General features: G+C 34.2%; 14 protein-coding genes across 23 annotated transcripts; 7 read left to right on the forward strand and 7 right to left on the reverse strand.

Annotated features, from left to right (window-relative positions):
- The first annotated feature begins 205 nt into the window (after positions 1–205).
- On the forward strand, positions 206–4,579 carry LOC107433166 (lipoamide acyltransferase component of branched-chain alpha-keto acid dehydrogenase complex, mitochondrial). The gene is made up of 8 exons (XM_016044424.4): positions 206–598; positions 1,105–1,251; positions 1,744–1,869; positions 2,294–2,658; positions 3,035–3,282; positions 3,504–3,592; positions 3,877–4,104; positions 4,343–4,579. The coding sequence occupies exons 1-8, from the start codon at positions 395–397 to the stop codon at positions 4,454–4,456; spliced, it is 1,521 nt and encodes a 506-aa protein (XP_015899910.2). The 5' UTR covers positions 206–394; the 3' UTR covers positions 4,457–4,579.
- A 132-nt stretch (positions 4,580–4,711) lies between these two features.
- On the forward strand, positions 4,712–10,515 carry LOC132800053 (uncharacterized). The gene is made up of 2 exons (XM_060812951.1): positions 4,712–5,064; positions 10,020–10,515. Exons 1-2 carry the CDS (start codon positions 4,712–4,714, stop codon positions 10,513–10,515), a joined length of 849 nt encoding a protein of 282 aa, XP_060668934.1.
- Positions 10,516–11,159: 644 nt separating this feature from the next.
- On the forward strand, positions 11,160–13,211 carry LOC107433132 (large ribosomal subunit protein eL18y). The gene is made up of 5 exons (XM_016044385.4): positions 11,160–11,308; positions 11,482–11,571; positions 11,701–11,829; positions 11,933–12,115; positions 12,853–13,211. The coding sequence occupies exons 1-5, from the start codon at positions 11,306–11,308 to the stop codon at positions 13,009–13,011; spliced, it is 564 nt and encodes a 187-aa protein (XP_015899871.1). The 5' UTR covers positions 11,160–11,305; the 3' UTR covers positions 13,012–13,211.
- Positions 13,212–13,280: 69 nt separating this feature from the next.
- Positions 13,281–19,575, forward strand: LOC107433123 (protein GAMETE EXPRESSED 2). 5 transcript variants are annotated; one of them, XM_048464896.2, is made up of 16 exons: positions 13,281–14,053; positions 14,143–14,463; positions 14,607–14,945; positions 15,246–15,572; positions 15,753–15,959; positions 16,048–16,133; positions 16,235–16,376; positions 16,661–16,975; positions 17,134–17,258; positions 17,392–17,609; positions 17,700–17,924; positions 18,042–18,271; positions 18,378–18,616; positions 18,852–19,008; positions 19,167–19,333; positions 19,430–19,575. In XM_048464896.2, the coding sequence occupies exons 1-16, from the start codon at positions 13,813–13,815 to the stop codon at positions 19,448–19,450; spliced, it is 3,360 nt and encodes a 1,119-aa protein (XP_048320853.1). In that variant the 5' UTR covers positions 13,281–13,812; the 3' UTR covers positions 19,451–19,575. The 5 variants fall into 5 exon arrangements, with proteins under 5 accessions (XP_048320853.1, XP_024922274.2, XP_048320855.1 ...); XM_025066506.3 differs by having other exon boundaries at positions 16,667–16,975; XM_048464898.2 differs by having other exon boundaries at positions 16,829–16,975.
- Positions 19,576–19,732: 157 nt separating this feature from the next.
- LOC107433161 (probable acylpyruvase FAHD1, mitochondrial) lies at positions 19,733–22,204 on the forward strand. Of its 2 annotated transcripts, XM_048464901.2 has the most exons (7): positions 19,733–20,195; positions 20,319–20,371; positions 20,594–20,656; positions 21,101–21,151; positions 21,243–21,360; positions 21,448–21,516; positions 21,952–22,003. In XM_048464901.2, the coding sequence occupies exons 1-6, from the start codon at positions 19,817–19,819 to the stop codon at positions 21,513–21,515; spliced, it is 732 nt and encodes a 243-aa protein (XP_048320858.1). In that variant the 5' UTR covers positions 19,733–19,816; the 3' UTR covers position 21,516; positions 21,952–22,003. The 2 variants fall into 2 exon arrangements, with proteins under 2 accessions (XP_048320858.1, XP_015899903.2); XM_016044417.4 differs by lacking the exon at positions 21,448–21,516 and having other exon boundaries at positions 19,746–20,195; positions 21,952–22,204.
- Positions 22,205–22,534: 330 nt separating this feature from the next.
- On the reverse strand, positions 22,535–25,138 carry LOC107433160 (uncharacterized). Its single transcript, XM_016044416.4, has 3 exons — positions 24,521–25,138; positions 23,205–23,446; positions 22,535–22,933 (listed from the first exon to the last, which is right to left on the reverse strand). The coding sequence occupies exons 1-3, from the start codon at positions 24,989–24,991 to the stop codon at positions 22,687–22,689; spliced, it is 960 nt and encodes a 319-aa protein (XP_015899902.1). The 5' UTR covers positions 24,992–25,138; the 3' UTR covers positions 22,535–22,686.
- A 2,809-nt stretch (positions 25,139–27,947) lies between these two features.
- Positions 27,948–29,325, reverse strand: LOC107433124 (uncharacterized). The gene is made up of 2 exons (XM_048465614.2): positions 28,767–29,325; positions 27,948–28,644 (listed from the first exon to the last, which is right to left on the reverse strand). The coding sequence occupies exons 1-2, from the start codon at positions 28,851–28,853 to the stop codon at positions 28,192–28,194; spliced, it is 540 nt and encodes a 179-aa protein (XP_048321571.1). The 5' UTR covers positions 28,854–29,325; the 3' UTR covers positions 27,948–28,191.
- A 2,660-nt stretch (positions 29,326–31,985) lies between these two features.
- On the forward strand, positions 31,986–33,598 carry LOC107433151 (RING-H2 finger protein ATL2). Its single transcript, XM_016044405.4, has one exon. It carries the CDS (start codon positions 32,295–32,297, stop codon positions 33,231–33,233), a length of 939 nt encoding a protein of 312 aa, XP_015899891.2. The 5' UTR covers positions 31,986–32,294; the 3' UTR covers positions 33,234–33,598.
- Positions 33,486–39,716, reverse strand: LOC107433152 (condensin-2 complex subunit H2). 2 transcript variants are annotated; one of them, XM_016044408.4, is made up of 11 exons: positions 39,256–39,716; positions 39,035–39,131; positions 38,388–38,497; positions 38,174–38,316; positions 37,643–38,075; positions 37,367–37,542; positions 37,115–37,288; positions 36,933–37,031; positions 36,741–36,842; positions 36,435–36,593; positions 33,486–36,264 (listed from the first exon to the last, which is right to left on the reverse strand). In XM_016044408.4, exons 1-11 carry the CDS (start codon positions 39,530–39,532, stop codon positions 36,106–36,108), a joined length of 1,929 nt encoding a protein of 642 aa, XP_015899894.3. In that variant the 5' UTR covers positions 39,533–39,716; the 3' UTR covers positions 33,486–36,105. The 2 variants fall into 2 exon arrangements, with proteins under 2 accessions (XP_015899894.3, XP_015899892.3); XM_016044406.4 differs by having other exon boundaries at positions 37,367–37,545.
- An 872-nt stretch (positions 39,717–40,588) lies between these two features.
- Positions 40,589–41,500, reverse strand: LOC107433145 (major allergen Mal d 1). The gene is made up of 2 exons (XM_016044400.4): positions 41,272–41,500; positions 40,589–41,121 (listed from the first exon to the last, which is right to left on the reverse strand). Exons 1-2 carry the CDS (start codon positions 41,447–41,449, stop codon positions 40,832–40,834), a joined length of 468 nt encoding a protein of 155 aa, XP_015899886.2. The 5' UTR covers positions 41,450–41,500; the 3' UTR covers positions 40,589–40,831.
- Positions 41,501–45,557: 4,057 nt separating this feature from the next.
- LOC107433143 (probable pectinesterase/pectinesterase inhibitor 21) lies at positions 45,558–48,346 on the reverse strand. Its single transcript, XM_016044398.4, has 2 exons — positions 47,101–48,346; positions 45,558–46,619 (listed from the first exon to the last, which is right to left on the reverse strand). The coding sequence occupies exons 1-2, from the start codon at positions 48,128–48,130 to the stop codon at positions 45,922–45,924; spliced, it is 1,728 nt and encodes a 575-aa protein (XP_015899884.1). The 5' UTR covers positions 48,131–48,346; the 3' UTR covers positions 45,558–45,921.
- Positions 48,347–50,209: 1,863 nt separating this feature from the next.
- Positions 50,210–55,966, reverse strand: LOC107433159 (probable acyl-CoA dehydrogenase IBR3). The gene is made up of 17 exons (XM_016044415.4): positions 55,639–55,966; positions 55,359–55,493; positions 55,059–55,199; positions 54,817–54,948; positions 54,461–54,646; positions 53,975–54,052; positions 53,638–53,751; positions 53,404–53,502; positions 53,195–53,312; positions 52,815–53,080; positions 52,460–52,654; positions 52,042–52,184; positions 51,801–51,885; positions 51,506–51,715; positions 51,000–51,152; positions 50,642–50,746; positions 50,210–50,552 (listed from the first exon to the last, which is right to left on the reverse strand). The coding sequence occupies exons 1-17, from the start codon at positions 55,771–55,773 to the stop codon at positions 50,361–50,363; spliced, it is 2,487 nt and encodes an 828-aa protein (XP_015899901.1). The 5' UTR covers positions 55,774–55,966; the 3' UTR covers positions 50,210–50,360.
- A 1,365-nt stretch (positions 55,967–57,331) lies between these two features.
- LOC107433125 (sucrose synthase 2) lies at positions 57,332–62,531 on the reverse strand. The gene is made up of 15 exons (XM_048464852.2): positions 62,374–62,531; positions 62,099–62,231; positions 61,651–61,802; positions 61,311–61,503; positions 60,937–61,055; positions 60,629–60,845; positions 60,364–60,459; positions 60,066–60,239; positions 59,831–59,947; positions 59,403–59,569; positions 59,006–59,230; positions 58,242–58,563; positions 57,899–58,143; positions 57,670–57,808; positions 57,332–57,537 (listed from the first exon to the last, which is right to left on the reverse strand). Exons 1-15 carry the CDS (start codon positions 62,436–62,438, stop codon positions 57,499–57,501), a joined length of 2,403 nt encoding a protein of 800 aa, XP_048320809.1. The 5' UTR covers positions 62,439–62,531; the 3' UTR covers positions 57,332–57,498.
- Positions 62,532–64,679: 2,148 nt separating this feature from the next.
- LOC107433146 (uncharacterized) lies at positions 64,680–73,260 on the forward strand. Of its 4 annotated transcripts, XR_009634720.1 has the most exons (11): positions 64,680–65,031; positions 66,415–66,717; positions 66,892–67,032; positions 69,967–70,659; positions 70,784–70,896; positions 71,056–71,405; positions 71,476–72,111; positions 72,218–72,313; positions 72,385–72,513; positions 72,615–72,871; positions 72,972–73,260. XR_009634720.1 is itself a non-coding variant. In XM_016044401.4 (7 exons), exons 2-5 carry the CDS (start codon positions 71,385–71,387, stop codon positions 72,311–72,313), a joined length of 630 nt encoding a protein of 209 aa, XP_015899887.2. In that variant the 5' UTR covers positions 70,694–70,896; positions 71,056–71,384; the 3' UTR covers positions 72,385–72,513; positions 72,615–72,957. The 4 variants fall into 4 exon arrangements, 1 of the variants encoding a protein (XP_015899887.2); XR_009634718.1 differs by lacking the exon at positions 72,972–73,260 and having other exon boundaries at positions 64,681–65,031; positions 72,615–72,957; XR_009634719.1 differs by lacking the exon at positions 72,972–73,260 and having other exon boundaries at positions 64,682–65,031; positions 66,539–66,717; positions 72,615–72,957.
- Positions 73,261–141,803: the final 68,543 nt, after the last annotated feature.

The following is a 141,803-nucleotide window of genomic DNA, read 5'->3' on the forward strand; positions in this document are numbered from 1 at the left end:
TTTTTTATATGAAAAAAAAAAAAACCATAAAAGATATTAAAATAAATTTCAAAATTGAACATCTAATTTTTATTTAAAAAAAAAAGAACTTAGGGATTTTAATCCACATATATCCAATTAAATATAATATAATATCTTGCAACAAAGAGACGGATAACACGTCAGACCCATCTGCCATCTCACTCACTCCGGTAATGGCAAAAACTGGCAAGCTTATCTATCTGACGTCTGAGGACTGCCCTGTCGGAATTTGGTAGGACCCACACTTAACCTTGTCTTATGCTTAAAAATTTATTTATTTATTTTATTTATTTTCCTCAAAAATTCCCAAATCCCAAAACACAATCATTGAGGCTGTAACTCGACTGAAAAGCCTCCCGGCGAGCGGAGAGCGATGATCGGTCGGAGGATATTTCGAACAACCCGGGCTTGGGTCTCCGGTCATCGCTGCTGGTGGCTGAGTTCTCTCCTCTCTCGTGGTCCCCACCACCCGAACGTTCAAGCCGAGCTCAAGCCTTCATTTCTTCGGCTCTATTCTTCCCAGTTATATCCAACCGCTCCGGCGTCGTTTCGCTTTGCTCATTATGATGGTGTCAAAGTAAGTATTGGGGTTTTGATGCTTTGTTGTGGTTGAAATTTCCTGTTTTGTGCTGTTCCTTCTTCAGGGATTGTTTTATTTTTGTTTTTTGTTTCTCTGTATGTTTCTTTTTTTTTTTTTAATTACTTAGGGAGCAAAAGCAATCATTTTTTTTGTCTCTGAATTTTGTAATTCTGAGTGGGTAGAAGAAGAGGAATAAACTAGTTTGTTAGGGGCTTAATTTAAACAGCATAGGCTCTGTAAATCTTTGAACAAGCAAGCTTTGGAGCTAACTTTTCAACTCCTACTCCTGTTTATGCAAATGGAATTTTTTTTTTTTTTTTTGACAGACTTCATTGCCAAAAGGTTAAATATGAATGACCCGCAATTCTGTCAATCATGCTGTTGTAATTTGGTGGCTTAAAAGTAGGGTTTGGCTTAGTTAGTTGCATCCTAATGGACTCTCTTAATGTCTTAAAGGTTTCAATGTGATAATGCGTACCTATTGTTTGTTCTCAATTTTGCAGCTGAGCATGCCTTATTTTGTAAAGAAATGCTGCTATTCAAGTCAAGTTTTGGCTGATGTTTCGGCAGGAGGAATAGTTGATGTACCATTAGCACAGACCGGTGAAGGTATTGCTGAATGCGAGCTCATCAAGTGGTTTGTACAAGAGGTGTGTGAATTAAAGTAGGTTTAATTCAAAGTATCCATTATTAATTGTTCATCCGTGTATATTGAACCTTGTTGAAATTATGAATGGATACTGTCCCTTTTTACTAGCTTGCTTTCTTCCTTACTGATTATACCTCTTTTTTCTCCAATTTGAATTATGAGAAGTATGGCTTACTAGCTGAAATGTGACCAGTATGAGTATGTACGACTATGTAACTACATGTGTAGTAGGAAAAGTCTGTGACCTCATAAATTGGTCTGTACTTTACCATTAACTGGATAGAGGAAGGGACAGAACAAAAGCTTCTATCTCCTCAGTGAAGGACATTTGTCATGAATTCATGACAATCTGCATTGTTAGTGAAGTAGGGGTCTTTCTAATTGATTATCTATTGTGCTGCATATCTCTGCCTGCATTCTCTTTTTCAATTACATGGTTCTTCTTTAGAGAAGTTGACCAGAAAATAGATGTTGAGTGTCATGAATTTTGCAGGGAGATGAAGTTGAAGAATTTCAACCGCTTTGTGAAGTTCAGAGTGACAAGGCAACCATTGAAATAACTAGCCGATATAAAGGAAAGGTTGCCCAAATTCTTCACATTCCTGGTGATATTGTGAAGGTCAGTTAATGTTCACATGCCCCCAGCAATTAAAAATACATTCTTTTAACTATCCTTAATTGTTTGAGTTACCATGTATAGAAGAACTTCAAGTTGACTAGTTCTTCTAAATGCTGTTTCTGGTTTGGTTAGTAGTTATGCAAACCAAAATGACAAGTATCATGGAGTGTTAGTGTTGACTAAACTAATATCCCTACCTAGGTAGAAAAGTTAGGAATCTATAATAAAGTAAAAGAATAAGAACTTTGCTTATAGATTCTTTCTAAAACAATAGCATTGACTCATTATAGATGTGAATTTGTCACATTATTTTAACGTAGTAAAAGATATTAGAGCGTTTTTCTATTACTCTGGTTTGACTCTTTTCTGGTATACTGTAATATGTGACTTTGTTTTGAGCCTGTAAACTAAAATGAAACCGCAGGTTGGAGAAACACTTTTAAGACTGGCCACTGAGGAATCTCAGGTTGATGTTCCAATTCATACTGGTGAGGCTTTGGAAAGTATTAAGTCGCTAGATTCTGAGCTGAAAGGGCATGATATTAGTGGAGTCTTATCAACGCCTCCTGTTAGAAGCCTTGCAAAGCAATATGGCATAAATATAAATGATGTTCTTGGAACTGGTATAGATGGGAGAGTTTTAAAAGATGATGTTCTTAAATATGCTATGCAAAAGGGAATCATTGAAGACCCATCTGACTCGACTACTAGTTCCAAGCAAGTCTTAGGAGGAGAACATGTATCTGCTGGTGATGGATGGAAATATGAGGATAAGACAATATCACTAAGGTAATATTGGAATTATTCTTCTATGTATTTTATGTTACCATAAATTTCTCTGCTTTATGGGTAAAAAATTGTCATTCCTATAGCAGTATTGTTATCTACCTGACGCCTGTATTATCATTATGACTGAATGGTGACCTATAAGGATAATAAAGCTGTCTTCTTGCGGAGCAATAGTTTTACTAATTCACTGTGGTTTTCCCGCATGTTAATAGTTTGATGTCTGGCATATTCAAAGTCATTTTGCATCTCAGTACAAGCAAAATTTTTTTCTTCTTTTATTCTTCAACCTTTTTTTTTCTTTTTTGTTAGAGAATATTCTATTTCTAAAGGAAATGAAGTTATCTGCAAGTTATTTACTTATTCTTGGTTCTTTCAGGGGATTCCAACGTAAAATGGTTCAGTCTATGAGCATGGCTGCAAAAGTTCCACATTTCCATTATGTTGAAGAGATAAATTGCAATGCACTTGTGGAACTGAAAAATTCTTTCCAAAATAATAATTCTGATACAAACGTGAAGTACACTTTCCTTCCCTTAATGATAAAGTCACTTTCAATGGCTATGAGCAAATTTCCCTTAGTGAATAGTTGTTTTGTTGAGGACTCACTTGAGGTTATTCTTAAAGGTCTGTAGATCTATTTCTACTTGACTTACAGCATCTATTTCTTTTTTATGCCTTAACTTGCCTTTTCATTGCAGTGAGTGCGTTATATTTGCTTCCATTCTTTTTCATGCTTTATTTTTATCTTTTAAACATACCAGTTTTGACGCACTTTATATCCAAAGTAGACTCTTTTCAATTTCTGACTTTATATTTATCTACATTGTTATTATTGATTATTATAGGTTCCCACAATATTGGGATTGCCATGGCTACACCACATGGTCTAGTTGTGCCAAACATTAAGAATGTTCAGTCCCTTTCCATCTTTGAGGTTAGATTAATGTTTAATTGATACTCTTTTGTGCACAAAGCATCAACATACTGCTTGATTCATTTATTGGGAACCGGGATTTTGAATCTTGAAATCCAGGATTATGAAATATTAGATCTATGCAATTGAATGCAGACTCTATGCCCTGGAAGTGTAAATGAGAATGACAAAGTGCATATTATCTTCATTCAATAAGCCAAATCATTCTCTGTTTTGATTATTGACCTTCTATACTACTATCATTTGTGATTTTGTTAAACATATGTCTTCTTCCATGTCTTTAGGTAACAAAGGAACTTTCACGGTTGCAACAGCTGTCATCAGATAATAAGCTTAGTCCTGGAGATATATCTGGTGGAACAATAACTCTAAGCAATATTGGAGCTATTGGTGGAAAGTTTGGTTCTCCTCTTCTCAACTTGCCTGAGGTTGCCATCATTGCGATTGGCCGGATTCAAAAAGTTCCACAATTTGCAGACGATGGAAATGTGTATCCTGCATCAATCATGACGGTGAGCATTGATTTGCTTTCTTCATTTTCCTATGATTTCTATTATTTGAACTAGTTTTTATCTGAAATTCCTTTTTAAAATATTACAATTTATCAGATCTTTCTGTAGATAATATTGCAAGGACAAATTTACCAATTGGATTAGAATATAGATTGTAAATTAATCTTGAAAGAATATGGTTCTTGAAGGTGAAATGGGTCTGATTGGTGGGTCTTTACCTGATTTTCTTTTTTCACAGGTTAATATCGGAGCAGATCATAGAGTTCTGGATGGAGCAACTGTGGCAAGATTTTGTAGCGAGTGGAAGAAGTTTATTGAGAATCCAGAGCTGCTTATGTTGCAATTGAGATGATTGAAATCTGTAACTTTTTAGACTATAATTATTGGATAATCCTTCATCCATTATTCAAATAAACATTAAATCGAACAAAAAATAAGGTTTTCTGAAATTGAAATCATTTTCCTTGTCTAGAAACTGCATTTTTTTGGCTATATTTTGTTACAAATGCATAGCAACTTTTGACTTAAAGACTCGAGAGAGAATATTCATAAATGCGCAAATTTCAAGCCTTCTCCCAATCCAAATTTATCAAGCTTGCAGTTTGGCATGGTTGATTCGCTTATTTTACCTGATGGGCAATGGAATAAACCGGTGATTGAAAGGCTTTTTGATAAAGATTCTTCAGAGACAATCTTGCAGATCTATTGGGCAGACAACAATCAAGAAGACATGGTTGTGTGGACGGGATCCCATTCCAGAACGTTTCACGTTAAATCAACTTATAAGTTCATTAATCCTGTTTCTGGGGTTAGCTCGAACTGGTGGCAATTCTTGTGGAAGAGTAAAATTCATGATCGACTAAAGTATTTCATGTGGAAGTTGGCTTCAAAGGGACTTACGTTACGTGCAACCTTGCAAAGCTGCAACTGGGAGATCAACAATGCCGGATGTCCTCATGGGTGCGAGTGCTAAGACGATGAAGTGCATTTATTTTTCCACTGTGAAGCTGCCAAGGCCTCCCCTTGGAGTATAAGATGTGAAAGTGTTACGTAATTGGGAGAAAAACAAATAGCAACGAAAACAAAGAAAGCGAAGAACAGACACACAATTTACGTGGAAATCCTTGACGGGAAAAACCACGGGCAGGGAGAAGCAAATCCAATATCGAAAGATTGGTACAAAAGGTGAGCCTGACTGCGCGATACCTTGAACCCTAATTACAGCCGAAAACTAAATATATATAGTACAGAAGAAACCCTTATCTCCGCTTCCACCACAGAGCCCCAAATTTTTCTCCAAAATTAGTTTCCCCAAAATGAGTCGCACCGCGAGTTTTTCGGGTTGGGTCAACAAGAATTCGGGTCACTAATTCTAACAATCTCCACCTTGACACGAATTCCATATAAGGAATGAAAAACATACAAAACTCCAATCTTCGATAAAAGTTGCCATCCTCTTCCACAAAAGCCCCTAAAGGCAAAACTCAACAACAAACACCAACCAAGTCCAAGCAATGCTCAAACTTGGCTACTGGAAGTGCCTTGGTCATCATGTCAGCAGGATTATCATGAGTACTCACCTTGCTGACAACAATATCTCCACGAGCAATAACATCACGTACAAAATGATACCGAACATCTATATGTTTTGTCCTCTCGTGAAACATCTAATCCTTAGTGAGATAGATAGCACTCTGACTATCACAATTGATGACCGTACTCTCCTGCTCAGAGCTCAACTCACTTATCAACGCCCTTAACCAAATAGCTTCTTTCACCGCTTCAGCTATAGCCATATATTCAGCTTCTGTAGTTGATAGTGCAACTGTTGCTTGCAAAACAGACTTCCAACCGATAGAAGTATCTCCAAGAGTAAATACATAACCAGTAGTGGACCTCCTTCTATCAAGGTCCCCAGCAAAATCTGCATCAACATATCCACGTACACCCTCCTTACTTCCACCAAACTCTAAACAAGTGTTAGTAGTGCCTCTCAAGTACCTTAGAATCCACTTGACAGCTTGCCAGTGTTGTTTGCCTCACAACACTAACAGCATGTGCAATGTCAGGACGGGTACACACCATAGCATACATCAAACTACCAACAGCACTAGAATAAGGAACATGTGACATATACTCAATATCTCTATCCGACTGTGGTGACATATCAGCAGACAATCTAAAATGAGTAGCTAATGGAGTACTTACAGGTTTAGCGTTCTTCATTCCAAAACGCTCCAGAACTTTCTCAACAAAAGATCTTTGAGTCAAGAAAAGTTTACCTGCAGATCTATCTCTCTCAATCTCCATACCAAGAATCTTCTTTGCCGCTCCCAAATCTTTCATCTCAAATTCACCACTCAATTCTGCTTTCAATCTGTTGATATCGGATTTCTTCTTGGCCACTATCAGCATATCATCAACATAAAGTATCTATTTTCTAGAATAGCCATGGCTAAACATAAACCCATCAAACCGCTTGTACCACTGACGAGGGGATTGCTTCAAACCATACAAGGACCTTTTCAACAAACACACATGATCCTCTTTTCCTTCAACCTCGAAACCTTCGGGTTGCTGCATATAAATTGTCTCCTCAAGCTCACCATGCAAGAAAGCGGTCTTCACATCTAGTTGCTCCAACTCTAAATCATGCATAGCAACTAGCGCTAACAAAGCACGAATAGAAGCATGTTTAACGACAGGGGAAAATATATCATTAAAATCAACTCCCTGTACCTGTGAATACCCCTTCGCTACTAAACGTGCTTTGTACCTCGCATCTTCAACACCAGGGATGCCTTCTTTCTTTTTGTAGACCCACTTGCATCCCACAATCTTCTTACCCTCTGGAGGTAATGCTAACTCCCAAGTGTGGTTCTTATGAAGCGACTCCACCTCTTCCTGCATAGCAATTAACCACTTTGCAGAATCCTCACATGAAATGGCTTCATGATAGTTGCAAGGATCACTGGGACTCTCGATCTCCTGTGCTGCAACACAAGCAAAAGTGACATAGTCTGCTAAACTAGAGGGCTTCTTGATCTCCCTGCGAGGTCTATCCTTGGCAATCGAATGCTCCTGCACCTCCTCAATTCTCTGTTCTTCCACATGAGTGGGTGTCTCAAATGGGCCTGAAACTGAACCATTCTGTGAAGTACTTACTTCCTCCACCCTAAACTCCACCTGCTTTGGCACACTGTCTGAAACAACGAGCTCCTTTTTCGGATGCAGCATTGCCATCTCATCAAACACAACATCCCTGCTAATCACAACCTTAGATGACTTTGGATCAGGAAGCCAAACTCTATATCCTTTTACACCCTGCGGGTAACCAAGAAATATGCCCTTCTTCGATCTAGGCTCAAGCTTACCATCATTAACATGAACATAGGCAGGGCATCCAAATACCTTCAAATCTAGATAATTAGCAGGTTTTCCAGACCATACCTCTTCAGGAGTCTTGCAATCGATTGCTGCCGATGGAGAACGATTCACCAAGTAACAAGCTGTAGCAGCTGCTTCTGCCCAAAAGTCCTGTGCTAACCCAGAATTCGACAGCATGCATCGGACTTTCTCCATAAGAGTTCTGTTCATCCGCTCAGCCACACCATTTTGCTGCGGAGTTCCTCTAACTGTGAGATGTCTAACGATCCCTTCGTTTCTACAAAACTCATTGAAAACACCATCACAGAACTCCAATCCATTATCTGTACGAAGGCGCTTCACCCTTCTTTCCGTCTGCTTCTCTACCAAAGCTTTCCATTGCTTGAAGATAGCAAATACGTCATTCTTGTGCTTCAAAAAATATACCCAGACCTTCCTGGAGAAATCATCAATGAAGGTCAACATATATCTGCCACCACCCTTAGAAGCAGTACGTGCAGGTCCCCAAAGATCTGAATGAATATAGTCTAGAGTACCTTTGGTTTTGTGAATTCCAGTACTGAAGCTAACTCTCTTCTGCTTCCTAAACACACAATGTTCACAAAACTCCAACTTCGAGATACTCCGATCACCAAGCAAACTCCGTTTGCTCAACATCGCCAAACCTTTCTCACTCATATGGCCCAATCTCATATGCCACAAACGAGTAACATCCGAATCTGACATGGACACTGAAACAGCAGCCGACCCCATTACCACAGAACCCTGTAGCTTGTATAATGTACCAACCAGGCTAGCTTTCATCACCACCAAAGCACCCTTCAGAACCCTCAAAACTCCACCTCCACCAGCAAAAGAACAACCAGACTTGTCCAAAGCAGATAAAGAAATTAAATTTTTAGACATATCTGGAACGTGACGTACCTCAGATAGTGTTCTAATAATTCCATCATGCATCTTCACCCTTACAGTTCCAATGCCGATGACACAGCAAGGATGATCATCTCCCATCAGCACAACACCTTTATCCACCAGAACATAAGAAGAGAACCAATCCCTATGGAGACAGATGTGAAACGAACAGGCTGAATCCAAAATCCATCCCTGCTTGCCCGAACTATCCTCAGTCACTGAATAAACATCTCCATCTTCAATTTCCTCATGTGCGACACTGGCTTCGGCATGTTCCTTACTCTTTTCATTATTTTTATTCTGAAGCTTACGACATTCAGTTTTGATGTGCCCCTTTTTCTTACAGTAGTGACAAATAAGGTTTCTGAACCTTGACTTCGATCTTGGCCGACTACCACCATTGTTATTTTGATCTCTAGATGATGTTCTACCTCTAACAATCAAACCCTCTCCTCCGGAACTCCCAAAATTATTGTTATCCGAACTGCTGGTCAACTCCTTATCAAACAACTCCTTAGAATATAAAGAAGCTTTCACATCCTCCAATTTTAGGGTTTTATTACTGTAAATCAAAGTCTCCCTAAAATTTTTATACGATGGAGGTAAGGAACGCAGTAGCATTAGGGCCTGATCTTCATCATCATATTTAATGTCCATGTTTGCCAGATCCAACAAAATAGTAGAAAAATCATCTATGTGTGTTTTAATAGATGTACCTTCAACCATAGAAAGGGTGTATAGACGGTGCTTCGCAATCAGTTTCGTTGTGAGATTCTTTGTGATGTACAAAGATTCCAACTTGTCCCATAAGCCCTTTGTTGTCTTCTGATCAAGGACCTCCCTCAAAACTTCATTGGACAAGCATAGCTGAATGGTGGATAGGGCACGCTCATCAACCTCGGCTTTCTTTTCGGCATCCCACGAAGACGGCATCTGCTCCTTGCCAACCAACGCCTTGTGTAAACCGTTCTGTGTCAAAATCGCCTTCATCTTGACTTGCCACATGGAGAAACTCATGTTGCGCTCAAATTTCTCAATGTCGAACTTTGTTGCCATGATCGAAAAAAAAAAAAAAAAATTCCCAAATAGATCGACGCGGCTCTGATACCACTTGTTACGTAATTGGGAGAAAAACAAATAGCAACGAAAACAAAGAAAGCGAAGAATAGACACACAATTTACGTGGAAACCCTTGACGGGAAAAACCACGGGCAGGAAGAAGCAAATCCAATATCGAAAGATTGGTACAAAAGGTGAGCCTGACTGCGCGATACCTTGAACCCTAATTACAGCCGAAAACTAAATATATATAGTACAGAAGAAACCCTATCGGCCCGAGATCTCCGCTTCCACCACAGAGCCCCAAATTTTTCTCCAAAATTAGTTTCCCCAAAATGAGTCGCACCGCGAGTTTTTCGGGTCGGGTCAATAAGAATTCGGGTCACTAACTCTAACAGAAAGTTACCAGGTCAGTGGCCTAGATAACCACCTCACTCTCTTGACCAAACCATTTGATGTCCTTCCAGTTCACACTGAAGATAGCAGCTCGTTTTTCTTGTTTTCTGTCCTCATTTTTTATTGGCTATGGAAGTTGCGGAATCTCATTCTATTTGAAGACAAGAGACCAACTTTAGAAGAGGAAGTCAGGCACTGTTTAGTAGATTTGAAGAACACAAGAAGCTTTTGTCGATTAATAGTGTTCACCGGCTTAATTCCTCTTCTAGAAAGGTGGTGACGAATTCATGGAGCCGACCCCTGCATGGATTCATCAAAGTTAACTGCGATGCTTCTGTAAAGGATAATTCTGCTGGTATAGGAGTGGTAATGCGAAATCACGAGGGTGAAGTCATAATGCTCAAGTCGTTCACCATCAATCTTGGCTTCCCTGAAGCAGCAGAAGCAGATGGACTTCTAAAACCGGTCCAGTTGGCTATTGAAGGAGGCCATCCCAGCATCTGCTGCGAAAGTGATGCTATTATTCAAAGTCTCAACAATCCTTCCAGTATCTCTTGCCATTGGTCTACTGCCGGATATATGAAGAAAAATTTAGATTTACGTTCTCTTTTCGTGCTATCTCATTTACTTGGATACCAAGAAAAGCTAACGGGTTAGCTCATTTAGTTTCAAAGTGGAGTCTGTTGAACCATCATTTATGCGTCTTTCCACCTTTGTCTTTTTTTGATCAGTTTGACAAGGCTGTTAATCAAGAAAGAAGCTCGGCTGCTTCTCCCTGATTTGGTTATATTGCTGTATCTTCCCTGTTTTGGTTAATATAACAATCCCTTTTAAGGAAGAAAAAAAAAAAAAAAAAGAATATTCATAAAGTTTCTTCTGCTTTCTTGTTAAAGGATCGTTTGAAGAATGTTTTGATTTATTGTGGGAGCAAATTTATACAATTTGTTTTTGGATGTGGAGACAAAAATCCTATATAATAAAATTAAGGACAAATTTACAATGACATTAGTAAATAATAAGCTATATCCATTTAAAGATAATCAACTTAAATGATAATAAAATAAATATTTAATTTATTTTTATTTTTCTTAAGGATGGAAGGAATATGTTTGCAATTTTATTTTATTTTTTGCAAAAAAAAAATTGTTTTGTAAAATTAAAGGGATAAGTTCGTAAATTGAGAAGTAAAAAAAAAAGTTTGTAAATTTTCACTCTAAATTCTAATATCAATTACGATAAAAGAATTTAATAAAAAAATAAAATTTCCACGTGGAGATGTGTGATTAGATACTAAAATGAAACCGGCAGCACAAAATCACTCACACCAGGCCAGTGAAAAACCCTAGCCGTCTCTGCTAACAAATAAAACTACACAAACTCATCACACTTCTTCTTCAGCCGCGCCTCCCAAGAGCAAAACCTCTTCAGCAAAACCCTTCGAAAAGAAATGGTACTTTCATGTTCCTCATGGAAGAAACCCTAGTTCTTGTTTGGTTCTCGGGAAGAAAAATGATAGCCAAATAGAAAAATTCAAACCAACTGTAACGTTGTTTTCTTTTTATCATCTCCTTTACTACGCTGTTTTTCTAACTTTATGTTCTTCTTTGTTTTTGTTCTCCACAGGGGATTGATTTGGTCGCCGGTGGCAAAAGCAAGAGAACCAAGCGACTTGCTCCGAAATCCGATGATATCTATCTGAAACTCATTGTCAAGGTGTGTCACCTTTTTTGGTAGAAAAATAAAAATGCTTTCTTTTTAGCAGAAGAACTTGGATCTGGGATTGCTTGTTTATTATTACTATTATTAGTTTTTGATGTGTGGATTATTTTGTTTTGTTATCAGCTTTACAGGTTTCTCGTAAGGAGAACTGGAAGCAAATTCAATGCGGTGATATTGAAGCGTTTGTTCATGAGCAAGACCAACAAGGCTCCGTTATCGCTCTCTAGGCTGATCAGGTTCATGAAAGGAAAGGTTTGTGTTTCTTGCAATTCTGGATTAGTTTATTTGGATTGGATTAATTTTGGGTTTATTGAAATGAGGTTGTAATGGTGTTCTGCTTGTTTGGTTTACACAGGAAGGAAAGATTGCAGTGATTGTGGGCACTGTAACAGATGATATCAGGGTTCATGAGGTGCCAGCTCTGAAGGTGACCGCTTTGAGGTTCACAGAGACTGCAAGGGCCAGGATTGAGAAGGCTGGCGGAGAATGTTTGACATTTGATCAGCTGGCTCTTAGGGCTCCTCTGGGTCAGAACACGGTATGGACAATAACAATATATATTGTGTATTTATTTTTTAATCATCGATTAAATTGCATTGGCATTTTGGCAGTTGTTATATGTTTTGTCATTAGAACCGATAAAGTTTTCTAGTACTAAGCTGATATATGTTGTTTTAGTTGTTAGAAATGTCTGTGCTGATTGTAAATGCCATGTAAATATATAATTGTTGTGTAAAATTGACGATTTTCACTACTTGTACAGAGTTTTATCCCTTAGTGGCTGCAGAATGTGCTAATAGATTGACTTTTTCTTGTAAATTGAATATGCACTTTGCAAATTCAAGTTTGATTGTTAAGTACTGTTAGTTTGAGAGATTTTTAATCATTTGGTTAAGAGCTTTGTTATTTTAATATCAAACATAGTGCCTTATGCTTGATGTAACCAAACTATGGCAATTGTGTTTTTGGTCAATAAGGCTTTCTTCTAACTCTTTACAACCTGAATTGAGGCATAAGGGTTTGATATTACATTTGCTGGCCTTTTGGTTAGACATTCTGATTATTTTCCCATGTATTGGAAGACCTATTTGTTGTTTTGAAGATCTACTCGTGAAGTTGCTCGTTGGCCTTGATTACTCGGATTAATTGGCTTACTCTTATGGTTCGGATTTGTATGCATGATCTCATAATCCATGGTGGAGTAATTGATATGTTATTATGCATGTAAATTGCTGGCAATGCTAATTGGTCTTATGTTGTCCTACATGCGTATAGGTTCTTCTTAGAGGTCCAAAGAATGCTCGTGAGGCAGTGAAACATTTTGGTAGAGCTCCAGGTGTCCCACACAGCCACACTAAACCTTATGTGCGATCAAAGGGAAGAAAGTTTGAGAGAGCTAGGGGTAGAAGAAACAGCAGAGGATTCAAGGTTTAAAGTGGTTAATTCCATCTGTACCCCAGAGGAAAATTTACAAGCGTTGTTTCTCCCTCATTTGTTTTGTAGTTCAGCGTTTGAACTCTGAGTAGACTTGTTTTTGTTTTACCTTTTGTTATTCACTTCTATCTTTTCAATTGGTATGAGAAAATGATATAACTTATATAAGTACTTATTTTCGAAGATGATGTTTCTTTGGATTTTGGTGGTGTTACTTTCTTTAAATTGATTCCGCGTTTCTGTTTTAGTGTTTGAAGTGTATATTTTGGCACCGTTTCGATGTTCAATTTTCAATGGTCCGAGGCTTGTGATAGAGTAATCTGCCACGATAGTCAAATTGCTTTCTCAGTTACGCTGTTGAAATGTTCATTTCATCGCTCGGCGTTCTGCCTGGAGGGTTAGAAAACCAGGCAACTGTAATTGATTGAATTTTGCCAGATTTTTTTTTTTTTTGCTTTTTGTTTTTTGTTTTTGTATTTTTTGAACATTACAAATTATCCCAAATACCTATATTTCCATAAATAATTATGCTCTCATGGCATAGCCATAGGTAGGTAGAGGTGTTAAGCTATCATTTTCATCGAATTTTGCCAGATTTTTTAAGCTAATGAAAAGAAAACATCAGTCGTTTAAACCGCTCTTCGTACAAGTTTTCTGGGTTGGAACTACCAAGTATAATTCATTAAAATCTATTGAATAATATGCATTAAATTATTAATGAAACACCGATAAGATGAAAGATGCGAACAGGGAGTTATGGAACTTTGACGAGAGAGAAAAATAAGGAGAAAGAAACTGCACATGCAAACCGCTTCCAACTGTCACCAACCGACTCAAAGAAATCCAACGGCCACGATTACTCCCATACTACCACTTCTACCACCACCACCTTTCTGTAACCTAAAAAGATTGATGAACACCCTCTTGGCAAATACAATTTTAGTTTTCCCCATCACAATCCACGCTTCTTGGTTCTCTTTCATGGCAGTCCTGCACGTACTCATTTCAGTCATGGCTTTGTCTTTCGGTTTTACACTTTCAAGTTCGTTTTTTTATTATTTTTATTATTTTTTATTATTTGCCATAAAAAAGCTACGATCAACCATAGTCTTTGCTATAATTCGTTTACAGAAAATGCAACAAAGCCCGAGTTTGCATTCAGTTGGTTAGACGACAAAGACACATTCAAGGCAGGTGACATTGCGACTATAAGGATCAAAGTGCTGACCAACTTTGACAAGCTTGACAAGAGAACTTTTAAGCCCATTCTCTCAGTCAACGGAAAGCTTGGAAATAGCTCTTATGTATCTGGGGTTCTTACAGATTTTGGAGGGGATCCTGGAAACTGGAAGCTCTACTTTACCACGATTACTTCTGGTTTATTCAACGTGATTATCAACGAGGATCATTATGAAGTGTTAGATTCGTCCCTGCATTTCCAAGTTGAACCAGGTTTAGATTTTGTTTATATTCCATTTCGGGAATTGAACTTTTTATGTTTCCTCTGTATTAATAAACAATAAATGCTTGAAAATTTGTTTAAATGGTTTCTTTAGAAGTTATTTGGTTTTTACTTTTTCTGTTGTGTATTGAAGGTAAAATCTATCCATCTGTTTGTGTTGCTTCTTGGATGGGTTATGTTAATGAGTTTGAAGCAGGGAGTAAAGCTAGACTTCTGGTACTTCCAAAAGATGCATTTGGGAATAATATCACTAACACCAGCGAAGACCCAAGTTTACATAACTTTACTGTATCTGCTTTTTATACAAATGGTTCTATTGCAAGTGTTCCAAACATCAGTTATGTTGGTTGGAACGAATATGGTTATATCATTCTTGAGTTTGTTGTGGTCATAGCTGGAAATCAGTTCTTGAATGTGCACGGTGGGAATCAAACCTTGAATGGGTCTCCGCTACCATTTAAGGTGAATCCAGGTGATGTACAATGTCAGACATTCTAGTTCTAATTTTTACGTTTCTATGTTTTATATAGAAGATCGAACAATATGTTTCCTTTTTCCATGTTTCTGATGAAATCCAGAGGTGTTTTTACCAGCTTGAAATGCAATATTGGCTTGTTGTTGATTTTGTCGTCCTTTCTTTTTCTGTTGTAATATTTGTCTTAATTTTATATGCAAGAACGTTATGAAAATGGGTTTTGCGATGTGAGTCTGTCCTGTTTGTCTTCTTCTCTTTGAAAGAAATTATGACAAATTCTTGACTCGGCTGAATTAGGGCCCCTTGAAGTATCCAATTGTGTGGCCAAATGGAACTACGAACCAAATGCATGGCAATTACTATCCAAGATGGAAATCTTCATACACCAACAAGATCAGCATGGGAACCTTGTTCCAGGGCTATATCTATTCGATGCTGAAGTTGTTGAGAAGGAGACAAATTTGTCTATACCAGTGGCAGATTTGCACTTTAAAGAAGTGAAGGCTGGAATTCAGTTGTTTTCTTTCAGTAATACAGAACCAGGGAACTTTTTGCTCACAATATCTGATATGAAGCATAAGAAAAGAATCTCTAACATGCCATATGCTTATACCGTCTTTGTTGGTGTGTGTTTTCTCTTCACTAACTCTTTTTATCAAAAACCCTGCTGGTGTTAAGCTTGCCCAATTCTTTTTCTTGTTTCCTTCATTGCCATTCTTTTGCCTTTAGCATATTGTTTCATCATTCTTCCTTTTTCTTCGCCTCTTTTGATTGGTAAAGATTGTCATTTCCATGCTCGAACAGGTTATTGCAATGGATCTAACAGTATTGTCAATGGATCTGGTTTGAATAATTCAACTGCTGGTGAAATCGCATATTTCTCCGTTTATTTGAATGATATTTATCATTATCCTTCCCCAGTTGAAGTCGAAAGGCTTCAGGTAGAAATTGTAAGAGAAATCGACTCTTATGGTGTGCAACCAACCATATATCCTATACAAATAGTCAACGGTACAAGCAATCTAGCAAACATATTTTATTGTTTCCTTCTGATTAAATTGTTTGGTATTATTTTAAGAAATCTTTTATGTTTAAATAGAGAGTACAGCTGAAAGAGGACTAAGATATGGGATCAATGGTGAAATAGAAATTGCTCCTGCACCATCTTTTGATCCGGGTAATTATGTAAGAAGTGCATTCTTAAGCACGTTTCTATATGTGTTTATTTGAAGTTTTTAGGCTTGAGATTATGATGATATCTAAAACACCGTCTTCTGGAAGTTCAGTCTATTGGGAGCTCAACAATTGTTGCCACTGCCTTTAATGTGGTCTATACACCTCAGAGGAGTGGGATTTATCGAATTCTTGTATCCTGTGGAAATATTATTCTGAATGGGGGTCATTCATTTATAAAAGAAGTTAGAGCAGGTATTTTTCTTCATTGAATACACAATCAATTTGCCAATGAAAAGTTCCAAATTCAACAACTTGATACTCGTCATCAACCTTTACAATTAACAGAAGTTTGGAAAATGGATGTCAGACATAATCGAAAATGTAGTTTGCAGTTTCAGTCCTCTTAATCTCATAGTTTTGTATCAAATTATATCCCAACACAAACTTTGATAAGAATTTAGTTGCTTACTGTAATCAACACCGTCCTGTTATTGTTTTAAATGGTTTCAACATATGATGAATGATTTCTTACTAAGCTGCAGGTGAGGTTAATATATCACTTTCGGGAGTTGTAAAATTTTCTCCTAAGGTTCCAAAGATGATAATGAATGAAGTAGTAGCGCAGCTCATGGATTCATTTTCTAACCCTGTCTTGTCGCAACAATCAAGGCTGAAACTAGAGATTGCTTCTATCAACGCTTCAGGTTTTTCAAGTGGGATGTTTTTGGATAACAATGATGGTTCGTACACGGGTCATTATCTGGCTGAGGGTATTGGAACCTATCAAATGTGTGCTTCATTTGATAGCAGTCGCTTGCCCCCATGCCCATTTGGGGTCAATGTTTATAGTGGCAAGTTTATTAACCGACAACTTATAGCTCGTTATGTTTATGCTTTTAGTTTTCTGTTTTTCTTTTTTGTTTTAAAAGAATATACAATAACAAATGAGCACTAAGAGTAAACATTTCTCCTCCTGCTTAATCTGGTTGATTTTTCCATTCTCTTATAGGTGAATATTTTCCCAGAGCCTACAGTGATAATATATCTGTTTGGGAAGATGAGTCAATCGCTTTTGATGCTTTGGAAAATGACTACATTGCTGGTGACAATGCAAGCATTCTCAATTTCTCACAAGTATGATCCTTCGCTTCTCTCCCGAAAGAGATGTTTACTTAGTTTCTATGATGTTTGAGGTTAGGATGAACAACTGGATTAACTAACCTCACCATCGCCTTCTGACTTCCTTTTATATGTGGTATATTGTCAGCCAATTCATGGTTCACTCCTACAATATGGAAGGCTTTTTCGCTATACACCTTGTAAAGATTATTATGGGAATGATACTTTTGAGTACACAATTTCTGATATAAATGGAAATCTTGCCACTGCTGCTGTAAGTATATCTGTTCTCACAATCCCACCCCAGTTTGTTTCCTTTCCAAGTGAATTGCAAGCAACTGAAGACATGATTAGTCCCAGATTCGGGTAAGCTACTGTTTTCTCTAAAGTAATGCATGGATTTATGCTTTATTAGGACCTTCTTTTTGGTGTAAGTGTAATTCCGGTTCTTTGCAGTGGTTTTGCTGGGTTTGAGATAAGATATTCTGATATGATGGAGAACATCTCTGTTAAACTCAGTGCAAGATCTGGGACCGTACTGTTATCTCCTATGCTAATGCAGTTTTGGTCACCATGGAGTGGATTCTCTATATACAGGGGAGATGAGGAAGCAAATGGTTTGGTCATGGAGGGTACTGTGGAAGTTGTCAATTTTGCCCTCAAGTCAATCCAGTATTTTGGGTACTACCTACTGATCTATGTTCACTTTTTTTTCATATAATCTCAATTTCAAATTGAAGTTATACTTCATGCTTTAATTATTCTATATGAGTAATTTTTTCTGTAACTTTAAATCAGAAATGAGAACTTTTATGGCCGCGATACAGTTCGAGTCTCTATGAGGAACAGAAATGGAGTAAATAACTTGGATATTCCAGTTATTGTGGAACCTATTAATGATCCCCCATTTATTAACGTCCCTGAACTTATTATGTTGAAGAGTAATGAGGATGAGACATTGATATATGATGAAAAAAGGGACAAGTTTGACTTTTCCATTGGAGACCCTGATCTCCGTGGCTTCCCTGGTACGACTAATAACATATGTTTCAGATTTTACTAAAACTAAAAGCATCATACTTCTCAAGGAATATTACTTACATGTTGAATGAATGGAATGGGTTTGTTTTTCAGCTTCTGAGTCTCTTTTTATGGTAACCTTTTCTGTGGAGGTTAATGATGGATTTCTAGTAACTAATTTGCCATCCGAGCTCATCAATACAACTGAACTGAAGATGAAGAATAGTTATCAGTGGCAACCTCTTCAGACATATGTTGCTATCTCAAAACATTTTATGGTCAAAGCTAATGGAGTTAGATTTCGCGGAACAATTAGTGACTGCAATTCTGTAATGAAACAGCTGTCCTATGAAGTGAGTAATACCTTTTTTTTTTCTTTTGACTTGTTAGTGATAAGTCGTCACTGTTGCTCAATATTTTTGCAGTTCTTTTATATTTTGGTTATGCCAAATTAACTAATCGTTATTTTGCTTTTTATGAAACATTTTTCACTAGTTTGCTTCCATAACACCAGCAGTATATGTTTCTGAATTCAAATTGTAAACCAGATCCGGCATTTGATTGCAATTTTTTTTTTTTTTTAATCAGGGTGGAGAACATGGTGCTGTTTTAACAGTGACAGTAAATGACATGGGAAATTATGGATGTTATCCAGATTGTGCTGACAAGATATCAGTGCCTTTATACACTGAGGCTTCTATTAATCTAATAAGAAGAAAGCCAATAAATTCAGTTGTAGCTCATGGTAAGAGGTTTTTGCAAATTTTCTGAGGTCAAGGCACAGTCAAATTTTTTGAGTACCCATTGTATGTAGAATTTTGCATTATTTATAGAAAACCATTTAGGTCTGTCCTAAATATGAGACTAAGAGAACTAACAAACTTGGAACTGTCTGGTCTACAGCTTTAGGATCGGCCATCATCATTGAATTCATCATGGTGTTCTGTCTTGGACTGCTACTTCTATTCTTTACATGCAAATGTGCCATTCTTCTTGCAAAGGAAAGAAGAAACAAGTCTTCGATCAGGAATTCTCAGCAAACCAGCACGCACAATCCCCACAAAGAAACTGTAAATATATAGACATATATTATATATACACTTGCCATCAGTTCTTGTTGTACATAATTTATCATTAACTTTTGAATTATGATTTTGTATTCACAGGAACTAACTGTGCTGATGTGACATGTAAGATTTTGCAAAAGGAATTCCATGTAAAGAAAGGATTTTCACTTGGTGGGTAGTCAAAAGAAAGGATTTTTAGATATGATTTGTAATTATCACGTAAATATTAAATGCTTTTGTCTTTAATTTTTCTGCCAATTCTCTTAACTTTTTTTTTTTTTTTTCTGGGTCTGTCTATTGAAGTAAGTCTTTTTGTCAAAAAGGTAATAACAATATTTTTGAAGTGAAGTAACAACCAACCAGAATGCTAATCTGGCATTTAGTTCAATGACAATGCTAAAAAATAGTCCATATTGAAAGGTCAATAAGTAAAAAATAATAATTGAAAAAAAAAAAAAATTGGTTTCTGGTAGAACTAGTTGTAATATGCGGAGCATACCATATATACAAGCTGCGACTGCGCCTCTTTCTTCTCTGTTTCCGAGCGTAAAGAAGAGAGAGAGTGTGGTAGCAAAGTGTGGGACTTTGAAGATGGCATCGACGACGTATCAGAAGCTTCTTCAAGTTGGGACCAAGATCATCGCCGTCGGCAGAAACTACGCGGCTCATGCCAAAGAACTCGGAAACGCCGTTCCCAAGGAACCGGTTCTGTTTCTGAAACCGACGTCGTCTTACTTGGAAAACGGAGGGACCATCGAGATTCCGCATCCGTTAGAGTCTTTGGACCATGAGGTGGAGCTGGCCGTCGTGATCGGCCAGAAAGCTCGCGATATTCCTGAAGCCTCCGCCATGGATTATGTTGGAGGTAGATTTTTCATAATTTGTTTGAAGATTATGATTTTTATTTTTTTATTTTTTTTCTTATTTTGGAATTTTGAAGATTTTGAAATGTGGATTTTTACTGATTTTTTTTGGATCGTTAATTAAGGTTATGCTCTTGCTCTGGATATGACTGCCCGGGAAATTCAAGCTTCTGCAAAGGTAATAAATCCTAGTTGCATTTTTGTTACTAAAACTTGGCTAGCAAAATCAATTTCTGGGTCACATTGAAAAAACTCAGAAATCCTAGTGTTGATCTTGTTCTTTGGTAGTTAAAAAAATTTGGTTTTTTTTTTTTAAGAAATCAGTGACAATTGAGTTTGATTGGAAATGGTAGTGTTTTTTCTGCTTTCGTTTTAATTTAAAGTTATTTCCTTTTCCCAGTCTGCAGGTCTTCCATGGACAGTAGCTAAAGGGCAAGATACCTTCACGCCAATCAGTTCTGTTGTAAGACAAAATATTTAGGTCATATAATATCTGTGCTTCTCTAATATAGATTCCAATCAGTTCTCTTAGCTATATGCTTGGATTACTATGTGAGTAAATAATAAAGATAAAAGGATATTGATTCAGACAAATACTTTTAATCATGTGATGTGAAGATGGAGCGATTTAAGTGAAGTTGCGCAGTAAATTTTCATTCTGATTTATAGTAAATAATTTAAGAATTTGAAAGGACATTGAGCATTTTCAGAGTCAAATATATTGTCAAACCTGATCCTTTAGATGGTCAAATGTATGTAACCATCATTCATTTGAGAAGTTTTGAATTAAGAGCAGGAGAATTTCAGCTAGTTACCTGATTCACAGTTCTTGTCTCTGAGCTGCAATTTCTTTTAGCTGTGTTTTCAAGCATTTTCTCTCCTTTGACTCGTCCTAATAATCATGCAGCTGCCCAAGACTGCGATACCAGACCCTGACAATTTGGAACTATGGCTGAAGGTTCATAGCTTTACCACTTGTTCATGTGCTTTTTAAAAGTAGCCTTACTTTTTTGTACTTAAGATGGCGTTCCTATTGTTTGGTCACGCAGGTAGATGAAGAATTTAGGCAGAAAGGTTCGACCAAGGATATGATATTTAAGATTCCATTTCTCATTAGTCACATAAGTAGTATCATGACACTTTTTGAAGGAGATGTCATATTGACAGGTATTTTTCCGTTGATTTTATGCTTTAATCTTCTTGTTGATCAATAGGGACACATATTAGCAGGTATATTAGTTGTGTTTGTTGCAGATTATGAATTGCTGGTGTTTTGGTTTGTAATGGTTATAAAAATGGGCCCCTTTTCCTTATCATACTAAGGTATTTAAGTTTCTGTTCCTTATGCGATGCTTATCATTAGTTTCCTGTCGTTTCTAAGAGTTGGGAGCTATATATTCAGGGGAGGAAATTCTTTGTTCCCTGTCATCATCATCTTTCAGTTGATGACGAATTAATCTATAAAAGCTATGCACACAAAAACAATGTTTCCTTCTGTTTTGGTTGCAATTCACCCTTAATTGTTGTTGAGTCCAACTTTTCGTGCGGCTAGTCGTTGTTGCTGGGGAAACCGTTTTGATGCTGCTTATAAGATAATCTCTCTCCAAATTAGAAATTTTCTCTCTCTTAGTCACATAAACATGTTAAGGATAGGTAGCAATTATAGGAATCTCGTTACACACTGCTTAAGAATCAATCTAGATGGCCGAGGCTTTCAATGGGTCCTAGCTAATTGCATCGCTCAAACTGTTTATGCAGGAACTCCAAAAGGTGTTGGCCCTGTAAAACCAGGTCAAAAGGTAACTGCTGGTATAACAAACCTCCTGGACATTCACTTCAACGTTGAGAAAAGGCAGAAGCTAAGAAGCTAATTAGAGATTATGAAAAGCGTTCGAGTTTCTGAAGGTGGAGCAACATGAAAGTAATGATAAACATTAAGGACCGAACAGTAATAGATGTTTGTGGAGAATCACAATAAATGGAACCTTTATTTATTTTAAATTTATATGAACTTTACTGGCCTGCTTGCATATAAACAATGCAATTTTTTGAGGTACAAAATTTCCATTTGAACTTGAAACGTGAGTTTACCAAGTGCTACCTCATGTTTGGCCTTGAGAGGTTTCAGTTCGTGCGGTCGCTTTTAAGATTAAATCTGTAGTCTAAAAATTAGTGGAGTGCTTTGGTCTACTACCGAGTAATCGAACACATGGTACACTAATATTTTAAACAAGTTTGCTAAGAGAAATTATTAACTTATCATGTACTATGAAGATTACAAGATATGTTTTAAGCAGTGATTATTTTATATTCCCTTCCTATTATATGCATGATACCATAATAGCACCAATAAAACCATTTAAGGTTAATTGACATTGATGAAAACCTTTAAAACAAACACAGAAAGGGTACTTAAACAAGCACTTTGACTGACATAATCACGCAGAAAACCAGGCCAGAGTTTCACCAGACAGAGCAGAATATAAAATATACTTAAAATTTCTTGAAGAAATCGTAAATGTGCTTGTTTATCTCATCTGGCTTTTCTTGGTTGAGGAAGTGGGCTACACCTTCCAGTATCACTAACTCCTCCAGAAGTGGCACAGCTTTCTTGATCCCGCCTTTGTTTAAGTAATCCTTAACACCTGGAGCATTATAAGCTAGGTCAAGATCTCCCACAATAAACTTAACTGGAACTTTGATTTGAGCTCCGGTCCATGGTGCCATGAGTTCCCAATTTCTGCATGGCAGGAAAAAGAAAAATGGAAATGAGATTATATATAATTCAAAAATGAAAAATGCAATAGATTGTATTTAATTGGAATTTGAGATTTTAGAAATTTAATTGAATCCAATGACATATTAAATAAATATGTCAACCCACAACTAGATAATAGTCCATTCTTGTGGGATTTAAAAAATGAAATGAAAATATATATCAGACTGGTTATTTTCAATGTTGTTGTAAGCAAGAAGCAGATATATTCAATCAAAGCTTAAAAGAAGCAAACCTATCTATATTTCTGTAGTAGTTCACTGCCGCAGTGAAGCCTTTCTTCTCATATTTGGCGATGTAGTACTTAACCTCTTCCTCTGACAACCAAGAAGGCAATTCAATCGGAGCATCCAGAGGATTTCCAAATCCTTTCCCTTTAGGCAAGTGTAGTGGACCTGGATTACGATATGTTAGTATTTCTTTGATAACTCTTTCAGTACCAATCTGGGCAAACTCAGCTTCTATTTCTCCAGGCTCCTACAATACATGTAAGCAACACAATTATATTGGTTTAACAAATCCAGTAAGGCTACACTAAAAGAAAATAATGTTACTCAACAGCCATGAGATCAAGTTGTTAGGGATATCAGAATGTGCTATAGCAAAACTAAGCTAACTCTTTTTAAGACAAGTGAAAATTACAATGATGGCATAAAAATTAGACAAATAAAAACTTAGATATCTAATAACAGCTAAACATATTTCTTTAAAATGTTTTGACTAGTCATGGTTGTCGAAACTGTGGTTAACAAGGCATAATAAACAATTCAGCCAAAAACGGGAGATTGCTATGGGGTTTTCTAGATTCTCACAGATGGTTATTTTCAATTGGCAAAGGTGTGCTAAGCGTTGCGGGTAAAACGAATATTTTAAGTATCCGTCCTCATCCTCATTAAAATAATAAATTCAACAAGTAGATAAACTAATTAACAATGATCTCCAACTTTAAGGTTCGTGACTAGTTATTAAAATATTCAACCACGAGTCCACGACAAGTTATTAAATCACCTTTTTGGCATCAAAAGCTTCACAGTGACACAACCATTGCAATTCCATACGCATATTAATCTAATCATGAACTGATCGAGCACAAATTTCCAACTAGAAAGCCCAGATTACTCATATTTTAAGGATGATTAGGGGTCCACATACAATAAATTATAACATAAATCTAAAAATTGCAGGATGCCATCACCAAATACCTACAGATTGCAGAAGGGTTAATAAGAGGACAAAAGGGACTTGGAAAATTGTCGTGCCCACCTCACATATTAGAATTGGGACAAAGGTAATTGCTATATTTCCTTCTATCAACCACAGACAGATTAATTCTGAGGGCAAAAATTATCATCAATTTTCCAAAAACAAAAGAAAAGAAACCTTGATTGACTAAGTTTATAAATGGTCATCAATGCAACTACTCCCAGTAATTTGTGAAGCCCAAAACTTTAAATTTTCAAACTTTTTATTTCATCATTCAGAAGCTACAACCAAGTGAAAAAAAAAACTGCTGCAAATAAGATATTAAAAAAAAAAAAGGGAAATAATAACCTGAAATCTGCAGATATAATAGTCAGAACCATAGAGGGCATTCAAGCTCTGAATAGGTCTCCTCGCAGGGTTTCTGGGCGTGTAAACCGCGCTCATGTTCACCAAGGCCTTCACTCGGTCCGGGCGAAACAGGCACAGATACCAAGCCATGATAGCACCCCAGTCATGCCCAACCACAAACACCTTGTCCTGATCGGAAGCTATGGCGTCCAGGAGCGCTATCAGGTCCCCAACCACGTGGAAGGCAGTGTAATCGGACGGCGAAGCCGGCGCATCGGTGTCGCCGTAGCCACGCAGATCCGGTGCGACGGCTCGGTAGCCGAGTGAAGCCAGTGCGTGGATCTGGTGGCGCCAGCAGTACCATAGCTCAGGGAAACCGTGGATGAATAGGATCACTGGGCCTTGGCCTTTCTCTGCTACATGCATACTTATGCCATTGACTTGCAGTGTTCTATGCTCTATGCCGTCCATTGTTTCTCTGCGATTTTTCAGAAGTTTTTTGTTTTGGTGTTGAGCTTTCAAAGCTACTTTCACTTTTAGCGGCACAGAGTATTTGTTTCCTTAAATAAATTCTTAAAAAAATAAATAAATTTTGACTGATTTGAATCAAAACGTACAAAATTTGATGAGTTGATTGGATCACAATCTTTGTGAATTTATAGACAAACGATCGAGCTCCTTAACGTATCATATATTGCCACCTCCCTACTTGGATTTTTTTTTTCATTTTCTTTAAAAATAGTAATAAATCATTATTAATAATTTGCTGATCCACAAAAAAAAAAAATAATAATAATAATAATACTTTATAAAGTAAATTTATATTTTATTTATTCGATTAAAAACTTAGCATAAATCCTTCTCATAATAAAAAAGTGAGAAAAAATAATTAAAATGATCTTCTGATCTATTTTTATTCCAAATACGTCCAATTTACACACAAAATAAATAAATAAATAAAAGTAAAGACAACATTAACATTAAGGAATAAGTAAATACAAATATTTATGCAATAATTATATATATTTAATTAGCTAGTAGAAAGAGTTTGTTACTAAAATTATAAGCATCAACGTGATTCAGGAAAAGGGATTTTTTTCTGTTAAGATAAAAAAGAAAAAAGAAATAACGTGTTTCATGAAAAGATGAACATGTTCCTTTTAACATGTCCAAGTGAATAATGGCTCTCTAACAGAAGATAAAGGTTTGCCGAATATCTTTTTTTTTTTTTTTTCTTTTAACATGATATGTTAGAAAAATTATTGGTTGGGAGCCATTAAAGATGGTCTTAAAAGAATACCATTGACCAAGACCTTGAAATTTTGGTTTTACGAAAACAATAAATAATGCAACACAAGTACTGATGTATAACTAAAACTTTGCAGAATATATTATTAAATAATAATTCAGATCATAACAATATTATTCTATTTTAAGATCAACTATCAATTATCAGTGTTTGATTAAAAATAAAAAAATAAAACTGTGATAATCGATATAAAATAAAAAAAAAGGATCAACTATCAAATTTTTTTTATTATTATTATTTTTTGTTAATAAAAAGTATCAAAGTATTAAATAGGAAGTTTGGAAAAGTATCAAATATATATATATATATATATATTTTTTATAAGATACGGCTTTGAACATAAATTTATGGGATAACAATATAGCAATATGACAGATAAAACCAGATTTACTCTCTGACCATAAATGATGGATCCAAAACCGTTTATATTAAAGTATTCATGGTTATTGATTGAACGTTGCATAAAAAGAGAGATATTTTAAGAAACATGCAATTAAATGCTCCTGACATATTATTATTATTATTATTATTATTATTATTATTGCTGAAATGCTAGGGGTATATCATTGTAATAAAAATTTGGATGTTGGGTAACCGTCTCATTCCCACGGGTCCAATCTTTGTTAACAATTTCATTGCTTTCTCGTCTTTAATATTAAATTAACATTTTTAAAGACAACTAAAACTTCACAAAGAAAACTCCATCTGCATCCAACATGTTTACCAAAACCTTGGCATTTTATGTTGGGTTTCTTTTTTTTACAATCTTTAACTCCAATACAATGTATCTTTTATCTTTTTGGAAACACTTTTTTTCACATGCTAAACTCACAAACTAGTTTGAGTGTTTTACAAGCGAAACCGAAAATACCTCTGAGTAGCTGGAATTAGACTATTTATATTTTGTTTTTGTTTTAACATCTATTGGAGTATACCACTCACATCTTCATTTGTGTAGCTGAAAATTCAAATAAACTTAAAAACTATATTTAAAAAAAAAAAAAAAAAAAAAAGCACAAAAAACATAATCTTTGAGGATGCCTTTGGGCAGGCTTTTTCCTATTTGAAGTTTTATAGCAGTATAAGACCGTCTCATATTACCAAAAAATAAATGTTAATGTTGTTTGACAGAAAAACCATGTTACTACGAGGAGAAAACGACAAGTTGAGCCCTGTCCATTTCAGTAAAAGCAATGATGCACTGCGATGAATTTACAATTAAGGTTTGCAGAGAGAGAAGCGTTTCAATGTTTGCACATGAAGTCGCCGCTCCACATTTTGGAACTTTGTGCTTTTCTATATGAAACCGGCCTTTCATCCCCATTTTTATTTTGTCCATTTTCTTTCTTCTACTTGGGCCTTCCTTCTTCTTCCTCGATCTTTTGAGTTATTTTTGTTTTATTTTATTTTATTTTTTGATGAATAGATCTTTTTAGAGCCATATAAATTGCATATGTGCAAGTTTTTTTTATTAGTTACCGTGACACTCTCCATTTTGGTGCCACCAACTTATACCCACCATTTGTTGCTTGCTTTCAACTATTTATGCCTATTAGCTTTTACCCTTTTAGTGTTGTCTTCCTATTGAAACATTTTTTTCCATAGAAGTTTCAACACGAACTCGCGTGGTCATGGACCCCCTTTTGACTGACATCTAATACTTATATATTTCACCTACATTGATTTGATATGCAGATGAGGCTCCTAACAAGGCATCCATTGGACCCCTGAAATCTGAACCCAACGACCACCGAAAAGACAAAAGGATTGCTGAAGATCCATCAAATATTATAATGATCATATATGATCTTACCCAACAACCAACGGTCTCAGAAAGATAAATTGGAAAATATTACTGAATAGTGAATATTACGAAAGCCAATGATGGTTTTCGATATGCATCAATATGAAGATTAATCATTGTTTTTGCATTCTAAATATTAAGATTGAGTATAACGTTTTTTTGGTGAATAAGATTGAGTATAAGTTAAGGCATACAATAATAAGATGAATGAATAAAAAGGAAAAAATGTTGGGAACAGATTTTAGTCAAACCAAATAAGAGTTTCATTAGTTCGCCAAATAAACCAAAAAAAAAAAAATGTGAGCAACATAGATAAAAAAAGAGGATTCAGCTTTCCTCCAAAGGATATGCCTTTGCAGTTATGCAAAAAACACACACAAAAAAGGGACATTTACCCAAACATTAAGACTAAAAAAAGTGGAACCCCATAAAAGCAAACCAAACCGAACCCATTAACAGCCACTTTGAGAAAAAGAAAATAAAAAAGTAATAATATAAGCTTTACAAAATAAGGCTCTAGAAATGCTAATTAACTTAATTATCTGGGAAGAAGAGAAACTAGGTAACCAGATAAATGGGCATGGCAGAGGCAGAGATCCTATGCTGTTGTTCCATGTTAAGCTCTCTGAGACTGAGATAAGGTATATCCACCTCACCTTTACTCGTCGGAGTTAATGTACCGGCGAGAGGACCCGATGAAGGCAGGCTAGTTGTTCGGTACGGCGTGCTAGACCCACTTCTGCTTTCGGTAATGTAAACAGGTCCTGAAATGGATGCCCTGAAAGATCGAGCTCTGGCATGGTGAACATCTTCACGATCATCATGGCCATGGTGATTGTGGTGGGTCCATTTCCATTTGAAGAAAAGCAGAGCATTTCTCCACCACCTCTTCTTCTTGGCCTTGTGGGTTTTCTTTAGATCGTCTTTGCAAATGGGTTTCTGGAGCTTGAAGTGTATAGAGTCTATGGATCTTGTTGTGTCCCTCCTGTGCTTCCTTGCTTCCTCCAAAACCTGATTATTTTTAATAAACCAAAAAAAACAAGGGGTCAAAAAGAAAACTTTGAGCAGAGAGACAGAAAAAGCCCAAAAAAAAAAAAAAAAAAACAGAGAAAGAAGGGTATCGAAAATGGGACCTGAAAGTAGTCGATTTGAGGGTCAAAACCATAATCACTGAAATGCTGAGGTTGTGACATGGGAAAAATTGGTGACTTGGTTGACATTTTTTTAACCTGCTTTCTCTGAAATCTTTTTTCTGGTTATATATTTTCTTTTCCCCACCAAAACAGACAGAGTGGATGATGGAGAAGAAGGTCAAGTAGCAAGGAAGAAGAAGGGGAGGGAAAGTTAAAGAGACAGAGAAATAGGAAAAGAGAGAGAGAGGAAAACGGGTAAAAATGTGGGCTTTGGGGGCTCAAGGTGGGAGTGGCCGTTGGCATTGGTAAACCCTACTAAATGCTTCTTGCATCTTTTAGACTCCCAATGGTACATGCTCTAGTTAAATCTCATTTATTATCACTTGCTTAAACACTCAAACTTGAAGGTTTAAATGATTAAAACTACGAAGAAAATTGTTTTTTTATGATGAGCTTTTTGATCTATTTCAAGGGGCTCTTTTTCACCTTTTTTTTTTAATATATATATATATATATATATAATCCAGCTTCTGCTCAATTTGCGTGGCCTTCGGAAAACAGAGTTTTTAGAAGCAAGATTCTTGCCTTAAAATATACAAGCTTATGCAAAACAAAATTACTATGCAGAATTTATACACAGAAAAATTTTCTTTTCACAGGTCAAAACATAATCACGTGTTATTCATTTTTTGGTTTAAGATTCTGTCTTTGAGGGGAAAAAAAAAAAAAAAGAATTTGTTTTAGATATGAAGAAACAGAATCTTATTGAAAGATTTTGAAGGGTTAAATTGATGATAAAATTCAACACTTTTTACTTTCACAGCTTTTTGCTTTACTCGAGTGGATTTGAAAAATGATGTGATTTTGGTTTTGGTAATGATTCAAGCGTAAATAAGTTGACGAAAATGAACTGATATGAACCAATAGTAGTGGGCTTATGAAACCAATATTGATTTTATAAAGACTGCTTGAAAATCTCAACAATGCTTGTAGTGGAGTCCAAAACCAAACATCACCACCAAGTCCAACCATTTTTTTAGCTTAGCTTAAGAGTTACTTCTTTTAGAGTTGTAATTTTAGCTGGTTTTGCCTCTCCCAAGTCAAATTTATCTTTTTTTTTTTTTTTTTTTAGGGGGGTTCTTGGTTGGACAAAGCAAAATACTCAGAAAGAAATTCATGGAAAAAAAAAAAAAAAAACTCACAAGGAACCTCTTGATAGAAAGAAAGAAATATTTATTTGCAGTTATTATTACCAAAAAAATAATAAATATTTATTTGAATCAAAGCCTACAAAACTCGCACAAACAGAAGGCACGGGTCCCTAGGAGTCACTGTCCCATAAACGTTAGGCAGAATATCTAAGAAAGAGTAAGTTTTGGATAAAAAATTTGTCATGCACCGACAAACAAATAGGAATTATAAAATCCCAATTAAGCTACCTTACTACCAAACAAAGGTATGTGAAATGGCATAAGAATTTTTGAAATTTTAATAAAACCATTTTGATATCGTATTGGGGATGGTGATTGAAGCAAGAGGAGAAAACAGATCTGGATAATTATTGAAGAACTCTCTTCGATGGATGAGTAATTGACAAGAAACTCACATGAATTACATATGGTTTTCGATGTTTTTTAATTATATGAAAAGGAAATTATTAGGGTCTCAAAAAAAAAAAAAAAAAAAAAAGTGAAAGAAAGCAAACCCCACGAGTTTGATATTGTACAAAGAATGATATAAAAGAGCTCCCTCTCTCTCACATGTTTGGTGTGAGAATGGGAAACATATTATGAACCATTTGGTCAAATTTTGTTGCCTAGCTTAGCTTCTTTGCACTTACTGGTTCGGTGGATGATCCAACAAGGAATGTCACGACAATTTTTTTATTATTTATTATCATTAAATATTATTAGATCTTTAATTTCTATAAATATGAAAAATTAAAATCCTAAATCCTAAATTTTATATGATGAAATAATAGTTTTGTCACTTGATTGTTTTAAAAGTATAATCATATAATTAATTAGACATCATTTTTATTGTAAAAAGAAACTATATATAGGTGTTTCTAAGCTTCTAGCTTTGTTTTAACCCCTGAATGGTCTTCGTTATTAAAAAATAATAATAACCTAAAAGCTCTTATTTAAGAAGGTTAATGAGAGAAATATTTTTTTTAACCCCAACGCTATATCCAATCCAAATACAGCAAGACCATTTTCGATAAGCGTGAGATAAAAGCAAAACTTCTGAATGCCCATGATCTGTTTAAAAAGGAAATTAACTTTTTTTTCTCCTTTTTTTTTTTTTTTTTTTTTTTTGGGACAACTTAATTAAATGTGAACTTATATTATCCCTGGAGCTGTAAAGAGGAATGCTAAGACTTAATGGGCATGGTATAGCCCACAGCTGAAAACACAGGAAAAGTCCACTTTCTTTAGAATACAAAATTTGACCCAGTCCATGTCGCTGCACTTAGCCCAAACTCGAAACTGAATTAGTTGATTTTTTATTTTATTTTTTCTCTTTTTTCAGAAACCCGACCAAAAAAGCAAAGGTTGAAAAAAATAATAATAAAATAAACAAAAAAACATAGGAAAAAGTGAGAAATATGATATTCTAAATAAATATGCCAATAACGAATTTAATTTTTTTTTTAGTAAGGGATAATACTATTAGCAACAAAGTTATTAAACCAATTTTTAGTGATGAAGTAAGCGCTCATGTAAAAATATAAGTCCGACTAACTATAGATATAGGAAAATTGGTGCATGGTTGAGTGTCCAAACTTTGAAAAACCATATGAGTAATAATAGCATTATTGTTCATGAAACAAACATGGTTTGCATTACAAACTAAGAAAGGAAAAAATGATTGAGGGTCAAATAATTCACACATTACATTAACGAGAAATTGTTATCATTTTTTTCTTTTCTTTCGTTTGGTTGGAACTTTTTTTTTTTTTAATTTTTTTATTTCGTTCGGTAGGAACTTGGATTGAAAACTCATGGGAAAAGGAAAAAGAAGTTCAAACTCGTTCCTTAAGCGAGGACCAAAGAAATATCACAATTTCTTTTTTTTTTTTTTCTTTTTTTTTTTTTTTTTTAAAAAAAACAAAAAAGAGAGAGGGAGAGACATAAAGGGAAATTAGGTAGTAGAAGAAGGGCAAGTAAGTAAATCCAAAAGGAAAACCGCGTCAAGGATGGCGTCTGTGTAAGAAGAAGAAGAAGGGCAAATTTTTTGGCTACTGTCCGGCAACAACTACTCCATCATTCTTGAACCCCCATCCTCCTACCTCATGAACCTTCCCTCCTATTTCCAGTTCCTTCACTTTCCTATTTCTTTTTTAATATTAATTAATCAAATTTATTAAATTCCCATATTAAAAAAGCCTCCACTTTCTCTTCTCTCCCTTATTTCCACCCCACCCTAATAAAATCCCCTCTTTTCTTTCCACTTCTCCTCCCTCACACTCTGCAAAAACAACTACTACAACACCCACTTCTCTTCTCTCTCTCTCTCTCTCTCTCTATGTCTGCTGAGCAAAACCCAAACATGGACCGCGGTCTCTTTCCCGAATCAGAAGACTTCGGCCATGGCAGCAAAGGTTACGCCCTCAGCGGCAAGATTATGCTCAGCGCTATTGTGATTCTCTTCTTCGTTGTCATCCTTATGGTCTGCCTCCATCTCTACGCCCGTTGGTATCTTCTCCGAGCTCGCCGCCGCCAATTGCGTCGCAACCGCCAGCGCCGTACCCATCTCGTATTTCACGTCGACCCCGCCGCTGTTGCTTCAACCCGCGGCCTTGATGCTTCGGTGCTTAAATCGCTCCCTGTCTTCGTCTACACTACTTCCAAGACCGACCCTGAATCGAACCCTAAAGAATGCGCCGTTTGCTTATCGGAATTCGAAGAGAACGAGACGGGTCGTCTGCTTCCAAAATGCAATCATAGTTTCCACACCGATTGTATCGATATGTGGTTTAAATCTCACTCGACATGCCCGCTCTGTAGATCGCCCGTGGAACCGGATCAGGAGGTCGAAAACCGGGCCGAAGTTGTTGTCACTGTGGATGAACCGGGTGTGAACGAGCCGGGTGGTTCGAGTTCCGGGTTGTGTTCGGAGTGCGAAGAAGACCGCACCGCTCGTGCCCGATCGCCTTCGGCAGTGCCTTCGTCGTCGTTTGAAAACCGGAGGAAGCCGATGGAGTTTGTAGGTGTTTCCATAGAAGTTCCGAGAAGGAACGAGAGTTTCGGAATAGCAGACGACGAAACGAGAGCTTCTCCGTCGCCGGCGAGCCAGTCGTTAAGATCGCCGATCAGTCGGATGTTGTCGTTCAAGAGGATACTGAGCTGGGAGAGAAGAGGAGCCGTTTCACCGTCGGCAAATGCTGCGAGCTGCAGCAGCAGCACCGCCATGGCTGAGTCGGATATCGAGCGGGCGGGGACGAGAAGCGACTCAGTGAGTTGACTCAGTAGATATGTATAAGTGACGTGGCAGGTATTTCATAAAATTTTTACCGAGTGAAAAGAAAAATATCCGGTGCCTGTTCTCAGTCTGTGTGTGTCTCCAGGCAAAAATGAGTAGATGAAGTCCACGTGGCAGGCTGACGGGCGAAGAAAGGTGTTTGGTTTTATATACGTATTTTTTCTCCATGCCTTAAATGGAGAGAATACGAAATTTGACTTGTATATAATATTAATATCTCATTCCATTTATTAATTGTGTTTGTTTTTTTTTTTTTTTTGAAATTACTACTATTATTGTATAAAGGAAAAAAGAAATTCGATTTTGGCGTGCTGGGCAACTTGGAAATAGAATTATGTCTTTTTATATTGATTGTTCCGGTATCAACAACTTGTGCATGAATAGTGGTTATCCAATTGACGTGATAGCAAGTGTAATAAATAATAATTTAGAGAAAAAATAAAAATAATTAATTACCCCAAAAAAAAAAAATTTGAGAAGGATCTTCGAATAATAATTTATACCCTCTATTATTTATGGTCTTTCCTTGTTTGTTATTATTACATTTGTTTAACAAGATATATGTCGGTTGGGTTTATTTAGAAATTCATATTTTATAGCCAAAAAATTGTCAAATTTAATTTATCCATGCTTCAGTTTATTTTGAAATCTAAAACTGTGCATCAAATTGCTCCAACTGGTTCATTTTCAAATACTTGAGAGAAGAAAGTGTGACAGAAAATGAGAAATTGGGAAGTTTTGGTCAGGCACGCCAAGACATTACTTCTGTGGGCAGTAAGGAATAGTTGGTATGTTACTGTTTTGTGGGTTTGCAAAGTTGACATAGCATTGAATGTGAGCAGAGTTTGGGTAAAGTCAGGAGGATTCAAGAGCCTCCAATGCTGATTAATGCAGTCAGCAGGTACATTAGCTTTCAAAGTCTTCTCAAGTATTCTTTGTCAAGCCACCTCCAAAATTCCAAATTTCATTTAATCAAGTTACAATCAATATTTTGTCAAAAAAAAAAAAAAAAGTTACAAGCAAGACTATTCAGCTACTTTGTGTTAAATTTTAGGTTTTGGGTTCAATCATGTCTAAACTGAATAATTATAATTTTCAGCTACTCTCTTATATTAAAAACATGATTATTATGAATCTTGTATGGGTTTCTGGTTTAGATTCAATCCACCTTTAAAGTTCATGTAAACCTAAACAGTTATTGAAAGTGTGAGAAGACATATTTAACACAGTTTATTGCATTCCTGTTGATGGGAAATTTGTTTGTAGCTGTCTGGATATGAACCGGTTATGTTGTTACAAAAAATTACATTATTTATATAATGGTTGTACTTTTGGGATCAGGAGGAGGATGAGAAAAACAGAAGACTTTTCCATAGAAGGTGCAAATATGTTGCTCCTTTAATGGGGTTTTGATGGAAAAGAAAAAGTAATGATCCATAGCTGTCTACATATTTCCTAGATTTACTGATATTTACACGCTTTCTTCTACAGTTTTGGTATTTACCATTAGAATCTAGGAAAAGGATAAAGACAAAAGAAAACGAAAACACATAAAAGAAGAACGCGCTTTCAAATTCCAAGTTATTTTTATTATTATTTTTTTTTTTTCAACTTTTTTACTTGCCACAAGGTTACTTGTCTGTCAGTCAAATTGAAGGTCCCCTATCCTCCAGGGAAGGAACTATTCTTTCAAATTAAGTGGAATAGTTTGAAAATTAATGTAATTTTATATGGTTTAGAATGAATGTGAACCTTTGGATTCTTTTTTTTTTTTTTCCCCTCGGATATTGACTTATGTTGGGACCAGAAATTACAGATGAGGTGGCAGTGGCACAAAGAAAGATTTTATGACCAAATGGAGGCCAACCCAGGAGCTAAGGTTACTTGAGCAAGTATCCTATTGATTCATTAGTCTCTAAACAAATCACGGCGAAGAAAAAAGAAAAAAAAAAGAAAAAAAAAGAAAGACTTTGGTTTAGGCTGCGCTTGAGTTAGTGCTTAATTTGACCAATTTGTTCATTTTCAGACTAATCCACAATCTCATGGTGGAAGATGACAACTTTTCGTTGGTAAACTAAAAAGCCATGCATAAGTAGGAATACGAACAAAGGGAAGCAAAGCCATCAAAAAAGTCTTACTTGAGGGTCCCATCTCAAGAAGCAAACAGCATAGAGTACCTCTCTACCCCACACGGTTTGGCAGAAATCTTTTTTATTGTTGGGTGCTAAAAAACAGAATCTCTTTACTCTGCGAAAGCTTCACATTATTTCTTTCTTTAGTGCCTTTGCCTCGCAAGAAGAGAGATGGAGCAAGTAAAACCCAAAGGTTGACATTGACTTAAATTAAAATTGTATTTGTGACACGTTAGATTTAGAGACCATCCACTCCAATTTCATGTTTGAAAGTCCACGCTGTTCAACTAATTTTGATTGAAATTGGATGGAAATGACATCATTTAAATTGTAAGCATGTAAAATGGGAACCCAATGTTGGATGATTGGTGCATTTTTATTAACTCTTGCTACTTCTTAGCACCCACCTACTTCTTGCTTAGCATCTCCATTATTCCTAATTTTGCAATATTAGTATTTTGAGAATATTTAATCATTCGCGAGCATATGAAAAATCATTGGGAATATGATACTCATTTATCATTTTTGTCTTTTTGAACATGATTGAAAGGGTTTACAGCTGCGTAACAAACTTGCCATCCGCCCCGCTGCTATCCAACTCAATATGTAGACAACAGAGCATGAATAATATGGTATTTTCTATAGAATTTTTTCCCCCAAGATTCTAACATTTTCTTAGCATCTAAGATTATTTTCTATACATGAAACCAGACAGGTGGATTTCATCCAAGCACCTTTCTCTTTCTCGCCGTCTTTAATTCAGCTTTCTTCTGTCTGCTGTCATGGCTAAGAAGCCGAACGTGGAAAGGGTGTTCAGAAGTGTAACAAAAAGACTTGTCGTCCACCCCACTCCTATCCAACTTGACATTTCCATTGTTCACCTGAAAATTATGACATAATGACAGAATATTTTGGTTATCATATTATAGCAAGCAATATCAACTTGTAGAATCAATTAAGGCTAAACCTGTAAAAAAAATTCTAACTGCCTGCCTTTTTTGGATCACAAGCAGGGCAGGCAGTCAAGTAGTTGTGTGAACAAGAGATATACCAGTTGCAGAAGTGCAGAAAAGCTTCGAGCCACATCATACTTTTCTTGGCCTTTCACAACATCAGTAAAAGGCAAGATATTTGTATCCTCTGCTTCAAAGGATAGTTTTTCAAGAATTCTTTCACCATAATCATGAATATCAAATGCAGGGTGTGTTTCCTATCAGAAATATAGGCTTCCTTTAATTCAAAGCACCAGAGATAAGACTTAAGCAAGCATAAAGTAACACAAACATCGTCTGTGCAGATAAAGATTTAATTATATAAAGTTAATGAGGTATAGAATTGGGAAAGTAATAGAACTTGCTTGCTCTTCCAAGTTGTGCTCAATTTTCTGTTTCCATGTTGAAACCCGAGCAACCAATTCACTCTGCTTCTCAGTTTCAGCTATGCTAGCAAGGAGAGCATCCTACAAACAGGAGATAATTAACCATTAAAACATGAAGTCTCGGTTGAAATCATAGGAAGCATCAAACGGAGATAGAAAATCTATGCTTACTAGGTGAGAGCGACATAAATCTTCAAGGTTTGTATGAGGATTTGGACCTTCATGGCCGAAAGCTTCATCAGTACCAAAGTTAGCACCATCATCATCATGCTGCACGAAGACCAATGAATAAGCAATTTATTAAATTTCCTGCTGGTTTATTATAGACATCAATAGGAAATAGTCAGTCTAACCATTTTATTGTCAAAAGGTACATCTTTATCCATGTAGATGTTCTCTGGCATGTCATCATCATGTTGATCAAAATTAGGCATCCCAGTTTCATTTTCATAGTCCTCATTGCCATCCTCAGGATTTAGAAAGGGATTAAAAGTTTCATATCCATCATCAGTGAGTGATTGTCGCAGCTGCAATAAAGACATCTGGGATTAGCAACAAGTCGGACAAATTTGTGTAAACTAGCCTCAGGCGAGGAAAAAAAGTACCCTTTCATATAATGAAGGAGACTCGGATTTGCTTGGTCTTTCATGTTCATGACGTCGCATCTCCCAGATTTTTCTGAGCTCAGGACTAATAGGACCATGCAATCTCGCAGGAGGAAACAATGTAGCCACAGAGACCGGCTTAATAGTGTTAATCACATTCCTTTTAAGAGCTTGAACTGCTAAGAGAAAAGATAAATCAAGGAAACATAATGTTAGGTACCTAGAACGATTGTAAAAGTATATATAGCAAGCTAAAGAAACAAGAACTTTGATAACCTTTCCTAAATGGTTTGATTCTCAAGGTTCCGGGCTCGTGGGGATTCAAAGGCTTCCATGGATCATCTTCACTGTCCGAACCATCAATCTCCCCAGGTTCTGAATCTCTATCGTCCATATCAAATCCATGATCGCTATCAAAAAACTTACTGTAAGTAGAAAAATCATGCCCAATGTTGCCATTATTAACCTCAACCCAAGAAGATTGATTGGCACTAGCATCCTGGCTTTTTCCAAGAGGTGACTTAAATGCAGTTCCTCCAGAACGTCTAGTAGGTGACTGATTGCTTTTGCGATTTGAGACTTTTGAGCTGCTCCTGTAAGCACTATTCTGCCCCTTGCTAGGTTTATCCCCATCTAAGTCTTCAGGTACTGCTACTGCATCACGTGGATCTAACAGTATGAAGCCCCTGTAGAGATCACTGGTGGCTAACTGTAACAATACATTGTCTTGTTAGAAACATATATTCAGCAAATGAAACAATAAGTCGCAAAGCATATGAAACAATAAGTCGTAAAATGGAAGCATACCAGATACGACTCTAATTCCCCTGCATCACCGCTACTATCTAAGCAATCACCTTCACGTACATCTAAGTTTGCTGGGGGCTTCGCCAAGTATTTCAAACGAACATCTTTTTCTGATAGACTATCTAAGCGAATGTTTGCTTCAACTGCAAGGATAATAAACTTGAGCTGCTGATTGCATCTATTTTTACTACAAAGAATTAGGAGCAACAACTACCTGGGATGTCATCTAAGCCCCAAAACAAATCATTTTTGTCAGCAGAAGCTGATTGAGGACCACCATTTTCTTGAGCCTGGACAGATGCCCCTTCTAATTGTTCTTGCTGCCTGCTCAGAAAAACAAAATAAAAATAAAAATACAGAACCCAAAATTTAGTAAAAGTCACGCTGCAGAGAATGCCTCTTACCCAAAATGATACCCAAACTATTAGTTACAAGTTATAACTTAGATTAAAAAAAATAAAATGGTATGCTTGGCTACTTGACCCTTAAATGCAAGCATTCATTAGCCCTCAGCCATATTGTAAATCAGCCAATTTTACATTCTAAATTTCAGACTTAATTGAAACCAATATTTGCCAACGATGGTCCACTTACGACTCAATGCCACTACCGCAGTTAAGTTGATTAAATTGTACAATTAACCCGGTAAATTCAGGACGATCCGTAAGCATGGAATTCGCGATAGACATATTAAGGAAATAAAACAAACAACTCAAATGCTTAACATTTTGCGTATATGACACAAGAAACAGACCCTTATACAAATGTAAATTTAGTAACCCCAAGTCCACAGAAATGCAACACCACAAATAAAGTAACCAAAATGAAATACCAAAGCATAGTTGTTAAACAAAATCAAACCTTTGAGAAAGGAACTCCAAAGCACGCAAAACCAACGCATAGAGATATTCAACTTTCCGACCGTACACCTGAACCGAACCCTGAAGCAGCAAAGCGGCTACAACCCAGAAAATTTCAAGAAGAAAACAAAAAATTGAAAAAAATTTAAAAACCAAAATCGAAGTTAAAAAATGGTTGCTTTCTTGGGGGAAAAGAAAAAAGGCAACAACAGGATTCTGAACCTTCGGCGAAATTAACCGGAGATAGACCGTCAGCTTCGTTGGGTATTTCACCGGAGCAAATCTTTATCAAATATTCTTCAAGCTTCTGAGTAAGATCCACCTCCCAATTTGACGCGAGGTCACGCTCCGCCTGAACCCTATGGAACCCTCCTCCTCCAGAGCCCTCGCTGCCTCTCTTGCCCTTTGGTTCTGCTCTACTGCTACTCATCTTCTTTAGTGATAACTGAAATGTTGAGCATTCTGGTGGTGGGGGTGGCACTGGACTTATGAATTGCATAAATGTACGAAAAATTGGTTTCTTTTTTGTTTGTTTCCCGGGAAAATTACATGTAGTAATTGTAACAGAAAGCCAAAGAAAGCCCCTTCAAGCCTATTGTTGCAGAGCTTCCTTTAGACGATTGGTTGAAAGAAATCGAGAGAGAGAAAGAGAGAGAGAGAGAGAGAGAGAGAGAGGGGGGGTTCAAAATACTTTCGTTTTCCCGCTGATTTTCATTTTTATCTTTATATTCCTTTTAATTTTCTTAATAATTAAAATAAAGAAACAAATAGTGGGCCTATGCAAGGCCTTTTCTGATAAAGGCTTTTGCTCTCAAAAGGTCCAAAATAATATATTAGGCTCTTATTTTGTAAATCTGGCCCGCTATGAATAATAATAGTTCACCTTCCACGAAAGGAAAAAAAGGAAAAAAGAAAAGAAAAAGAAAAAGAAAAGGAATGATCAAAATTCAGGTAGTAAATGAAAAAGATTTTAATTTTTTGGCAGAGCACAAAATAGTGTAATAGTTACTTTTTGATTTTCTGGTGCACCGTAAAATGGCCAACCTGCTGTCATGACAGATCCAACATAAAAAGGCCCACATCCGGCCCCTTATAAAGTATAATGGGCTGAATGGGCTATAAGATGGGTCTTAAGGCCTCTATAGAGTATAACTCACTTTATGGACCCCAGATAGAACAATCCAGAGTAAAATGGGTTAGCAGGCCCAGAATAAACCGATTACAAAGTAAAATAGGAGGTGGGAGGCCCATAAAAAGTAACGCGGCATTTGTTTTTTTTTTTTTTTTTTTTTGAATATTACAAATTACAGTAAATTCTTTATTACCATGATTCCCATGCTCTTATGGCACATGCCCAAAATTATCTCACTATTTTTTTTCCCCAAAGTTATTTTTTGATCAAACAAGGGATTTTAGAATCCCTAAACCCCTTTTTTTTTTTTTTTCAACAAAATCCAGGTTAAATGTATTTAACCAGAAAATCAACTATGCTACTGTGGAAGTATCTAAAAGTGTAGAGTAGAAATAAAAATAGCATCCGAAATGCACCACAATATCACAAAACTTGGTTTTGGAAGATAATCATGAAAAGCCGCAATACATAATTTGAAATATTACAGAAAGTAAGACGAGTGTGGTAGCTCTGTTGGTTTGAGCACCACCACCCATACGAAAAAAAGAAAAATACAGAAAGTAGGACAATAGACGACGAAGCTCAAAACACTTTTATTTATATACCAAAAGGCAGGCCTCGAACAGAGCAGAGGCCTGTTCTTTGCCTTGTTTAACTTCCACTTCTTTAGTAGTCGTCGGGATTCTGTCGGAGATGGTGTCCAACAGAGTGGTAGTGCTCAAAGATTTCCTGTATGTGGGCCTTAGCAAGCACTTCAATGGTTTCCACACCGTCGTGGTGGTAGCGGGCAACTTTCTTAATGCGCACCCCGCCGGCGTGGGGACTGAACGTAGTTTCATAACTGGCTCTCTCAACTCGTCCAGTCAAAACATGGCTTTCGGACACAGTGTAGCAGTAGGTGAGTTTGACTTCGTCAATCGTAGTAATCGTGTGCGTCTCATGACATAATCTGCCACCTGCACATTCAGAACATTTAGCCTCTCAAAGAGATAGATAGCTATACTTTTTATTTATTTATTTATTTATTTGTTTTCAAAAGATTTTGCAAGTAAAAAAAAAAAGAAAATAATAATAATAATAATAATATAGTAAAACTATATACTCACCATTTTGCCAACGGATTTTCCTCACGGTTCCAACTCCACCACTTCCTTTAAGGTTTTCAACATGCCGAGAACCAACCCGTTTCGTGATTCCCCCATGATTCTTACAATAGGCCTTGAAAAACTTGTGAGGGCAGATATTGGGGATGTGGACATAATCTTCGTATTTATAAACTTCCATGATTGCCAATTAAAAAAAAAAAAAAAAAAGATTTTAGAACATATAGAAAGGAGGATTATAGGGAGAACACTGGAGGGGAGGGCTATTCTATTTATAGAGGCTGAGGTTTGAAGTTTTCCTAAAGTTTGCTTCATCACTAAGTTTTAATATTTTTGTATTAATATGATTTAAAATTTATCATCGGATCGAAGTAGAATCTATCCCTGAATGTCGTTCCAATTCATTAACAAAAATTTACTCAACCATTAAGTTCTAATATTTTTGAAAATTACTATTCGGATCGAATAAAAATTTATCCTTTAATACTGTCTCAATTCATTAATTAAAATTTACTTAATCATTAAATTTTAATATTTTTCTATTAATATGATTCAAAAATTACGATCCGGATCGAAATGGGATCTATCCTCTATTGCTGTCCCAATTCACTAACTAAAATTTGATCAATCATTAAATTTTAATTTTTTTTTATTAATATATTTTAAAAATTATCTTTCGAATCACAATGGGATCTATCTCTAATGCCGTCTCAATTCATTAACTAAAGTTTATACTCAAACATTAAATTTTAAAATTTTCTACTAATATGATTTGAAATTTACAATCCGGATAGAAATGAAATTTATCTCCTAATGTCATCCCAATTCACTAACTAAACTTTACTCAACCATTAAATTTTAATATTTTTCTATTAATATAATTTAAAAATTACGATCCAAATTAAAGTGGAATCTAACACCTAATACCGTCTCGATCCGGAACGAAATAGAATCTATCCTCTAATATCATTTTAATTCACTAACTAAAGTTTTCTCATATAGATAAGTTTTAATATTTTTCTATTAATATGATTATAAATTAAGCTTATTATGATTTAAAAATTAGGATCTGGATTGGGATCTTTTGTCCCGTGCCTGTCCCACCAAGTGTTGTCTTTTCTGAGTGAAAGCGCCGTTAGGGTGGAGATTGAATATCTGCCCAAATCTCAAGACTCAACTAACTCAACCAAATCTTTAAGAAATATGCGTGTAAAATAAAAAAATAAAACCCAGTTCCGATCAGATTGAAGAAGTGTTAGGAGATTCAACAAGAAAAAAAAAAAAAAAAATTATGTGTCTTAAACTATTGTAGGATCATATACTTTATTATTTTCTATTTTTACTCTTTCATTTTAAATAAAAAAATTAATTTATCCGCATATTTATTAAATATTTGGTATTGAAGAATTACTTGAGATTTGAACAAGCACTCAGCCTCTACCCTAACTGTGAGAGTCAGACCACCAAGAAAATTTGGAAAGGGTGTTTAGCAGTGTAACAAAAAGTCCTGTCATCCACCCCACTCCTAAGTCCTATCCAACTTGACATTTCCATTGTTCACCTGAAAATTATGGCATAATGACAGAAAATTTTAGTCATCATTATAGAAAGGTGAATTTTGATCATTCATAGTGGGCCAGATTTACAAAATAATAGCCTAATATGTTAGTTTGGACCTTCTTTTTTTTTTTTTTTTTTTTTTTTTTTTTTTTTTACAAATTTTTTAGAAAATTAAAAGGAATATAAAGGTTAAAAGGAAAATCATGAAAAAAAAAAGTTTTGTTTTTTTTTTTTTTAAAGTGAATTCCGTTTTTATTGAGATTTGTGGGCCCTGTGACTTTTTAAATATAGAATAGGAATTTGATTCCATATTGATTGTGCATATAAATTGTTTTTTTTTTTTTAATATAATCCTTTTGAAAATAATTAAATATGAAAGTCACTATTTATTTGAGTAAAGATTTAATTCATATTTTCTCCCCCCAACATCAGAAAAGTCTAGCGTATGTATTTTTTTGATGAATTATATGTTTTAGATCAGTATTTTGATCGAGATTTTCTTATTCTCAAGGTATTTTCTTTCATTTCTTTTTTTTTTCCCCCTCTCTTTGCTACCTTTACGAAATTATAAGAATAATAATATGTCCACTAAATATTATACTTTATTACATTTTAAATCACATTTTCTCACCTATCTTTCTTTTGATATATTTTGCTTAGACTTTTCGACACCTTATGATATTTACAAATATGTTACATGGAAATTAATACTATTGCATTTTGACTTTTATTGGGGCTAATACTTTACACTCTAAATATTTTTTTTTAAGCAGTTTGCACCTCGAATTCATAACATTCTTGCACCACTGATCCTTCTATCAAATACTTACAAAATTAGAGGTGCAAAGCACAATTTTTATGTTGTTTAGGGTGTAAATTGTATAAATTTTCAAATAAAAAGTTAATAAAAAAACTTTAAAAAATTGCAAATGTAATTTTTTTAAAAATTAAAATTAAAATATTTTACATATAATAAATATTCTAAAAAATAAAAAAAAATAAAAACTAATAAAAAATTTGAATATGTATAAAAAATTGCATAGATTGTTATAAAAACAAATTCAATTTTTAAAAAAATAAAAATAATATTTTGTGCATATTTCAGAGATTAGAAAATCATAAAGACCTACAAAAAAAAAAAAAAACTGATCAGGTATTTATAAATTATAAAAGAAAACATATAAGATTTATTTTTAAAAAATATGTTATTTTATATATTATATTTATATTTTAGAAATAATATAATATATGTATATATATATATAATAAATAAAAGAACATATTTTATAGAAATAATTTTTCAATTTTTTTTATATATTTTAAAAGTACTTGATCACTATTTTTTTATATAGGTATTTACGTTTTTTTTAATCCAAGAAAATATGATTTTACATATTAATTTTTCTCATTTTTTTAGAATGTTTATTATATGTAAAGATTTTTATTTTTATTTTTGAAAAAATTACATTTGCAATTTTAAATTTTTTTATAACTTATTAAAAATATAATATCCTCTTTTTAATTATTATTATTTTTTAATTCTTCATTACTTTTTTTAAAAAAAGTTTTTTTTTTTAATTTACACCTTAAACTATATAAAATTACATTTTACACTTAAAAAAAAGTTTTTTATTTTTTTGATTTACACCTTAAACTATATAAAACTACATTTTACACTTTCATTTTCATTAAGTATTTGATATAAGGACCTATGGTGCAAAAATATTGCGAGTTTAAAGAACAAATTGGCAGAAAAAATTATTGAAGTTGCCAAGATGAAGGTTAGGGCACACCTATGTTATATTCTCTTGGTTTTACGTTGAGAATTAAATTAGTAGCGCTGTTGAGCTTTGAACTAATTCTTGGGAGCAGATAGGCCATCATATTCGGGCTGTTTGGAACTTGTTAGCCCATTTACTTAATAATGGGCCTCAGAGCCTAAATTAAAGGGTATTTTATGCTTCCTTAATTATATGAATTACTTATAGCCTATTGTAATTTAATTACTAAAATCGTGAAAAAATAAATAATTTTGGAATGAATTCCGTTTTTATTGAGATTGGTGGGCCTTTTTAAATAAAACATAGGAATTGATTCCATATTAATTTTGACAAAACTACGTGCATATACATTTCTTTTTATTTAATCTTTTTGGAAATAATCTAACGATAAAAATCATTATTTATTTGAGTAATAACTTCATTCGAATTCCCTATGCATTTTTGATGAATTATATGTTTTAGATTAGTATTCTAAGGGAAATTTTCATATTCTCTAGGTATTTTCTTTGATTTCTTTCCTCCCCCGCTCTCTACTACCTTTACAAATTATAAGAAACAAATATTATACTTTATTAAATTTTAAATCACATTTCAACACCTATCTGTCACTATATATTCTATTAAACTTTTCAACACCTTTTGATGGTTACAAATATGTTATATTCTCTTGGTTTCATGTTAAGAATTAAACTAATGCTATTGAGGTTGAACTGTTCAATATTATTTATCATCTCCATTTTCAAAGTCACATATTCAGCAAAGAATTTGAACTGATCAGAATAACATAATTATCTCCGAAATTTTAATAAAGATACATATATGCATATATTATGAATATCAATGTGTCACTAATTTAATAAAATAAATAATATGATATTATTTGGTTGATTAAAGTTAGTGTAAACCCAAAAAAAAAAGAAAAAAAAAAAGCAAATAACAACTGTGAGATCTATGGTTGTCAAATTAATCATGAATTTGACAATTTTCTTTTCTTCATTGTGAATTGATCTCAAACTTAAAATTTCAATACAAATTTCTCACTTTGGTTATGCTCCTCAAATGAGAAAAACAAAAAAAATTACATGAAAACTAATAACAAAATAAATAAACCTTTTTTTTTTTAATATTTCATGTAACATAATAAGAAGAATATAAATAAAATCTTGAAATTATATATCCTTCACCAAATATAAATACTTAAAAAGCCTTTTTTTCTTAAAAAATTATGTCAATTTTTCTTTTTTCCAATCCAACTATTTTTTTTTTTGGGGCTTGGGAATGGATCTAATTTTTTTTTTTTTTTTCTCGCTCTCTACACGTTAATCATGCCAGAAACATATGGAATACCAGTCGCCTTAATCCAACGATCACCTCCAAGAAACCTCCCAGGAGTGAAATCTACAGCATGTTGAGGAGTTATGGTCTTAATTCCCTTCCACTTAACTCTTTTGCTCATGTCAGCACCAGCACCCCTATTGTTGAACTCCGTGTAAAAGCAAGAGTTAATTGCAAATGTACCAGCCCATGGCAACCAACCATCAGGCTGAATAATATCATCAATCTGTGATTGCATTATAATGGTCCTTGAGAACTCCTTCCATGGCCTTCCTAGGTATGCCTTGTTCACATCCTTCACTGGCATGTAAAGTGGGTCCCCTGATATGGTGCAGTTCTGCAGGATGATAGCTGATGGTGTCCTCCTGTCTGATCTTCCTTGTGCTGTGACTATGCAGTTCTGGTTGTCCAGTGGCTTCCTCACTATCATCTGGCAGTTCTGGAATACTGCACCGGCATCTCCGAAGATGAAGTCGATCGTTCCGGTGATGGTGCAATCTCGGTAGAACTGACGGTGAGCGTGTGTGTAGAGTGTGTCTTGGTAACCATCCATACGGCAGTTGTAGAAGAGTGAGAGATCGGATTGCACTCGAAGTGCCACGGCTTGGTGCTTTTCTGGTCCGGCGCTGTTCTCGAATCCCATGTCCTTGGCAGTGAAATTGCCTCCAATAATGGCTAATCCACAAAGAACAATAATAATAATGATTCAACCATCAGTTATTAACCAAACATTAACCTTTCTATTACCGCTAATAGGATATAACATGACATCGTATTACATACATTTATACACAGTTAGGATTAATTTAAAATGTGAATAATTTGACTATTTAAAACCTTGTTCAATAATAATAAATTTAATTTGAAATAGCTCAATCCAATTAAGTTGAATATAAAATAGTCTAATCCAATCTAGTTAGTTGAATATAAAATAGTCTAATCCAATCTAGTTCAATTCCATATCAATTAATTCATGTTTAAGTCTATTATAACTAATTTTCAATATACTAATCTTCAATATAAATGTAATGATGACTTAACGGTAATTAAATTAAAAATGCTATTTCAATATTAGTATTAGTGTTAAAAATTAATATTAAAAATGAGGTTGCAATAGTTTTAAACTTTTGAAAAGAATGATAATTTAATCACTTACTGACTGTGGCAGTCTTGAAGGTCAGAGTTCCATCGACGTAGTTCTTGCTTCCGGTGATGACGGACTTGGTAGGACCATCACCGATCATCATAACATGTGTCATGGTCTTGTCAATGATAACGGTCTCTTCATAAACTCCAGCCTTGATATAGATAACAAAAGTGTTATTCCCATACTTAGGAATATCCTTCAAAGCTTCATTCACCGTCTTGTACTTTCCTGATCCGTCTTTAGCGACGACGACGTCGGGTTTAAGATCAGCGGGAGATGCAGCGAGGAGTTTCCTTTTGCCATCATTAACCCACGAAGGTGTTTCTTCCTCGTTAAGTAATCTACGGTGAGGCGGGTTGGGTGTGCTGGGGGCGTTTGGTAGGTTAAGATTAGAGTTCAAGACGTTGTAGATTTCAGTAACCATGGCGAGGCCATTGCTGGTAAGCTCCTGAGCCGTTTTCAATATCGCTTTCATTCTGTCACCGGCATCGCCGGTGGTGTTTTCAAAACCATCGAGGCAAGTTTGCTCGTAAGTCACGGCACCACCGAGCCAGACTTTGAGATCTTCAACGTACTCTTCGAGCTTCGAGATGTCGAAAGCGCCGAGCCTGTTGAACGAGTCTTGAATATCATCAATGGCGTAATCCATGAGCTCTTCGCAGTTGGACAGAGCCTGGTTTGCTCTTGGATCTTTGGCAAGTTCTTTCAAAGTGGTTGAGTTTTCAATGGCGACCCTGAGATGTTGAACGGCGACTTGGAATCCGGCTTTGATGAGCTCTTTGGGATCGGTGGAGTTTACAGAAGATAGAGAGGTCTCGCAGGTCTCTCTGTAATCGGTAGGTGCGCAGATTTGTTTAACGGCTTTTGATGAGGTTGAAATGGATCCTGAACTTGAATGGTCGTCGTCGTCGGAGCCACCTTTGTGAACGCCAACGGCGACGGCGACCACCATAGCCACGAGGATCAAAGCGGAAGCTCCCATAATGGCCACCTTCTTCTTCTTACCATTTCCACCATCATTACCACCTCCAAACGCCATGTTGAATAAAAAACTGGGTCAAAATATTTTTTTTAAAAAATTGAGAATAAAAAAAGAATTACTAGTTTGTTTGTTTGTTTGTTTTTTTGTTTTTTTTTTTTGGGGACTTTTCTCTTCTTTTTTTTTTTTTTTTTGGTTAATTTTTTTTTCCTTTTCCAGCAGAGCTGCTGGGGCTCTTAAAAATAAACAGGTAAACTTATTGCCCCTAGGGCTCTGTCTCGGTAGATTGAGTTTGAAGGTGGAAAACATTATATAGAAGAGGAAGAGATGCCAAAAAAAATGTTAAAAACAGCATATTTGTTTTTGAGAAAAAGCAGTTAGTTTCTGTTTTGAAATGTGGGGTCGTAGAGTCACGACAAAATTAAAGTTGGTTAATGTTTTTTTCTAAATTTGGGTAGGTTTATAGTTGGCTCTCTCTGCTTTCTCTGTCCTCCAAGATCATTTAGGCTGTTTGCGGAAATTTATGGTTAGAAAAAAAGGTTGTCTTACTTGGTCATGGCATATTAATTGGTCATGGCATATTAATTGGTCATGGCATTAACCCTATAACTATGTGGAGTTTATATTTAGCACCGCCAAAATGGTTGTTTTGGGGGGGTTTTAATTAATTTTTTCATTTTGGTTTTGGATGAAATGACTATTATTTTTTTTTTTTTTTCAGAAAGAGTTAATTAGAAGACTTGAATTCAGGATCGTCCATTTCAAAAGTGGTGGATTTACCACATGATGTTTTCTAACAAGTGGATGAAGGCATTTGGGATGTCTGGATTTGGTTGGATTATATATATAGATATATATATGTTATGATATTAAAATAATAAAAATAATATTCAACATTTGGGTCCAGTGGCCCACTCCTTTTAAATAACACCTAATTTTTTCTTATTAAATGTTCAATTAGGCACATTTGTATGGTGTGGCTCTAGCCTCCGAGTAGTATTTTCCTTTTATGAAATGGTTGTTGTTCAAGGGAACTTACTTTGCAAACCATTTCCCATTGGAGGAACATCATGATGGAGCATCGTTGTATACTAAAACTCTATTTGAACATCTGAATTTGTCACGTTTTTATATATTTTCCCACAAGACAGACTAGACCTGGCAATTTGGGTCATGATACGACGATACGACTCGAAAATGATACGGAATAAATGAGTTTTGATTTATTATAAATGGGTTCGGATTATAATCGGGTCAACCCATTTAACACGATTATTAATCATGTCATTTTCGGGTTGACCTGTTTAATTCGAAATTGATTCGTTACGACCCATTTATTAAACGTGTCAGTTTCAACCCGACACGATTATATACCTATTACAACCCATTTAAATTTAATTTTAAATTAATATTTTATCACTAATATAATATTTAATAACTAAAAAATATTATAAATTAAAAATTTTATAAAAATAATTTTCTATTACTAATTTCTTAAAAACAAAAAATACATCTTTAATAAAACAAAAACATAAAAATAAAAAAAAAAATTTTTTTTTTCGGGTTAATAGGTTAATTTTCGGGTTAACGGATGAATAAGTTAGTTTTCGGATTAATAGATCAATTTCAGGTTAACGGGTACGATTCGTTAAAATAATCGTGTTAAACGGATCGTGTCGTGTTGACCTGTTTATAAACAGGTTGGGTTAGTATTTTGGATACCTGACACGATTAATAAATGAATCGTGTTCGGGTTAGGCATTTTTGACACGATTATTAAATGGGTTGACACGAACACGACCCACGAATACCAATTGCCAGGTATAAGACAGACCCATCTATGCCATTTCCACATGTAAAACATAACCCAGCAAAGCTAAACGCACACTTGGGACTATAGCCTCAATTCGTCCTCAAAAAGATGAGTTTTAACCAATGGCTCTTATGTAATTCTCACACTGGGAACTTGGTTGGAAAGAAGTTCTAGGTCCAAAGTGGAACCAAATCTATATGATGAATAGCAAAATCTTATAAAAGAGTGTGTACATGTATATATATATATATATATATACATTCAAGGCCTCCGTGTATTATGCCTATAGGCTGCTTTGCTTGTAACTGTATTTCTGGACACATGGCAACATAAATTATTACTATTTTACTAACTTTTCTCCTTGTCACAGCGTTAATTTCAATGTTCTTTACTATCTGAGCTTCATTGTTCTCTCTTTTGCAATTTACTACAGAAAGAGAATACACTTTTTATTGCACAATATTCAGTCTGAAGATTTCAAAGCTTAGCTCTCTGCAATTCTAACTTGGCAATGGTGCCTAAGTGAACTTCATCTGGACCATCTGCAATTCTCAATGTTCTTGCTGTGGCCCAAAGATGTGCAAGAACAGTGTCGGAAGATACTCCAGCAGCACCATGAGCTTGCATCGCCATGTCAAGCACCTTAAGTGCCATGTTCGGAGCTGCAACCTGTTTCACAGACCACCAAACCGTTATACTCTCATACCCTTGCATAAAAAAATCTGTCATTGCACCTCAAGTAAAACAACAATATTTACCTTGGCCATTGCTATAGTTCCACGAGCTTTTTTGTTTCCCAGTCTATCAAGCTGATCAGCTGCTTCCAAAACCAACAATCTGGCTTTCTCAAGCTCTATTCGACACTGAATCACCAAAACACAATTAGAAAAGAATGCTTTCACAATCAGAGAAGGAGATGAATTTAGATTGATTTAGGTGACGGAGAAAGAATAGTTCAACTCAAATAACTTCTATGTATCCGTTCTGATGTTTAAGAACAGAAGTTTCTCCATTATGCTTATACAAGGGATGATGCTAGCTGCACCGTCTCATCATGATCTAAATGTAATAAGAAAATGTGTTTTCCTTTCATGCCAGGCCACTGACTCAACATACCTTTGCGAAATCTGAAAGGAATGAACCTTGCTCAGCAATCAACTTCCCAAAAACTCTTCTACTAAGAGCTCTTTGAGCCATCATCTGCATGCCACGCTCTGCTGCACCTATCAGTCTCATGCAATGATGCAACCTTCCAGGACCTAATCTACCCTGCAAATATATAAAGTCAGCACCAAAAGTGATATATTCTATGTTTCTTTGATTGCAAACAGTTGGACAACCCAACATTAGGATTGGTCACAACTATAAAATCACCAGTCAGATGTTGGAGCCGAACAAAGTCTTCTATCATGTATCAACCAGTTGATTTTTATTGAGATTTGAAAGAACTAATTTTCCAAGTAAAGTTCTAGTTTTCTTGTTCTCAAGATGAAATTACTCTATAAAATAAATATGGTTCTCTCATCATGCCACGAAGTTTCAGAAAGGCATTAATTACCAAAAAGAAAAAAAAGAAAAAAAGAAAAAAAAAAAAAAGGTTTCAGAAAGACATTGAGTTATACCTGTGCAATCTCAAATCCACGTCCTTCTCCCAATAGAATATTCTGCGCTGGGACATGTACATTCTCAAATATTACTTCTGCATGTCCATGAGGTGCATCATCAAAGCCAAAGACCATGAGTGGTCTTTTTACGTGTACACCAGGAGTCCGGATATCTACTAGGATCATAGATTGCTGCCTATGCTTAGCTGCATTGAAGTCAGTTTTTCCCTGTATAGTATTCGGATCAGATTTATTGTTTGAAATCCTGCATTTTATAACAAACAGAAATTCATGCTATAAAAGAATAACTAACCATGACTATAAGAATTCTGCACCTTGGATCCATAGCTCCACTTGTCCACCACTTCCTCCCATTTATGATGTATGAATCTCCTTGTCTGGACATAGTACATGCAATGACATCTTAAAAATATAATATTTATTCACTATCATGGAAAAGGTCTCCTGATCTGAACATAACAATTTGATTAAGGGCAAATGGCCGAACATAAATCAGTGGAGACTCACTTTTCAAAGATTTTGCATAAAATTACCTTTTAATAGAACATTCAATGTTGGTTGCATCAGAAGAAGCAACTTTTGGTTCTGTCATTGCAAATCCTGATCGGATTTTCCCCTCAAGCAAGGGAACAAGCCATTCAAGTAGTTGTTCTTTATTCCCATAGCGCAACAATACCTAACAATGAAAGGTTAACTGTTATTAGACATAATAAATGCATGCATGATAACCACAAAGGTTTGTGTAAGGAAGTTTACTTATGTCACTGTGTTAAGAACATACAGTTTTGCCACAACATTGAACTGATTAAATTTTTTCTCCTTTCAAGCTTGAGGTTTATAGAGTCCCAGTGAAAAGGCATCATAAGAATAGACAAAAAATAAATAAATAAATAATGATCTAACACTGATTGATCATCCATGGGCATTAATTGTCTGAAACTTTCATCTTACCTCCATATTTCCTGTGTCAGGAGCACCACAATTGAACACTTGTGGTGCCCAAACAGAACGACCCATGATCTCACAAAGATAACCATATTCAAGGTTTGAAAGGCCTGCTCCTAGTAACTGACCATATGCATCATCAGAGAGAGGATAATTGCTTCCATCGTAGATAAGTTTTCTTGCCCTTGCAGCACTGTCAAACTTCAAAAAAGCACAAGGGAATAAGACAATAAGTTGAACGATCAAAACTTTTCTCAAAATACACATGCAATAACTATTTTCCAGTATTACAAAATTCAAAAGTGGGGTGTAAAAATAGAAATTTCAAATGATGACTAGGGAGAAAGATTGAGACACGTACAGGTATCCATAAGTTCCATAGACCTTCTTTCTTGGCCAGCTCCTTTAACCTCTCTTCCTCTGGATGAATTGTCCAACGCGAGGAAGACTGAGCAAGTTTGTAGAACTCATTTTCCATTGGGTATATGTGATCTTCCATGAACTTTATCAACTTGTTTCTCAATTCAGTAACCTTTTTGCCAGGAACAAACTTTCCTACTCCAGAAAATACTTGATCTTCGCTAGCAATTCCAGAGCGCTCTATGTAATCTACTTTAATAGAAGCACCTAAAGCAATAAATTTGGTATTTAACTCTTAGTCATCATCATTTGAAAATGAGAAACTAAGCGATATGCAGGAAATGTATATTGAAACCACCACGAGTGGTACAGTATAGTTACCTGATGGAGGATGATCAGGAAGCACAGATTCCTGTTTAATATATGCCAAAGCTGCGTCTATTAGAGCATTAGCTTTTTCCCCTGCATGTTTGGCACGATCACCTGCTGATGCAATACCCTACATAGAGATGGCAAACAATTAATAATCTGACAAGAGCTTTTTCCCATATTATCTACAATGTAGTACAATGAATCTCTTTAAACTATACCATAATCCATCTACTATATATTCCTGCAAAAATTGAAGCTCCACGGAACAAACAAAAGGCTATATAGAACTTCCACTCAGCAATGGGCCATGGTTTTCCCTGTAGGGCAACAACTCCAGTGTAAGTCCCATCCTTCAAAAGCTTAGATAAAATAAAAATAATCCAGAGGCCACATGTTTGGGAAAACAAGCATAAGAAACCATTGTCCATTGTTGTCATCATCATAAGACTTACAGAATAAGAGCAGTAATCTGCCAAATATTCTGCTTGGGACGGTATCCCTTCTGTTCCAGTAAGCTTTAAACCTTGACCAACTTGAGCGTCATCAGCAATGTCAACAACATAAAGCTGCCAAAGAAGGATAATAGTAATGAAGGTGTGACTCAGTTAATAAGAACCTAGAATACATGACTAGGTCCTTGAAGCCAGTAAAATAAACCCGCAAAGATAAGTATATCAAATTAGCGGTGCGGCCAAAGAGAAAATAATGGCGTGTCAACTACATGTTTAACAAATTTATACAGTATAGGCCTTTGAAGGCATGAACTCAAGTCTGAATGTTGAAAGGTACCAAAGAGCTGGATGCAACATCGCACATTTGGTTTCCAAGGGTAGACAATTCCCAATCAAGAATGCCAATTACTCGATCCTGCAGCAATAAAGTACCACATCATATATGCAACTCAGATCATTTAAGCTGTTCAGGAATAGTGTATATGTTGAGCCTCTGACCATGTTCAGAGCCAATTAAGGTATAACTTATACCCAAAAAAAAAAAAAAAAAAAGGGACAAGAAGAAGAAGACGAAGAAGAAAAAAAAGGAATAAGAAAAAGACATAATAAACTCTGTTTTTCATACCAAACACAATGATAAGAGTTTCTAATTCATAAATTTGAAGCACTAAAAGCCCGGTACCCAGTGACCCAGTTTGTTTAGATACTTGGTAAAAAAATCAAATTTACATACTATTAGAACTGACATGTACATACCAGAACACACGCAAAATATAAATTATATGCATGCATTTATCAATTAAAATATTTGGAAGGACCAAACCTCAATGGGATGGAAAACAAGGTTATCTAGACGAAAGTCTCCATGAACTAAGCCTGCTGTAGCTCCTGAAGAATCTTCAAGAGGAATATGTTGCCGTAACCAGTCAATTAGCTTGAACATCTTCGGATTTCTCTCAGGCGTACCCTCACCAGTTGAGGCAACATATTGTTTAGCCCACCGCTCTACCTAAAACAAGCAAAGGATCCATTAAAGCATATTCACTGGATGGACCTCTTTTTAATCCCATCACCCCAAAACTCAAGCAAGATGTACGAAAATCCCTTCGAGGTGCAATATCAAATTATAAAATCAGTAACCACCAGGATAATGCTTAAAACAGTGGAAAATTCATGCACCTGTCTTTTACAATAGTTGTCCAAACGCCCATATTTCCCTAGACCAATGGCATTAACATCTGCAGAATGGAAAGATGCTAAAGCTTTCGCAGTTTCTCGATATATGGCCCTTCTCCTCTGAGGCGCTATACCCTGACATAACAATCATAATATAATCCAAATCTCAATCTAGAAAAGTTTTACCTATTTGATATAATCATATAAACATTAACCAAAAATGTTAACCAGATTAGAAGACAAACCGGTAGTTTGGGGTCAATAAAAATGCGTCCTTCCAAGTACTCCATGATGTAGAAAGCAGTTCCGATTACACTTGGATCAGTACACAAACAGAAAACTTTTGGAACTGGAACTTGGGTATGAGAGCCCAATGCCTGAAGAACCTGTTACGATAATAAAATAAAATAAAGAAATTCGAATGATTAAAAAGCAAACTACTTTCCAATTTCCATTTCCATATCTTTCAGTCTGATGTTGTATAAAGACGCTAAACCAAAATAAAGAAACAAGTACCAAACACTGTAAGAAAATGAATGAATGACCTGGAATTCTCTCTCGACGGCATGCGCAGACTGAAGCAACTTCCCAGGCGGTTTCTTCCTTAGAACATAGCGTTTCACCGAAGCTCCCGAACCCACCACCAAAAGATACGTGGGATTCGATTGTCCATGCCCAAACTAAAAATTCGACATACAATAAACAATGAAACGAACCCATTAAATAAAAATCCTCACTTTCCCCCCCCCCCCCTCCCCCCCCCCCCCCCCCCCCCCAAGAAACAAGCACAGATAAAAAGAGAAGAAAAGGTATTTGACAATAGACCTGAGAAACGGTGAAATTAGAAGGAGAGGAAGGGAAGCCATCGACGTTGAGAGAGGCATATCGGAACAACGCGTCGAGATCGAGCTGATGAGCTGGCTGGACTTGGCCCACTAGATCAGATGTACGCCTCGCCATTTATGCTTTCCAAAGCTTCCCCAAAAAAAAGAAAAAGAAAAAGAAACTAAGAAAGGTCTATTAGAGAAATAGAGAGGCCCGAGTAAGGTGCACAGAGAAGCAAGCGAGGGAGGATGAGAGAGACAAAGAATGGAAGACGGCCAATATATCCGTTGAAAAGATCGAAACACAACTGACGCGCTCGACTTTGAAGTTCATACATACTCGCCTGTTTATTAATAATTACTGATAAGCAGACGGGAGCAGAAGGCCGCCAATTCTGAAACGGCGAGTTTTTCTGTCTGTTGTACGTGTCGGGTTTATGAGGCATGTTGCCTTCAGTTGCTTAATTGGCGAGTGGAAAAAGAGGTCGACAAAATAATCTGACGTGGAGAGACCGTAATTCTAATCAACTTTTTTGCTACAATCCATTAACTTTGAATCGGATGTCGATTTCGTTATAATCTGTTTTTAGGTTCAATCCCACGTCTGTCGATTTTTTTTTTTTTTTTTCCTTTTTTGGTTATTTTAACGCGTGTCTTAGCATAATTGAAATGTAAGGATGAGGTCATATGAATATCTAAGAAAAATACCAATTTTCATTAAATTTATATATTTGGTTTGATAAATAATATAACATAAAAATGATATTCTTCATACCCCAAAAAAAATAAAAATAAAAAATAAATTAATTTTAGTTATATAGTTACATAATTTTATGTTATTGACTAACAGTATTAATTAATTATAATTGATTACCATTTTATTATTACAATTGTATTTAAATACAAAATGTAAACATATATATTGTTTTGAAATAACAAATTGTAAGTATTATATTACTACATTAAGCTAAAAAAAGTATTATATTACTAAACAGTAATAGATAAATATTTTGATTATATTAAACAATTAATATTGAATAAAAGTAAGAGACAGAAAAGAACATTATGGGAACAAAATATTTTAAACAATATATAAAAAAAATCAAAAAGTCTAGCTGGGAGATAAAATGAGGAAGGGGGGCACACAAGACATTTTAGAAGAAGAATAGCAAAAGATAATAAAAGGATAAAGATTTTTCTTTTTAAAAAAAATTAAAAAAAAGGGAAAAAAAATTGTTGGGGAGGGTGCCTCCGGATCCTATGCGGATCCGTCTTTGAAATTGACTACTGCCCCTCTCCAACCCAGAAGTTGTGCAAAATTAATTTATATATCAATCTTTTGGGCCTTTTCTCTTCCATTGTTGATATTGTTGATGATGATTGATTTGCTATAAGGAAGTAACCATAGTTTTTCTTCATCATCTCCATCCGAACCAAGCTAGTGATAGCAATCACTTGTTTAATTTTGACCGCCCAAAAAATAATAACAATAAATCACTTGTTTGATTATCTGTACTTTATCTTAAATCTACCTGATTTATACTTTATCCTAAGCTATTTGATTTTACTATCAACTAAAACTCTTTAGACAATCCAGTTCGATAAATTAGTTCATGGGGTAATAACTAATCCGTTTTCTGGATTTTGATGAGATTCTCATCTAAATAAAAACTAACCACAAGAAAACAAGCTCATAAGCTCCAACCTTTAACATCCAACTCTGATCCTCAAATTCAAAGCAAACAAGCCAACATAGTTCCACTAAATGAAAATATAAACTTAAAAAAACATAGTTCTGGAAATAGTCTTCATTCCACATTAACAAAACAGAGTAGTGCTTTTCCTTGCCATGCTAATTCGTTCAATGCTGCTCGTCTACTGCCAAAGGAAGAGACTTCACCTGAAACAGAATCAAAAGCCCAATTCAAGAACTATAAGCTAATTTGATATAACTTCCTATCTGCCAAATGATTGAAACAGAATGGTGTCCATGGTTTTGAAGGAAAAAAAGATTGAGATTACTATCACTTACCAAATCTCTGAACTTGAGAATGTAAAACATTTCCAAATATCTCCTCGTTTCTTGCCTCTCAAGCTTAGACACGTACTTCCAGAACCCATAAACCCCAGCTAAGTTCAGCAGTCTCTCTGAGTATATTTTCCAGGTGTACCTGCATAATGTAACTTATAGATTAGCTAGTAGTTTACATGGATAGATGAAGATATATGACTTCATTTGGGCCTGCTATGAGTTATAGAACCTTTCATAGATTCGTTTTAGCCCTCCACCGGAGATCTTGTCCCAGTATCCTGGTTCCTTCTGGCACTTTTCGAAGAAGTCCACTAGTAGTGCAGCCATTTGGTCAGGATGATATGGATCAACATGGAACCCTGAAACATCATGCTCAATGATCTCAGCAGGACCACCATGACAAGTTGCAAATGTAGGGAGACCACAGGTCATTGCTTCCACAACCGTGAGGCCAAAAGCTTCATAGAAGGCAGGCTGCAATGTAAAACCAAATGAGTAAGATTAGGACACAGAGAGAAAGAGAGGGATTTAATGTATGGCATTAAGTGGTTTCAAATATCTACATCATTTACCTGCACGAAAGCACCTTTCATATCAGCTATGTAGCGGTATAGCTCACCATTACGAGCACGGTTCATTTGAGCTGCTATCCAACGAAACTGGCCCTTCAATTTATATTTCTCAATGATGCTGTGCATCTTCTCTATCTCCTGCATTTCTTCTCTATCCACGGAGTTCTTAATGTCTATGTGACCACCAACCACGACAAGGTTTACCAGCTCTCTTAGCTTGCTGCTCTTGCCATAGCACTCAACTAGACCAGTTAAGTTTTTCACTCTATCGAGTCTTGCCATGGAGAAGATGATAGGCTTTGATTGATCACTCAATAAACCACTACCTCAGGATCAACAAAGTATTAAGTGAACTTTCCTCAACGGAGGAAGAAAAAAAAAAAAAAAACTGAAAAGGGAGCCTTTTTGCGCAGATAGAAACTAATGAATTCATGATTAACAAGACAATTCTTTATCAAACCTCAAATGCATTTCTTTACTATAAGATTAGATTTGATTTCCTAAACATCACCCAATTTCTCTATAAGAAACTGTGAACTTCAAGCTTAATTTGGTCCCTGTGTGTGTATGTCATGGGGCTGCAGGAAATGGTAAACTACAACCAAAAAGATAACAAGATAAGTTCTTAACCTTTAATCTTGGCTTACAAATCCCAGGTTTCTAAATGCCATTTCTAAAAGGAATCAAATAAGAAACTGGAGAAGTTTGATGACTATAATCATGTAAAACGAATTCATTGAGATAAAGTAAAGGCAGATACTCACACATGCTCATCGTTCTGCTCGGTACTAAATAAGAGTTCTTCAATTGAGCCATGTAGAGCAGTTAGTCTCATTTCCTTCTCAGAGTATGGGAAATATATGCACATGTCTGCACCTGGAGAGACGATATTAAACTTGGGATCGAATACATCAATCCCGTGAACAACTCGATACAGGCCAGGAAGAGTGAAAGCTGTGTGGCTTTCATACTGTCCAACATTATTGTGGCTGAGACAGAAAAAAGATTGTTAAACTAGAGAAGGGAAGGGCTGAATTTGCACTCATACCTGTTTTCAATGCGGAAAAACATTATACTAGCCCTACAAACTCAGAGATTTATGTAAAGCAAAAATTGTGATCAAATTTCAATCAATTCCAAAACAACTAAGAAACACTTTACCTTCCTGCTATCTCTTGGTATGTACTGGTGATTATAAAATCTGCGTTGTTCATTGCAATAAGATCAGCTGTAAATTGACTTGAAAAGTGGTACTTGTCTTCATATTTTCTCCAATATATATCAGAATCTGGATACTTCGTTTTCTCCAATGCGTGAGCGATATTGCACTAGATGGAAAAATCAATATAGAATATTAAAAACTTAGAAAAAAAAAAACATTACCAGATAACACTTTAAGCCAATAACATAAACTGTAATGCACATTAATGCAGACTTCCTTTCTAATCTCCATAAGATATTATTGTCTTTCGCAAACTAGTTCTGATCTTTAAAAAATCTTTCTGTAGAATTCCTAGAACCACAACATGCCCTCAGTTCTTTTACTAACTGTTATTTGCCTCAGAAAATGTAGGTTTATCACTGTAAACCTGTGTGATTCCAAGTTTATAGGATAGCAAAGTTGCAACAAGATTTCCATCACTGTAGTTGCCAATGATGAGATCTGGAACACCTTGCAGCTCAGCAGAAATTTCATTTGATGCATCCTACGTGTAGCCACAAAAAAGGAAAAAAAGAAAAGAAAAGAAACGGTAAGCAGATATAACCTCAACAAACATTGAGATATATAATATAAGATCAAAAGCATCTCTAGCTCTTTATTACCTCTGCGAATGTCTCCAAGTATGGCCACACATCAAACCTTGAAATCCAATTGCGTAGAATTCCGTTCTCAGTCCTAAAAGGAACTCGCAAAATGCATGTGTGTTCTGTACCGCTGATTCTTTCCAATCTTTGGTTGCATGTTGTCCCTTTCGCATCAGGTATCAGCCGAGTAACCTTATAGTTAAACCATTCATGAAATAATTAGTTGTTAACTATTAAAGTGAACGGAAAAAAAGAGAGATTGAGTGCATTTTTATTCTGCTTTGAGCTATATGGGAGAGAGATCGCGCATAATTACAATAAGAATTCTAGGAATAACATCCAGTCCTTGTTTTTGTATCCTAAGAAGCATATCATTTTCCAATGCACGAACTTGATCGAGTATATAAACAATCTGCATTGGTAAGATATTACAGAGTTATGTTAATTGTACAAACACACAGATCAGAACTACTAATAAAATTCAAGAAATTGGCATGAAATATAAAAAATTTTTGGTGTAAGTTTGAATTTCCAAACTATTTGTAAGACATCAGAGAAAATATGACAATAATTTAGAGTACCTGTCCACCAGTGTCAGGCAAACCTAAGACATTTGCTTGGCCAAAATAGCCATGTGGAGACACAATGACAACATTGAACACCATTGGAATTCTCCCTAGAAATGTTTCCAAGGTAGATGGATCGGGAGCTTGAAGAGTCTCCAAGAGAAGATGCACCATTTCAGACACCCTTTGAGCCGTGTCACCCCACCCTCTCTCAAAACCCATTCCTTGAAACCTATGGCAATGGAATTAAAGTTAAAAATGCAAAGTACAAAGAAATGAAACTTAGATAATTGACATAACTTCAAAGTAGAGAGACTGCTTACTCAAACTCAAACTCAGAATATGGTGTTGTCTGTTGGAGCTTAGAAAGATATTCCTCTGCCCTCACCAAAGCAGACTGAAGTTTTGGTATGCTCTGAATCCGATCGTTTAGCATCATTGCCTGTATGAAAAAATGATAATTTGATTTAAAAGTCCCTTTTTGAAGGTTTCAAAACCTTTGTTATTATTTCATATGTAGTTTATGCATGGATGTAAACAGAAACTTTAGTTGCACTTATGATGAATATAAAAGGAAAGTTGGCTCAGTGATTCATAATTGATAAGACATCATATATAAGCTACTATATCATCATAATTGCTGCAAGAGAAATTGCTTGTCCTCTGGAAAAACCATGTCTTAAGCAAGGTGACTTACATGACCATCATGTTTATGTGCACGAAGAAAGTCTAGCAGGGGCGTCAAACTTTCTTTATTACGAAACATAATCGAAGATAGATGTCTGTTAAGGAACTGAACTCCATTACCAATGGATGATGACCGGGTTGGTCGAGGGAATGTTGCATTAAATGGCTCAAAATCAAGTTCAAGCACATAATTGCCATTGCTCCTGTCAAAATTTTGAAATACATACTTGATCGGTAAACGTAAAGAGAATCGACAAAAAAGATCAGAAAATTTGACATACTGAATGAGAAAATACACATTTAAACACAGATTTACAAATCAAAAATCAAAATGTTAGGAAATCCCTTACTGTCCATCCACTAGTTCTTCTTTGAACCGAAGATACTCTGCCACACTCAAATGGTCCACACTGAGTTCATAAACATTAATACGAACGTATTCCCAAACACCAGGTCTTGGACGAATTGCAATGGCCACAAATGGAGGCAAGATTATTGCTTCCTACAGTAGAAAGTAAATGACGGTCCAGATAATTAAGAAAAATATCATAGATCATAAAATAAGGCAAAATAAGAAGCAATTGCAGATATAGAGAGGGCAATATTGTAAAGTAGAGACAGGTTTGATTAATCTTTAAAAGCAATGCTACATAATTTGAAACTTGGAAAAACGGTTTATACATGCTGCATCAATGCCCTTAAAGATTGATCTAAGGACACCTTAAAGATTCCAGAATCAGAAGAATTAAAGAAATGAGAGAAACATTTTGATCTAAGCAGAAATATATGCATGCATACCTGTGCAGATTGCAGGACTTTGCCAAAGGGGCTATCTTTTAGCTCTTGCATTCCTTCATCTTCTTGAATGACATTGTTTAGCTCGTCTACCAGGTGATGGGCCTGAAGTATGGTTTTTCCCTGAGCAATATACCTACCAACATAACAACAAAATGCTTATTAATTTTCTCAAGAACCCACAAGACCTTTTCCATTTTTTGACAACAATTCCAGCTTCTGTCTTTATGATCTAGAAGAAGAAAAAGAGAAAGCTAAATAGAGAGATAGATTATAACCTGGAGAGCAGAGAAACAAGTTCATTCCTGTGGGAAGAAAGAGTGTCCTGGAGCCTTTCCTTCATTCTAATAATCGAAGCTCCTCCTCAGAGAAAACGGAGAAAAACAGATTAAAAGATGAAGAAGAAGAAAGGCAAAGAAATGAAAATAGTAGTGGTAAGGATGAACAGGTAATATTAATATATAGAAAAAGAAACAATGAGTAAAGCTGTAAAGCAACAAAAGAATAAGGCCAAAAACAAAACAGAGAAACGGCCATGCATGACGTCCATTTTTGGTCGTCTCTGAAACAGAACTACTACAGAGTGATAAATGAATATCGGCACCTGGCAGTGTTTCACGCTGAAAACACAAAAAGCTTTTGGCTTCCTTTTCTTTTTCATTTTTAGTTATTTTACAAATTGAAACGGTGGTTTTAAGTGAGTGTATTTATCCTCAGCTGGCATTGAAATTTGAAAACGAAGAAAAAATCTGCACAAGCTACAAGCTACTGAACCAATTGTCGATGCATTGCTGCATATTTTGTTGCACATTTGCATGCAGTGGTTGTGAATACTGACATCACTTTTGTTTTTGCCCACTCCATCACGGCGGAGATCACTAGGACATCATAATATCACGCCTAGCTAATTGACTTTCTGTTTCTCCTTTAATTTAAGCTACATTCCTACGTATAAGTACACACATATGAACGTACGTACGTAGTAGTAGTCGTTTCAATATTGGTACAAGCATATATGTAAAGCTTCAAAGCAAATACGTACCAACTACCAAAATTAATTACCTTCATGCTCTGCTCCAAACTTGGCTTAATTATCTCTTCCTATATCTGCTTTATGAGAGAAACAGAGTGAACGTAAAAGCGTGCATATTCATTGAATGGAAGAAAGATATTAATCTAATTTAGGTCTAACAACTACACATATACACACTAATACTTATCCTAGTAATACAAAGGATGTACAACCAGATATAATAACAAATAAGTAAAAAATAGATACAATTAGTAACAAAGTATAAGAAGCCGATCATAATTATATATGTATATGTGTATGTGTTCCTCAACGTATTAAATATATATCGGCTTCCTAGCTAGTTCTCGTACTTTTTCTCTCCTGGATTGATTTATTTTTCCATTGTTTCTTCAAGGCTTATGACTAATATCAAATACTTTGACACGTGCATTATTGCGATCATAACTAAGTAGTTTTCTTCGACTAGGGTATCATATAATTCATATATATATATATATATATATATTCTCATATATATATATATATATATATATACATACATACATACATACATATATACATATTTATAAGAAACATATTAGTTTATTTGATTTTAAAAATTCGTAAACTTACTTTTTTTTCTTTTTTTTCAATATCATAAATATATATTTATATATATGAATGAAAGAGCCTAAACAAAATGAGGTTACAATGTAAAACCAAATGGTTATGAATGGGGTTGTTTACTTAGGTTACATCGTTTCGTGGATTGATTTTCTTTCATTACGATTCAGATCCATCACCATTCCATTCATGGTGAGAATACAAGCAGTCCCACTCAAGCCTAAATAAAGTTTCAACACAAAATCAATTGATTATGGATGAAATAGCTCATAAAATAATTATTAACTAAGTTAACTTAGCATATAATAATTAAGTTAGCATAAAAAAATCATCCTTTCACACAAGATTTTCTCCAAATATATAAATGTACAACAAACGCACTATTGTTGGAAATCGGATTCTACTTTTGTTACAAAATCATCCTTTCACACAAGATTTTCTCCGAATATATATGTACATCAAAATCAATATTCTTGGGAATCGAGCATTCTACTTTTGTTACATTTTAGTACTAAACTCTACTTTTTAATATGAAAGAAAAATAGATAACTCCACTAACCCAAGAATTTGATTCACCAAAAAATTATTTATAATTTAAAAAATGACTTCAAACTAGTTAATGAACTGAAAATATAACAAATTGAATATATGCCACTCAATCTAACAACAAAATATTAGCTTATATTTACATGTCATCGAATGAGATAGGATTGGAACATTTGAAACTCATGACCAACTCCAGCGTTTTTGCATGTGCATAAAGTATATATAAAGTAGGAATATATCATACACAAGTGAATCATTTTGTTTATTACCATCCAAAATGGGAAAAAAAAAAAAAAAGGACAGAAAACGAATAAAGTTAATTGTGTCCAATGGAGAAGAGAATCACTATAACACGGGGTTTGAAAATTGAAACCAAATAAATCTTTAATTTTGAGAGTACTACTTATATATATATATATATATATATATAAGCATGCTGATGCATATATGCAAATGTAGGTAGCAGCAAAATTTAATATTTGATCAATTTGTATATATTGAGAGAATATGGGAAACCAACCTCCTCGCGGTAATCTTGTCCCTCGAGCTCCATGGGCGGTCCGGGTCCTCGGGGTCGTCGTTGTCCTCCTGGCTTTGGTCCTCTTGGTTTGATTCCAAGTCTTATTCCTGATGTTACAATTGTGATTAATCCTCCTCCACCACCCCCCGGCAAACCAGAAGACTCCTCCGACTCCGATTCAGATGGTGAGTCACATGGTGGAACTCGGAAGAAACTGACATCATAACTTGCTATGTACGTCCCTACCTATATAATATGTATTTATATATGATTTTTGGCCAGCATGGTCTATATATGATTGTGTAATTAATATATTAAGGATTATTATCCTTTATAATTATCGATGGCATAAACTAAAGCTAACTAGCAGTTGCAACAGAGATCGATGTTGGAAAAGGTAGGTGAAAACAATATTTTTGCTTATGTATATAAGTTTAATTAGCAAAGTTATCTTTGCATTGTAATGACGTTCGTTTGGTCTAGTTGGAACCTATATATATATATATATATATTATATGGCTCAATATGATCTTTTCCAAAAGCTCGACGTTACATGGGAAGGGATACTATGTATCCTAATTATTTTTAATAGTCCTATATTCTCTTTCGTTAAGCTAGCTAATCCATGTATAATTATATATCCATGCACATGTTTTGAGTTTCAGCGTTAACATATAGGTAAACATTTTAAAAATTAAAGAAAATGGAAAAAAATCTATAGAATAATATGTGGATTCTTTAAAGATTAATGCTAAAATTAACAAAATATTCATCAAATTTATTTATAAAAAATATGACAAATGATGAAATATATTTAATTAGGTTTTTTTTAATTTACTTATTTATCTAAGAGTTCATTTTTTTCAATATTTAGATAATATTAGTGTATTATTTAATAATATTTAATACACATTGGTAAATAAATTTAGTGACTATTTTGGTGCATGTGTCATTATTGCAACTTTAATTATCAGAAATTAATCAAGTACATATGATAAATTTGTTTGTTTACAAATTAAGTGGACAAAAATCATCCATGGAAAAAAAAATCATTCTTAATTAGGAACTAAATCCTAGACAAATTATAAATATATATAAATGAGGCAGAACATCTCCAAAGAAAATTACTAAACAAGTAGAAATTTGGAAACAAAATACTGGGTCACAAATTGCAAATGATATTACCATTGGATCTGACTACCGGCCCGCTCCAACCCAGATGTTATGCAAACCCAATTACCGTTATTTATATGCAGATTCTTTTGGGCTTTATAAACAAAAAAAATAAAAGAGGGGTTCGTTTGGGCTATTGACGCGGTTGTGATGGATATTTTAAATTTTAGATTTTCTGGTTTTGTAATTTTAACAAACCGTTTTTTCGAAAACTAGCACCCTACAAATTTATTTTTGAAGAATAGCAAATTTTTTTTTTTTAAAAAAATCTAGCTCACTTTTAATTCATTTGGACCAAAATACCCTTCATTAAGTTTTTTTTATTATTTTTTTATTTTTTGTTTTTGTTCTCCATCAAAACACGTTTTTTTTCTTTTGTTCTTTTCATTTTTCTTTTATTTTATTTTTTTTTTGTTTTTGCTCTCTTTGGTTTTCAAAACGCAGCTAGGATTTCCTTTCCAGTTTCCCTTTCAAAAATCACGATTGCGATTGCCACCCAGAGGCAAAGGAGAGCACACTATTGTTGTTGTCAATCGCTATATTCTGACCTCTCTAGTCATTGCCGCAGCCACAGGTAGCGCCGCAGCGACCGTCCGTCATTGTAAAGCAGCACCTGCACAGCTTTCGGGACTTTCGGGACTTTCGGGAAGAGGGATAGTCTTGTGTATAAGTATAGTATTTCTGATAGAACCTGCCCAACCCAACTAAGAAGAATTGAACAAAATTGCCCAACTGCCAGTCTTGCGTGTAAGTCTGTTTAGTTAACAAAATTGTGAAATTTGTTTCTTTCAAATTGTTCAATTTCGGCAGTATCGAGTTCTATGGGTTTCATGGGTTTTGTGAGTGTTATTTCTGCAATATCATGATGCTCGATTGATGTTTAAAAATTAAAAACTATAATTTTGTTTTCGTTTTCGAAAGGAAAATGCACAGAAAAGCTGGTTTGAACGAAATGCATAATCTGTTGAGTTGCTTATGGATGACGATGAGAGTGATGAGGAAAAAGTGAAGAACCATAAGCAAAAAAAAGTCATCTCTGCAAATTTGAAAAAGCTGCAGCAGGTTTGTAATGTAAAATATTCTTCATGATTACATTGAACTACCTGTCACTGTTTAATGCAAATGTTTGGGTGACTGTTTATTTATTCTTTTTATTGGGAAATATAGGAGCTAAAATCCCTGCTTTTACGTCCTCTACAACCACAAACTTTTTTATGTCAATACTAGTAGGGATTACTATCTCTTTGAGACTCTTTCACGTCCTCTATAACCATCAGGGGCTAGCCGTTGCCCCAATTGCAAGCACCAGTGCGCTATGTTTTTCTTTCCAACAACTTTAACATTTTTTTTCTTCTTCTTGTTTGCTTAAAATCTTCAAGTACACATTCAAGTACATTGTTGCTTAACATCTTCAACTTTAAATTAAGTCTCTGTTTTCTTTCCTTAATGGACATTAACTCTGGTTTCTTTCTTCTTTTTTTAGAATGAGAATCTTCTTTGTTTCCATATATATATATATATATTTTTTTTTTTCCCCTTAATTAAGAGCTAACAAAAGAATAAAAAACGAAACAAAGGAAAGAAAAAAGAATAAAGAAAAACAGAATTTAAGTGGTCAATACAAAGATATGTCCTTGTTTATTTTTTATCCTTATTTATAGATGTTTATGAGATGCTTTAAACTTTAATTAATTCTTCAAAGGGGTGAAAAAGAATATGATTGCTCTTTCATTCTTCAAGCTTTACTCGATCAATATATACAGAATGAGAGAACAAAACCAATATATATGGTCTACCCACCCTTTGAATTGATTAGAAGCCATCTATTATTTTTTATTCTTTAAGCTTTACTCAATCAATTTATTCACATTTTTTTTTTTGAAAATCTTTTTCTGTTATTGTATTTGATATATATCGTTTTCTTATATAAATGATGAATTTACAAAGAGTAGTGCTCAACCTCTATTTTTTTTTCTTTTATTTATTTAGTTTTTGTGTCTATAAAACAGTTGATTTTAAGATTGGGGTTTTAGCTGTTATGAGCTATCATTGTCACTAGTTTGCAAGGGCCAAGAGTAAAAGTAGGAAATAGCAAATCTGACCATTAGAGAATTAAAGATGTTGAATATATATATAGCTAACGGGCTTAAGTCCATGCACGGTTTTGCTTTTATAATTTCTTAATTTAGTCTCCAGTTAAAAGAAAAAAGAAAAAGAAAAAGAAAAAACTAAGTAATTGACAAGCCTGAGCTAACGGAGTATAGTGGATGGAAGATTGAAAAAAACATTGAGAAAACATTGCATAAACACAATTCAACTTTAACTGTTTAAGTTGGCTTATTAGCTGGTCACTTAGTTAAGTTCTGTTTGATTATAGAGTTACTGATTGCATTGTAAACACTGCTGGTATAAACACAATTCAACTTTAGCTGTTTAAGTTGGCTTATTAGTTGGTCACTTAGTTTTTCAGCATGTTTATTGTTCTTTGAAAGGACCTTGATGCTAAAGACACTTATAGTAGGAGTCATGTTCTTAAGTTTTATGATTAATTAGTATAGTGCTTTGAAACATATCTCTTCCTTTAAGCTTGAATACTTCTACTAATGTTATAATGTTATTATTGAATTAATTAAACTTCCTGGTTAAGCCTTAGTTATTTAGACCAGAAAGAAGACCATGAAAATGGTAAAGCATACTTGATTGGCATTTGAATAATGTTAAGTGATTGTCTTAACATAACTTATTTGTTCTTGCGGTTTATGACTTGAGAAATTGCTATATGTACAGTTCTGCATAAGATGCAGCTTTAGCATGTATTTCTGATTGTGCCAACATTTACTAAGCTTGTTATAGCATGATATACAGTCTAGATAGATTGTTATACGCATGTGACATTTACTCTGCTTTTTCTCTGCATTTTGCTCAAACGTACATACCTTTAAGTTGTTTACATTTTGGTATAAGCAATTTGTTCCATCCACATGTGTGCATGTGGTTTTTTCTTTCTTTGTTTTGTTATTATTTGTATTGGGGGATTTTAATAAATGGACATTACTGAAACTAAAACAATATACTCGTTGTTATTATTAATTTTGAAACACTGTCAATCTCTTTTTTGTTGCTAATATTGATTTTCTATATTTTTTAGCATTAGAGGAGTAAGTGATGGACCGAGCAGAAAATTGAAGCACAAAATTTGTGATTGTTAGATTTATAAGTGTTTGCTGAGAAAATTACACACACACTTACAGAGATAGAGAAAGAGATATATATATATATATAAATATAGATAGAGAAGCATTGGTGGCGGTTTGTCCCCCATTAATGTAAGTTGCTTCTTTGAACAAAACATAAAAAATGTTGCAAACTAATTTCGCTTTAAAATAAAGTGATCTAATCTGAGAACCTTTATTTGTGCTGTATTGAATAGTTTTTCAGAATTGTTGATAATTTCCATAATGTATTATTTTAGAAATGATAAGTCATCTCTTTATAAATTGCTCAATTTTGAACATTTGTCATTATAAGCCATGCTTATAATATTGTGTTATTTGGTGTGATGGACGTGTTTGTGTTGCATGGTTAGAATGTGAAATGTGAAATTAAAACTATTATGAAGTTGTGTTTTTGTTGAATTTTATGGGAGGTTTGAATGTGAAACCATAATAATTAATATGTGTTAGAACCATAGGTTATCCTTATAAAGCAATGTCACATGCCCATGGTTGGTTTGTTGCCTAATGTATAATGTATACTAATATATAGAAGATATTGTAGCTTTTAAATCCACATATGCGCTGGTTCGAAAAGATTCTTTAGCCATTTTCATTATATTTTTGCACAAATCCCGTTAGGTGTATGTCATTTAGGTTCTGGAAAATTTTCCGCTTGGCGGAAAACATTTTCCTCCAGGTGGAAAATTTTTCCTCCAAGCTTTCCTCGTGTCGGAAAAAATGTTTCCTCCATATATTATGCTTTGTTGTATTTGATTTGCAGATAAATGGATTTAGATTACCAATGAAGGTTTTGGGACTTGGAGCTATCGAGGGCAAAGGTTAATTGTAGATCGAACTTCTGGAAAGCTGTGTCGGATATTAAGTTCAAGTTGACTCCAGCCCAAATAAAGAAGTTCGAGGATAGCTGTTTTGGCCACTTTTTGAAGGCCAACGAGATACAATTTAGTAGCCACATCGTCAACAACATGCTGTATAGGCAGTGTGTTTGCGACGATAAAGATTCTATGGTATTCAATTTTGGAGGGCGTGGTGCTAGATTTACGCGGAGAGACTTCACCATAATTACAGGTCTACGGTTTGGTTACGAACCCAATAGGCGGGTTAACATCTCTACTCGTATTAGTGACATATATTTTGGTGGAAAGCGAAAGGTCACTAACTCGGAAATAACCGAAGATTTCATGACCGTACAGTGTCAAGACGATGATGAAGCTAAAGATGATAGATTGAAGTTGGCTTTATTATATTTCCTAGAGACAATTCTTCTAGGCAAAGAAAGCATGGCCACTTGGAGATAGTGGACGATTTAAAGTACTTCAATAACTATCCATGGGGTACTTTATCATATACCACCACCATTAGATCGTTGAAGAGTGCTTTTGAGCATAGAGAGTCCACGGCTTTAAACAAGTCAAAGAGTTATAGTCTTTGTGGGTTTCCTTTGGCTTTCATGGTAAGTTTGTTACACTATTATTTAAAGTTTGTTACACTTGTATTTATGGTGTGTATTTCTTTACTTATTCATTATTAATTAATTGTTTGACATATTTGAGTTTTTGAGACAATTCCTTCGTTAGGTTAAGCATTTGGAAAGAAGTTGCGGGACATGGCATTCCCTCGAATTCTTAATTGGCATATTTCACAAGTGCCAAGATTTGAAAAGGCCACTGAACTCTTCGATCATCGTGATGTAAGTATATGAATTCTTCCACTTATATGTATATATATATATATATATATAAATATACATTCCAACATAGTAATATTATTTATAGACTTTTGCAGTATTTGCAGTAATATTAGTATTACTTAATAATCACTTGATAATAATCCCTTTTGTCTTTTACAGTATCCCGTTCATGGCTTAATGAATGTAACAAATTTGAGCATGCATATATTGGGAAAATTGTATGGGATGTACATCATGACACTACTCCATACAATGTTGCACCTGCTATCTGAGACAAGCCACCACAGGGAAGTCATGATGAAAAAGATGAAGGTCTTCCACTTACAAGTAGTGGAAGAAGTAAGAAACGAAAAGAGGCATATGTGGAAATTAAGGGTAAAGGAGGGAGGCGGTGAATGGGAGATAAGCCGACAGACCAGCCTTCATTATCGACTGCAGGAGTTGTTGCTCATGTTCATGTTAAACCATTGACTCCATCCTAACCTCCAATGACTCCATCCCATGATGAGGTTTGAATAAATTGTATGAATGTTTATCTTTTTTATTATTGCAAGTACTAATCATTATTGTTTCTTTTAGGTACCTTTGAGAGAGAGATTAACTATACTTGAAGGCGAAGTGGCTAATGTACGGCAAGACGTTAAGGATTTAAGAATCGCCATGCTTAGAGAGTTTGCAAGTTTGGAGACCAAGCTTGATAAGTTAATGAAGCACCAACGAGTGGGAGTTGGTGCTGACGGGTTAGGAGATGGGATGGAAGCGGACGTTGAAGGGGATGAAAATAAAGAAGAGTTTGGTCCCAATGCGACCCCTGTTGATAGACAGTCATGTCCATCCATTGTAGATGATGCAGGACCAAGTGTTACGATTATCGAGAAAGTGTCTCCATCAAAGTTTCCTACCGGAAGACGTGTAAGAAAGGTAGCAGCTGCTAAGCAAAGTATAGATATTTGGAGGCGGGATAGGAAGGTGGCAGCAACTATTATAACTCCTTACAGTGTTGGAGGCTTGCGGAAAAAACTACAGCGCATTTTACCCGGTGCATCTTCTACTTTGAAGTTCGACCCATACAAACCAATACCCATGTGACTTGTAAAAATTTTTGACCAATTTATGAAGTTCGGTTGGGCAGCAAAGGTTGATATGGACATTTTATCTGCAGGTAAAGACTTTTTCCAGTTGCTTATAACCAGTGAGAAGTGGCTAAATCACAATGTAAGTATTTTTCGATCAAGATTTTTATTTTATAATTTGATTAATTCCATACATAGTTGTTCAACTGCATGGATGTAATTTAAAATTAACTCTTCTTTCAATGCAGCATATGGAAGTCCTGCCTTACTTATTTCATGTACGTGCCAATCGATTCCCTGATGTTTTTGATCCTAGTTTTGAGGTGATAGATGGAGGATTTTAGGTAAGTAAAGGTCAGGTGTCCTATATGTGACTATTGTGATTTTAGGTAACTAATAATTTATTTTGTTGTAGGTATACATTGAGCAGTGTTATGGAAAGTTCCTCACCAATCCATCCAAGTTCCACTTCTCATATGCAATGCAAGAATATGTATTGGGGATTCGAATGAAGGAGTCGAAGCCATGGAAATGCGTAAATCATGTACAATATACATGTCCAAAATGTGTAATGTTAACTATTTATTTATTCATGTGCCTTCCTTTATTTGTTGTGCTAACTGAAATCCTATAATGTATTGACAGTTGTTGATTCTACTAAACAAGCGCAACATACATTGGATGGTAGGGCACGTGGACTTGAAAGAGCGTCGTATGACTGTATATGACTCATATAAGGCTGGCAACCGAAACAGGGAAGAAATTTATTTCTAGAAATTATGCATTATGTTACCTTATTTACTATGGTCTGCATCTTTTTATGAGCAGTGGTCGGATCTTGTAGACTCCGTTGATGAGTTTACATGTGAATTGGCACAAAATTCCCTTTAGTAAAGTAACGGGTAAAGCCCCTTAATACGTACATGTTTGTTCAATAAATATTAACTATTGAATATGGTTCTAATAATACTAATATATGTTATAATAATTATTATTTTGTAGTGGTGACTGTGGCATGTTTACACTCAAGACCATTGAGTTTTTACATGCTAGGTTACCAGTGACATTCACACAAGATGACATGGAGTTCTTTAGGAAGAAGTATGCATATGAGGCTTACAACAAAGAACTAAGCATATGAGCTAGGTGGTGATGCATTTTTCTTTCCTTTTGTCATGTTTATAGATGCATATTCTTTATTATATTAGATTTTTAATTGTAAAGATAATGGTGGCTTATAATGTTCATTTAACAAAGATAACGATGTGTTATTGATATAAAGAATAACTAATTGACCTTATAGAAAATGTGCTATGTTTATTTATTAGAATTCCATTATGCACAAACGTCTTACGAGCTCAATTGCAAATTCTAAAAAATTTTCCGCTTGTCGGAAAATATTTCCTTTAGGCGGAAAACTTTTCCTCTAGTCGGAAATCCCATATGGAGATCAATTAAAGCCTATGGATAATTTTCCGCTAGGCGGAAAATTTTTCCTCTAAGCGGAAATCGTTTTCCTCCTGTTGGAAAAAATTTTCTACAAGCGGAAATCGTTGAATAATTTTTACTCCTATCAGAAACTAATTTCCTCCACTTGGAAAATCAATTTCTAATAAATTATTTAAGTTAATAGTGGGGTAAAAAAATTGAGAGTGGAGACAAATATTATATAAGATAAAGATGGAATTAACAAAAAATGTATTGACATTTAAAATTAATAACCATTTTAAAGAAAAGAAAAAATGATATATATTTGTTTTTATTTTCAAAATCATTTGGACATTTCATAAAATGATATGTAAACTAAAGATTTAAAATCAACTCCAGAAAGCCTCTTTTCATTTGGGATTAAATTCAAAAAAAAAAAAAGATTGCTAATAAATCTTCCACCGTAGAGTAGAAAATATAATATCCAAGATATGAAATAATTATCAAAACATATTAAACCATAACACTAAATTAAAACTTTCTAATGCGAAGCATAAGACCATGGATTCGTACATCTCTGCCTATAATGTCCAACACCACCGCATCGGCTACATCTACGTCCAATAACATCTTCACCTTCGGATGGTATGCGTTGCATCCTCGGCCTACCGGCTCGCCTACTTGTCCATCTTGGTGGAAGAACAATACGACTTGCCACGTCATCCGGGGTGTGCCACTATTTTTCATCTAACACAGGGTAAATGGACTCAGCATAAGCTGCACGATATGCATCCGCGGTGTAGTAATGAGAACACATGCCATAAGGAGCAATTTTACAATTTCTGTAAGCGACAATACAATGATCACAAGGATATTGATCAAGATCAAAGACTTTGCATGAGCATGTTTTTGATTGGAGATTAATTATACCCCTCAAACTCCCACCTTCCACAAGAAATTCATGCATATTAATGGCTTTCACACGTAGTCCGATGGACTCCAAATTTCGTAGTTTGAGTTGCTCTTCCATATGGTCAGTCACAGGTTTTATCAATTTTGCACATGTAGTACGTCGCTCATAAAACTACCTTTGCAATAAATCCCGTATGTGCTCAATTAATGCTACTATTGGCATTTCTCTAGCATCTAGCAAAATACTGTTCAAGCTTTCTGCAATATTGGTGGTCATGATAGTGTACCTTCTACATGGAGAAAGAGAATGTGCCCACCTTGTAGGGTCACATGATCGAATGTATTGGGTAGCTTACTGTGTTTTGCCTTAATTTGCCACATATAAAACTCAAAATCTTCAACCAAATATGCACTAGCTGCTAGCATGAAACATTGTGTTATTGTTTCATCTTTCGCATGTCCATTTGCTTTAATATTTCTGCTTATATGGTACGTGCACAACGCATGGTATGCATTGGGAAAAACTTTGCGTAATGCCCTTTCAATAGTGGGGTGTCTATCACTCACAAACATTAAATCCAAAAAATCTCTGATGGCATCCTTGAGGTTTCGGAAAAACCATGTATATGCTTGCTCGTTCTCTCCATTTTCAATGCCGAAAGCCAAAGGATATATTTGCTTATTGCCATCCATGCCCGATGCAATATACATGTACCCTTTGTATTTCCCTTTCAATGTAGTTGCATTAACAGCCAACACAGGTCTTATGTGGGATTTAAATCCCCTAATGCTTGCTCCAATCGCCATAAAGAAATATACAAAATTGTTATTATCGTCTGTTTTGATACGTGTAACAGTCCCAGGGTTCTTCGACACTAACTCATAACAGTAGGCAGGCAACTTAGCAAAATTCTCCTCTATAGATCCCCTAACACTGTTAAGTGTATACTCTTTACCTCTCCATGCTTTGTTGTAGCTTATATTCACCCTATATTCTGCAAAAAATCATGTTGAATTTCTTTGGGTTTGTAAAAACGTGCAATACCTTCATATTTAGATTTGATACATTGCCTTATAAACCGGCTACTGGCCTGCTTATGTTCTCGATGCACGATATCTAACGAGCAACTGTGTACATTATCAAAAATTCTCACAACAAATATCTCTCCACTTTTAAATGTGGTTGCACGTAGTCGCCATTTATAAGTATTTTCCAAGCATACAACCTCATACCGTTGTGTAGTTGACCGTGTCACCTTGAACTCCTTATTTTTTCGCATGCAATAGATACTCAGTTTATTCTGTAAGTCACGTTTGTTGCAAAATAATTGTCCAACTACTATGCTCTCGCAGCCAGTAAACTTTGACGAAAATATGGCCATAGAACCACTTCTGTTGCTCGATGATATGTGGTCACTTGTAGCATGATGGACCCTAACATCATTAACTCCTTCATTGTTCATTTCAGGATGCATATCATTGTCATTGTCTGGCAACTCATGATCAAAATCTACATCATTATGATCAACATCATCCCCTGCTGCATTGTAATTCTCATCATTATCAATATTATGCAACTGCTCATACTTCTCATCGTTAGGAAACCGTTCAGCATAGTCACCTCCAACATCAACTCCTTCGTGGATATTAAATGATGTCCAGGCCCCACGAACATCAACTTGATCTCTAAACTGAGTTTCTTGAACCATAATTTCCTGAGATGTAGCCTGAATAGGTTCAGTACCGGAAACTTGTGGTAGACGAATGCCAATTGGAGGACAAGAAAAAGAATGAAAATTACTCCCACTATCCGAAGCAAAGGCTGTTTGATGAACATTTCTATATACATGTTCAACTTTTGAAATCATCTCAACATACATTGGAGGCCGCATCATTATCATCCCTCCATTCCTCACTTCTTGAAGAAAGCATTTCACATCCCTATCACAGCGTATTTCTGTAGGATCTAACTTTTCTGCACATTGTCCATATATCCATTTTAGCTTTAGCAAATATTCATTTCGATCTATCTTAATAGAATTGAAAATCTCATTCTCTAACTCTGATTTTGTACATCTCTTGCCGACGGAAATCATTATATTTTTACCATTTTGATATTCCTAATTACCACCATCAATTTGTACCAATGTTCCATTGTATAAAACCGCAATTACATTATCATCATCTTCCATTTTACTACAAAATTAAATGAATAACGTTAAACTAAATTAATAAATATATAAAAATTTGAATGATACTAAACAAATATATTAACTGTATTAAAAAAGTTGATTCTGTTTTTTTTTTCTTTTCCGCCAAATATAGCTTTTTCCTACTGATGAAAAACTGGCGAAAAATTAGCGGAAAACTTGCGAAAACTGACAAACTGGAGGAAAATGTTGGAAGTTCATCTTTTTCACCAAATTTCCTCCGTTTTTACTGTTTTTCACAATTTTTCAATTTTACACAAATTTTCCCCCATTTTCAAACCATATGCCACTTAAGTATCTTTAAACTCACATAAAACAGCTCATAAATTAATTTCTTGCATACCCATATTAAATAAAAATCTTAAAAATTCCAAAACTAACAAAAAATACAAGAAAAAGGAGGAAGAGAAAAAAAAAACACATATTTCCTTAGTTTCATCTAATAAGAAAAAAGATAGAATTTTTACCTGAGTTTAATTTCAGATATGAGAAAATACAAAAAAATGAGATTGAGAGGAGATGAGATGCAAAGAGTGGCCTGTTAGAGAAACCCTTACATGAACGGCTGTGTAGAGGAAGAAAGGGTAAAAAAAACCTATTGCGTAATTTTCAATTTTATTAAGGGTATTTTTGTTCCAAGGTGGCTAGTTTTTTTTTTTTTTTTTTTTTTTTTTTTTAATTTTGCTATTCTTCAAAAATCATATTACGGGGTGGCTACCAAATTTTTTGCCCAAAAGTCGATCGCTATTATTATTTTTTAAAAATTTAAATAAATTTATAAAGGAAATTGTTTAAAACATAAAAAACTGAGGGAGGACTGTAAGTTTACAAATTATTTTTTATTATTGCATTTACACTACTATAAAATATAAAAGAAATTTCTGAAAATGAATATATATGTAATATAATAGGAAAAAATTATGGACCAGAGTGCTTCATGTGCACACCCGCCACATAGTTCAGATTTAGGCTGAGTGCCTCATAAATATATTTTTTTCTTGTACAAAAAATAAAATAAAATAAGATGGAATTAGGGAATTAGTAACCATGGCTAAACATGCTAGCTAGAGCTAGGGGTAGGCATGGACTGGATTGGTTTAGTTTTAGACCAAAATGCAATTTAATCCATACTGTTCGGTTTATGTAATATAGAATCCAATCCAAATTATTGAAAGCTTCAAACCAAACCAAACTAAATCATTTATGATCGGTTTAGTTTGGATTGGTTAATTGATTTGAAACTTATGAGTCTATTAATATATAATACAAATTTGGTGCGGACCGTGAGGTGGTGCTGAGTCTTAAAGAGCAAAGAATAAACTTGGTGGTGAACCTGGTGGTGGCGGCGGCAAGCATGTTTAGGGGTTCATATTTTCATTTGGGAATTGGCAATTCGGGATATGTTATAAAAATATTAAAAATTAAGGGATATGTTAAAAAAAATATTAAAAATTAATATATAAGAATAAAAAAATATAATTTTTTAATTATATAATATATGGTTTGGATTGGATTAGGTTTATATTTTCAACCTTAAATCAATCCAATCCAAACAATTTTTGATATTTTTGAACCAAATCCAATCTAATTTATGTAAAAATCCAATCCAAACAGCTAAAAATGGATTGGATTGGACGGGTTGGATTAGATTTTGCCCAATCCTAGCTAGAATTTGGAAAAAAAGAAAAAAAGAAAAAAAAAAGAACAACAACGAATCTTGAAAGATTGAATCACATTCCTATGTTTCTATGTGTCCTCACGGTCAATATTATATGTCCAAGATTTGGAAAAGAAAAAGACACCGTGTAGGGAAGTTAGAGTTTTTATTTATTGCTTTACATATAAATTTGAAAGCAGATTTTAGTAATAGATGTAATTTTTCCTTGGTATAACATACTTATGCATGTAATCTGCATATACAAAAAGTAATTGAAGCTAAAATGAATAGATTTGGATTTGATTTGCTTTTGATTTTTTTAATAAATTAATATAGTTAATATATACACAAAAACAATTCATTTTCGAAGGATTAACTTGTAAAAATCATATGGATTAGTCAATATTTATCTCATTTTTATTGTTCACGTTATTATATTTTCAAAAATAAATTGAAAGATAGTTTTCAGAAGATCAATTTTATATGTAATATATATAGGAATTCCCTGTGTTTTTATACATATGGCTAACTTTATATTATCTTATATATATGCTGGTCTCTCGAATCTGAATAGAAAAGGCAGAAATTCCCATAAGATTTGCCTAACTTCACACTTTGCCTCGATCGGATCTAGCCTTGGTCGGTTAATTTGCAGTGCAGTTTCTCCATCTTCTTCTTCTTCTTTAATATATACCCAAATCAAAGATTCGATCAGTAAAGTCAAAAGTAAAGTATCATGCACCCATTGCATGGGAACTTCTTTTCTAGTATAGAGACTCACAAAGGGGAAGAAACTTCTATGACTTGTATATATAACAAGGCTTGTCCCCTAACCCTTTTTGCATCAGGAAATTAAACAAAATCATATATATATATATATATAGTACTATACTTTGTTACTAGCTAATAGGTGCAATTCCAAATACAGGATTAATGGCAGCAGGGCATGAAGACTTTGTTAAGTTTGCTTTCAGAAGCTTTGCCATGCTTGACGACTGCTATGGTAGACCCAAGAGAGCCAGCAGTATTAGGCATTCTCAGCTTCCTCCTCCATATGGTCCTCCTTCGACGTCCACCGCGTATAATAAATATAAGAGCAAAATGAGCAGTAGTAATACTACTGTAATAGACAGCAATGAGGCCGCCAAACTCTACGGTGGGATAGTGATAACCGAACACATGACGACTAGTGGTTATAAGAAAGTTATGGACTGCAACGAGGCAGCTCAACTCTATGGTGGGACTGTCATAACCGATTATGGTACCAAGAACAAGAAACAGCTGCTTCTTCCTAAATATTGGGCTTAATTAATTATAATTAGCGCCTTTAATTTGCTTGTAAAAGTCCCTAAATTAAGAGTGGTTGGTTATCAGTAGCAGTCCTCTACTTCAGTGTATGTGTACTTTTTAGTCCGTACTTTGTTTAGCACAAGAGCCAAAAAAAAAAAAAAATATGTACTTTGGTTTTTCTCTTATATATAGTTAATAATTATAAAAGTTAGTTTTCTAATTAAGTTTTTTACTATATGCTCCTTCCACATGCTAGCTAATCAAAGTTTGTTCTAATTTTTATTTATTTATTTATTGAAAACGAAGAGTATGAAATATTCCTTAAATGAGATAAAAACTTTTGTCTCAAAATCATTTGTGGCTAAAACAGAATTCTCGACGTTATTGTGGTCAGTCAAGATTATATATATATCGATATTAACCTTTTAGTGATAACCAAAAATATTTTGCAAAAGACTTCTATTAATCGTATATTACAAATTAAATTATATCATTTAGTCACATAAAGATCACTAATTGACTACATAAAATTGGTAATTTATTTATTTTTGGAAAGATACATTGAATTTATTAGTGATAGAGAAAATATATAGTTTTAACACTTCATTGCATATAGACTTGGTCCGATAACAAAGAAAAAACAAAAAAAAATTACCCATAATTTGCTGTAGCAATGTTGAAAGGAAAATTATCTTGATTCGAAAGAAACATTTCCAAATTGGAAAGGGAGTCAGTTGGTGAAGATAATTAGAGGGTTGCTGTTTTTGTCGCCCAGACTAAAATTTGAGGAAGATACAAAATCAGATTCATCCAAGACTGAAGAATATATCTCACCCTTCTTATTGGCCTATACTTCATATTTAACAACTTATTTCAGATTTCACAAAGATATTTAGTTAGGTGCCATTGGCTTGGCTTGGCCTGGCCCCAATTGCTGAATGCTACTTTATTTGTCCACTAATTAATGAATCAATCTAAATCACATATTCTTTTATTATTATTTTTTCAAAAGTAACGGAAAAAATTAAAAAACACCCAAATGACCCGGTTAATATATGTAGCTCCTACCTACCGTTTGTGATATGGAGTACACAAGGAAATTAATAAGGATTTAGTACAAGTTACTTAATTATAATATATATATTCTGTTCAGAACTCTGTCTTTATTAATTATTTAATTCTTGGACAAGTGGTTAATATAATATTTTAGATCATTAATCTGGTGGTGGGTTTAAATAAGTACTAGATTACTAAGAAAATTAAGTTATAATTGAGACATACTCGACCATGGAACATTTTTTTTTTCCTAGCTCGAATCTGAAATAATAAGATAAACTCGCAGATTGGTTTATCCAATTGTTAAAAAATAGGAAAAGGAAGAGAATAAAGGGAGGAAATTCTTTCACCAATGAAATTGGTATTTGCTTTTAGTGTTTTTTATCCAACATGGAACTCTCTTTCACAAATTTTATACGTTTTGTGGTGCTATAGGTATATATGTATCTTAGCTTTTTATATATGTTCCGCACAAATTTATCTCCATAAGATATTATCCAATTTAAATTGCTTGAATTGGAGGGCAACCAGAAGGCAACCAAAACTTTCTTTTGCTACCTGATCTTACCCTTCAAGTCTAGCCCTGTCCTTATATTATTGTATCATTGAACCAGAAGAATAACTTTGCTTCTTGATATATATATATATATATATCTCAAGTTAAAGGGATACCTATATACATATATAAAAAGGGGATAAATCATAGTAGATATATGGTATATATGCAAAAGAAGGCATCATAGCTCGGATCCTTGCAGTTTAAGGGTTTATATGTGTACTATAACTAAATGTTTTAATATTTTTTTTTTCGCTTATTGTTTGGGTGCATGCGTAATATAATTGAAAATGAATTACATCAGATGAGATCATATATATAAGAAAAAGAATTAACGATGCTTGTATAACTTTGGATTATTGTTTATTTGATGGTTAAAGTTAAGAAAATTGAGTTAAGAAAGAAATACATATTGCTTGTATATAACAATAGAAGAAAATATATATATATATATATATATATCAATGCTAAATCCTAGTGCAAACAACATTAACGAGCGTTACTAATCAACTGCACGAAAATTCAAATTGGAGGACACTCATTTTTTTGGAACCAAAATAATGGAAATCAGAAAACATCAACGAGAGTACAATTAACTTTGAACCAAATTTAGTTAAATAGGAGCTTTTTTTATGAAATTAATTAGGAACTAATTAAATATTTAACTGCTTTGATTTTTGTTTTTGTTTTTTTTTTTTTGAAAGAAATTAATCCTTTCTACACCTGTACGGTGGACAGGAGAGATCATAGAAAAAGCCATATACTCCTTTTCTTCATTTTTTTTTTTTTTTTTGAGATCAAGAATGAATATATAAATCTTCAGATATATGTTAGGTAAAGCAGGCTGACATTTAATTTAAACGTAATTAATTAGTGACTTTCCAAAAAAAAAAGAAAGAAAAATTAGTGAATAAGGAAAATGCATAAAGCGAACGTGTATAACTAGAAGGATTTGTTTAAACATAGCCATAATATCATATCTGGATCTTGTTCTTGCTCCCATCCCAATTCCTGACCATCATTTATATGATTTCACTTCATTTTCATATATATATATATATATAAAACAAAATAATTGCAGACTTTTTAGCCAATAATTAGAATAGCTCTTGCTTCCACTTATATTTTTTTAGAAGAGCTTTCTAAGAACCTCCTAAGAAAACTGATCAAATATTTTTAGAAATACAGTTTCAAAAGCTAGAAGTAGTTTTTCAAAAGTGAAATTCTTTCTTGTCAGTGAGGAATTTGGATAGAAGAACACAATTCAGATTGATCCGGATTCAAAACAACCCCCCCAAAAAAAAAGGTAATTATTCTTCGATTATTCAGCACGAGCCAAAAAAAAAAAAAAAAAAAAAAACATAAAATATGTCCAAGACCTCGTTTCCAATAAGAAATGTCTCTATCCTTCGGCCTTTTACCTTTTTCTCCTCTCCTTTTTCTGTGTCTTATATTTGTAGAAAATTACTACCCAAAAACAGACACTATTTTAGTAAAATCAAATGGGGTTTGTAGATTCGGCAGTACATCTATATAAGGCAGGTTTTGCTCTTTCATTTTTTGCATACCAAGAAAACCAACCCAAGAAAAACAACACTCTACTTGAAATTAAAAGTATTTCTTTCTCCCTTCCAATTTCCTAGTTTTTCCATGGATCAACGTTATTTCTTCCGTACAAGAGATGAGCGTCGCAACGTGGAGTTTCCTGAGCTTTACCACCTGGACCTGCCGACTCATCGTCATCACGTTCAGGTTTGTCGACGACCTCCTGTTGCAGATCAGGTACAGAACCGCTATGCTGTGCCTCCTCAACGCCAAAACCACAAAGTTGTCTATTATCAAGCAAATCAACCTCCTCCTCCCGTTAATAAGCCAGCACCGGGGAATGTCATCGATTCCAACGAGGCCGCAAAACTTTATAAGCAAGTTGGTTGGCCGGCACCAGGGAATGTCATCGATTCCAACGAGGCTGCGAAACGTTACGGTGGGATACTTATTAAAGAATTTGGTAGGAATAAGCTACCAGCTGTTAGAGTTTAGTAATTTACTAGTTTTTGTTATGGTACACATATATTTTAGAATGAAAATACCCTAGCTATATGTATACATAATTAATATGCTCCTGGTTTATTTGTGTGAGGAGTGTAATCTTAGATATTTCCCTAGTGTGTTTAACTGAAGAAGCTTTCCCTTGTTCTGTGTGTAGATCTAAGGAGAAGAAGTGTGCTTTTGTATTAATTATGTATTTAATAGCTTTTAGCTTTCTGCTCTTTTATGTAAGCTTTTGGAGATGAGCTTGGAAATATCTCCTCTCGTTTGTACTACTTCTTTAAGTAATGTGAATTACTATAGCAAGCTCTTTCTTAATTATATATTTTTTTTCTCATATATGCATAAATTGCACATAGATTTCAGCATTTAAAGAGCTCAATTGATACTGTAACCATGGTGCATGAGAGAGTACTAAAACAAAGTTAGATTATATATATACACACGAAATTTTGAATATAAAGTTTCTATATCGTTGTTTGTTGATATTATATAAATGTTGCTTTTGTTATCTTTGTATAAAAATTCGGGTATAGAGCTACCAAGAATTGCATGCTGCAACAGCTTTTGCCATGAGCTTAATTAGTGTAAGCCAACATAAAATGTGTCAATATTATAGTTGGTATACCTAAAAAGTTGATAAGTATATTGGTTAATTAACATGTTGATGTCTAGAATGTTGTTTATTTCATGGTGAATCTCACGAATTAGGAGTTTTGGCAAAACTAATTAAAATTTTTAATTTTTGCTGTATTTCAAAATAAATTATTATATATCCTTTTTCCCTACCAAATAGATTCTCTGATTTGTAATATATGTTTTTAAACTATAATGAATTGTTTATTTCATTATCAAATATCATCATTTTTTAAAAAGAAAAAATAAATAAATATTTGAATAATTAATTAAGTTGGATTAAAATAGAACTATTGAAGATTTATTTTTGAATTAGCATTTATAAGTAAAGATTCATGTCATATAGACGAAAACCCTTTCAGCTGTTATGTTACATAGATAATAATCCACCGAGTTCTAATGATTTTTTCCAGACATTAATATAATTAATAAATAATAATATATCCTATGCCCAAAAAAAAAAAAAAATAGAAAAAAGAAAAAAGAAAAAGAAAAAGATACTGGCACCACATATATATCTAATAATATAAAGGAATTCATTTTCGCTAAAGGAATTCAAATCTTACACTTTGCCTCGGATATAGGCCATAAACTTTATAAATACATGGTTAATTTAATTTCCTCTGCAACTTTTATTCTTTCTTCTTAATAATCTAATCAAAGATTCGATCAGTCAGTCAAAAGTCTGTGTGTGGAAAGAATCGTGCATGCATTGTGTCACGGTCCTACATTTTATGCAGCGGAAATAGACCGTACGGCGCCAAGACTCTCTAGTCATGACTAGCCTTTTCACTATCCGAGTTCATATAGCGACCCATCTGATACCAATTATACGTTCCTGAGGTTCCCATAATCATCATGGCTCATGCCGCTCAGCAAGCTAGCCCGATGGCCTCACGCTCCCTCGGTAGCTTGTTACTCAATCTTGTGCCAAGATCTAGCCAGCAACCCATCTCTCCACTCGGGCCTTGGTCCATGCACATCTCGAATAGCATCCGATCCAGGAACATGCACGCCAGCATCGTGCCAACATGCCACCCAAGGTAGCAACACAATATCGGAAGCCCACATACGAATGTCGCCCGATGGCACGGTGTCGCCCCGTCCGTGCCTATTTAGCTTCCGACCCTCGTGAGCGGGGCAGAACCCGAGCCCCCGCTCACTGGCACATTTGCCACAACCTTGTCACAAAGGTCTATGTGTGTTCTTGGCATAGCCGATAGAAAACGGCATAGCGAATGCTACACTTAGCCTCTGGCACAGGAGTGACGCGCAATACCAGCTCGTAGTGCCTACCGGTACTGTCCTCGGGACTCCCTGTCCCTTGGAGACATAAGCCCACCTTCGTGGCACTTTATGTCCGCCCCATGGCTTGCCGTCGCCCATGGGAGGCTCGCTTAGCCCAAGCTCGAAGCCGGAGCCGGGGGCCATGGAGAGCCAGACACGGACCACCCCTCTAAAGAGCTTATTGAGCCATTTCCTTTCTGGCAGCTATAGATATCACTTTGTGCGAGGAATCATAATGGGGTTTTCTCTAGCAAACCTTCACATCTTGGCCTGCCATTCGATATGCACCATCCTAGTGACATTCTTAAGAACTTCCCATAGCCCGGGATTGAAAATCCCAACCTTCAAATATTTACAAAAATGCCACTAGGCCATTCCAAAGGTGCGGACTGTCACACATTGCATGTGGGAACTTCTTCTAGTCTAGGGACCGACAAAGTGGGAGAAACTTCTACGACTTGGACCATACTTTCTTTCTAGTTGGTGCAATTCCATTGTCAGGACCCGTCCAAAATTCCTCACTGGAACCCTAGACAAGCCCTGATCCTAGGGAAACCCTACCGGACCCTCCAATGGAAAATCCGGCAGAACCTCCCCTAAGGGTTGGACTTACCACAAATTTCCTGCACTGAAAATACACTTCCATATACATCCCTTTATTCCTTCCACATTACTACAGTTTAATTCCACAAATTTGCAGCACTCCAAATGAATAACAGGAAATCAGTGCACAATTAATAACTGAATGTCCAATACAGTATACAGAGCATTATACAAATAAATGTGGAATTAATACAATGACAGATGAAGCAATACAAGATGAAAAGGAAAAAAGGAAGAAATGCTTCTTGGACTTTCGGCAATGAACTGAGACGTCGGGCTCACCTCGGACGATCAACGTCTCCCAAACTTTGTACCTAGGGGAACGGAATTTAAAAATATGAGATGCTAATCATCTCAGTGAGTGACCCTATCTACTGTACAATAATAAAGCAACGATAATTATAGTACATTTGATTAATTGAGAATAAATAAGTAAATAAATAATAATTAATCGGAAATAATATTTTCTCTCAAAACCCTCACCATTCACTCAGTTGGAAAAGTTTCCCTTTTAAAACGTTTTACAAAACCCGCTATTTATATGCCCCGAAAACCAAAGAAAACAATTAGTCAATAATTTTCCAATAAAACACGAAAATTCAAGGATCCAAAATTTGTAATGAAACAAATAGAAATAAAAATAACTAGTAACAATTACTAAATAATTACTGCATGTCATAACAATTAATACCGAAATACTAATAAAACTCACATTAAAACAATTCATGAAATAATTGAATAATTAAAATAAATCAATTTATTGAATAATTAAGCAAAGGAAAAATTAAATCAAATTAAAACCTCCATTTGAAATAAATAATAAAAACAACATAAAATATCTTCTTAATTTAAATACAATTTCAAAATATTTATTTTGAAATCCAAGTTCTGAAAATCACTTGATGCACCCACTATATACCAGTGGCGCCAACGGTACCCAGCGTCCCGAGATACCGGCATACAGTCGTGTGGCGTCCCACCGCGCCGCTGCAAACAGGCGTCTCGGCCATGGAGGGGCGGCCTACCCTCATCCGATGGCAACCACAGGACAACCCCATAAATCACCTATGCGCTACTCACACCCACCTGCGTGCTAATCACATCCATATACATAGAATACTAATACGTGTATGGTGCATCTAAAATCATAAAATCAATATTTTTCAAAATCTCAAAATTCCATAAATATCATCGGATTTATTCCATCCAATTAAACCCATAAATTTTCCATAATTCCTTTATAAATCATCGTCATAAATCCATCACACAATTTCCATCAATTTAAATATCCAAATTTTCCAATGGCATAAATATTTTTAAAACATAATAATTTAAATCCATATTTTTCTCAATTTCTCAAAATCAAATTAAATCAATGATATGAAAACCATATAAATTCCATATATAATTAATTCATATAATTGTGCACAATAATTGAATAATAACCATAGCAATAATTAAAATAAATCAAAACCACAATTTCTTTAAATTCCCAAATATATTCTTTTGGCACCAAAACATATATTAAAAACATTATAAATTGGCAATACAATTCTAGATAGAAATTCTCATAATATCGAACACATAAACATATTTTTGAAATATTCCATTATGAAATATTCCAACAATGAAATTTGATAATAATTGCCAAAATTTCAAATTCCTTAAAACCAAAATATTTTATAATGCACAAATATTTAATTCCATTCAATTTTGGCATCAAAATTCCAAATATAAATTTACTAAATATTTGATACATAAAATATAAATTTCAAATATTCAATTCACACAAAATATTCACAAATTTAATTCTCGAAATTAATTTGAAGGTGGGTCACTCACCTCGAGCACGCAATTAATCCAAGATCCTCCATGGGATCAATTCCACGACGTACACGTGCTCCTAGAACAACAATATTACACATCTCAAATAAATTAATATTTTATTCGGGTAAATAATATCCGGTACCGGGGGGTTTAACATAAACGTTAACCTCCATTGACCCCAATTCCATCGGTGGTGGTCGGAATTTGCCCGGGAAGTACCGGCCTAATTTCACCTCCTCATAACTCACGAACCACTTCGAATTTAAACAATTGGAGACCATATTTGAACTCAGAGGACCCAAAATAGGGGGAAAGGGATGGAAGACTGGACTGGGTTGGCCGGAAACGGCGAGAATCGCCCGAAAAACTTAACCCGCCACCGCCGACTTCACCGGCCCGATCTGGGCGCGTCCGGCAGCGTCTGGCAGGGAAATTTGGAAGTCAGGGTCACCGGGAACTGGGCTTCACCGGTGGCTGGTGTGTGTGGCCATCCGGTGGCTGGAAAATGTGCAGTAGGGAGAGAGATATATCGGCAGGAAGGAGAAAATGAAGAAAGAAGAAGAAGGAAGAAGAAGAAGAAAGGCTTGGGTTGGCTGGCTGTTTTTCCCACGTGGGGGAAAGGAAAAAAAGAAAAAAAGAAAAGAAAAAGAAAGAAAAAGAAAATAAAGAAATAATTAAATAATAATAAAATAATATTATTATATAAAATAACAATAATAAAATAATATGGTATTAAGCATGGTTGACATGTGGCATCTCATCATGGTGACACACGATCACATTTATTAAGTCACACGTGGAACATTGTTACACGTTTAAAAATAATATTAAAATAATACGGTATTTTAAAACTTTGCAGGTCCATAACTTTTTAACGGGATGTCCAAATCAGGCGTGCCGCTAGTTTATGGACTCGTATCGACGAGCACTTCACAACCATGTATGAGTCAAAGCTCATTTTCCCATAAATAAAAAGTCAACTCCGGCACCCTTGGACAGTTTGGACCCCAATCTTGTTTTGCTCATATCTTTCAAACCGTAGCTCCGTTTTCAACGTGCTACTAGTCTACGAACTCGTGCCAACCTAGAATTCCATCCGAGTAAAAAAGTCAACTTTTGACCCCTTCGGTCAACGGTCAACGATCAAAGTCAACGGTCAACGATCAACCTTGGTCAAAGTTGGAAAATTTCCGTTGTACTTTGGGACGGGGTGTTACATCCATATTATCAGATAATGGAAGCAGGGCATAAAGACTTTGTTAAGTTTTCTTTCAGAAGCTTTTCAATGCTCGACTGCTATGGAAATCGACCTAAGAGGACCAGTACTAGGCCTTCTCTTCCTCTGACCACCCGCGTATAACTGTAAGAGCATAATGAGCAGTAGTAATGCTAGTGTAATGAACTGTAACGACGTAGCTAAACTCTAGGATGGGGCAGTTATTGTTATTAAAAATATACATAATATATGAATATATATGTGGAATGAAGATACAAATAAAAATACAGAAAAATGATCAAATAAAAAAAAATAAATAAAAAAGATTGGAACGTGTGTTTTTCTAGATTTGATCTGCTTGTTGAAATATTGGTCCGAGGTTTGTGTGGTACCACAGTATCCTTAAGACTATTTCCGTCCTACTGATGCTGGTGTTTTCCGACGGCAGTTTCCCAGGATACAACGAATTCGAAATCTCAGATAAAACACCATTTGGATTTCCCTCGAACTTTCAAAGTACCTGATCTTTACTACACTCACTAACCAAAATCTGCAGAAAACTAATTTTTCTTTTTTTTCTTCTTTTCAAATTGATTTTTCCTTTGGGAATTATTATTCCAAAAACTTGTTTTTTACAAAAACTTCATCCATCAAGTCAAAACCCACGTTTGGAAAGTTAAAATATAACACCCCGTCCCAAACCACATCGGAAGTGCATGATGCCCTGAGTTCGTAGACTAGTAGCACGTCGAAAACGGAGCTACGGTTTGAAAGTTATGGGCAAAACAAGTCGAGGTGCAAACTGTCTAGAAGGTGTCGGGAATTGACTTTTTATCATTGTATAATTTTACTTTGACTTTTGTATGGTTGTAAAGTACTCGTCGATACGAGTTCATAGACTAGCAGCACGCTTAAATCGGACATCTGGTTAAAAAGTTATGGACGTTTGAAGTTTGCCGAATACCGTAATATTTTATTATATTTGACTTAAGTGCACAATAACGCCACATGTCGTCACCTGATTGGTCCACGTGGATGAACAGTGTCACCACGGTGGCTTTTATTTGGCAAAAAATCTTGGAGAGGAGAGAGAAACAGAGAGAGGAGAGAGAGAGAGAGAGAGGGAGACGACCGGCCGTCGAATTCCGATAAATTTTTCGACCGATTCTCGTTACACGTGCCGGATAGATGGAAGCCTCTCCCCATTTCTGGCCAAACCCCAAAATCTCACGACCGCCGGCCGTCGGACGCGCCCAGATCGAGCCGGTGAAGCTCGGCGGCGATTTTCCCCTCCACCGCCGGCCACCGCCGTTTGACCCCTTTCCGGCCGTTTTCCGGCCACACGTGCTAGCCACCCCTCACCACCTCCTTATTTCCAGCCAGCCCACCAAATTTCACGGCCACCGGACCTCCGACGCGCCGGGATCGGAGTGTTTTTCGGCGAGGTGCCGAAAACCTTTAAACCCTGATTTCTCCGCTGTTCGGCCTCCGTTTGCCTCACCGCCGGTCCCTTTGGAACCCTATCCCCTTGATCTACAAAACCCCCCAAACTCTCAGCCAACGGCCACTGCATGCGCCGCCGGCGGCGACGGTTGCCGGTGACCGCGGCGGCTCGCCGGAAGTCACTGTTCCGGCGAGTACCCAGTTCCACCGCCGGTCCCTGTCCACTGATTTCGACCCCCTGAATCCAAATCCGGGGTCCTTTTCTGCCAATTCATGACCGATTGAGAGAATCGAAGAGTTGAATTTTGAAAGCTTTCCGGTGAGATTCCGGCCACCACTGGTCCGATCTCCGGGAAGTAAGACCGGATTTGTAATCCTCGTCGCTCAAGCTTCGATTCGGTATATTACTCGTCAACTTTGGTTGTCGTTTGTGTTCGGTCTCCGGGTACCCATTTGGGAGTTACCCGATTAAAATATTAATATTTTTGGTTTGGTGTATTGTGGATGTTTTAGGTGCACGTGCGAGTAGTGGAGTCGATCCTGCGGAGGATCTTGCTTAAGATACGTGCTTAAGGTGAGTGACCCACCTTCAAATTAATTTCGGAAATTAAATTTGTGAATATTATGTGTGATTTAATATTTGGAATTTATATTCTAGGTGCTAAATATTTAATTGATTTATTGTGGAAATTGTTGGTGAATTTATTTTGATTAAAGAAAATATGCATTATATAAATTTATGCCATGTGAAAATTATTTTATAGTGTTGAGAATTTTGGAATTCAATTATATATGAAATTCTTGTGGTTTTAACATTATTGTGGGCATGATTTGATTTTCAAATATTTTAAGGAAAATATTTGTTTATGTTGGTGACTTCAATTTTTGTAAGTATGCCCATGGAATATATTGTGATTTAAATTATTTTATTTCAAAAATAATTATGCTATTGGAAGAATTTGAATATTTAAATTGGTGGATTTGGGAGTTGGTGGATTTGAAAATCATGGAATTTATGACGTTGATTATAAAGAAATTGTAGAGAATTTACGGATTTAATTGGATGGAATAAACCCGGTATATTTATGGAAAATTTGAAATTTTGAGATGTATTGATTTATGATTTTTAGATGCACCATACACGTACCGGTGTTCTGTTTATATGTGATATGATTAGTGTGCACACGGATGTGATTAGCGCGCGGGTGGGTGTGAGTAGCGCGCAGGTGATTTTATGGGGTTGTCCTGTGGTTGCCATCGGATGAGGGTAGGCCGCCCCTCCATGGCCAGGACACCTATTAGCAGCGGCGCGGTGGGACGCCACGCGACCGTATGCCGGTTTCTCTCTCTATAACCTCCTGTCTGGCGGTACCTTGGGACGCTGGGTACTGTTGGCGCCACTGGCATATAGTGGGTGCATCAAGTGATTTTCAGAACTGCGATTTTAAATAACTATTCTGAAATTGCATTGGAATTAAAAATATAAGTAATACTGATTTTGGTATTTATTCGAATGGGGATTTTAAATTGGTTTAATTTTCCCTTTACTTAATTATTCAACAAATTAATTTCTTTTAATTATAAATTTTGGATGCTTGACTTATTATATTTTATTTGATATTCATTTGAATGAATTGATGTCTTGGTTTTCGGGGATTACGAACAAAGGGTTTTGTGAAAAGGTTTTAAAAGGGGAATTTTTCCAACCGAGAGAATTGTAAGGGTTTTGAGAGAAATTATTATTTTCAATTAATTATTATTTATCTACTTTATTACCGTGGTATTATAATTGTATAGTAGATAGGGTCACTCATTGAGATGATTAGCATCTCATATTTTTAAATTCCGTTCCTCTAGGTACCAGGTTTGTCGGTATTCATCCGGAGCGGACTTGATCTTCATCACTGTCTTAGTTCGTGAAGTACCCTGTTCTTCCTTTATTGCAGTTGTAATATTTCTTTCATCCATGTTGTATTCTATACTTAGTAGTACTTCCTGAAGCTCTGTATACTGTATTGGATACTTATGTATTAATTTTGCACTGGATTACTGTTGTTAATTTGAAGTACTGTAAATTTGTGGAATCAACTTGTAGTATTGTGGGAGGAATAAGGGGATGTTTATAGAAGTATGTTTTTAGTGCAGAAAAATTGTGGTAAGTCCATCCCTTAGGGGAGGTTCTGCCGGATTTTCCATTGGAGGGTCCGGTAGGGTTTCCCTGGGATCAGGGCTTGTCTAGGGTTCCAGTGAGAAATTTTGGATGGATCCTGACATAAAAGGCCACAAATAACGCACTAAAGTGTAACACCCCGTCCCGAACATGTCGGAAATTTTTGCACGTTGACCGAGGTTGACTGTTGACCGTTGACCGAAGGGTCAAAAGTTGACTCTTTGACCCGGTTGGAATTCGAGGTTGACTGAGGTACCGTTACAAAGTACACGTTGGCATGAGTTCATAGACTGGTAGCACGTTGAAAACGGAGCTACGGTTTGAAAGTTATGAGCAAAACAAGTTGAGGTCCAAACTGTCCAAGGAGTGCCGGGGTTGACTTTTTATTCATGCAAGGTTGAGCTTTGACTCATGCATGGTTGTGAAGTGCTCATCGATACGAGTCCGTAGACTAGCGGCACGTCCGATTTGGACATATGGTTTGAAAGTTATGGACCTGTAAAGTTTTTCAAATACTGTATTATTTTAATATTATTTTTAAATGCGTAACGAGGTGCCACGTGTGACTTAATGAAGGTGACCATGTGTCACCATGGTGAAATGCCACATGTCAACCATGTGTAAAAATCAAATTATTTTTATCATTATTTTAAATAATAATATTTTTATTTAATTAATTTTAAATTTATTTGTTTTATTTTCCCTTTTATTTTTCTTTTTCTTTTTCTTTTTCTTTTCTTTTCCCCACGTGGGAAAACACCATTTCTTTTTTTCTTTTTCTTTTCTTTTTTCTTTTTTTTTCTTTTTTTTCCTTCTTCTTCCCTAAGCCCATCAAAACAAAACACGCACAGTTTTTTTCTCCCACCGGCCGTCCCTCTCTCTCTCCTTGCTGCACTTTTTCCGGCCACCCATAGTCCTCACGCGCCGGCCACCAAGGACGCGCCCAGATCGGGCCGGTGAAGCTGGTGGCGGCCGGTTATGTTTTTCCGGCGATTCTCGCCGTTTCCAACCAACCCAGCCCGTCTCATACCTCTATCCCACTATTTTCGACCCCTCTGAGTCCATTTCCAGGGTTAGATTGCCCAAAATCCCCACCGTTTGAAAGATCCCTCAAGTTTAAAACCGGCCGAAACTTCCAGACCAAATTCCGGCCACCTCCGGCGGAATTGGGGTCGATGGAGACCGGATTGGTAATCCTCGTCCCACGAGCTTCGATTCGGTATATCATTCGCCTATTTTGGTTAAAGTTTGTGTTTGACCCCCCGGGTACCGGGTATTAATTACTCGAATAAAATATTAATTTATTTGACTGTCTGTGAATTTTGTTCTAGGAGCACCGGTGAGTCGTAGAATTGATCCCGTGGTGGATCATGGGTTAATTGCGTGCTCCAGGTGAGTGACCCACCTTCAAATTAATTTTGAAAATTTAATTGATGAATATATTATGTGTGATTTAAATATTGGAATTTAAATTCTACGTGCCAAATATTTATTTAATTTATTGTGGAATTATTTGGGAATTTATTGGATTTAAGAAAATGTGCATTATATAAATTTATGCCATGTGAAATTATTTTATGGTTCTGAGGATTTTGAAATTGGTGTGGTTTTAATATTAAATTGGGCACGATTTGATTTTCAAATATTTCAAGGAAAATATTTGGTTATGTTGGTGATTTCAATTTTTATAAAATATGCCCATGGAATATTATGAGATTTGATTATTATATTTCGAGAATTATTTATGCTATTGGGAAAATGCAGATATTTGAATTGATTGATTTGGGAGTTGGTGGATTTGAAAATCATGAAATTTATGGTGTTGATTATAAAGAAATTGTGGAGAATTTCCCGGTTCAAGCGGGTGGACTATACCCGCTATGTTTATGCAAAAAATGTGAGTTTTGATATATAAATTCAATATGTGGATTTTATGATTTTTAGATGCACCGTGCACATACTGGTGTTCTGTTTATATGTGATATGGTTAGTGTGCACACGGTTGTGATTAGCGCGCAGGTGGGTGTGAGTAGCGCACTGTTGTGATTAGCGCGCAGGTGGGTGTGAGTAGCGCGCGGTTGATATTATGAGGTTGTCCTGTGGTTGCCATCGGATGAGGGTAGGTCACCCCCCATGGCCGGGACACTAGGTTAGCAACGGCGCAGTGGGACGCCACACGACCGTATGCCGGTTTCTTTCTATAACCTCCTGTCTGGCGGTACCTCGGGACGCTGGGTACTGTTGGAGCCACTGGTATATAGTGGGTACATCAAATGATTTTCAGAACTGTATTTTAAAAATAAATTATTTCAAAACTGTATTGAAATTAAAAATATAATTATTACCATTTCTGGTATTTATTTGATGTCTTGGTTTTCGTGGAATACGAGCAAAGGGTTTTGTGAAAAGGTTTTAAAAGGGGAACTTTTCCAACTGAGAGACTTGTAAGGGTTTTGAGAGAAATTATTATTTTTCCAATTAATTATTATCTATCTATTGTATTATCGTGGTATTATATTATATAGTAGATAGGGTCACTCACTGAGATGATTAGCATCTCACATTTTTAAATTCCGTTCCTCTAGGTACCAGGTTGTCGGTGTTCATTCGGAGCGGACTTGATCTTCCTCGCTGTTTAGTTTGTGAAGTACCCTGTTCTTCTTTTATTACAGTTGTAATATTTCTTTCACTCTTGCTGTATTCTATACTTTGTAGTACTTCATAAAGCTCTGTGTACTGTATGGGACACTTATGTATTTATTTTCACACTGAATTACTGCATTTTTATTGAAGTGTTGAAATTTATGGAACCAACTTGTAGTACTGTGGGAGGAATAAGGGGACAATTTTAGAAGTGTGTTTTCAGTGCAGGTAATTTTTGGTTAGTCCTACCCTTAGGGGAGGTGCTGCCGGATTTTCCGTTGGAAGGTTCGGTGGTATTTCCCTGGGATCAGGGCTTGTTTAGGGTTCCGGGGAAGGAATTCTGGACGGGTCCTGACATAAAGGCCCATTAAAGTCCATTAATTCAAAATCATTCAAAATCAAATAAACATTGCAAACATTATAGTTATAACAGGACGCATGGACTGCAACGAGGCAGAGCTCAACTCTATGGTACCACGAATAAGAAACAGCTCTTTCCAACATATTGCCCTTATTTATAATTAGCTTTAATTTGTGTGTGAAAGTCCCAAAAGAGTGATTGATGGTATATAAAATCCTCTGCTTCAATGTATGTTTAATTAGTTTATACTTTGTACTTTGTTAAGCAAAACAAATTAAAAAGAAAGTACATATATGTAGTTTGTACTTTGCTTTTCCCTTATATATTGTTAATAAAGTAGTAAGTAGTTCTCTAATTTAGTTTTTTTACTACGCTCCTTCCACATGCTAGCTAATGAAAGTTTGTCCTTAAATGTGACGAAAACTTTTTTCCAAAATCATTTGTGGCTAAAAAAGGATTTTCGACCTTATTGTGATCAGTCAAAAGCATGTAAATGTTACCCTTTTATAGTGATGATCAAAAATATTATTTTGCAGAAAGACGTATATTAATTACAAATTTGATTAGCAATTGCCATATCTCTTATCATTTAGTCACATAAAGATCTCTAATTGACCACATTGAATTGGTTACTGATTATAGAGAAAATATCTCATTTGTAGATTTAATCCATTAGTGAAAACGTACAAAAAAATGAGCCTATAAATTGTTGAAACATTAATGAAATGGAGACTATCTTGGATAATTGGAAAGAAACATTTCCAAATTGGAGAGGGAATCAGTTGGTGAAGATAATTGAGTTGTTGTTTTTGTGCCCAGACTAAGATTTGAGAAAGATAAAGTTCAGTTAGATAGGAATCAGATTCATCCAAGAATGAAGAATGTATCTCACCCTTTTTGTTGGCCTATATTTCATATTTAATACCTTATTTCAGATTTGACAAGATATTTAGCTAGCTGCCAGTTCGTTTATCCACTACTAATTAATGAATCAATCTTGAATCACTTTTTTCCCCGCCTTTTTTTTTTTTTTTCTAAATAACAGATAAAATTAAAAAAAAACACCAAAATGAACCTTGTTAATTATATGTATCTACCAGCTAGCTTTTGTGATATGGAGTACACATGGAAATTAATTAATTAGGACTTTGAACAAGTTACTTAATTATATTATATATCTTCTCTGTTCAGAACTTTGTGTCTTTATTAACTATTTAATTATTGGACAAGGGATTAATATAATGTTTAGATTCTAACAATTAATTAATCTGTGTGCGGTAGGTTTAAATAAGCATTAGTGTACTAAGGAAAGTAAGTTACAATTGAGACGTCGAACAAGGAATTTTTTTATTTTTTTATTTTTTTTTATCCCGAGTTCGAAACTGAAATAATAAGATAAACTCGCAGCTTGGTTTATCCAACTTTTAAAAAAGGAAAAGGAGAAGAATAAAGAGAGGAAATTATGGCACCTATGAAATTGGAATTTGCTTTTAGTATCTTTTATCCAACAATTGAAACTCTCTTTCTCGAAATGTATACGTGTTGGGGTCCTATATATGTATCTTATTAATTTTTTTTTTCTTACAAATTTAATTTCATGAGATATATATTATTCAAATTAATTGATTGATTGGGAGGGCAACGAAAACTTTCTTTTGCCAACTGATTTTGCCGTTCAAGTCTTGCCCCTATCCCATTATATATTGTAATATCGAACCAGAAGAATAATTTTGGTGGCTCTTGATATATACATATCTCAAGTTACAAGCATATCTATATATATGAAAAGCGGAATATTCATATTAGATTTTTTTTTTTTTTATATATATAAATAACGCTACATCATTTAAATATATTTTTAAATATCATTATAGCATATCATAATTTTTTTTAGTATTACATTTTTATTATGAAATATATTATTAAACCCCCTTTCATTTTGTTTTTATTTCAACATAATACTATTTTTTAAAATTATTACTAATAGAATTAGAATTTGACTCATTTACTCTTTCTTTGACCCCCTTTTTTTATTTTTTATCTTTACTTCTATATTCTTTTTATTCCTAAAAACTTTGAAAAAAAAAAAAACACATGAAAAAATGCATATACATACTTCTTTTAAAATTGCTAATTCTTTAAAATATTGGTGCTAAAATTTCTCTTCTCTAATTTATCCCAAAAAAATAACAAATTATATATAATAATTATTCTTGTCTTAAACATAAATTTAAAAATTAAACTTAATACATTTGAAACTATTTTTTTTTCTTAAAGAAAAAAATTAATTATGAGTTTGATCATATTATTTTTATTCATTAAGTTTCATTATTCTTTATCTTTAAGATTGGGTAAAAGAAATTTATTAAATAAAAATAAATTACTCAAATTTTAACTTAGTAATTAAAAGTTTTATAAAATAATGCTACATTAAAAGGAAAATAAAATGTGAAGAGGTTATATGATATTTTTCATAATAAATTATAATATTGAAAAAATAACAAAATAGATAGATATTTATCCCTTTTTTAAAATAAAATATAAAAGAAAAGTAACAACTCTATCAAATTTGCATGAGATCTATTGAAAGTTGTTATAAAAGGTTAATTGGGTTTTTTTTTTAATTTATTAATAATTTATTTTTTCATCAATATGGAATATATAGTTTGTCACATAGGATATCTTTATCGTAATTTTTTCTTTTCCACTCTTTGTTTGGGTGCCTATTATAATTAAAATTAATTACATCAGATTAAACAATATTCATAAGAAAGATTTCATAGTATAACTTTGGATGATGTTTTTATTGGATGGTTAAAACTAAAAAAATTGAGTTACGAAAGAAAAACATATAGCTCGTATATAACAATGGAATAAATATATTTCAATGCCATGCGAACAACATTAACGAGCATTACTAATCAATTGCATGCAAAATCATTGAAGGAGAATTTTTTTTTTTTGAACCGAAATAAAACTTTCAATTAATGGAAATCAGAAAACATCAATGAGAGGACAATTAACTTAGAACCAAATTTAGTTAAATAGTCCTTCAATGAAATCGTTTTTTTTTAATCACTTTTTTTTTCTTTTTTTTTAAGAAAAGAGCATGTGTAAATCTTTTGATGGTGGATACGGTGTACCGGAGAGATTATTATATATATATATATATATATATATATATATATTCCTTTCTGTTTTACAAAAAATGAATATATATTCCATAAAAAATAAAAAAAAGGAATATGAGTATGAATATTAAGCGATTGGTATATATTACGTAAGCAGACTAGCTGACGTTCAATTTAAAGCTAATTAACTAGTTATGGAAAAGGAATAAAGTGTACGTAATATACATAACAATTTTTTTTTCTTTTTTTTCTGTCCTGTGCCCACAATTCATACGAGGTCATCCCAGTTATAAGGAAATAAAACAAAATAAGTGAAAAACAATAGCTCGCTTTAACGCACTATTTAGAATAGCTTTTTATTTTTTAAATTTATTTTTGTATTTTAAATTTATAATTTTTAAATTATTTAATAAATATAAATAATTTACCAATTAAGTTAATTTCGAATAATTTTTATTTCTACTTTCATTGTTTTAGAAGAGTTTTATAAAAAAGTTATTTTTTATTCACTTTAATTAGAAGTTGATGAAGTTTAAACACTTTCACAAAAAAACTAACCAAATATTTTTAAAAACAGTTTTCTAGTCTTAAAAATTTCTGTTTAAGGGTTTGCCAAACAAAAGTTTAAAGAAATGATAGTCTTATCCAATGGGACAAGAATTGAGATAGAAGATCTGATGTGTAAAATCAACTCGCAAGTACACGAATCGTTTTCAAGTAATAAAGTGGAAAAATAGGGTTGTCATATCCAAGGGATTAAGAATTAAGTATCAAAGATAATTAGGTTTTGGTAATATTTGAACTAAAATTTAAGATGGCAATTGAAAATAAATAAACTAAATTAAACAAAAGCAATCAATTAAAATTTTATCAATTTCAAGTAAAGAAAGAGTTAAATTAATAATTATGAATACCAGGGCATTTGATTTCACCACTAACTATTCCAATTTAATTACTTAAATATGTGAATTTAATTAACTAGTAATTTTGTTAACCACACTTAATTACAAAATTAATCAAAAGTAGTTTCCATTCACAATTGATAATATTCACATAACCTAATTTATTCCTTCCGGCCTATAAATTAAATCATGCAAATTCATTAAGCATAGATTAAACAAATAATATGGCATGAGACATAACTATTTTCCAATCAATTATGCATTCATGTAAATCATTGGAGATCCATAATATTATCCTTTTTCAAGCTCAAATATTATTAAAATCATTCATTCCTTCCGGTCTATGAAAGCATTAAGCATACCAATGATTTATTAACAAAACATATGACTAATTAAATAAAACTCAACATATATTAAAATAATTAAACCTTCATAGTTAGGGCTATATCATAGCCCTAGCTATGAAAATTAGTTCATGGAAAAAATAAATTCAACATCCATAATTATTAAAAATAATAAGATTCACAATTAAAGAGAAAAGAAAAGAGAATAAAAACTATTGAAGAAATTCTCCTTCAAAAGCTCTCAAAGTCGTAGCCTTCTTCTTCAAGCAAGCCCACGTCTCTATGCCTCCTCCAAGCTCTCCAATTGATATTCTAAAACTCTAAAACTTTAAAACCCTAGAACTCTTAAGAGAAACTTAGAAACTCCCAAAATTTGGTTTGTTTCTATTTAAACCTCTTAAAAGCTCTTAAATAACTCTTTAAACTTGTGTATATTCCTTCAATGTGGTGGGGGCTATATATATAAGACCTTGGGAACTTTTTTCTTTCTTTATTTTCAATGTGGGAGTCTTATAAGATACCTTTTTTAGGCCATGAAGAGGGTTGGATGAATTTCATATGTAAAAAGGAAACTTGATATTAGTTGCTCTCCAATACTTTCTTTTTCTCTAATTCTTTCTTAAAAAAAAATAGTTAATTAGTCTAATTTACCCTTAATGAAGCATGTGACATGACATGTGCCTCATTAATGATAAATTAACCAATTATTGCCACTTGTCTTAATCTTGGCCCTTGGATTGCCTTGATTCTCTCTTTTGATCAATGGTGGAGATTTAACTAAAATATTCATTTTTATAAATTCCAAACTTTAAATGATGATATCTTTTTACTCACATCTCGAAATCCAAATCTAATGTGATATTTAAAATCGTCAGATGATGAGGATTCATATGACATCTATTTCCATCATGAAATTCCCAACAGAATCTTTATTGAATCTTTAAGGAATCTTTTCAAGGCTTGATCCGTTCGAGCTCAAATCTTACTTCCTACCATAATTCGACCCAAGGAATCCATTTTTATAGTTGTTTTCTTAAAATTCTTCCTCTTTCACCTAGATTAAGAAAAATATATAATTAAGTATTTTTCCACAACAAATTAACACAAACTAACAAATATTAAGCTATAAATATGGCATAAAATCATCAATATTTTAGGCCTAACAACATCACAATCCAATTTGATTGGGATTCAAAGCAGCCCAAAGAAAAAATTAATTATTCTTCAGATACGTTCAAACATAAAATATCTTCAAAACCCTCTTTTCCAATAGGAAATGTCTCTATCCAAGGCCTTCTACCTTTTTCTCCTCTCCTTCCTTTTCCTCTGACTGATATTTGTAGAAGATTACTATACAAAAGAGAAACTATTTTAGTAAAATCAAATGGGGTTGGAGATTCTGTAACACATCTATATAAAGCGGGTTTTGCTCTTTCAATTTTTGCATACCAAGAAAACCAACCCAAAAAAAAAAAAAAAGCCTATTTAATCTTTTTTTTTTTTTCAAAGTCCTTTTTTCCCTTTCAATTTCCAAGTTTTTCATATGGATCAACGTTTCAATTTCGAAGCTCAGGTTCATGCTAATCAACGAAATCCTGTTGCTTCTGCGGTTCATATTTTTGTACCTCCTCAAGGCGAAAGCCAAAAAGTTTACCATTATCCACCACCTCCTCCGGTGAAAAACCCAGCACCGCGGAATATCATCGATTCCAACGAGGCCGCGAGACGTTACGGTGGGATAATTATTAAGGAATTTGGTAAGAGAAAGCCAGCCACGGGGAATGTCATCGATTCCAACGAGGCCGCGAGACTTCACGGTGGGATACTTATTAAGGAATTTAGTGGGAGAAAGCCAGCACCGGCAATTGTCATCGATTCCAACGCGGACAAGATAGATTACCGTCGGATACTCACTGAGAAATTTGGTACCAATTAAGCGACCATCTCCATAAGATACTTATTAAGGAGTTTGGCAGGAATAAGCCACCAGCTCCAGCTGTTAGGACCTAGCTTTTGTTATGGTACATATAAATAAAATATGCTCCTTGTTTATTTGTGAGGAGTTTAATCTTAGATTTCATTTCTCTAGTGTGTTTCAGTGAAGCTTTCCATTGATCAGTGTGTAGATCTAAGGAGAAGAAGTGTGCTTTTGTATTAATTATGTAATTAATACCTTTTAGCTCTCTACTTTTTTATATAAGCTTTTGGAGATGTGCTTGGAAATTAATGTGCCAATGCATATCTCCTCTAGGTTGTACTACTTACTTTATGTAATGTGAATTACTAGCTCTTTCTTATATATTTTTCTCTCATATATGCCCCAATTGCATATAGATTTCAGCATTTGAAACTATCAATACCATAGCCATGGTCCATGGTAGAGTACTCTGTTTTAGTTTAGTTGGATTATATACATACACGAAATTTTGAATATAAAGTTCTATATTGTTGTTTGTTGATATTATATAAATATTGTTTTTGTTACCTTTGTATAAGCATTGGGTATAGAGTAAGCTAGAATTGCGAGCTGCTTGTGCCACGAGCTTAGTTAGTGTAAGCCAATATAAACTGTGTGGATATTATGGTTGCTATACCCAAGAAGATGATAAATAAATTGTTGATAAGCATGTTGATATCCTACCATGTTGTTTATTTCATGGTGAATCTTATTCACTGGGGGTTTTGGGAAAACTAACTAAAAACTTTAATTTTCCTATATTTTCAAAAACTATTATATACCCTTTTTTTCCTTCTAAATAGATTCTCTTATCTATATATGGTATTTATTTTTAAAATGTAGTGAATTGGTTGGGTTAATAAGATAACCAGCTTTTATCTATTGAGAACATAATTTCTGTTTTATGTTGGGCACTTAGTGATGCCGTAAGTGCTAATGTTTACAATCTACCTAATTGGGATTTTAATAATAACTCATTAATTGAGATAGTTCGCTTAAAAGTGATATTAACTCATTAGGTGCCCACCTTGCATTGGGAATATATTCCCAATAGAACCATTATAATAAGATAAGTACGTGAAGAGTTATAATGTTAGTATTAAGCTTTCTCAAAAACTAGTATTAGGAATAGTCAATGTCAGTAAACCAGATAGAAATTTTCTCTTTTTTCTTGCCCTGATCATGACCCTCATTTTTAGATAAAATAGAACAATATAAGAATATTTTAGGATTGGGATAAATCAGTCAAAGTAAATTATTGTGAAGGATCAGATTCTTAATGACTATTTTCTTAGCTTTGTTTTCTAGATTCTAACAAATTGATAATAAGATTGATGAATTAATCCAAGTTTGAAGGAATAACTCATGCAGTTACTGTAAATGTATATAAAGAATAGGAATAACTCATGCAGTTACTGTAAATGTATATAAAGAATGTTGCGTCGTAGACCAGGTCAAAATTTGCCGCCTACACAAAAGGATTGGGAATCACCATGTAAGAATTGCTTTGTTACTACCAAAAAAAGGAAAAAAAGGGAAAAAAAAAAAAAAAAAAAAAAAGGTGCAAAAAGTAGAATAGACTCCCAAGCAATATCCTTGAAATTTCCTCTGCTTTAAACCCTAGCCATTACCACTGGGAATCGGAAAAATGGCACATGGTGGGGTTTTTGGCTTTTGTGGCTGTTTCCAATTGGGAATCGTTTTCACAAACTTCATATACTTATATAAGTTTTGAATCTAGATTATTAGGACCCAAAATGCCAAAAAAAAACTATGATTTCACACTTCTAATTTGGAATATTGAACTCGGTATCACCCTGCCTCTTGCTAACCCCAGAGATAATCAAGAATTTTTAATAATTGGACAAGATATTTTATATTTTCCTTTCGAAGATATTGAGGGTGTTTGGTTTAAGACAATCTTAATGCTAAGCAAGAGCAACAAAAGATATTGATTTCAGAGAATATTCATATATATATATATATATATTATATGAGTATATGAATTCAAATCAATGATAATAAAAAAAAGTTCAAATTATTAAAGTAATAATAAAGTATTAATAACTCTAATACAGAATAATTTGTGCCATGGAATATTGGATATCCACAAACCTTTTAACATTAATATCAGCTTGGGATTCTTTTGGTGGGAGTATAAAACTTTCTGTGCCACATGGTGTGTCTATAAGGAATAATAAAGTGAATTCTTCTCTGAGATAGCCATATTCCTACGGAATATTCATCCACAGAAAGTTAACACTAATCAGAAGGAAAGGAGCTAGAGGAATATATGTGACTATAATTAGCAACAAAATGAAAAGTTACTAGTAGCTCTGCAAACTATTGTGCCAACTTGTTTTGACAAAATTTGTGAAAGTTGTGTGGGAAGGTTTTTGATATATATATGGTCGACGAGTTTTACGGCAGTAATCAGCCAGGTTCCTCAAATGAAAGAAACAATCATGATCAATAAAGTATGGTGGCATCGTGAATATTTACTAAATATATACAAATGGTGGATTTACATTTTGTTCTTCCTTTATTATTTTTTTTTTATGAAAGTTTTGACTTTAGTGTAGTAAAACATATCACCAATGCCTTCTCTCACATCCACATCAATATGAGATTATCGGTTTGAAACATCCAATCCTTCTCGTCTTTAGATTAGAAATTCTTTTAATAACAGTAAAAAATGGAATGCCACCTCACAATTTTTTTAATTAAAAAGTTTATGTTAATTTCCTTTTTTATTTACACAATTTTCCATAAAAACTTAGTTTATATCTTATGTCTCCTTAAAATGTTTTTCACCTCCAACAACTCTAAAATTAGTTTTCATAAACACAAAGCTTTTGGCAACTATATAGTTAAAATCTTTGCACTTTTATATATATATATATATATTTAATTAAATCATTTTACTATCTTAATTATAATAAAATATAATTACACTACAGGCAACAGAGTGGGGTTTTTAGTAACAAATTCCTTATCCTATTATCCTAATATTTGTGCTTATGTAGGAGACAATTGATTAGTAACAAATATTCTGAATACAGATTGATAATTGATTATGATTAATTGACCAAAAATGAATAGTTAAAGCCAAAAGCAAGAAGAAAAAGGTAATATGCCAATCTATATAGTTGGCTGCTAAATTTTTTACTACGTAATTTGATTGGCCACATGCACAGTATCCTCCTCCAAACAAGTTTGCATGACTGGCAACGAAAAACAGATTTTTTTTTTCTTTTTTATCTGCAAATTTAATTGCAAATAGTTGGGATGTGGGTTTGGAATGGTGAATATGCATGGCTGAATTTTTCTTTTTCTTTTTTTTTTTTTGACTAAAAATAGAAACCATGATTGAAAAGATGTAGCCTAGTCTGCAGGGAGTCGAGGACAATATGCAACATTTGCCAAGTTATGGAAACCAATGTACACTAAGCATCATCGATTTTGGGCCAAGCCAACTAAACCCAAAAACCAAATCAACCTTCACCATAGACTTGGACACTGCAAAAGAAAGCATCACCGCTCGGATCCATGCAGTTTAAGGGTTTATGTACTATAAATGCTTTAAGATTTTTTTATTTAATCGTTGCTCTTTTTTCTTTAATAATAATATTTAGGCTTTGTTTGGGCGTGTAATATAATCAAAAATTAAAGGCATCTGATAAAGATAATGTACATATATATATATATATATATATATATATATATATATATATATATATGTATATAGAGTAATTTTATAGTGCGGATTGTCCATATATGGATCTGTATCAAAACCGATATTTTTTTTAAAAAAGTATTGGCTTTACTGTGTATGTACATAATATACACAGTAAAATTGATGCTTTTTCAAAAAAACTTCTAGCAAAATTGATGCTTTTTCAAAAGAATATCTAGCAAAACTTATGTTTTTTCAAAAATATATCGATTTTGATGCGAATCCACATGCAAATAGTCCGTACCGTAAAAACTCCATATATATATATATATATATGTATATAATGCTTTTATAACTTCGGATTATGCTTTTTGGATTGTTAAGAAAGAAAAACATATAACTTGTATATAACAATAGAAGAAATACATAATATAATATATATAAGTGCTAAATCCTAGTATAGACAACATCTAGTGATGAATTGTATGCAAATTCATTGGAGGATAAACAATTTTTTTGAACCAAGATAAACTTTTAACCAAATTTACTTTAGTTAGTAGGAACTTTTTTATGAAATTAATTAGGAACTAATTAAATAAATTAACCCTTTGTGCACCTATTTAATGGTGGTACCGTGGACTGGAGAGATCATAGAAAAAGCCATATATTCCTCATCTTCTTCCTTTCTTTTTTTATTTATTTTTTATTTTTTTCGAGAACAAGAATGTATATATAAATCTAAAGATATAATTAGGTATTCTTGCCCCCAAAAAAAAAAAAAAAAAAGAAGAAGAAGAAATAATTAGATAAGCAGGCTGACGTTTAATTTAAACGTAATCAAGCAGTTTGTATGGCTTTCCAAAAGAATAATAAATAAATAAATAGTAGTGAATATGGAAAAGGAATAAAGTGAACGCGTATAACTAGAAGGATTCGTTTAAACAAAACCATAATATAAAAAATAAAACCGAATTTGGATCTTTTATTTATTTATTTGCTTTCCTATTCCTATCCTTATTCCTACCCACGATTTATATCACCCTTATTTATAAAATTATAAAACAAAATAAGTGAAAAAATGTCTGCTTTTTAGGCACTATTTAGAGTAGCTTTTGGTTCCATTTTTAATTTTTCAGTACTTTTTGGGAAGCTCTGCAGAAAACTGATCAAACACTTTTAGAAACAATTTTGGGCTTTAAAAACCAAAATTTTCAAAAGTGATATTCTATCCGGTCTAATAGTAATTGGGATAGAAAATCATAACCCAGTTTGATCGGATTCAAAACAACCCAATAAAAAAATATATATATATTATTCTTCAATAATTCATTACGAACAAAAAATTCAAATGGGGTAGTAAATTCTGTCCTTGGCCTTTTACCTTATTCTCCTCTGCTTTTCCTGTGTCTTATATTTGCAGATAATTACTATACAAAACAAAAACTGTTTAGTAAAATCAAATGGGGCAGTAGATTCTGCAACACATCTATATAAAGCAGGCTTGGCTCTTTCATTTTTCGCATACCAAGTAAAACCAAACCCCAAAAAAAAAAAAAAAAAAAAAAAACTTAAATTTATTTTTTAAAAGAAAATCTTTCTTTTTACCCTTTCAATTTCCAAGTTAGTTTTCATGGATCAACGTTTCATTGTTATAAGAGAGGAGCGTCGCAAGGTGGTCGTGCAAAGGCATATCATACGACATCACCAGGTTAACCATGTAAAGCTGATTAGATCTTATGAGTTTCCTGAGCTCTCCCCCTTGAACTTGCCGACTCATCGGCAGGAATATCACTACCGCCCATCAGAGAACATCTCCAATATGAAAGACAATAACACCTCGTATGGTGGCAACTGCTTGACAATGAAGCCTGGAGGTAATAAGCAGTACACAGCTCCTCCTCCTCCTCCTCCTCATCATCATCATCATCAGGTTCAGGTTCGTCAAAGACCTTCTGTTGCAGCTCAGTACAGTATCGCTATGTCGTATACTCAATGTCCTCCTCCACGAGGCCGCGAAACTTTATAAATGGGATACTTACTAAGAACTTTGGTAGCAATAAGCGACCAGATGTTTGGGTTTAGATTACTAGCCTTTGTTATGTGGTACATATTTTAGAATGAAAACCACACTACCTATAGCTATATTATGCATAAATAAATATGCTCCTTGTTTATTTGTTGAGGAGTGTAATCTTAGATATTTCCCTAGTGTGTTTCTGTGAAGAAGCTTTCCCCTTATTCTGTTTGTAGATCTAAGGAGAAGAAGTGTGCTTTTGTATTAATTATGTATTTAATAGCTTTTAGCGCTCTGCTTTTTTTTTTTTTTTTTTTGGGGTAAGCTTTTTGGAAATGAGCTTGGAAATTAATGTGCCATGCATATCTCCTCTAGTTTGTACTACTTTATGTAATTTGAATTTCTAGCTCTTTCTTAATTATATACTTTTTCTTTCATGCATGCACCAATTGCACATAGATTTCAGCATTTAAATTAAAGAACTCAATTAATACTATATAACCATGGTGCATCGCAGAGTACTCTGTTTTAATTAAGTCGGATTACATATATAGTACACGAAACTTTTAATATAGAGTTTCTATATTTGTTGTTTTGTTGATATTATATAAATATTATTTTTCTTACCTTTATATAAATATTGGGTATAGAGCTAGCTAGAATTGCATGCTGCACCAGTTTCTATATCGTAATCAATATCAACTAGTGTGCCATGTGCTTAGTTAGTCTAAGCCAATGTAAACTAACTGTGTCAAAATTATAGTCGGTATACCTAAAAAGTTGATAAATACATTGGTTGGTAAACATGTTGATGTCTAGAATGTTGTTTATTTCATGTTGACTCTTACTAATTAGGAGTTTTGGCAAAGCTAATTAAATTTTAATTTCCCCTGTATTTTTAAAAACTAATTGATATATACCCTATTCCCCTACCAAATAGATTCTCTGATCTGTAATATTTGTGTTTTAAAATGTAGTGAATTGTTTATTTCATTATCAATTATTAGTATTTTTAAAAGAAAAAGAAAATAAATATACATATCATTAATTAAGTTGAATTTAAACAGTATCATGAGAGATGCATTTTTGAGTTGAATGTTTAGTTATAAACATTCATATTTCGTAAACTGCAAGCTCTATGCTCTATAAATAGCAATCCACCTAATTATTGAAGATGCTTTAATGATTCTCCTCGTTAACATAATTAACAAAGAATGATATATCCTATGAAAAAAAAAAAAAAAAAACTGTAAAAAAATAAGATGCCTTGCATCACATACATATCTAATAATACAATGGAATTGGCTTTCGCTAACTTTATTGCTCCTCAGATCTTTCACTTTGCCTCAGATCTAGGCCATCAAACTTTATAAATACATGGCTAATTTAATTTCCAGTACTGTAATCTCTTCTTTCTTCTTGATTCTCAAATCAAAGATTCGATCAATCAGTCAAAAGTCTGTGTGCGAAAAGAATCGTACATCGCATGGGAACTTCTTTTCCAGTCCAGAGACCCACAAAGGCGGAGAAACTTCTTTGACTTATATATATAATAGGCCGAGCTTGTCCCCAGGAAATTAAACAAAAGCATATAATATATATATATATATATATATAGTACTTACCATACTTTTCTTTCTTGTAGGTGCAATATGTCCCATATCGATCGGATAATGGAATCAGGGCATAAAGGCTTTCAGAAGCTTTGCCATGCTCGACAACTGCTACTGAAGTAGAACCAAGAGGACCAGTACTAGACCTTCTCTTCCTCCGACCACCGCGTATAATTGTAACGGCATAATGAGCAGTAGTAAACTCCACGGTGGGGTATTGATAACAGAACAGATGACGAGTAGTAATGGTTCTAAAAAAATTAAGGACTACAACGAGGCAGCTCAACTCTATGGTACCATGAACAAGAAACAGCTCCTTCCTAAATATTGCGCTTGGTTATAATTAGCCTTAATTTGTATGTGGAAGTCCCAAAAGAGTGATTATTAGTATATAGTTAATGAAGTAGTGAGTAGTTCTCAAATTAAGTTTTTAACAATGCTCCTTCCACATGCTAGCTAATCAAAGTTTGTCCTTAAAATGTGATGAAAACTTTTTCCAAAATCATTTGCGGCTAAAACAGAATTTGCGACGTTATTGTGGTCAGTCAAAAGTATGTACATGTTACCCTTTTATAGTTATGACCAAAAATAAGATTTCTACTACTAAGAGTATATTAATTGCAAATTCAATTAGCAATAGCCACATCTCTTATCATTTAATTAGTCACATAAGGATCTCTAATTGACCACTTTCAATTGGTTGCTGATATTTATAGAGAAACTATATAGTTTTAACACTCCTTTCAAGTGTAAACTTAATCCGTTAATAAAAACCAAGTAAAAAATTAGCCTATAATTTGTTGTAACATTAATGAAATGTAGACTATCTTGATTAGTTGGAAAGAAACATTTCCAAATTGGAGAGGGAATCAGTACGTTGGTGAAGATAATTGAGTCGTTGTTTTTGTCGCCCAGACTAAGATTTGAGAAAGATACAGTTGAGTACTGAGAGAGGAATCAGATTCATCCAAGACTGAAGAATGTGTATCTCACCCTTCTTATTGGCCTATACTTCATATTTAACAACTTATTTCAGATTTATAAAAGATATTTAGTTATGTGCCATTAGCTTTGCCCTCCCCGATTGCTGAATGCCAGTTTGTTTACCCACCATTAATTAATAAATCAATCTAAAGCACATATTTTTTTAAAAAAGAAATAATAATAATGGAAAAAAAATTAAAGAACTCCAAAATGACCCGGTTAATTGATCCTGGCTACCCTTATTAAGGATTTAGTACAAAGTTACTTAATTATAATATATTCATATCTTCTGTTCAAAACTTTTAATTTAGTGTTTTTATTAATTATTTAACTATTGGACAAGTGATTAATATAATGTTTAGATTGTAACAATTAATTCATCTGCGTGTGGTGGGTTTAGATAAGCATTAGAGTAGCAAGAAAAGCAAGTTATAATTGAGACGTGGAACATGGAATTTTTTTTTTCCGAGTTCGAAACTGAAATAGTAAGATAAACTCGCAGCTTGGTTTATCCTGTTGTTTAAAAAGGAAAAGGAGGAGAATAAAGGGAATGGGGATTTGCTTTTAGAATATATATATCTTTTATCCAACAATGAACTCTCTTTCACAAACTTTATACGTGTTGGGTTCCTATATATGTGTGTTAACAAATCAAAATTTAATCCCTTTTTTTATTTAGTTTTTTTTTTTTTTTTTTTTACTATTTATACCAACTCAAACTATTTTTATCTGCCTTCAAGGGCATAAAAGGAAGAGAACTTATTAACAATTCAGCTCTGCTCAGATTTACTAGTGTAGAAACACGTGATAGGTGTATAAGGGATGGCATCCTTGGGGTTGAATCCAAATGGTATCTTTTGAAAGCCTTTTTGACTTTTTAGCTCCTTCTGAAGGTCCCAATCTCACTTGAAGGATGGAATTTTCCACCATGTATTGTCTACGGATCTCACAGAAGTAACCTTTAATTATTATTTGACAATAAAGGAAAAACCACTTTCATTTTATTTTGGTAATTTATTTGCCATACACTAACAATATGTATCGCGTTTTCCATAAAAATTTAACGATATGTATCGCGTTTTCATGTCTTTATTGGATGGTTAAAACTAAGAAAATTGAGTTAAGAAAGAAAAACATATAGCTCGTATACAACAATAAAGGAAATATAGTTCAATACTAATAAATTGCATGCAAAATCATTCAAGGAGATTTTTTTTTTTTTAACCGAAATAAAACTTTCAATTAATGGAAATCCGAAAACATCAATGAGAGGACGATTAACGTAGAACCAAATTTAGTTAAATAGGAACCATTTTTATGAAATGACTTGGGAACTAATTAAATTTTAACCACTTTTTCTTCTTTTTTTTTTTTTTTTTTGGGAAGAAAATAGCACGTGTACATCTATTTGATGGTGGGTACAGTGTATCGGAGAGATCATTGTATAGAAAAAAGCCGTATAAATTCCTTTCTGTTTTAAAAAACTGAATATATATTCCATAAAAAAAGAAAAAAAAGGAAAAAAAAAAAGAATATGAATATAAAACGATAGATATATATTACGTAAACAGACTAGTTGACGTTTTATTTAAAGCTAATTAATTAGTCAATATGGAAAAGGAATAAAGTGTACCTAATATACATAACATTTTTTCTTCTTTTTTTTCCTGTCCTGTGCCCACAATTTGTACGAGGTCACCCCATTTATAAGGAAATAAAACTAAATAAGTGAAAAACAACAGCTGGCCTTAACGCAACATTTAGAATAGCTTTTTATTTTTATTTATTCATTTTTGTGTTTTGAATTTATGATTTTTAAATCATTTAATAAGTATAGGTAATTTAACAATAAGTTAATTTCATCTTATAAATAAATTTTATTTATACTTCCATCGTTTCAGAAGAGCTTTATAAAAGGCTATTTTTCATTCACTTTAATTAGAAGTTGAAGAAGTTGAAACACTTTCACAAAAAAACTAACCAAATATTTTTAAAAACAGTTTTCTAATCTTAAAAATTTCTGTTTAAAGGTATGCCAAACAAAAGTTTAAAGAAACGATAGTCTACCTAGTGGGACAAGAATTGAGATAGAAGATCACAATCCAGTTTGATTGGGATTCAAAGCAGCCCAAAGAAAAAAATTAATTATTATTCAGACACGTTCAAACATAAAATATCTCCAAAACCCTCTTTTCCAATAAGAAATGTCTCTATCCATGGCCTTTCACCTTTTTCTCCTCTCCTTCCTTTTCCTGTGTCTTATATTTGTAGAAAATTACTATACAAAACAGAAACTATTTTAGTAAAATCAAATGGGATTGTAGATTCTGTAACACATCTATATAAAGGGTTTTGCTTTTACAGTTTTTGCATACCAAGAAAACCAACCCACAAAAAAAAAAAAAAAAAAACAAAACAAAACAAAACAAAACCTATTTAATTTTTTGTTTTTTAAAGTCCTTTTTTCCCTTTCAATTCCAAGTTTTTCAGATGGATCAACGTTTCAATTTCGAAGCTCATGTTCATGCTAATCAACGAAATCCTGTTGCGGCTGAGGTTCATCTTTATGTACCCCCTCAATGCGAAATCCAAAAGGTTGTCCATTATCCACCTCCTCCTCCTCCTCCGGTGAAAAAGACAGCACCGGGGAATGTCATCGATTCCAACGAGGCCGCGAGACGTTACGGTGGGATACTTATTAAGGAATTTGGCAGGAATAAGCCACCGGCTCCAGCTGTTAGGACCTAGCTTTTGTTATGGTACATATTTTATAATGGAATATATATATATATATATATATATATATGTATATATGTGTATAAATAAAATATGCTCCTTGTTTATTTGTGAGGAGTTTAATCTTAGATTTCATTTCTCTAGTGTGTTTCAGTGAAGCTTTCCCTTGATCTGTGTGTAGATCTAAGGAGAAGAAGTGTGCTTTTGTATTAATTATGTAATTAATAGCTTTTAGCTCTCTACTTTTTTATGTAAGCTTTTGGAGATGTGCTTGGAAATTAATGTGCCATGCATATCTCCTCTAGGTTGTACTACTTACTTTATGTAATGTGAATTACTAGCTCTTTCATATATATTTTTCTCTCATATATGCACCAATTGCATATAGATTTCAGCATTTAAAAACTATCAATACCATAGCCATGGTCCATGGCAGAGTACTCTGTTTTAATTTAGTTGGATTATACACATACACGAAATTTTGAATATAAAGTTCTATATTGTTGTTTCTAGATATTATATAAATATTGTTTTTTTTAACCTTTGTATAAGCATTGGGTATAGAGTAAGCTAGAATTGCGAGCTGCTTGTGCCACGAGCTTAGTTAGTGTAAGCCAATATAAACTGTGTCGATATTATGGTTGCTATACCCAAGAAGATGATAAATAAATTGTTGATAAGCATGTTGATATCCTACCATGTTGTTTATTTCATGGTGAATCTTATTAACTGGGGGTTTTGGGAAAACTAGCTAAAAACTTTAATTTTCCTATATTTTCAAAAACTATTATATACCCTTTTTTTCCTTCTAAATAGATTCTCTTATCTATATATGGTATTTATTTTTAAAATGTAGTGAATTGGTTGGGTTAATAAGATAACCAGCTTTGATCTATTGAGAACATAATTTCTGTTTTATGTTGGGCACTTAGTGATGCCGTAAGTGCTAATGTTTACAATTTACCTAATTGGGATTTTAATAATAACTCATTAATTGAGATAGTTCTCTTAAAAGTGATATTAACTCATTAGGTGCCCACCTTGCATTGGGAATATATTCCCAATAGAACCATTTTAATAAGATAAGTACGTGAAGACTTATAATGTTAGTATTAAGCTTTCTCAAAAACTAGTATTAGGAATAGTCAATGTCAGTAAACCAGATATAAATTTTCTCTTTTTTCTTGCCCTGATTATGACCCTCATTTTTAGATAAAATAGAACAATATAAGAATATTTTAGGATTGGGATAAATCAGTCAAAGTAATTTATTGTGAAGGATCAGATTCTTAATGACTATTTTCTTAGCTTCGTTTTCTAGATTCTAACAAATTGATAATAAGATTGATGAATTAATCCAAGTTTGACGGAATAACTCATGCAGTTACCGAAAAAATGTATATAAAGAATAGGAATAACTCATGCAGTTACTGTAAATGTATATAAAGAATGTTGCGTCGTAGACCAGGTCAAAATTTGCCGCCTACACAAAAGGATTGGGAATTACCATGTAAGAATTGCTTTGTTACTACCAAAAAAAGGAAAAAAAAAAAAAAAAAGTGCAAAAAGTTGAAAAGACTCCCAAGCAATATCTTTGAAATTTCCTCTGCTTTAAACCCTAGCCAGTACCACTGGGAATCGGAAAAATGGCACATGGTGGGGTTTTTGGCTTTTGTGGCTGTTTCCAATTGGGAATCGCTTTCACAAACTTCATATACTTATATAAGTTTTGAATCTAGATTATTAGGACCCAAAATGCCGAAACAAACTATGATTTCATACTTCTAATTTGGAATATTGATGTCAGGATCGTCCAAGATCTCTCATTGGAACCCTAAACAAGTTCTGATCCCAAGGAAACCCTACTACACTCTCCAATAGAAAATCTGGAAAAATCTCTACTAAGGGTTGGATTTACTACAAATTCTCTACACTGAAAATACACTTCTATATATACCACATTATTCCTCCCACCTTACTACAATTCACTTCCACAAATTTAGAGCGCTTCAAATGAATAATAGGGAATCAGTGCATAATCAATTAAATAATAAATCCAACATAGTATACAGAGCGTTAATAAAGTTCTAAGTATGATAATTAATACAACAAAGTAGAAAGAAAATTATATAATAAGAAATAAAGAAAAGAAAACTTCTCGGAGTTCTAAGAACGATCAAACTGTCGAACTCGCCCTGATTGAACAACCTCTACCACCTGAGCCTAAGGGAATGAAATTTAAAAATATGAGATGCTAATCATCTCAGTAAGCGAACCAGTCTACTAACTACTAATAATTAAGTAATTTAATAATAAGTAAATAAATAAATAATAATTAAATAAATAAATATATAAATGGTTTAGTAATAATAGTTGAAAATAAATTTTCTCTCAAAACCCTTACAGTCACTCAGTTGAAAATGTTCCATTTTTAAAACGTTTTCACAAAATCCGATATTTTATTTCCCAAGATTTAGAAAATAATTAATCAAATAATTTACAAATAAAACACAGCAAATCAGGAATCCACAATCAGAATAGAAATAATAATAATAGAAATGAAAATAAACTTTTATAACAATTACTAAAAGATTAATAACATATCATAAACAAATAATACAAAAATGTCAATGAAACTCATATCAAGACAATTCAAGAATTAATTAAATAATTAGAATAAATCAATTTATTGAACAATTAAGTAAAGGAATAATTAAATCAAAATAAACACTAAAGTCAAAACTTTCATAAAAAAAATAATAATAATAAAGGAAAAACAAAATGTAAATCCACCATTTGTATATGTCTAGTAAATATTCACAATGCCACCATACTTTATTGATCATGATTGTTTCTTTCATTTGAGGAACCTGGCTGATCACTGCCGTAAAACTCATCGACCATATATATATATCAAAAACCTTCCCACACAATTTCAACAAATTTTGTCAAAACAAGTTGGCACAATAGTTTGCAGAGCTACGAGTAACTTTTCATTTTGTTGCTAATTATAGTGACATATATCCCTCTAACTCTCTTTCTTCTGATTAGTGTTAAGTTTCTGTGGATGAATATTCAGTAGGAATATGGCTATCTCAGAGAAGAATTCACTTTATTATTCCTTATAGACACACCATGTGGCACAGAAAGTTTTATATTCCCACCAAAAGAATCCCAAGCTGATATTAATGTTAAAATGTTTATGGATATCCAATATTCCATAGCACAAATTATTCTGTATTAGAGTTATTAATACTTTATTATTACTTTAATAATTTGAACTTTTTTTATTATCATTGATTTGAATTCATATACTCATATAATATATATATATATATATGAATATTCTCCGAAATCAATATCTTTTGGTGCTCTTGCTTAGCATTAAGATTGTCTTAAACCAAACACCATCAATATGTGCGAAAGGAAAATATAAAATATCTTGTCCAATTATTAAAAATTCTTGATTATCTCTGGGGTTAGTAAGAGGCAAGGGGATACCGAGTTCAATTGTAACCTCCCGTTCCAAGGTACGTTGAAATTTTTGCACGTTGACCGAGATTGACCGTTGACCAAGATGGTCAAAATTTTGACTTTTTTTATGGAATGTTTCATTGACCGAGGCACCATTTCAAAGTACATATCGTTCTGAGTTCGTAAACTAGTAGCACGTCAAAATCGGAACTACCGTTTGAAAGTTATGCCTAAGGCAAATTGCGGTCCAAGCTGTCCAACGGTGCCAAGTTTGACTTTTTATTTATGTAGAATTTCGATTTGACTCTTGTATGATTGTAAAGTACTTGTTAATATGAGTCTATAGACTAGCGGCACACCTAATTTGGATACCGGATTAAAAAGTTATGGACTCGCAAAGTTTTTCAAATATAGTATTATTTTATACTATTTTAGTTAAATGGTGTTATTGTGAAAAACGTGCATCACATGTCAAGCCCTCAACCTGTCCCATGAGTGCACAATGGCGCCCACGAGATGGCTTCTTATTGGCTCAAACCCGTGTGTGAGCCATGTGACAAGAGAGAGAGAGCGGGGAGGAGAGAGAGAGAGAAACCACCACCCACAGCAATCCTCCGTTCACCGTCCTTCGCCCCTTTCACCCATACATGCACCCAACCACCACCTTGCCCCTTCCATTTTCGGCCAGCCCACCAAATTTCATAGCCACCCGACCATCGACGCACCGGGACTGGGGCATTTTCCTGCAGCTGCGTCGAAAACTTCCCACCTAGATTTCTCCCCAATCCAGCCTCTGTTTGCCTCATCGTTTGTCCCATCTGTTCACCCATCCTCCGATCCACATTTAATCCAAAAAGCATGGTTAGTGGCCACCGGATGCGCCGCCGGGAGTGACGGTTTCCGGTGATCACGGTGGCTTATTGGGAAATCGATTTTCGGGTGAGTTCTCAGTTGCACCACCCATCTTCTTCCACAAATTCCAACCCCCTGAACCCAAATCCGATGTCCACTTTCCCCAATTCTTAACGGATTGTGAGAATCGAGAGTCTAAAATCTGAGAGCATTCTGGCGAGATTCCAGCCACCACGGGTCCGATCTTTGGAAAGTAAGACCAGATCCGTAATCCTTGCTTTGCAAGCTTCGATTCGGTATATCACTCGTAAATTTTGGTTGTCATTTGTGTTCACTCTCCGGATATCCGTTTGTGAATTATCCGATTAAAATATTAATATATTCGATTTATGTAATGTTGATATTTTAGGTCTACGTGTGGGTAGTGGATTTGATCCTGTGGAGGATCTTGATTGATACGTGTGCTCGAGGTAAGTGACCCACCTTCAAAATTATTTTCGCGTGTTAAATTAATTATATTCTGAAATATTTTAATATTTGAATGTTTTATTCTACGTTAATTATTAGATAAATTGTGAATTAAATTTTGATGCCAATATTTGAATTAATTGAAATATATGCTTTTTCACAAATTATGGAAATCTAAATTTTATTAAATGTGATATTTAAAGGAATTGTGAATTTAATATTATTTGATTTATTATGGGATTTATTTATGAGAATTTTGATTGTTGTGGATTTTATGAGGTTTAAATGACATATTTGATTCAAATTGGTTTTTGAAGATTTAAGAAAGAAATATGGATTTAAATTATTATGTTTCAAAAATATTTATTTATTGGAATATTAAAGATTTGACTTTATGCCATTGGAAAACGCATACATTTGAATTGATGGAATTGAGAGTCGATGGATTTGAAATTTATGGAATTTTTGCGATGGATTTATGATGATGGTTTTAAAAAGGGATGAGAAAAATTTATGGGTTTAAATGGATAAAATAAACCCGGTCGTATTTTATATAAAAATATGAAATATTTTAAAATCTTATTTTAATAAAAATGTATTTAACGGTGTTTTGTTATTTATTTATTTAAATTTAAAAGTTACACATTTTTATGAAAATGTTTTTACAAATTTATTATTCAAATTGTTTTGGTATTTTGAAATCAATTCTAATATAGTATATTTTCTTTCATTTTATTTTATTCTTACCATTTATTTTAAATGAGTGTAGTAAAACATATCACCAATGCCTTCTCTCACATCCACATCAATATTGAGATTATCGGTTTGAAACATCCAATCCTTCTCGTCTTTAGATTAGAAATTCTTTTAATAACAGTAAAAAATGGAATGCCACCTCACAATTTTTTTTAATTAAAAAGTTTATGTTAATTTCCTTTTTTATTTACACAATTTTCCATAAAAAGTTAGTTTATATCTTATGTCTCCTTAAAATGTTTTTCACCTCCAACAACTCTAAAATTAGTTTTCATAAACACAAAGCTTTTGGCAACTATATAGTTAAAATCTTTGCACTTTTATATATATATATTTTTTATTAAATCATTTTACTATCTTAATTATAATAAAATATAATTACACTACAAGCAACAGAGTGGGGTTTTTAGTAACAAATTCCTTATCCTATTATCCTAATATTTGTGCTTATGTAGGAGACAATTGATTAGTAACAAATATTCTGAATACAGATTGATAATTGATTATGATTAATTGACCAAAAATGAATAGTTAAAGCCAAAAGCAAGAAGAAAAAGGTAATATGCCAATCTATATAGTTGGCTGCTAAATTTTTTACTACGTAATTTGATTGGCCACATGCACAGTATCCTCCTCCAAACAAGTTTGCATGACTGGCAACGAAAAACAGATTTTTTTTTCTTTTTTATCTGCAAATTTAATTGCAAATAGTTGGGATGTGGGTTTGGAATGGTGAATATGCATGGCTGAATTTTTCTTTTTTTTTTTTTTTTTGACTAAAAATAGAAACCATGATTGAAAAGATGTAGCCTAGTCTGAAGTAGGAATGTCAACAGGATGGGGCGAGGACGGTTTTTGAAATTCCATCCCCATTCCCGCGGGGAATTTGCTATCCCATCCCCGCGGTTTTCCCTGTTTCTTTAAATACGGGGCGGGGACGGAGATTTTGCGGGGCGGAGACGAGATGGGACGGTTTTTCCCGTTTTTAATTGATATATATATATATATATATTATTTCCAAACAAATTAATTATTATGGTCTTGCATGAATGATTTTGGAAAATCTAAAGAGTCAATCTTGTTTTCCATAATGTAATGAGTCTTAGCAAGACCATGTTTAATTATTAACACAATATCATGATGCTGACAAAAAAAAAAAAAAAAACAAGTGCACATACTTCGGCCATATTTTTTTTTTTCTTTGAATGATGACAAGTGTGTGAGGAAATTAAAATAAACAATTATATATTCTAGGCAGTTTTGCTGCAGTGGCCAAATGCATATATATATATATATATATATAAATAGTTTTGTCATAGAGACAAAGATTTCATAGCATTAAAGGGGATTAAACAAGTATACTTCAATGAATGAATCGGATGCAAAATATAAAATTAAAATATTTTGAAATATTTTGTAAGGATAAAAATAAATAGAAGAAATGCAATAAAGAAGAAATGCTATGATCCAATCACTAAAGAAGAAATGTTTTAAAATTATTATTTTAGAAAAAAGAAGAAGGAAAAATTGGATTAGAATCATTTGTTATAGGGGCAAAATAAAAAATGAAAAATAAAAAATAAAAAATAAAAACATTAAATTAAATAAATATATATATACCAGACCGGGTTCGGGCCGGGGTATTTATTCCCCGGGCCCGACCAGGTCCCGAATCGGTTTTTCATCTAAAGCCCCAAGCCCGCCCCGTCACCCCGATTTTTTGGGGGAAAATAGGGCAGTGCACTGCAGTTTTCGAGGTGTGCAGGGTAAATTGCCATCCCTAGTCTGAATGGAGTCGAGGACAATATGCAACATTTGCCAAGTTATGGAAACCAATGTACAGTAAGCATCATCGATTTTGGGCGAAACCAACTAAACCCAAAAACCAAATCAACCTTCACCATAGACTTGGACACTGCAAAAGAAAGCATCACAGCTTGGATCCAAGCAGTTTAAGGTTTTATGTACTATAAATGTCCTAAGATTTTTTATTTAGTCGTTGTTTTTTCTTCCTTTAATAATAATATTTACACTTTGTTTGGGCGTGTAATATAATGGAAAATTAAAGACATTTGATCAGGATCATATATATGTATATAGAGTAATTCTATGGTGCAGGTCGTCCACATGCAGACCTGTACCAAAGCCGTATATACAGCAAAACCGACCTGTTTAGCAAAGCCGATGCTTTTTCAAAAAAACATTCAACAAAGCTGATGCTTTTTCAAAAAAGAACAGACTTTGCGGATGGCCCGCACCATAGAAATGCCATATGTATATATATGTATGTATATAATGCTTTTATAACTTCGGATTATGTTTTTTGGATTGTTAAGAAAGAAAAGCATATAACTTGTATATAACAATAGAAGAAATATATGTAAGTGCTAAATCCAGTATAGACAACATCTAATGATCAATTGCATACAAATTCATTGGAGGACAGACAATATTTTTGAACCAAGATAAAACTTTTAACCAAATTTAGTTTAGTTAGTAGGAAATTTTTTATGAAATTAATTAGGAACGAATCAAATAAATTAACCCTTTGTGCACCTATTTAATGGTGGGTACCGCCGACGATGAGAGATCATAGAAAAAGCCATATATGCCTCATCTTCTTCCTTTCTTTTTTTCCTTTTTTTTTTTTTAACAAGAATGAATATATAAATCTAAAGATATAATCAGGTATTATGGCCAAAAAAAAATAAAAAAATAAAAAAAAAGAAGAAGAAATAATTAGGTAAGCAGGCTGACGTTTAATTTAAACGTAATTAAGTAGTGTATATGGCTTTCCAAAAGAATAATAAATAAATAAATAGTAGTGAATATGGAAAAGGAATAAAGTGAACGCGTATAACTAGAAGGATTCGTTTAAACATAACCATAATATAAAAAATAAAACCGGATTATTTATTTATTTGTTTTCTTATTCCTGTCCTTATTCCTACCCGCAATTTATATCACCCTTATTTATAAAATTATAAAACAAAATAAGTGAAAAAATGTCTGCTTTTTAGGCACTATTTAGAATAGCTTTTGGTTCCATTTTTAATTTTTCAAAAGTACTTTCTAGGAAGCTCTGCAGAAAACTGATCAAATACTTTTAGAAACAATTTTGGGCTTTAAAAACCAAATTTTTCAAAAGTGATATTCTATCCGGTCTAATAGTAATTGGGACAGAAAATCATAATCCAGTTTGATCGGATTCAAAACAACCCAAAAAAAAAATTATTCTTCAATGATTCTTTACAAACAAAAAATTCAAATGGAGTAGTAAATTCTGTCCTTGGCCTTTTACCTTATTCTCCTCTGCTTTTCCTGTGTCTTAAATTTGCAGATAATTACTATACAAAACAAAAACTATTTAGTAAAATCAAATGGGGCAGTAGATTTTGCAACACATCTATATAAAGCGGGCTTGGCTCTTTCATTTTTCTCTTACCAAGTAAAACCAAACCCCCAAAAAAAAAAAAAAAAAAACTACTTAAATTTTTTTTTTTAAAAAAAAAAAAAAAAAAGGTCTTTCTTTTTACCCTTTCAATTTCCAAGTTAGTTTTCATGGATCAACGTTTCATTGTTATAAGAGAGGAGCATCGCAAGGTGGTAGTGCAAAGGCATATCATACGACATCACCCTGTTGAGCATGTAAAGCTGATTAGATCGGATGAGTTTCCTGAGCTCTCCCTCTTGAACTTGCCGACTCATCGGCAGGAATATCACTACCGCCCATCAAAGAGCATCTCCAATATGAAAGACAATGACACCTCGTATGGTGGCAACTACTTGACAATGAAGCCTGGAGGTAATAAGCAGTACACAGCTCCTCCTCCTCCTCCTCCTCCTCCTCCTCCTCCTCATCATCATCATCATCAGGTTCAGGTTCGTCAAAGACCTTCTGTTGCAGCTCAGTACAGCACCGCTATCTTATATACTCAATCTCCTCCTCCACCGGGGAATGTCATCGATTCCGACGAGGCCGCGAAACTTTATAATGGGAGACTTATTAAGAACTTTGGTAGCAATAAGCTACCAGATGTTTGGGTTTAGATTACTAGCCTTTGTTATGTGGTACATATTTTAGAATGAAAACCACACTACCTATAGCTATATTATGCGTAAATAAATATGCTCCTTGTTTATTTGTTGAGGAGTGTAATCTTAGATATTTCCCTAGTGTGTTTCTGTGAAGAAGATTTCCCCTTATTCTGTTTGTAGATTAAGGAGAAGAAGTGTGCTTTTGTATTAATTATGTATTTAATAGCTTTTAGCTCTCTGTTTTTTTTATTTTTTATTTTATTTTGGTAAGCTTTTTGGAGATGAGATTGAAAATGAATGTGCCATGCATATCTCCTCTAATTTGTACTACTTTATTTAATTTGAATTTCTAGCTCTTTCTTAATTATATACTTTTTCTTTCATACATGCACCAATTGCACATAGATTTCAGCATCTAAATTAAAGAACTTAATTAATACTATAACCTTGGTGCATCGCAGAGTACTCTATTTTAATTAAGTTGGATTACATATATAGAGTTTCTATATTCGTTATTTTGTTGCTATTATATAATATTGTTTTTCTTACCTTTGTATAAATATTGGGTATAGAGCTAGCTAGAATTGCATGCTGCAACAGTTTCTGATATGGTAATCAATATCAACTAGTGTGCCATGTGCTTAGTTAATTTAAGCCGATATAAACTAACTGTGTCAATATTATAGTTGGTATACCTAAAAAGTTTATAAATACATTGGTTGGTTAACATGTTGCTGTCTAGAATGTTGTTTATTTCATGTTGACTCTTACTAATTAGGAGTTTTGGCAAAGCTAATTAAAAATTTTAATTTCCCCTGTATTTTAAAAAAAACTAATTGATATATACCTTTTTCCCCTACCAAATAGATTCTATGCTCTGTAATATTTGTTTTTTTAAAATGTAACGAATTGTTTATTTCATTATCAATTATAATTATTTTTTAAAAGAAAAAGAAAATAAGTATACACATCATTAATGAAGTTGAATTTTGACAGAATCACGAGAGATCCATTTCTAAGTTGAATGTTTAGTTATAAACATTCATATTACGTAGACTGCAAGCTCTATGCTATATAAATAGTAATGATTTTCCTCATTAACATAATTAATAAAGAATAATATATCCTATGTCAAAAAAAAAAAAAAAAAAAAAACTGTAAAACAAATAAGATGCCTTGCACCACATACATATCTAACAATATAACGGATTTCGCGTTCGCTAACTTTATTGCTCTCTCAAATCTTTCAATTTGCCTCGGATCTGGGCCATCAAACTTTATAAATACATGGCTAATTTAATTTCCAGTACTGTAATTTCTTCTTTCTTCTTGATTCCCAAATCAAAGATTCGATCAGTCAGTCAAAAGTCTGTGTGTGGAAAGAATCGTACATTGCATGGGAACTTCTTTTCTAGTCCGGAGACCCACAAAGGCGGAGAAACTTCTTTGACTTGTAACAGGCCGAGCTTGTCCCCAAAATCTTTTGTACCAGGAAATTAAACAAAAGCATATATTATTCATATAATATATATATATATATATATGGTACGTACCATACTTTTCTTTCTAGTTTCTTGTAGGTGCAATATGTCCCATATGGATCGGCTAATGGAAGCAGGGCATAAAGGCTTTCAGAAGCTATCACCCGTATGAGATATTGTCCGTTTTGAACCGAGTCCGTACGGTTTTAAAATGTCTCTCAAGGGGACTATCTTGATTAAAATGAAATGGGGACTATCTTGATTAATTGGAAAGAAACATTTCCAAATTGGAGAGGGAATCAGTACGTTGGTGAAGATAATTGAGTTGTTGTTTTTGTCGCCCAGACTAAGATTTGAGAAAGATACAGTTGAGTACTGAGAGAGGAATCAGATTCATCCAAGACTGAAGAATGTATCTCACCCTTCTTATTGGCCTATACTTCATATTTAACAACTTATTTCAGATTTATAAAAGATATTTAGTTAGGTGCCATTAGCTTTGCCCTCCCCGATTGCTGAATGCCAGTTTGTTTACCCACCATTAATTAATAAATCAATCTAAAGCACATATTTTTTTAAAAAAGAAATAATAATAATGGAAAAAAAAAATTAAAGAACTCCAAAATGATACGGTTAATTGATCCTGGCTACCCCTAATAAGGATTTAGTACAAAGTTACTTAATTATAATATATTCATATCTTCTGTTCAAAACTTTTAATTTAGTGTCTTTATTAATTATTTAACTATTGGACAAGTGATTAATATAATGTTTAGATTGTAACAATTAATTCATCTGCGTGTGGTGGGTTTAGATAAGCATTAGAGTAGCAAGAAAAGCAAGTTATAATTGAGACGTGGAACATGGAATTTTTTTTCCGAGTTCGAAACTGAAATAGTAAGATAAACTCGCAGCTTGGCTTAGCCTGTTGTTTAAAAAGGAAGAGGAGGAGAATAAAGGGAATGGGGATTTGCTTTTAGAATATATATATATATATCTTTTATCCAACAATGAACTCTCTTTCACAAACTTTATACGTGTTGGGTTCCTATATATGTGTGTTAACAAATCCAAATTTAATTCCTTTTTTATTTTTTTATTTTTTTTTTCCCACTATTTATACCAACTCAAACTATTTTTATCTGCCTTCAAGGGCATAAAAGGAAGAGAACTTATTAACAATTCAGCTCTTCTCAGATTTACAAGTGTAGAAACACGTGATGGGTGTATAAGGGATGGCATCCTTGGGGTTGAATTCAAATGGTATCTCTTGAAAGCCTTTTTGACTTTTTAGCTCCTTCTGAAGGTCCCAAGCTCACGTGAAGGATGGAATTTTCCACTATGTATTGTCTGCGGATCTCACAGAAGTAACCTTTATATTTTTATTTGACAATAAAGGAAAAACCGCATTCATTTTATTTTGGTAATTTATTTGCCATACACTAACAATATGTATCGCGTTTTCATGTCTTTATTGGATGGTTAAAACTAAGAAAATTGAGTTAAGAAAGAAAAACATACAGCTCGCATACAACAATAGAGGAAATATATTTAATTACTAATAAATTGCATGCAAAATCATTGAAGGAGAATTTTTTTTTTTTTTTTGCCGCAATAAAACTTTCAATTAATGGAAATCGGAAAACATCAATGAGAGGAAGATTAACTTAGAACCAAATTTAGTTAAATAGGAACCATTTTTATGAAATGAATTAGGAACTAATTAAATTTTAACCACTTTTTTTTTTTTCCGTTTTTGGGGGAAAGAAAATAGCACGTGTACATCTATCTGATGGTGGGTACACTGTACCGGAGAGATCATTATATAGAAAAAAGCCGTATATTCCTTTCTGTTTTACAAAAACTGAATATATATTCAATAAAAGAAAAGGGGGAAAAAAAATATGAATATAAAACGATAGATATATATTACGTAAGCAGACTAGTTGACGTTTTATTTAAAGCTAATTAATTAGTCAATATGGAAAAGGAATAAAGTGTACCTAATATACATAACATTTTTTTTTTTTTTCTGTCCTGTGCCCACAATTTGTACGAGGTCACCCCATTTATAAGGAAATAAAACAAAATAAGTGAAAAACAACAGCTGGCTTTAACCCAACATTTAGAATAGCTTTTTATTTTTATTTATTCATTTTTGTGTTTTGAATTTATGATTTTTAAATCATTTAATAAATATAAGTAATTTAACAATAAGTTAATTTCATCTTATAAATAAATTTTATTTCTTTCTCCATCGTTTTAGAAGAGCTTTATAAAAAGCTATTTTTTATTCGCTTTAATTAGAAGTTGAAGAAGTTGAAACACTTCCACAAAAAAAATAACCAAATATTTTTAAAAACAGTTTTCTAATCTTAAAAATTTCTGTTTGAAGGTATGCCAAACAAAAGTTTAAAGAAACGATAGTCTATCTAGTGGGACAAGAATTGAGATAGAAGATCACAATCCAGTTTGATTGGGATTCAAAGCAGCCCAAAGAAAAAAAATTAATTATTCTTCAGACACGTTCAAACATAAAATATCTCCAAAACCCTCTTTTCCAATAAGAATGTCTCTATCCAAGGCCTTTTACCTTTTTCTCCTCTCCTTTTTCCTGTGTCTTATATTTGTAGAAAATTAGTATACAAAACAGAAAGTATTTTAGTAAAATCAAATGGGGTTGTAGATTCTGTAACACATCTATATAAAGGGTTTTGCTTTTACAGTTTTTGCATACCAAGAAAACCAACCCCCCCCAAAAAAAAAAAAAGACCTATTTAATTTTTTGTTTTTTAAAGTCCTTTTTCCCTCTCAATTCCAAGTTTTTCAGATGGATCAACGTTTCAATTTCAAAGCTCATGTTCATGCTAATCAACAAAATCCTCTTGCGGCTGAGGTTCATTTTTTTCTACCTCCTCATGGCGAAAGCCACAAGGTTGTCCATTATCCGCCTCCTCCTCCTCCGGTGAAAAAGACAACACCGGCGAATGTCATCGATTCCAATGCCACCGCGAGAGTTTATGGTGGGACACTTATTAAGGAATATGGTACGATAAAGCCAGCATCTGGGAATGTCATAGATTCCAACGAGGCCGCAAAAATTTACGGTGGGATACTTATTAAGGACTTTGGTAGGAGAAAGCCAGCACCGGCAACTGTCATCGATTCCAACAAGGAGAAGAGAGATTACCCTCGGATAATCACTGAGAAATTTGGTACAATTAAGGGACCAGCTCCAGCTGTTAGGACCTAGCTTTTGTTATGGTACATATTTTATAATGGAATATATACATATATATACATGTGTGTGTGTGTGTGTCAGGACCCGTCCAGAATTCCTTCCCCGGAACCCTAGACAAGCCCTGATCCCAGGGAAACCCTACCGGACCCTCCAACGGAAAATCCGGCAGAGCCTCCCCTAAGGGATTGACTAACCACAAATTACCTGCACTGAAACACACTTCTATAATCACCCCCTTATTCCTCCCACAACTACAAGTTGTTCCACAAATTTCAGCACTTCTCAAAAACAACAACAAAAACAACAGTCCAGTGCATAAATAAAACATAAGTATCCCAATAGTATACAGAGCTTTAAGAAGTGCTAAACAACCAAAATACAACAAGGCTGAAAGAAATAATACACTGAAATGAAAGAGTACAAAAGTACTTCTCGAAACACAACAGCAGCGGAAAACTTGATTCGCTCCGGAAGAACGTCTACCACCACTTGCACCTAAGGGAACGGAATTTAAGAGTGTGAGATGCTAATCATCTTAGTGAGTGACCCTAACTACTGAACACCTTTAGTGATAATAAAATAATATTAATAGCAATTAAGGAATAGAACAAATACCAACAATTAATAAATAAATAATAATAACTGTTGGAAAATAATAATTTCCCTCAAAACTCTTACCAATCGCTCTGTTTGAAATGTTCCCTTTTTAAAACCTTTTCGCAAAACCCAGTGTACATACCTCCCGAAAACCAAGGGATTAAACCATTTAATAAACAATAATTAAATAAATACATACCCCAATATATAATTAAAATGTAATAAATTATAGTAAATAACTTTGAACACCTTTGGGGTTTAAAACATTATTTGCAATTTACACCGACGCACCACACCATATACCGGTGATGCCCTCCGATATCCAGCGTCCCGAGCACCGACTGGCGGCGGGGGGGGGGGTTAAAGAGAGAAACCTGCAACGGCACTTCGGCGTCCCGACAGTACCGCTGCTAAAACCATCAACCCGACCAAGGAGGGGGGCGGCTGTGCACAAACAAACTTGCCTGCCCATGGTCCAATGGCAACTCACGGGTGAAGTAATAACCGCGCGCTAAACCACATAATAACCGCGCGCTACCACGTGTCCATACACCATACACCAGAACACCAATACTGTATGAGTGCGTCTAAAAATAAACATTATTAACCAACCGTACCGTTTTCCAAAATTACCGTGGGAAATACATTAAATTGTCACACTTACCATCCCATATATTTTTATATAATAATCCGGTACGAAACATTGATAACCAACAAACCACAATTTTCTCGAAGTACGAGATGCAACCATAAAAATACCGCAGGCATAATTTATAAAATTTAAACAAATATTTTCGTAAAATATTTAACCCAATTATGCCCGGAAAATCAAATTTAAAACCACGTACAATTAATGCCGAAACATACTTTGCTCATGCATAATAAATAAATTAAACCGCAATAAAACCATAATTAAATCACACCACACGAGCATAATTTAAATACCAATTTAAATACCAATTAAACATAATTAATTGCCCAAAATAATTTTTGAAGGTGGGTCACTCACCTTGAGCATGCAAATCAACTAAGATCCTCCTCGGGATCAACTCCACCACTCTTACGCGCACCTACACAACCACAGTGTACCAACCAAAAATATTAATATTTTATTCGGATAATTTCCAAATGGGTACCGGGGAGCGAACACCAAACGATATCTAAAGGTTATGAGTTATATACCGAATCGAAGCTCGCGTGATGAGGATCACGGATTCGGTCTTACTTTCCGGTGATCGGACCCAACGGGGTCGGAATCTCGCCGGAAAGCTTTTCGGATTTCGGTTCCTCAATTCTCCCAAACCGTCGCGAATTGGCGGAAACGGATGCCGGATTCAGGTTCAGGAGATCGAACACAGTGGACTGGCGCCGACCGGAAAACTGGGTACTCGCCGGAACAGTAATTTCCGGCGAGCCGCCATGGTCACCGGCAACCGTCGCCGGCGGCAGCGCGTACGGTGGCCGTTGGCCGTGATTTTTTGCAGACTTGTAGATCGTAGGGAGAGCAATCCAATGGGACCGGCGGTGAGGCAAACGGAGGTAGGACGGCGGAGAAATCACGGTTTGAAGATTTTCGGCCCCTCGCCGGAAAACGCTCCGATCCCAGTGGTCCGATGGCCGTGAAACTTGGTGGGTCGGCCGGACTTGAGGAGAGGATGAAGGGTGTCAGGCGCGTGTGGCCGGAAAATGGCCGAAAATGGGTCAATCGGCGGTGGCCGGCGGTGGAGAGAAAAACTCGCCGCCGATCTTCGGATGTCCGATTCGGGCGCGTCCGGCGGCCGATCGCCGTGAAAATTTGAGGTTTTACCGGAAATGGGGAGGGGAACCTTGCTGGCCGATGCGTGTACAATAATTCGACCGGAAAATTTGAAAAATTTCGGCGCCGGTCGGACTCTCTCTCTCCTTCTCTCTCCTCTCTCTCTTTCTCTCTCTTCCCTAAGAATTTTATCAAATATATGCCACTGTGTGACACTGTTCATTCCACGTGGACCAATCAGAAGCTGACATGTGGTGTTTCACTGTTCATCGACTCAAAAACATTAAAATATTACGGTATCTAGTAAACTTCATGCGTCCATAACTTTTTAACCGGATGTTCGTTTTAAGCGTGCCGCTAGTCTGTGAACTCGTATCGACGAGCACTTCACAACCATATACGAGTCAAAGCTCATTTCCCCATAAATAAAAAGTCAACTCCGGCACCCCTTGGACAGTTTGGACCGCAATTTGTTTCGCTCATAACTTCCAAACTGTAGCTCCGTTTTCGACGTGCTACCAGTCTACGAACTCAGGACGTCATGCACTTCGCCACGGTACCCTGGTCAACTCAAAATTCCAACTGGAGCAAAAAGTCAACTTTTGACCTGCTAGGTCAACGGTCAACCTCGGTCAACGTGCACGGATTCCGGTGCGATTTGGGACGGAGTGTTATAGTGTGTGTGTGTGTGTGTGTGTGTGTATAAATAAAATATGCCACTTGTTTATATGTGAGGAGTTTAATCTTAGATTTCATTTCTCTAGTGTGTTCCAGTGAAGCTTTCCCTTGTTCTGTGTGTAGATCTAAGGAGAAGAAGTGTGCTTTTGTATTAATTTTGTAATTAATAGCTTTTATGTCAGGACCGTCCAATATTCTTCATTGGAATCTTAGACAAGTCTTGATTCCAAAAAAATTCTTCCGGATCCTTTAATGGAAAATCCAGCAGAACCTCCCCTAAAGGTTGGATTTACCACAAATTTTCTGCATTAAAAAACATACTTATATATATATATACCGCCTTATTCCTCCACCTTACTACAATTTAATTCAACAATAATCAGCATTTCCATAAATTAAACAGGAAAGTAATGCAATATTTAATAAAATATATCCAATATAATATACAGAGCATCATAGGTTACAATTAAGTATGAAAGTTATACAACGAATGATAGAAAGAAATATTACAATAGAAATAAATGAAAAGAAAGAGAACTCCTCAAAACACAACAGCAACAAAGTTCAAGCTCGCTCCGGACGAACGTTTATCAATCCTTGTACTAGGGGAATGGATTTAAAAATATGAGATGCTAATCATCTTAGTAATTGACCCATCTACTATATAATTATAATAGTAATAATAATCATAATACACTTGATTAATTAAGAATAAATAAATAAATAAATAATAATTAATTGAAAATAATATTTTTCCTCAAAACCTTTACCATTCACTCTGTTGGAAAGGTTCCCATTTTAAAATATTTTCACAAAATCCAATATTTTATGCCCCAAAAATCAAGGAATAATTAATTAAATAATCCAAATATGAATAAAATATAATAAAATAATTTAAAATACCTGCATTAGAGAAATGTAACATAAAAGTGAAATTCAATATATAATTCATAAAATTTGATTTAATAAATCAAAACAAACATTGTTAAAAATATAATTTAAATAATTACAAACAATCATGTAAAATAAGTGGTAAAAAAATATTATAAAATTCATTTTAAAATATTCAACCAATCTATATAATAAAAATATGGCAAAATGCATTTTAAAAACATTGATTTAAAATAAGTGACATAAAATATGAATAAATACATTTTAGAAAATACTAATTGGAAATAGGTGATAAAACAAGTTAAACACATTTAATTCAAATACGACTTTAAAACTTTAGGATTTGAAATTTATATCTGAAAAATAATACTTGATGCACCACACTATATACCAGTGGTGCTTTACGATACCTAGTATCCCGAGTACCGTCCCGCTGGAGGTTAAAGAGAGAAACTTGCATACGGTCGCTTCAACGTCCTGACAGCGCCGCTGCTTTAACCGTCATCCCGGCCATGAAGGGGTGCGGCTCATGTGCACTATCAAACTTGCCTACCCTCGGTCCGATGGTAAGTCACAGGAGATATTACAACTTGTGTGCTTATCCACATATTGTAACAGCCCAGACCATCCGCGTCCGATATTGTCCTCTTTGGGCCTGGGGAATCCTCTTACAACCCAGCCCTCAAAGTTTTGTTAAAACGCGTCATACGGGAAAGGTATCCACACTACCTTATAAGGTGTGCTTTGTTCCCCTTTCCAACCGATGTGGGACTTCACAATTCTCCCCCCTTGGGGCCTAGCATCCTCATTGGCACACCAATCTGGGTACTGGCTCTGATACCATCTATAACAGCCCAGACCACCCGCATCCGATATTGTCCTCTTTGGGCCTAGGGAATCCTCTCACAACCCAGCCCTCAAGGTTTTGTCAAAATGCATCGTACGGGAAAGGTATCCACACCACCTTATAAGGTGTGCTTTGTTCTCCTTTCCAACCGATGTGGGACTTCACACATATACAGTACAGAATACCAGTACTATATGAGTGTGTCTAAAACAAATAACCATATTATTTTAAAAATAACAATTTTTCCAAAACTCACCTTAGGAATTATATCACTTTTCAAATTCACATTCCCACATTTTTCTTTAATACTACCAACATAAATCCATTGATAAGATATAATTTTTCCTATATCATAAAATCCACCAGATAATACTTCAAGTGCATAAATATATATTTTGAAAGCACCATAACTTAAACCAATATTTTTCTTGAAATCTTTAAAATCAAATCATACTAAAAATAATATTAAAACCACATAAAATTCATATATTCTTAAAATAATGTAAACGCATTTGTTATGCATTATAAAATCAACATCAAACTCAACAATAATTTATTAAAAACCTTAAACTATAATTCTTTTAAAATCTCAAATATATTTTTGGCAACAACACATATATTAAAATCATCATAAATTGGCATTGTAAAATTATGTGAAGTCTCACATCGGTTGGAAAGGAAAACGAAGCATGCTTTATAAGCGTGTGGATACATTTTCCCTGTGGATGCATTTTGACAAAATAGTATGGGTTGGGCCTAAAGCGGACAATATCCACATGAGGGTGGTCTGGGCTGTTACAGACGGTATCAAAGCTAGTACCCGGATCGGTGTACCAGCGAGGACGCTGGGCCCCAAGGGGAGGATTGTGAAGTACCACATCGGTTAGAAAAGGGAACGAAGCATGGCTTATAAGTATGTGAATACCTTTTCCTTGTGGACACATTTTGACAAAACCGTGAGGGCTGGGCCCAAAGCGGACAATATCTACATGCGGATGGTCTGGACTGTTACAAATTAAATGGAAATTCTTTCAAATATTAAATATATATTAAAATTCACATGAAAGCATTTTCAATTACACAATATTCCAACAATAAAATTTAACAATTATTAACAAAATCCCATATCCATAAAATTCTTAAAATCAAAACATTTCTTGATGCACAAATAATTATAATTCATTCAATTTTGACATCAAAATTTCAAATATAAATTTACTAAATATTTAACGCATGAAATATAATTTCCAATTATATATCAACACAAAAATATATACAATTTATCAACCTAAAATAAATTTGAAGGTGGGTCACTCATCTCGAGCATGCAATTAAACAAAGATCCTCCATAGGATCAATTCTATAATTCACACGTGTTCCTCCTAGAGATCAGATCCATGGTGGCCGGAATCTTGTCGGAAAGCTCTTAGAATTCAAGTTCTCGATTCTCTCAACCCATCGCGAATTGGAGAAAACTGATCTTAGATTTCGGTTTAGAGAGGTCGAATTAGTTGGGAAGGATAGGTGGGGTGATCGGAAACTCATCGGAATTAGGTTTTCCGGTGAGCCGCCATAATCACTAGAATCCGTAACCTCCGGCGGCGCGTCCTGGGGCCATTGGCCATGAAACTTGGTGAAGTGGTAGATCTGGTGATGGGTAACTCAACGAGACCGGCGGTGAGGCAAACGGAAGTCTAATTTGGGAGATATCGGCTAGAGAAGGAAATCGACCACTCACCGGAAAATACCCCGATCCGAGCACATCGCCGGTTTTTAGGTGGGCTTCAAGATGGAGTGGCACGTGTGGCTTAGAAATTACCGGACAACGGACAACGGTGGTGGCCGATGGTGGTGGCTTCTCTCCCCCCCTCTCTCTCTCCTCCCCTCTTTCTCTCTGTTCCCCCCGACCCACATGTATTTTGGCCAAAATAAAAACCACCCGTAGATGATACTGTTCACTCACTGGATTGGCTAAAATATGACACGTGGCACATATTGTTCACTCAAGTTAAAATATATTAAAATATTATGATATTTGGAAAACTTTGCAAATGCATAACTTTCAAACCATATGTCCAAATCAGGCGTGCCGCTAGTCTATGAACTCGTGTCGATGAGTACTTCACAATCATGCATGAGTCAAATCTCAGTTTTACAACAATAAAAAGTCAACTTGGACACCCTTAGACAGTTTGGACCTCAACTTGTTTTGCTTATCACTTTCAAACTGTAGCTCTGTTTTTGATGTGCTACTAGTCTACGGACTTGGGTAGATATGTACTCCGCAACGGTGCCTCAGCCAACGCCAAATTCCATCTAGAACAAAAAGTCAAATTTTTGACCCACTCGATCAACGGTCAACCTCAGTCAACGTGTAAAAATTCCAATGTACTTTGGGACGGAATGTTACATTTTAGCTCTCTACTTTTTTGTGTAAGCTTTTGGAGATGTGCTTGGAAATTAATGTCACATGCTTATCTCCTCTAGTTTGTACTACTTACTTTATGTAATTCGAATTACTAGCTCTTTCTTATATATTTTTCTTTCATATATGCACCAATTGCATATAGATTTCAGCATTTAAAACTATCAATGCTATAGCCATGGTGCATGGCAGAGTACTTTGTTTTAATTTAGTTGGATTATATGTATATATACACGAAATTTTGAATATAAAGTTTCTACATTGTTGTTTGTTGATATTATATAAATATTGTTTTTGTTACCTTTGTATAAACATTGGGTATAAAGTAAGCTAGAATTGCATGCTGCAACAGTTTCTGATATAATGACCAATATCGACTGTTGTGGCATGAGCTTATTTAGTGTAAGCCAATATAAACTATGTCAATATTATAGTTGCTATGCCCAAGAAGATGATAAATAAATTGTTGATAAACATGTTGATATCCCAATGTTGTTCATTTCATGGTGAATCTTACTAACTGGGAGTTTTGGGAAAACTAACTAAAAATATTAATTTTCCCTATATTTTCAAAAACTATTATATACCTTTTTTTTCCTACTAAATAGATTCTCTTATCTATGGTATTTATTTTTAAAATGTAGTGAATCGGTTGGGTTAATAAGATAAGCAGCTTTGATCTATTGGGAACATAATTTATATTTATGTTGGGCACTTAGTGATGCGATAAGTGCTAATGTTTGCAATTTATCTAATTAGGATTTTAATATAAACTCATTATTTGAGATAGTTCTCTTAAAAGTGATATTAACTCATTAGGTGCCCACCTCGCATTGGGAATATATTTCCAACATAACCATTTTAATAAGACAAGTACCTGAAGAGTTATAATGCTAGTATTAAGCTTTCTCAAAAACTAGTATTAGGAGTCAAGTCAATGGCAGTAAACCAGATAGAAATTTTCTCTTTTTTCTTGCCCTGATCATGACCCCCATTTTTAGATAAACTAGAACAATATACGAATATTTTAAGATTGCGATGAATCGGTCAAAGTAATTTATTGTGAAGGATCAGATTCCCAATGACTGGTTTCTTAGCTTTGTTTTCCAGATTCTAACAAATTGATAATAAGACTGATGAGTTAATCTAAGTTTAAAGGAATAACTCATGCAGTTACTGTAAATGTATATAAAGAGTGTGGCATCGTAGACCAGGTCAAAATTGGCCTCCTACACAGAAGGATTGGGAATAACCATGTAAGAATTGCTTTGTTACTACCAAAAAATATGGAAAAAAAAGTGCAAAATGTAGAAAAGACTTCCAAGCAGCATCCTTTAAATTTTCTCTGCTTTAAACCCTAGCCATTACTACTGGGAATCAGAAAAATGGCACATGGTTTGGCTTTTGTGGATGTTTCCGATTGGGAGTCGTTTTCACAAACTTCATATACTTATATAAGTTTTGAATCTAGATTATTAGGACCAAAGCTGCCCAAAAAAACCATGATTTCACGCTTCTAATTTGAAATGTTGAATTCGGTATCCCCCTGCCTCTTGCTAACCCCAGAGATAAGCAAGAATTTTTAATAATTGGACAAGATATTTTATATTTTCCTTTCGAAGACATTGATGGTGTTTGGTTTAAGACAATCTTAATGCTAAGTAAGAGCAACAAAAGATATTGATTTCAGAGAATATTCATAGAAGTATGTAATTTCAAATCAATGATAATCAAAAAAGTTCAAATTATTAAAGTAATAATAACTCTAATATAGAATAATTTGTGCTATGGAATATTGGATATCCACAAACCTTTTAACATTAATATCAACTTCGGATTCTTTTGGTGGGAATATAAAACTTTCTGTGCCACATGGTGTCTTTAAAAGGCATAAAAAAATAGTAACTTTCCTGTACTTGAGAAGAAAAACAAAGACCTCTTTTTTTTTTTTTTTTTTTTTAAATTTTACAATGAAACTATAAATTGCAGGATTTTTTGTTTGACTTTCCGGTGAGTTTCCAGTTGCATAGCCCATCCTTTCCCACTAATTCCGACCCTCTAAACCCAAATCCGGTGTCCACTTTCCTCAATTCTTAGCTAATTGTGAAAATCAAAGTCTAAAATTTGAAAGCTTTCGGGTGAGATTCCGGCCACCTCGAGTCCAATCTCTGGGAAGTAAGACCAGATTCGTAATTCGCGTTTCATAAGCTTCGATTTGATATATTACTCGTAAATTTTGGTTGTCATTTATATTAAATCCCCCAGGTACCGGATATTATTTATCCAAATAAAATATTAATTTATTTGATCCTGTGTAATATTGTTGTTTTATAAGCACATGTGAGCCGTAGAATTGATCCTATGGAGGATCTTGGTTGGATTGCGTGCTCGAGGTGAGTGACCCACCTCAAATTAATTTCGAGAATAAAATTTGTGAATAATTTGTATTAATTGAATATTTGAAATTGATATTCTATGTGATAAATATTTAGTAGATTTATATTTGGAAATTTGATGCTCAATTGAGTGAAACAAAATATTTATATATTAAGAAATATTTTGATCTAAAGAATTTTATAAAATTGAAATTGAAATTATTAATTACTAAATTAATTTGTTGGAATATTTCATAATTGAATATTTCAAAAAATATGTTTATGTGTTCAATATTATGAGAATTTCTATCTAGAATTGTATTACCAATTTATAATGTTTTTAATATATGTTTTGGTGCCAAAAGGATATATTTGCAAATTTAAAGAAATTGTGGTTTTGATTTATTTTAATTATTGATATGGTTATTATTCAATTATTGTGCACAATTATATGAATTAATTATATATGGAATTTATATGATTTTCATATTATTGATTTAAATTGATTTTTGAGAATTTGAGATAAATATGGATTTAAATTATTATGTTTTAAAAATATTTATGCATTGAAATATTAATGGTTTGACCTTATGCCATTGAAAAATTTGTATATTCAAATTGATGGATTTGAACTTGATGGATTTATGATGAGGATTAAAGAAAAAAAAATGTGGGAATGTGAGTTTGAAAAATGGTATAATTCCCACGGTGAATTTTGGAAAAAATTACGTATTTTAATAATAAATTTGGTTATTTGTTTTAGAGGCACTCATACAGTACTGGTGTTCTGTACTGTGTATGTGGATGAGCGCGCAAGTTATAATGTCTCCCGTGAGTTGCCATTGGACCGAGGGCAGGCAAGTTTGATATTGGCCATAAGCCACCTCCCTCCATGGCCGGGATGACAATTTAAGCAGCAGCGCTGTTGGGACACCGAAGCGACCGTATGCAAGTTTCTCTCTTTAACCTCCCGCCAGATGGTGCTCGGGACGTTGTGTAACAGCCCAGACCACCCGCATTAGGATATTGTCCTCTTTGGCCCAGGGTTCACACCCTCTCTCCCCCCTGGCCTCAAGGTTTTGCTCACAAAACGCGTCCTGAAGGGAAAGGTATCCACAGCCTTATAAAGACCACTTCGTGCCCCTCTCCAACCGATGTGGGATGTTACAATCCTCCCCCCTTGGGGCCCAGCGTCCTCGCTGGCACACCGATCCGGGTACTGGCTCTGATACCAACTGTCAGGACCCGTCCAGAATTCCTACTCCGGAACCCTAGATAAGCCCTGATCCCAGGGAAACCCTACCGAACCCTCCAACGGAAAATCCGGCAGAACCTCCCCTAAGGGATTTACTTACCACAAATTACCTGCACTGAAAACACACTTCTAAAAACATCCCCTTATTCCTCCCACAATACTACAAATTGGTTCCACAAATTGCAGCACTTCAAAGAAACAACAGTAGCAACTCAATGCATAAAGAACAACTACACATCCAATACAGTATACAGAGCATTATACAACAAATGTGGAATTTATAAAAATGACGGATAAAGAAACAATACAAGATAGAGAGGAAAAAGGGAAGAAAAACTTCTTGAACCTTCGGCAAACGAACTGAGACGTTGGGCTCGCCCCGGACAATCAACGTCTCCAACCTGGACCTAGGGGAACGGAATTTAAGAGTGTGAGATACTAATCATCTCCGTGAGTAACCCGAACTACTGAACACCTTTTGTGATAATAAAAATAATAGTAATAGCAATTAAGGAATAGAACAAATACCAACAATTAATAAATAAATAATAATAACTGTTGGAAAATAATAATTTCCCTCAAAACTCTCACCAATCGCTCCGTTTGAAATGTTCCCTTTTTAAAACCTTCTCGCAAAACCCAATGTACATACCTCCCAAAAAAACCAAGGGATTAAACCATTTGATAAACCATAAATAAATAAATACATACCCCAAATATATATAAATAAACTGCAATAAATTATAATAAATAATTTTGAACACCTTTGGAGTTTAAAACATTATTTGCAATTTACACCGACGCACCACACCATATACCGGTGATGCCCTCCGATACCCAGCGTCCTGAGCACCAACTGGCGGGGGGTTAAAGAGAGAAACCTGCAACGGTCACTTCGGCGTCCCGACAGTACCGCTACTAAAACCATCAACCCGGCCAAGGAGGGGGGCGGCTGTGCACAACAATAACCTTGCTTGCCCACGGTCCAATGGCAACTCACGGGTGAAGTAATAACGGTGCGCTAAACCAGATAATAACCGCGCACTACCACGTGTCCATACACCATACACCAGAACACCAATACTGTATGAGTGCGTCTAAAAAATAAACATTATTAACCAACCGTACCGTTTTTCCAAAAACCATCGTGGGAAATACATTAAATTCTCACACTTACCATCCCACATATTTTTATTCAATAACCCGATACGAAACATTGATAACCAACAAACCACAATTTTCTCGAAGTACGAGATGCAACCATAAAAATACAGCGGGCATAATTTATAAAATTCAAACCAATATTTTCGTAAAATATTTAACCCAATTATGCCTGGAAAATCAAATTTAAAACCACGTACAAATACTACCAAAATTCACTTTGCTCATGCATAATAAATTAAACCACAATATAATTCATAAATAAATCACACCACATGAGCATAATTTAAATACCAATTTAAATACCAAATAAACATAATTAATTGCCCAAAATAATTTTTGAAGGTGGGTCACTCACCTGGAGCACGCAATTAACCTACGATCCACCACGGGATCAATTTCACGACTCACCGGTGCTCCTAGAACAAAATTCACAGACAGTCAAATAAATTAATATTTTATTCGGGTAAATAATACCCCGTACTCGGGGGGTCAAACACAAACTTTAACCAAAATAGGCGAATAATATACCGAATTGAAGCTCGTGGAATGAGGATCACCAATTCGGTCTCCATCGACCCCAATTCCACCGGAGGTGGCCGGAATTTGGCCGGAAAATTTCGGCCGGTTTTCAATTCCTCGTATCTCGCAACCCGCTTCGAATTTTTGAGATTGGAGGCCATTTTTGAACTCAGAGGACCCAAAATAGGGGGAGAGGAGGCTTAATTGGGACTGGGCTGGCCGGAAAACACAAGAAAAGAGGAGAGAGAAATTTTGCCGGCCGGCGGCTTCTCCGGCCCGATCGGCGCGCATCCGGCGGCCGGTGACCGTGAAAATTGGCGGCCGAGCTCGCCTCCTCCTTCCGCACGTCACTGGCCGGTGCGTGTACTATATGGGTGGCCGGAAAAAGAAAACACGGTGAGAGAGAGAGAGATGGTCGGTGGGAGAGAAAAAAAAAAACAACTGTGCGTGTTTTGGTGCTCGGGGAACAAGAAGGAAAAAAAGAAAAAAGAAAAGAAAAAGAAAAAAAAGAAAAGAAATGGTGTTTTCCCACGTGGGGAAAAGAAAAAGAAAAAGAAAAATAAAAAGAATAAATTAAAATAATCAATTAATATTAATAATGATATTATTATTTAAAATAATAATAAAAATAATTTGATTTTACACATGGTTGACATGTGGCATTTCACCATGGTGACACATGGTCACCTTCATTGAGTCACACGTGGCACATCGTTATGCGTGTAAAAAAATAATATTAAAATAATACGATATTTGAAAAACTCTACAGGTCCATAACTTTTAAACCACATGTCCAAATCGGACGTGCCACTAGTCTACGGACTCGTATCGACGAGCACTTCACAACCATGCATGAGTCAACGCTCAACCTTGCATGAATAAAAAGTCAACTCCGGCACCCCTTGGACAGTTTGGACCTCAACTTGTTTTGCTCATAACTTTCAAACCGTAGCTCCGATTTCGACGTGCTATTAGTCTACGAACTCGTGCCAACGTGTACTTCGTAACGGTACCTCAGTCAACCTAGAATTCCAACCGGGTCAAAAAGTCAACTTTTGACCCCTTCGGTCAACAGTCAACCTCGGTCAACGTGCAAAAATTCCGACATGGTTCGGGACGGGGTGTTACACGCTGGGTATTATAGGGTATCACTGGTATATAGTGTGGTGCGTCAAGTATTAATTCTCATATATAAATTTCAAATCCTAAAGTTTTAAAGTCGTATTTGAATTAAATGTATTTAACTTGTTTTATCACCTATTTACAATTTGTATTTTCTAAAATATATTTATTCATGTTTTTATCAATTATTTTAAATTGGTGTTTTAAATTTTATTTTACCATGTTAATATTATTTATTTAAATTTTGAGGTTTTAACATGAATTTTATTGTATTCTTTTATCGATTTTAAATTGAGGTTTAAAATCTATTAAAATGTTTTCTTAATTATTTCATTGATTTAAACAATAAATTTTATAATTTATATACCGAGTTTATTTTTGTTTTATGCCAAATTTCTTTAATAAAAGTTTATTTACGATTTTATTTATTTTATCTAGTGATGTTTTATTCTAAATTTAATTATTGGATTTTTAAAATATTTTCAATGTATATATTGAGTTCTAAATTAATATTTGTATTTATGTGCATTCTAAATTATTGCATTCCGTTTAATTTGATATTTCCTTGATTATTTTTTTGTAAATTTTATTGTGATTTTGCTTATTTTATTTATGACATTTTGTGTACAATTTAATAATTGTTATTAAAACTATTCTTATTTCTTATTATACATTCTAGATCTTTAATTTAATGTATTTTATTTATAATTTATTTAATTAATTATTCCTTGATTTTTAGGGTACAATTATTGGATTTTGTGACAATGTTTTAAAAGGAAAACTTTTCCAACTGAGTGAACTGTAAGGGTTTTTGAAAGAAAACATTATTTCAAATATTTATTATAATTATTTATTTATTTGTTTGGTATTGATTAATTAAGTTTCTTTTATTGTTATATTATTAGTATTATAATTGTATAGTAGATAGGGTCACTCACTGAAATGATTAGCATCTCATATTTTTAAATTCCGTTCCCCTAGGCCCAGGCTGGGAGACGTTGATCGTCCGGGACGAACTCGATGCCTCAGTTCATTGCTAAAAGTCTAAGAAGCATTTCCTCCCTTTTTCCTCTTCATCTTGTATTGCTTCTTTATCTGACATTGTATTAATTTCATATTTATTTGTATAATGCTCTGTATACTGTATTGGACACATTTTATTAAATACTACATTAATTCCCTATTATTATTTTG

This window comes from Ziziphus jujuba, chromosome 11, assembly GCF_031755915.1.
Source record: "Ziziphus jujuba cultivar Dongzao chromosome 11, ASM3175591v1".
Lineage (NCBI taxonomy): Eukaryota > Viridiplantae > Streptophyta > Magnoliopsida > Rosales > Rhamnaceae > Ziziphus > Ziziphus jujuba.

What these genes read in the sequence shown, in the direction of transcription:
- LOC107433132 (XM_016044385.4), top strand. An exon ending in ATCTGAAACTCATTGTCAAG is followed by an intron (nt 11,572 to 11,700) that starts GTGTGTCACCTT and finishes TTTTGTTATCAG; the next exon opens with CTTTACAGGTTTCTCGTAAG. An exon ending in TCAGGTTCATGAAAGGAAAG is followed by an intron (nt 11,830 to 11,932) that starts GTTTGTGTTTCT and finishes TGGTTTACACAG; the next exon opens with GAAGGAAAGATTGCAGTGAT.
- LOC107433143 (XM_016044398.4), bottom strand. Translation starts at nt 48,130, where the DNA reads ATGGCGTTTGGAGGTGGTAATGATGGTGGAAATGGTAAGAAGAAGAAG. An exon ending in CTTCAAGACTGCCACAGTCA is followed by an intron (nt 46,620 to 47,100) that starts GTAAGTGATTAA and finishes TTTGTGGATTAG; the next exon opens with CCATTATTGGAGGCAATTTC.
- LOC107433159 (XM_016044415.4), bottom strand. Translation starts at nt 55,773, where the DNA reads ATGGCGAGGCGTACATCTGATCTAGTGGGCCAAGTCCAGCCAGCTCAT. An exon ending in ACAACTATTGTAAAAGACAG is followed by an intron (nt 54,647 to 54,816) that starts GTGCATGAATTT and finishes TGCTTGTTTTAG; the next exon opens with GTAGAGCGGTGGGCTAAACA. An exon ending in TCCTTTCAGATTTCGCAAAG is followed by an intron (nt 50,747 to 50,999) that starts GTATGTTGAGTC and finishes TTGGTGATTCAG; the next exon opens with TGTCGAATAGAGCTTGAGAA.
- LOC107433151 (XM_016044405.4), top strand. Translation starts at nt 32,295, where the DNA reads ATGTCTGCTGAGCAAAACCCAAACATGGACCGCGGTCTCTTTCCCGAA.
- LOC107433161 (XM_016044417.4), top strand. Translation starts at nt 19,817, where the DNA reads ATGCGGAGCATACCATATATACAAGCTGCGACTGCGCCTCTTTCTTCT. An exon ending in AAATTCAAGCTTCTGCAAAG is followed by an intron (nt 20,372 to 20,593) that starts GTAATAAATCCT and finishes TCCTTTTCCCAG; the next exon opens with TCTGCAGGTCTTCCATGGAC. An exon ending in ATTTGGAACTATGGCTGAAG is followed by an intron (nt 21,152 to 21,242) that starts GTTCATAGCTTT and finishes TTGGTCACGCAG; the next exon opens with GTAGATGAAGAATTTAGGCA.
- LOC107433160 (XM_016044416.4), bottom strand. Translation starts at nt 24,991, where the DNA reads ATGGACGGCATAGAGCATAGAACACTGCAAGTCAATGGCATAAGTATG. An exon ending in ATTATATCTGCAGATTTCAG is followed by an intron (nt 23,447 to 24,520) that starts GTTATTATTTCC and finishes CATGTATTGTAG; the next exon opens with GAGCCTGGAGAAATAGAAGC. An exon ending in TACTACAGAAATATAGATAG is followed by an intron (nt 22,934 to 23,204) that starts GTTTGCTTCTTT and finishes CCTGCCATGCAG; the next exon opens with AAATTGGGAACTCATGGCAC.
- LOC107433166 (XM_016044424.4), top strand. Translation starts at nt 395, where the DNA reads ATGATCGGTCGGAGGATATTTCGAACAACCCGGGCTTGGGTCTCCGGT. An exon ending in TTCCTGGTGATATTGTGAAG is followed by an intron (nt 1,870 to 2,293) that starts GTCAGTTAATGT and finishes ATGAAACCGCAG; the next exon opens with GTTGGAGAAACACTTTTAAG. An exon ending in GATAAGACAATATCACTAAG is followed by an intron (nt 2,659 to 3,034) that starts GTAATATTGGAA and finishes TGGTTCTTTCAG; the next exon opens with GGGATTCCAACGTAAAATGG.
- LOC132800053 (XM_060812951.1), top strand. Translation starts at nt 4,712, where the DNA reads ATGGTTGATTCGCTTATTTTACCTGATGGGCAATGGAATAAACCGGTG. An exon ending in AATGCCGGATGTCCTCATGG is followed by an intron (nt 5,065 to 10,019) that starts GTGCGAGTGCTA and finishes TTCTATTTGAAG; the next exon opens with ACAAGAGACCAACTTTAGAA.
- LOC107433125 (XM_048464852.2), bottom strand. Translation starts at nt 62,438, where the DNA reads ATGAAGGAAAGGCTCCAGGACACTCTTTCTTCCCACAGGAATGAACTT. An exon ending in GAAGAACTAGTGGATGGACA is followed by an intron (nt 61,504 to 61,650) that starts GTAAGGGATTTC and finishes AAATTTTGACAG; the next exon opens with GAGCAATGGCAATTATGTGC. An exon ending in ACTTGGAGACATTCGCAGAG is followed by an intron (nt 59,948 to 60,065) that starts GTAATAAAGAGC and finishes GGCTACACGTAG; the next exon opens with GATGCATCAAATGAAATTTC.
- LOC107433146 (XM_016044401.4), top strand. Translation starts at nt 71,385, where the DNA reads ATGACTCCATCCCATGATGAG. An exon ending in TGACTCCATCCCATGATGAG is followed by an intron (nt 71,406 to 71,475) that starts GTTTGAATAAAT and finishes TGTTTCTTTTAG; the next exon opens with GTACCTTTGAGAGAGAGATT. An exon ending in AGAAGTGGCTAAATCACAAT is followed by an intron (nt 72,112 to 72,217) that starts GTAAGTATTTTT and finishes CTTTCAATGCAG; the next exon opens with CATATGGAAGTCCTGCCTTA.
- LOC107433123 (XM_048464896.2), top strand. Translation starts at nt 13,813, where the DNA reads ATGCAAACCGCTTCCAACTGTCACCAACCGACTCAAAGAAATCCAACG. An exon ending in TGGGGTCAATGTTTATAGTG is followed by an intron (nt 16,976 to 17,133) that starts GCAAGTTTATTA and finishes ATTCTCTTATAG; the next exon opens with GTGAATATTTTCCCAGAGCC. An exon ending in ATGATTAGTCCCAGATTCGG is followed by an intron (nt 17,610 to 17,699) that starts GTAAGCTACTGT and finishes GGTTCTTTGCAG; the next exon opens with TGGTTTTGCTGGGTTTGAGA.
- LOC107433152 (XM_016044406.4), bottom strand. Translation starts at nt 39,532, where the DNA reads ATGCAATTCATAAGTCCAGTGCCACCCCCACCACCAGAATGCTCAACA. An exon ending in AATCAAACCATTTAGGAAAG is followed by an intron (nt 37,546 to 37,642) that starts GTTATCAAAGTT and finishes CTTTTCTCTTAG; the next exon opens with CAGTTCAAGCTCTTAAAAGG. An exon ending in ATTTATGTCGCTCTCACCTA is followed by an intron (nt 36,843 to 36,932) that starts GTAAGCATAGAT and finishes TCCTGTTTGTAG; the next exon opens with GATGCTCTCCTTGCTAGCAT.
- LOC107433124 (XM_048465614.2), bottom strand. Translation starts at nt 28,853, where the DNA reads ATGTCAACCAAGTCACCAATTTTTCCCATGTCACAACCTCAGCATTTC. An exon ending in CTCAAATCGACTACTTTCAG is followed by an intron (nt 28,645 to 28,766) that starts GTCCCATTTTCG and finishes AAAAATAATCAG; the next exon opens with GTTTTGGAGGAAGCAAGGAA.
- LOC107433145 (XM_016044400.4), bottom strand. Translation starts at nt 41,449, where the DNA reads ATGGAAGTTTATAAATACGAAGATTATGTCCACATCCCCAATATCTGC. An exon ending in GAAAATCCGTTGGCAAAATG is followed by an intron (nt 41,122 to 41,271) that starts GTGAGTATATAG and finishes CTGAATGTGCAG; the next exon opens with GTGGCAGATTATGTCATGAG.